The sequence below is a fragment of the Mercenaria mercenaria genome, chromosome 11 (assembly GCF_021730395.1).
Source record: "Mercenaria mercenaria strain notata chromosome 11, MADL_Memer_1, whole genome shotgun sequence".
In the NCBI taxonomy this organism is placed as follows: Eukaryota; Metazoa; Mollusca; class Bivalvia; order Venerida; family Veneridae; genus Mercenaria; species Mercenaria mercenaria.
The window spans coordinates 74,989,998-75,122,031 of NC_069371.1; the positions used below are offsets into that span (position 1 = coordinate 74,989,998).

General features: G+C 34.7%; 1 protein-coding gene across 3 annotated transcripts; it reads left to right on the forward strand.

The window, feature by feature from the left end:
* The first annotated feature begins 25,195 nt into the window (after positions 1 to 25,195).
* Positions 25,196 to 114,782, forward strand: LOC123532534 (uncharacterized). 3 transcript variants are annotated; one of them, XM_053517768.1, is made up of 5 exons: positions 25,196 to 25,381; positions 72,358 to 72,408; positions 92,246 to 92,310; positions 109,289 to 109,703; positions 110,412 to 114,782. In XM_053517768.1, exons 4-5 carry the CDS (start codon positions 109,337 to 109,339, stop codon positions 110,945 to 110,947), a joined length of 903 nt encoding a protein of 300 aa, XP_053373743.1. In that variant the 5' UTR covers positions 25,196 to 25,381; positions 72,358 to 72,408; positions 92,246 to 92,310; positions 109,289 to 109,336; the 3' UTR covers positions 110,948 to 114,782. The 3 variants fall into 3 exon arrangements, with proteins under 3 accessions (XP_053373743.1, XP_045169928.2, XP_045169926.2); XM_045313993.2 differs by lacking the exon at positions 92,246 to 92,310; XM_045313991.2 differs by lacking the exons at positions 25,196 to 25,381; positions 72,358 to 72,408; positions 92,246 to 92,310 and adding an exon at positions 102,318 to 102,546.
* The last annotated feature ends 17,252 nt before the right edge of the window (positions 114,783 to 132,034 follow it).

Genomic DNA, 132,034 nt, shown 5'->3' on the forward strand with positions numbered 1-132,034 from the left:
CCTCGTTCACCATTTCTTCACCATGATTTAATTACTCACTATAAGACCTACAAAACGTGTTCTGAACACATTTCGTATTGTTTTCGCCGAGAAATGATAACGTGTTCAGAACACGTTTTGTAGGAGATGAGACTTTATCTGGTGTTAATGTGTCTGTTACTTATTCGCATTTGAATAAGGAATAAGTAACAAAATGTACCTAGTTACTTATTCCTTTTTCGAAAAAGGAATAAGGAATAAGTAACCAACTTTCTCGTCATCCACTATGCGTTTGTTTACGCTCTCTAATGGGTATGCCAGTTGCATTGGATTCTACCAAGGATTCAAAATGCGCTATGTAGCTGTACTATATAGCGTCCCTCGTCTATCGTCCACGAAATTGAAACCGTTTGTATATTCTTGACATTATAAAATGGCTGTTAATTATATGTATTCGAAAACACATTATTATGTTTAAATATGTGTATCATATACGTTTTGCATTTTTTTTCGAAAGTGTCCCAAGGTGTATAAGCTCTGTTTGATTTGTGCCAAAACAGTCGCACAAGGTATAGGATGAAAGTTGTAAGAAAGAAAACTTTCTGCCTCAATATCCGAACGTGAGTCCAATGCCCTACCAATAGAGGTAATTAAATAACGGCTGTAAAAGGTTTCCTCATACATGGGTTCAGTGTTGTTATATTGTCTGTTTCTATTGGACCATGCAGTCCATTCAATACCTGTGTAGTAGAGTTCCTCTTAAGCTGTTGCTCGGGGGCGTTGGGGATCTTGTACTTTCCATAACCTCTGATGAAGAGACCAAATCAAACAGAGTCTGCTATTATATTATTTTGCTTGGTTGCATTCTACAGTTCCAAAGGATCTTCTTAAAGATTCTATTAACTTGTCACAACAGCAATCTTTAAGTGTGTGTCGTGGGTGTAAAATATCTCCCTGAACTTGGATTCAGTGTTGTTATATTTTCTGGTCCTTTGTTATCATGGAGTCAATTCAATACCTGTGTAATAGAGTTCCGCTTAACCCGGTGCTAGTGGGCATGATGGGAGTTACACTTTCTGCACTTTCCTTTACCTCTCATGAACAGACTCAATCGAACCGAGCCTGCTTTTATTTTGCTTGGTTGCATTCTATGCTTCCAAAGGGTCTTCTTACATATCTTATCATTGTAATCAACTTGACGAAACACCTTATGTAGCCATGTTAGTATATACCAGGATTCAGTTTATACTGATTTATTTTAGCACGATTGTGATGAAACCTTGGAGTTTATTTGAATCACTGATGACTCCACTTCATAGAAAAGCAATTACTGGTGTGATATGAGAAGGCATGGTCGCGACTCCAATAAGGGTTGAACCCAAACCTTCCGGGTTGAGTGGCCAACACTTTGACAGCTCCCCTCCCCCACCCCTGAGGATAATAGGATTGATTTATTTTTCAGATACTTTTCTTTCACTGGAACATCGACTGAGCTAAAATATCAACGGTTTAAACATAAACAAATGAGTGAAAGCAACAGTTATTTAACGAATATGCTATACAAGCACTTGTCGGACATTACTGACACAGTCTACGTATAATCAAATAGAGGTGTGACGAAAACAAAAGGGAAAAAAAACAACAAGTTTACCCTTCAGCACAAAAGCAAAATCTACCAATAAGAGTGACTATTTCATTTATTTTTTTTTTCAGTAAACAATCAAAATCAATTAAAAGTTTAATTCAGTCAAGATTATATTCTCCAACATTTATATAGTTGTTTTATCAAAATCACGAACTTTTTTATTAAACTTGTTACTTGATGAACCTATCTCCACGGGGGAGGAAGTGTCACACGAAGGATGGAGTTCTTCTGATAACCTGTCATGTTTTCTTCTGATAACTGTTACGGAGTTCGTCTGATTTCTGAATGACGTGCCAAGGAATCGTAGAAAAAAATGGTAATTATTTATCTTTAAATAGAGAGAATGGGGTGTAAAACTAAAGTTTGATGATCAAGGTTGCCTGATGTCTTGTGCTATGCGTCAGAAAAAACTGTTTAGTCTAATAATCAGCCCCACTACTTTGAAAAGAAGACATTTTGAGTAAAATATCGAAATCGTTTGCTCATTCATACATATTATTCTTCTTTTTCACGTTCTTAATCCGCAGCACATGCAATAGAATAATTTTAGTGCAAACTTGCAAACATATACCACTTTCTAACAATTTTATGCCCGATTTTTCAAATGTTACGGAATTCCGGTGATAACTCTGAAGATGTCACAGAGTTCTTATGATAACTTTTATTACTGCCAGGGTGTTCCTTGAGCTATGTTAAGATACTTTTTAGCTAATTTTATTATTTAAAAAGGGTGTTAACGATATTCTAACGTAATATATTTATCCAAGGCACAGTATTGTGGTTATATAATGTACGGTATGAGTCTTTTGTAAAGTTTAAAACTATATGCAGTATAATGACATATATAGTAAAATACGAATAGATAATAAATGCAGTAAATTGTATTTTTTTCGTTCTATCAATGGATGTGCTAATGTTCGTGAACAACGATTTATTGGTTTCCGTTTTGATTGATCACTGAATTGAAATCAAATCCGTTATCTTTAATTTAGGGTACATCTATTTGCTGCATTTGCAGAGGCTGTCTGTTTCTGAAGTGGTTGATCGGATTAATGATAAAAAATAATGCTATATAGTATGATTTACCATGATAATTATAACTTTACCATCATAATTTTTTAAATCCTTCATATAGTTGACATTGAAAAAGTACAGTCACAATGCGACACTACACAACGCAGAGAGCGAGCTACCGCTTCATGTGTAATCAGTTGACATGAGTCATATGATGCTATAGCATATTTACCACAGATTTGAGGCAGATAACCGACATGTTCGTAATGTGACTGGCGTTAATACTGCAGTATTGTCATTACATCTTACAGAATGCATATAATTTTCGATGCGCTGAATACTGCGTACCAAATAGGGGGTTGTCATCCTCATACGTGCATATACTATTTGTCATATAGAATATCATAATAAGTGAATAATGTGAATTTTAAAGTGCTATCTAAATGCTATAAGATGAATAGAATGGCATTTTAGAGTTTAGCTGGAAATATTATAAAGTAAGAGGATTCTGCACTTTCTTACAATAGAATCCACAATGTAATTTCCAAGCCAATTAATTAAGAAATAATAAATATGTCCCTATATTTTATCAGTTAATAAAATATGGACAGGAGTTCGGATGCGTAATAATTAAATCACGAGTGCGTAGCACGAGTGATTTAATATTCGCATCCGAACGACTGCCCATATTTTATTAACTGATAAAATTATTGGAACATATTTATTATTTCGATTCTAACCACGCAAATTCTGCGCATTTTACAGCACTACATTTTAGCTCAATATGTCTTTCGGCTGGCCATATGCTATTACAAAAACCTCCCACGAATGGAAAGCGTTGCATAAAACGGAATTTTCCGATATTCATTAAATTTTAATTAAAGTATTAAGTTGTGAAAATGCTATTTTCAATAATATCTAAGGTCAGATATAGAAATCAGATGTAAATACTTTATTCAAACCTTATATATATGCAGTTTCTTAAAATAGTACACGTCACTACACAATGGCACTGAAACATACACGCCAGAACATTGCGGCATATAAACACGTAAACACTTGAGTCTGGAAGATTGGAACATGAATTATAATTTTATTTTAGTAATGTCAAAGTAGAATCTAGTTGACATTCGTGGTGCTTACAGCGCAGAAATTGTAAACTACGTACACGACCAGATAGATGCACTGATGTTGAGGTTGAAACTTACCGGGCTGAAACATTTTCTTACGGTAAAAATATAAACAAATAAATTCATCAGTTAGAAATTGTTTGTTTCAGAAAATTTGATGTACATTTTATTACTACTGCTTAGCACTGAAAAAGTCGAGTATTTAGTCGGCATATAACGGAAGCAGAATAGAATCTCACAGTCATGTTACAATCGTAGGGTGGAATGGAACAGCTATATTTTATCGTAGATTCATGTATAGGCGATTTCGCTATATGTTTATATAGCAACTGCTGCGGATCATGTTAGAAATGAAAATAAGAGTATATTTCTGTAACTGTTTAACACTGTACATCATTTATGTGCATTTTGTATTTAAAAAATTAACCATAGTTAAGCAGATCATCATTATTAGCGTACACAGTCCCTTTAAAAGTAACATCTAGTCAGAATAACAAATATAACACTAAAAACTTATCATTGGAACTCAAAAACACACATACCGTACAATATATAACCCCAATACTGTGCCTTGGATAAATATATTACGTTAGAACATCGTTAACACCCTTTTTAAATAATAAAATTAGCTAAAAAGTATCTTAACATAGCTCAAGAAACACCCTGGCAGTAATAAAAGTTATCATAAGAACTCTGCGACATCTTCAGAGTTATCACCGGAATTCCGTAACATTTGAAAATTCGGGCATAAAATTGTTAGAAAGTGGTATATGTTTGCAAGTTTGCACTAAAATTATTCTATTGCATGTGCTGCGGATGAAGAACGTGAATAAGAAGAATAATATGTATGAATGAGCAAACGATTTCGATATTTTACTCAAAATGTCTTCTTTTCAAAGTAGTGGGGCTGATTATTAGACTAAACAGTTCTTTCTGACGCATAGCACAAGACATCAGGCAACCTTGATCATCAAACTTTAGTTTTACACCCCATTCTCTCTATTTAAAGATAAATAATTACCATTTTTTCCTACGATTCCTTGGCACGTCATTCAGAAATCAGACGAACTCCGTAACAGTTATCAGAAGAAAACATGACAGGTTATCAGAAGAACTCCATCCTTCGTGTGACACTTCCTCCCCCGTGATCTCTGTAGGAAGCGCGGCTTGAGTAAGTTCAATTTTGGTATGCGAAGCATGGATTGTGTTTTAAATTAATTATGTGCGGAAGCCTTTAGCTACTATGCTAGCCAAATAGAAGGTACTGAACTTTCATCTATTTTCACAGGGCTTAAACAATATAAATTGTTTCACTACTGTAAACTCCACTACTTTTCGAATCTTTTGCTTAATTTTGCACAGCATGAAACTTTTTAATTAATGAATATAAAGTGTTTTGTAGAATAGCAAAACAAATAATCAAATTATGAGAAAATTGGTTACATACATAATGTAATAACTTTGCAGGGAAGTAATTGATTTATGTGGAAGCTAAGCCTGTTATTCCTAGAATTTAATTAATTCTTTAAGCACGAGGTTTTACCTATTTATGCAGGTGCAGGTGTGTGCGTCGGTACATATAAAAACTCAAAGCGCTAGAAGATTATAAAAATGAAGACATGATATTATATATGAGCCGCACCACCATGAGAAAACCATCCGCGCAGTCTGGTCAGGACCCATACTGTTCGCTTTCAAAGCCTATTGCAATTAGAGAAACCGTTAGCGAACAGTATGGATCCTGACCAGACTACGCGGATGCGCAGGCTGGGCTGGATCCATGCTGGTCGCAAATGCACTATGTAGGTTTTCTCGTGGTGCGGCTCAATAACGTTTGTGAATATAGGGTTAAACACGCCAGTTTCGTAGAAGAATACGGACGTTTTTTTTTTCACTCTAATTAAGTGAATGGAATTATTTTCGAATAAACATTGAGGTAATTGATTTAAAAACTCATGTTTTTAAAGACTCTAACATCAGACTTTTACTGAATGGCTTGGTATTGTAAAAGGCAATATGTTTGTTTGAATACAGAAATGTCTCTACTTTCACATTTATATTTATTAAAAAAAAATCTACAAGTATATGTAGTCTTTAAAAGCAAACATGTTTTCTAAAAGGTCACCAGCCTGGCTAAGAACACACCGAGCGCTCTTCATATCAAACAGTTAGATCGAACATTCGAACTACATACGCGTTAAGACTGTTGTTATCCGGTAAAACTTGACCAGAGCAGTCTGCTCTTGGGAGATGGGAGGTTATAAGCTGGCTTCTACTACATGCATTTGTCATGATCGAATTCCCCATCTGAAACACATTATGTTAACCTCATAGCATTATTGAAGAGATAGGACTGTATTTAGATGTCACATTTGTAAACCCCAATACGAATAGATACTTTCCAAAACCTTAGCCTCCTCAAAGCTAAACTCAACAGCAGTGTATGTGTGGATGACATTTACATAAAAATTACATAGACACACCGTTCCACAACACAAAAAAATACAAACAAAGAACCCAGCGAAGTACCACTTTAGAACGGTCAATGGCCAAACAATACTGGGATGTTTAACTCAAGAAATCATGAAGTCGAAGATATGAGTATCGTAAACAGTTTAGTGAAAATGTTATTAAGAATATAAACGTATTTTCAAAATTCGTTGTTGCAAACATGTCTTCTTTAGCTATAAAAAAGAATTTAAAAGTTACTGGCAGGGCCAAGGCCAATTTTGCAGTGACATAATTAGGAGTTCTAAACTTTAATAAAAGTTCATTAGCAGTTATGCTATCATTCCTGAAAACTCGTCGTAGACAGGTAACGATTTCATACCTGTACGTGTACCTGCATGTGTAGGTTTGTATTCTTTTCACTATAAGCGTCTTTCTTTAATAATTCATAAAATAGACGTTTCACACGCTTTTGGGAAACATTCAATACGTTCGTGTACAAATCATAATATTATCTGAAGATTTACATGTAGCACGAAACTCGATTAAATATATCGAATATAATTTTGCAGAAGCGATATTACTATAACTCTTAATCACATTCTTTTTATTATTGTTACGTTTAGGGATTTTCTACACATACGGGTTCACAAACAAGTATGAAAACGCAACATAGGCAGTCGCCATATTTAGTTTCAACCTGAGTCATGGTCAGACTTCACGTAAAGTTAGGACTTGCCTTAAGTTTGACCTTTGTTAAAACAAATTTCGTGAAACAGCTATTTGCACAACTTCCTTCAATGTATCGTGTATATAATATGTTCAAACATTGATACAATTATGTAGGCTATGTGAAACGGACCCAGGGACTGTAAATAATATGTGAACCACTAACACACTCACTACCTACAGAGAATAATTGAAATTTTTTAAATTATTTCTAAATAATTGTAAAAATTCATTAGAACATGGTAAATGTGTTCTATAATTAATGCACCATACGCAAAATAGAAACTCCATCCCTAACCGATTTTGCGACAAAGATTAATAATGTAAAACAACATAAAGACACACACTCAAGCACAGAAAAAACTAACTATAAAATTTTCGCTAGAATAAAGTTTGCAGTCAGCCTAAATTGAGAATGCATAAGCAAGGGAAAACGGTTATTCTGATATGGTAAGAGAGTGTTGTGCACATGTCATTTCCGCTTAGGCTTTATTGATAACTCATTGTTTACTGACCTAGTTTTGAGGCATCATTATGTCAATAAGTTGTTAATATTTTATGGTGTTTCAGAATGTTTTACCACAATACTGATAAACAGGGTGTTACAATTATTTTTAAAGTCTGGATTGTTCTAGGTTTTTCCAGAATCTTATTTTTATTAAAATCTTGAAAGTTCTGGAACCTTTCATTATAGTTTAAATAGGAAGCTGTCGGAGGTCAGGGCAGAACCTAAAGTAAGGTCTTATTGAACAACTTTCCTGTATTTCTTAATAACAAAATATTACCAGTTTGGACGTTTAACATTTGAAGGATTTACATTATCATTATGGATTTAAAATTTATCATTGAAGAGAGGATTTATATTCTTTGGATATACTAAATTCAGTTTGGACTGTTGTGAAATATTTTGGAATTTATACTGATTGGATTTAAATTTGACCAGGACAGGATTTGGACTTTCTTGCATATTAGATTGGACTTTACCGTGACGGCTAATTAACATTTTTAAGGTAACTGAATTGCTACTTTTCATGATAAACTTTGTTGTTGTTACTAGCTGCTGTTTTTTCTGTTACCTTAAGTATTTTAAGTAACAAGCAATTGTTACCGTAAGACGTAACAAGAGAAAAGTTTTTTTTCCAAATAATAAATGGTAAGTTTGACAAGTAAAGATATTTACTTTTGATGAGATATGTGACGCATTGCGTGTCATTTTGGATAGACCACACCAAATTGAAAAGTAGTTCTTTTTTATTTTGGAAAAACGAGTCGACAAGCACAGTTTTTTTAATATTTGTTTTGTTTTGATATAAACAGGATCTCGTTAAACTAAGGAAAACCTTAAAATAGAAAGTATAACCATTTTGCATTTAATACAACAATAATTCACCAGATAACAACTAAATTTGGTAAAAACATTTTAGGACAATAGTGGAAATGCAGAAGGGAAATAGCGTTATGCAACTAAAGTATAAGTACACATGTAGTATTGCCGATGTGTGTATGTAGTTTTTATTTTAAATAAAGTCTATTTGAGAACAGTTTTGACCACGTTTGCATGCTTAAAGGTGGTTAATCAGATTTTAGTCAACTAATGGATTTGTTTAAAACTTTCACAGGTAATCATTTACACTTATGTGTTCACTGATTTCTTAATACGTGTTAGACTTTTACTGGAAGTATTTTCAAAATTTGATTTTTCTATACTGTTTGCCCAAGAAAGATAGCGTTTTTTTAGCATATATAAGTATAAATTATGTAAACATATTCTGCCTAAGTTATAATAATATCGATATTAATATAAGCACTATTGTATTCTGTAGTCCGACTTAAATGTATTAGTTGTATGCGATAAAAGACTTAAAATAAGAGAAACGCAGAGATATTTTTTTCAAATTTGGTCATACAACTTACAATTATATATATCTAAGGTAGTGTGACAGCATGACTTAAAGGCACTGACCTCCAGATTTTGGCTAAAAATGATCTTTCTATAAAACTGAAGATTGGTTATATTATGAACGTTAGAACATGAGTTTAAAGTTCTAATCTATCTTAAAGATGCCAAATAAAGAAACAAAATGACTGAATCGGGAATCGAACCCGGGTCGCCGCGGTAATAAACATTTGGCTGATACACTACAGAGAAATATAGCAATAATTTTCTGATATCTAAAAACATCCTTTTTTGTTGTTGCCGCACGATCTGGAGGTCAGTGCCTTTAAATAACATAATTGTCACATATAGTAACTCTTGCTTTTGCTGTTAATGTTAAAGACATGTGATAATGTCGTTTCATAAAAGTCGGATGTTACTTCAACGATTGTACCACTTTGTAATTTGATAGAGATAATTAATAAGAATGGTTTAGCCTTTGTGATGAAATGTTTAATATATATGTTTTAAAGTTATCTTTAAGATTATTTTTTTAGAAAATGTGATACATCTTACTGAAATTAAAGTTGCAATTATAGTATTATATATATTTTAATGTCGTATTTTACATACGGGAAACTTTAAGAATTGTTTAAGCCATCATATGATTGCAATATACAATTCACATTCCAGCTTGATAACTATGTTTAACTTCCTGTTTGAAAAATTACATTTTTTCGCTTTCTTGTGAAGTGTGAAGTATGTTCAACTTTCTGGTGACTTTTTATTTATATCTTGTCACCTAAAGGACAGTTTATTTGCCCCGTATGTCAGATCAAAGAATATAAACAAAAAATGCATTTCGTATTCAAAATAACAGATGGTGACCTGAATGACCTGAAGGTTTTGACATCTCCTCTGAAATTGAAACTGTTCAGAAGAAGTAGATAAAACTTAGGCTTATTACTTCAGTGGTTCTCTTCCAAAGTTGTCAAAACAGTTCTGCTTGGTTGCATGAGCCACCAGAGCTAAAAATAGAAGCGATCTTGATATCTCCTAAACATTTGTGGTAATTTTTAAATAATTCCATATGAATATTCCTTGGATGACCCTCTGCTTAAAGTGTTCAAATTCTTCCAATTCGTAAAAATGGATGTGGTTAATTTTCAGTATATGTATGTAGTGAAAACTTTAGGAAAAAAAACTTCATGTCAGAAACTGCTGATCGGGTTTTGAAATAACTTTACTCAAATAATACGTGGGGGACACTTCACTGAGAATTTTTAAATTATTCCGATTCGCCAAAAAAACACTATCACTAGACAGCGTTGTCTCCTTTAGTAGGAAGTGGTCAAAAAACTGCTTGTCCGATCTTACAATAATTTTACACAAATGATTCTTAAATGATCCTTCGCAAAGAAATGTGAAATTCTTCTGATTTGTCAAATAACATGGCAACCACAGAAAAAAATAGAGAGAAATGAGGAACATCTGACTTTTAAATAGTTTTACATATTTTTCCTTTGTTGACCGTCTCCCAAAATCCTCAAAGTTTTCCGATTTGACAAAACAATAGCCGCTATGGAACAAGATAAATTGTCCATATATGCATACAGACGCTTATTTTATCAATGGACTATTGATATTAGGCATAAACAGGAGTATCCAGCCAAACACAAACTCATGGGACAATACTAAATATTTTGTTACTTTAATGAGATTGATTTCACATATCTAGAATTAATATTCTACATTTGTAGAAGCCCATGAATTAATCTTTTACTGCATACACCATACCTCCCTATGATACCTTCACCTTTAAGAAATTAAAACAAAACACAGTTGAGTGGAAGAAAAGGCCGCGACTTTATTCTAAGAGAAAATTACTTCATGAACAAATGGCAAGGTGGAAAATTAAGAAATGCATATGTTAAAAAACATATACCTATTATGAAATATCAAATATACAGATGAAATGAAAATAAACCAAATCAATTTGCATCCCAGCGAAAATAGAACTATCCCCAGCGAAGACTGCCAAGGGACTTGCCAAGGATGCAAATTCTTCAGTTTTAATACTTAAAATAATGTACCAAAACATATGTACTTTATCTGAGAAAATATGTACTTAAACCTTTTTATTTATTTTTTTTTTTTTAAATTTTAAACGAGATTACATAATTGGCAGGGGAAGTAGTGATATGTTGGAATATCAACCAAATATTCATTTGCATCACTTAATACAAGTACTAAATCCCAAAAATAGATCAACACAAAGCATAGAACTGTAAGGGCACTTCAAGGAGGTTCAAGCAAACTTTGCGACCCAGGCGTTAGAGGATTAGCAAAGGATTAACTACTAACACGGGTTTTTCTGATACAGTGACTCACTGATTTATGTGCTTTACTGATAGTCAGTGACTCACTGACTTGTGATTTTTAATTAAGCAGTGACTCACTGCTTTGAGCTCTTTACTGATACATTGTAAACAAGTCACTGACTTGTGAACTGAAATGTTGAAAACCAGATACTGACTTGTGATTTTACTGATGCAGTGACTCACTGCTTTTTGGCTCTTTAATGATGCAGTGACTCACTGCTTTGAGCTCCTTACTGATACTTTATAAACAAGTCACTGACTTGTGAGCTTTAGTAATATGTTGAAAACCAGATACTGACTTGTGATATTTACTGATGCAGTGACTCACTGCTTTTAGGCTCTTTAATGATGCAGTGACTCACTGCTTTGAGCTCTTTACTGATACTTTATAAACAAGTCACTGACTTGTGAGCTTTAGTGATATGTTAGAAACCAGGTACTGACTTGTGATCTTTACTGATGCAGTGACTCACTGCTTTGAGCGCTTTAATAATGCAGTGACTCACTGCTTTGCGCGCTTTACTGTTACTTTGTAAACAAATCGCTGACTTGTGAGAAATCACTGAGCTTAACAGTTGTGTTGAAAACCAGTTACTAACTTGTGCGCTTCACTGACGCAGTGACTCACTGCGTGAAACGCTTTACCAATTTGGACAAAACCTTGAAGCATATAAGTGAAGATCTATAAATGGGACACAACGCCGACATACTATGTCAAGGCTACCTCTAACGCTGTTATGGGAACAGATAAAGTAAACCGAGGAAGAACAATCGACCATGGCTATACCACAAGCACTCCTATAACTGAATGTGACTTGTTTTCGCTGCTTATTTTATTTAAGTGAGACAACCAGTATTCCTGGGTTCCGCACCAGTTTACTTAGTCGCTGAACTTGACTAAGATTAAGGTGTAATAGAGATGTGATAAAATTAATAACACTTCACGCTTATTTGACAGCTTACACCTATAGCTCAGAGGTGAAGAAACAAATGACTATTAGACGTACTGACTATAAACAACAATTTCAAGCCCAGTCAACATAAAGTACCTATTGGTTAGCCAGATAATTCTACACGTACACAATCATAACTAAAATTAAAATGAATTGAATAATACATATATTTTGATACACCGAAAAATAATTTCCACAATGCAAGAGAGATATGTTTCAAAGAATATCTCTATAACTCTGTATAAAGCCGCGACATAAATGAAAATTATATACTATTTAATGAAACACTCACAATTCATTAAACCGTTCTATGTTTCATAATGCAGTGACATATTAAAATCAGTTCTAATGTTTGTTCATGTAATATGATAATGATGATAACTTTTAAATGTTTTTACGCATGAACACTTCGCACAATGTTTTTGTTATCATAGCTTCACAATAAACCCACGAATGTCTACAACTGTCAATTACTATCACACATATTTATAGCACATATATTACTGATAGAAGTCCTCCATGATTATGAAGCCCTGTTTCTTTGCGAGGCATGGTGATGAGCGAGGCAAGACTAATGTACCAGATCTGAAAAAGACATATACAGCAGCAGCAAGAGTACCACAACTAAGAAAATAAAATGAACAATGAATTTACATAAAAATTTGGGTTCTGGGTGGGTGGGATAAATTTGACAATAGTTGATGTTGTTCGCTTGGTGTCCTAGAATGAAATGGCAGAATAATAGCTCAAAATTGCAAAAAACGAAATTCACGATTTATCAGGAAAAAATTACCAAGGGAAATAACTAAGAGTGGTCAGGCTAATTAAGTAACTTGCTATTATCGTTGTCGTCGCACCTCATGTACCCAATGTCAGGCTCCAGTGTAGTGTCCTTGAAAAATAAAGCCATTTATTGCACAAAGTGCATCATAAATATAATTATTTTATCAATGGACTATTGATATTAGGCATAAACAGGAGTATCCAGCCAAACACAAACTCATGGGACAATACTAAATATTTTGTTACTTTAATGAGATTGATTTCACATATCTAGAATTAATATTCTACATTTGTAGAAGCCCATGAATTAATCTTTTACTGCATACACCATACCTCCCTATGATACCTTCACCTTTAAGAAATTAAAACAAAACACAGTTGAGTGGAAGAAAAGGCCGCGACTTTATTCTAAGAGAAAATTACTTCATGAACAAATGGCAAGGTGGAAAATTAAGAAATGCATATGTTAAAAAACATATACCTATTATGAAATATCAAATATACAGATGAAATGAAAATAAACCAAATCAATTTGCATCCCAGCGAAAATAGAACTATCCCCAGCGAAGACTGCCAAGGGACTTGCCAAGGATGCAAATTCTTCAGTTTTAATACTTAAAATAATATATGTTTTAAGATCATGTTCCTATCAAATCTACAAACACCTTGCCATGCTCCAAACCTGAGATACACTTTGGTGTGTTGAAGGGCCACTAAATTATTATTTTAACTTCTGCCATGAAACTGGTATAGTTCAATTTAGATTTGTAAAATAATAATGCCCCATAGAACTTAATCAAAAATATATTTCACTGGTTCATTTTTGACACAAATTTCTATCGCTTCTTTAAATGAAGACAACAAGATGTCAAGCCCTATGTCTGAAAGATGAACCCCGTCCGAACGGAAAAGACCAGGACAGTCCATTGTTATTTCTGTATTTCTTATCCAAGCACAACCGTGCTTTAAAGATGTACGTGCGGCTGACCTGTTAACATCTTTACGTAATTTCTCAATTTTTTGGACTGACCTTGAAGTTCTCCAATCCAGACGAGGCAAAATATTAGACCAGACAATAGTACTTGCCAAAAGATAGATTTTTCTAATCTTTTTTAAATCATAACAAATTTTGGAAACAAGTCTTGCCTTTTTTTGTTGAAGCAGAGAATTACCACCACAATGGATGATAATTGCATCTGGAAGATAAGGCGCTTCCTTAAATGCCCGTGCGAGCATTGGCCTGACCTCGTCCCACACCATGCCCCGTCTTGTCATCCACTGTACAGTGATCTTTCTTTCATCAAACCCCAAGTTAGAGGAAGAACTGGGGGAACGATACCTGGCCCTCTGTTCTGCCCAGTAGGGGATCGAGGACCCCACAATCCACGCCACTGAAAGTACATAAATTGAAACGGCAAGATACCTGATATAACATTAACAACGGATATAGTTAAGATATGCATTAGAAGACCATCTACCCTTCTTCATAATGATATGATGCGGAACACCTTGTGATTCTAGGTAGGTTGCAGCACCTATTCTAAAGCTGTGTGTTAATATTCTAGATGTATGTAAACCTACGTGAAGCAAGCAGCGTTTCAATATTGTACTAAACTGGTAACGAGTGACTGGTTTGCCGTTTGAATGACACAGAAAATAAATAGCCTGCGGTTGTACTGCCATCAATGTTTTTGCAGCTGAAACAGGACAAAGTGTTGCATTTTTTATGTCACCTAATGTAACAACTTGGCTATGGCCACTGTGGTTATTTTTTGAATGACGCAATTTTATATTCAAAAACCTTCTGCCATTCTTAACCAAAATAGACACATCATCTTTTTTTAAAGGATAATCACACAAAGCAGCAGAAGTGTAAACTAATTCACTTATCCTGAATAAACCAAAGAAGGCAATAAGAAACGCTGCTTTAAAAACACATACTTCATACCAAGAGCTGCATACTTTTTCCAAAGCAAATATCAAACTTTTGAGTGTATCGATTGATATTGGTATACGGGTGTCAGCAAACTTTTTGCTCCGTTTAAAACCTAACATTATTCTCTTGAAATAGAATGATTCTGATGGATCAATGACACCCTTAAACTTATGTATAAAACTTATACCAGATATGTAAGTACTAACAGTGTTGGCTGAGAGACCCTTTTGGTATAACCATGCGACATACAATGACAGCAGCCAAGTAGGTATTGGCAATGTCTGTGATATACCAACTGTTGCACAAAACTCTGTGAATGACTGAAGAGCTGTATGGTATGTCAGTTTTGTATTAAAAGATAGGCTATTTGAAGCAAGCTGATTGGATATTATTCCAAGGCCTTCCAGAGAAGAGATGGCACTTGCAGCGGTAACGTATCTGCCTGTGGTGCCAACTTTCTGAAACGCTGAAAATCAAGTCTAGATAAAGAATCTGCGATTGCATTATGCATGCCTGAAATGTGAACACATTTAAAATTTATGTTGTATTTCAAGCACTGAAGAACAAATAGCCTAACCAGAACCATTACATTTTTAGATTTACTTGATAATGAATTGACAATCTGACATACTGACAAGTTATCGCACCTGTACAGAATTTTCTTATCACGAAACAGCTCTGGCCACAAAAAGACTGAAACCACAATGGGGAACATTTCAAGTACCGTGATATCATACACAGTAAAATGATGTGGCCAAATTCCATAGCACCAACTTTTATTCAATATGATACCAAACCCTTGCCAGAGCTGTCTGTGAACAGTTGCAAATCGTGATTGGAAAGCCACTCACTCTTATGTATAACAGAAACACCATTATGGGCTGACAGAAATGTGAGCCAAACTTTTAAATCCTCCTTGATTTCCAAGTTTACCCTCAAATGATAATGCTTTTGTTGCTCACAGCCTACTATCAAATCAATCAGCCTACGAATAAAAGGACGACCAAATGGTATAGCTTTACACGCAAATGAAAGGCTTCCAATCAACGACTGTATTTCCCTTAAGGTTGTTTTTGTCTTCGAAAGCATATTTTGGACTTTAGCTCTGATTTCTTCTAATTTTTGTAAGGGAATACGAATAACCATATCACTGGAATCTAATTCCAGACCAAGAAAAACTAGCACAGTCGTCGGATGAACAGTTTTTTCAGTTGCCAATGGTACCCCAAGGTCATCACAAATAACACAGAAGCTATCTAATATCACATGGCAGTCCCGAGAATTTGCTTTACCTCCAAACAAAAAATCATCTAAATAGTGCTTAACATTTTTTGATTTTGTTTTCTTTTTTAAGCACCATTCTAAGAAGCTTGAAAATGTTTCAAAAGTAGCACAAGAAATAGATGCTCCAAAAGGCAGGCATTTATCATAAAAATATTGGCCTTTGTGCCTGATTCCAAGGAGTGAAAAATCACTTGGGGAAACCGGCAATAGTCTAAAGGCTGATTGAATATCAACTTTTGCTAGCAAGGCATTTTTTCCCAGCATACGAACCATGTCCACAGCTTCATCAAAAGATGTATACTGAACAGAGCATAATTCAGATGGAATAAAATCATTGACTGATCCGCCTTTCGGATAACTCAAATGATGAATTAAACGAAAATCATTTTTGTCTTTTTTTTCCACTAAACCTACTGGGGAAACGCGAAAATTTGGTAATGGCGGCGTATCAAAAGGACCGGCCACTCTACCCAAAGAAATCTCTTTTTGTAACTTTTCTGTTATTACATCTGGTTTTTCATATGCGGAATTAAGATTTCTAGCATGCATTGTAATCCGGGGACCTTGGAAATGAAGAGGGAAACCATAAATAAACCCATCCAACAATTGTTCTGCTTCAGCTCGGTCTGGGTATCCTACCAAGTAAAATTTTAATGCATCTATTTTGATGGGAGACTGACCAAGTAACTTATTTTGATTTTGGCCATCTGGGTCTAACACCAGTGCTGGGAATTTTTGAATTCCGAAAGGAATAGCAATTTGTTTTCGGGTGCGGTTTGCCACATTCAAGACAGACATGCCTATATCTACATTGAAACCTTGTGCATAGGCCTTTGTTAAAGTGAAGGCATGGCGGCACACTGCTGGGTGTGTACAATGGTTTTTTGACCTGTGTATAGACACTGGACATTGGTGTCGTCATTATTTTTAACCATAGATCAGGATTTAGCTTTGACCAGGGTTGCAAAATTGTTTCCTGTCGCATACGAAATTGTTCATCGTAGGTACGCCAGGCAAAATCTTGTCTTCTTGAAGCTGCCTGGCGTATAGTTGCCATGTATGATAGTAATTCCGATGCTGATTGTGAATTACGGAGTAAATATATATCCATAAAAATCAGAAAAGCATCTGACCACTGCTCAATTGTTCGAACCTTTTCAGATGAGTCATGGTTCTGTCTTATTTCCAGGTTACCAGTGGAAGAAACCATTACTTGCGAACCATGTCCATGACAAATATTGTTCAGATCAGATGTCGACTTAGTTAGTAAAGCAAAGTTTATATATTTTCCTGCCCAAATTTTTTCTTTCATTTGTATAGGGATGTGGGCACTGACACGGTCATTGATTGTACTCATAATTGACAATTCAGAATTTGGTTGTAACTGAGAAATATCGAAAGAACCTATACCAGGTAAAGTAGGATTGTTTTGCATAGAACACGGTACAACAGGATTGTTAAGCATAGAACCATGAGAAAAATTCAGTGGTACAGTACTATCCTGATTATCAACAGTTTCTTGAGCGCAATCATAAGAATTCAATGCAAAAGCATTTAAAGCTTGCGACTCACCGTGTGGTTGTTCAAAGCAACAATCGTCTGTTTGTACCTCAGCTGTAACAAACTGGGGTGGAGGCAGAGGAATATTTTCCTGCCGTTACCACCACGCAAGGCATTCTGCACTTCCCTCCGTCTTGCATCCCTGGCTGCAGCTCTAGCCCCTGCCCTGATGGCTCTTCTGTCTGGGGCGTGCTCAACACGTCTTCGACCAGCAGCTCCGTCTTCACGATTCCGTCTTCTGGCTCTTTCCCTAGGCATTCCCAGTGAATACACCTGGAAACAATGACGGTAAAGGGCAAATTAAAATACGCGAATTGTAATAAACAATTACAACACAATACCGTGTACCACGTGTCACGCCGCTGAATTCTGGATAAATTTGACAATAGCTGATGTTGTTCGCTTGGTGTCCTAGAATGAAATGGCAGAATAATAGCTCAAAATTGCAAAAAACGAAATTCACGATTTATCAGGAAAAAATTACCAAGGGAAATAACTAAGAGTGGTCAGGCTAATTAAGTAACTTGCTATTATCGTTGTCGTCGCACCTCATGTACCCAATGTCAGGCTCCAGTGTAGTGTCCTTGAAAAATAAAGCCATTTATTGCACAAAGTGCATCATAAATATAATTATTTTATCAATCTTCTCGTCAGACACTGCTGGCCATATTTTGAAATACTTTTACTTGCTTGCTTTTGGGTAACCCTTAAGGATTAGTCCGATTCGTCAACAAAATGCTGCCAGTCCTTCTGTTTGATGATAATGCTAATGATATAGGCTACTACTGCTGTTAACTGTTTTGCTAACTGTTTTGTTGAAAACGTTTTGATAATGATGTCGTCTGTATCTTTTTTGTTGTCATTAAAGGTGTTGATGGTTATGGTGATGACGATGATGTTGTTGTTGATGATGGTTAAGATGATGCGGCCGCTGATGATGGTGCTTATAATTATTTTGATGACAGTGTTTGTAGTGATGTGAATTTATCCGGATTAAAAAAAATCTGTGGCGGTTTTGAAATAGTTTCACAGAGAGGTTTCATAGGTGACACATTACGAAGATCAACCATAATATTCCGATTTGCCAAAAACAAAGCCACGAGAGCTACCAACAGAAAGAAGCATCGAATGTCCACTCCTAGCACCTTAAGCACTGATCAGATTTTGAAACAGTTCAGTGGCGCTCTAATAATATTGTTAAAGGCTATCATGGTTTGTCAACACAAACATGGCTGCTGTCCTGTGTTTATTTGGCAGAAATGTTTCTTGTTATAACTGTTTGACCTGTGCAACTCTCTGGAGAGACATAGGGTCATCATGACCCTCTTGCTGGCTCTTTATTCTTGTTGATAGGGGACGAGTTATTTGAATTAGGCTATTCCTTTTGGATCTCTTTCCTTTTTTCAGCTTTAAACCTGAATTTAATCACATTGCAATAGGTTGAAAGTATGAAATGTTAAAACTCTATTTTAGATATGCTTTTAAGCTTCGTTCTGAAGGGATTTTTAACCTGTCGTTATTTACAGTTATATTGCCGTCTTGCATGTCCGCGGGTTCGCCAGTTCTTTGTGGCCGCCCCATAGCTTCTTAGCCGCTGAGGAGATTTTCATAAACTTTGCATCAAATATTAACCTCATCATAGCGACGCACTCAACCCTGGTCACAAGGTCCAAGGTCAATGTCACATTTACAGGAAAAAAGGTCAAATTGTTTGACTTCATGTCTACTTCATATTGTCTAAACCGCTTAAAAGATTTTCATAAAACTAGCATCAAATATAAACTATATATCGGGCAACGAGTACTTTATTACCCAATATATATACATCTCTAGATATAAATATGAAGTGACTTACATTTGTATCAAAAGCGTTGATTCATAATTTAAGGTAGTTCTACATGTTAGATAAGTGGACATGATGGCGCGCAGTCATTTATCAGAGAATAATGCACAGATCCACCACACAGAAACGCAACAATAAATAAATGGCAAAATTAATGAAACTGGCAACGTTTCTGTTTTTCTAAAGATTAATGCACTTGAATAAAATGAAAAACAATATGTCAGTATACACCTGTGAAAACCTGCAACATAGTATTTTTTTCTTCTATATTTGAAATTATAAAAATTTTGATTTTCCCTATAGACTCTCATTTTGAAAAAAAAAAATATTATGGCTTATGTTTTCAATCAGTGTATCAAAACATCAAGCACAGCATGGAATATGTCCTTTTATTGACCGAATTTTATAAGTTTATCTTCGTGGTTAAATCAAATTTTACATGGTAGTAAACAAATTGATATGAACATAATAGAACTACCTTAAAATTGGAGATAATAAACTATGCGGAAGCTGAGTATGTTATAGCATAATGATGTGTATGTATATTTGCATTTTATGACATTTCACCTACATATTTCCGTTAGTACTGATGGGTCACGCGATACAAATAATGACGAAGACACGCCAGAAGAATATGAAATTAACACAAATATGACAGGCCACTGGGTTTTTTTAAGAGCACGGAGTTCTAACACTTGAATTTTGTGGGAATATACGTTTTAAAACTGTTTGAATCATTTGAATGGAACTGATTATCGTGAGTGTATATACAGTGCGGATTCAAGACCAATCATATTATCGTTAAAGCAGTTGATGATTGATTTTACAAATTGTTTTGCGTGTATGAAACAAACTGACCTTTGGAATCACGTTAAAAGCTTTGCCAGGTATGGAATTAGACTAATCAGAAGTAGCATGTAGCAAGACAGTTCTCGTTTGTCTGTATATATTTGGTAAGTTTGTATTTTTATTTAAATTAGTACTCTCTTATTCTATTAATTTTTGCATAGAATCAGGATTCTTAGATTTTAATGTGATGTTCCCGCTATTTCTTTAATATGAAATTCCATCTTCTTTTACTTCACCTCTACACTAACTACTACTCGTACTGTTCGGGGGATGTTCGAAAAGAAATGCTAACATTTCTTAAAATTAGATAAAGTATTCGAACAAAATTAGTTATTCAGTGCAAATCACTGGAATCAATACATAGCTTTCCTAGGTTTCTTACGAGTAGTGTCTTATATTCCAAATCACTAAACGGTAGCCATTGTTTCGGCGCATATTTGTTTTGATGGCTACAAAATGTAGTTGAGCATCTTAAATTAACAACTAAAAATGGAAATATCTAAATGTTTCTCTATCAGTCTTATCGAGTTTTTACTTTCGGGATTTTTCTGAATATCTATTTTGTAATACCTTTATGTATATACCGAAATATAGGGATCAAAATGTCCCCTTTTTGAGCCGAAAGACTAAAATCATTTCATCAACATAAACAGGCTTTTTCAAAATAAATAAGTAGAATTTGCAAAATATTGATCAAGCTGCACAATGTTTGCTCTTCGACATGGTTTTACCAGCATTCTTAGTAACTTGCTTCACTTTAATTTTTTAACGGGCTGGCTGAAAAGTCACAGGATTATAGTTGCATTCATTTTAGTTTTTATTACACTATTATATTCTATTCAATAAATAAGAGGCTAAAATATAAACATATCTGATTGACCGATCAAAACCAAAAAGAAGGCAAATGATTGACGTACACCATTTAGGCAGTTATTTTAAGTAACACTGCTGTTCAATATGAATGAAAAAAAAATAGTTAAAATATCATAATTGCCATAATTAAATACAAATTGTATATAATTATGGTAATGTTATACAGCAAATATATAATACGATATTATAAATAGAACTTCATTCAAAACATTGTACCACTTTTATATCTTAAAATTAAGTGTATCGCTGTACATTTCTAAATATTTCATAATAAAGAAAGAATGTAAATATCATCATAACATATTGTCCCTGAAATCATACTGTATATCGAACTGTAAATACTATATATGAATTACGGTTGAGTACTGAAGTACATAGACTGTGACGCTCGGATTCCTTCAGCCACTACACCCTATATTTTCATATCCAAATTGAAGCTATTAAATCGCTATTTATTTTCTCGATGTTTTACTGAAACAATATTAGTATGCCCCCTTCGAAGAAGCGAGGTATATTGCCCTACACCTGTCGATTGAGTAGGTCTGCCGGTCGATATGTCGGTCGGCCGGTCCATACAGCGAACGGTTTCCGCCCAATAGCATGAGAATCGCTTTACCCAGAACCTTCTAACTTAGTAGCATGCATGGGCTAATCTGTTGTGTTTAGGGAAAATAGGTCATAGGTCAAGGTCAAGTGCGCCTGAACCCGCCCAATACTTGAGACTCACAGCCACTTGAACTACAACCTTCATAATTTGTGGAATAAAAAAGGAGATTTCCAAACTGTAATACAAATTGTTTACATAAATAATGTAATGAAATTGATTTATGAGGAACCAGAGCAACGCACGTACACAAGTGCGTGCCTCGATACATTTTTACCATTTAAACCGCTAGAAGATAATAAAAGTGACAGGATATGACAACTGACATTAATGCTTAAATTTTAATAGAAGGGTGTCAATGGATTGAAGGTTACGGGCGTGTTTTTTTTGTTTTTTTTTCACTGAAATTTAATGAATGAGATTCTTTAGGAACAAACATAGAGCAAATTTTAGGATCGCGAAAATGTACTACCCTGTCCCATTTTCATACTGTATTAGAAGGTTAGGGTTAGAGTTAGGGTTAGGTTTATATTTCTATCAAATACATATCTAGGGGTTATGGTTAGGGTTAGGAGCTCTATATACACTTATAATGGAAATATAGAACTACTACGATACAGATCTAGAATAACGCTTACCTCAAACGTTAGGTAATTGAATTGAAAACTCGTGTTTTTACAATATTAACGCTTAGCCTGCTAAATATCTAAAATGGACTGGTCCATCATTCAGTTTGGGCAATACCATTTATCATTCGATGGGGGTGTTCACTGAAAATTTACTGACTGGATAGCGAACAGTGCAGACCATGATCAGACTGCACGGATGTGCAGGCTGATCTTGGTCTGCACTGGTCGCAAAGGCAGAATCACTTGCCGCCAGCAGGCTAAAGGTTAAAAATTCAGAAATTTCGTCTAGAAAATACTTTTGAAATTTAACGCTGCATGTTGCTGATTATTGATGTGTGATTGAATAATTATTCTTGACTTTGGATGTACTTCATGCAGCATGATACTAAGCTTTAACCTTTAGCCTGCTGGCGGCAAGTGGTTCTGCCTTTCCGTCCAGTGCAGACCAAGATCAGTCTGCACATCCTTGCAGGCTGATCATGGACTGCACTGTTTGCTATTCAGTCAGTAATTTTTTATTTAACACCCGTTAGAATAATAAATGGTACTGTCCAAATTGAATGATGGACCATTCAATTTTAGAAATTTAGCAGGCTAAGGGTTAAAAAGTGTGCGTCGTCTTCGCAGATTGTCTAATTGCAAGCTGATTTGTTTGGTATGTTTTCTAATACATGTATGTGAATATCTCTTAATGATGATCCTCTTGTTGCCCTGCTTTCTGCAAGAACATTGAGTATTAGGCTATGTTTGTTTAAGCTTCAACATGCTCATTCTTATTGCTATTGTATTTGTAAGGTAATCAATTGGCGTGGATATTTCCTGTAACTTTGGAACATCGTTTGGATTGATTGTGAGGATGTGCGCGCAGTTCACTAGTTTAAGCAATTTAGTTGTGTTTTGACATTGTTCGTTCCTAGGCGATACCTAAGTGTGTTTTCCATGTTTTCTATTTGTTGTGTTTCGTCTGTGCACTTTTCTGTACATATCGCTTGTCGTTACATCTTTACAATTGTTGTGTCGGCAGCGTTCTTTAAATGTTATTTTTCCGATTGTATCTTTATCCGTTCTTTAGTTCATCACAAGTTACCTCTTTATGCGTTTTGGATGATTCGTCAGGCGGGGATAACGTTATTTACAGGGCCCTATAACAATAGAACATGGTGGATATTAAAAATAAGGTTTTATGAGTTAAACCTGCTTATACATTTTTTTTTGTCAGACACTAATGCAATCAGATTTCAACTCTATTCCACATGAATATGTTTTTTCCTTATTGTCCATTTTATCTTCTTTCCACTTTATGTGTAGCTTTCCATCATGTAGACATCCATCATAATCCTTTGCCGCCTTTTTTTTTAAATGCATGTTTTGAACGTTGCTGTGGATATATTTCTATGGGTTTTTTTATACTTAAAGTGAAATTATGCGCATCTTACTGCACATAGTTTATTTGTTTTTGATGAATATTTTATAAAGCAATTTTCGGTTGCTGTGCACTTAAATGTGTTAAATTAACAATGCCGCATGAGTATTTGAAGTTGATTCTTTTGAAATAAAGAAATCGGACTAATAAAATAATAGTTCTTTCCTTCAGTCTTCTGCGCAATGATCTCCCTTACGTATAGGTAGAGATTTCTGAAGTTGAAGGGAAGCAACTCCTGCGTGCAGTTTGACTTTTCTTAAAAACACTGCCCCAGTCAAAATAAGAAAAGTCATATTTGGAAAGTTATTATTTCGTACTGGTAACAGGAAGAGTTTGGTATATTGGGTTAAAAATTATAATTTCCTCCACCCTTTTTACACATACATCTATTTCAGCTGGGTTTTTTTCTTGAAAAATATGTATAATTCCACTTTAAGCTAATTTATCCAAATTGTATTATGTTGAAATTCTGTAATATAACGTAAGAAATCAGTTTTAGATCTATTTGACATAAATTTGATTTTCTGTTTTAGGCCGACATATTACTTTATTAAGTATTTCAATACAATTCTGTTAAGCTTTTTGGCCATTTCCTGTGTTTATATTAGAATAACTCCAAGTGTTATGACCGCAAAGAAATATGAATGACAAAAAAAAGTCATTTACAAACTCATTTTTGTACAGGGTAACATTTGACTAAAAACAGAAACGCATAGAAATGCATAGAAACATGTATTACTAAGTATATAGTCACGGTAAAAACGTACCTCTTTTTTAGTGATGGCATTTTAAATTCGCTCACTTTTTTAAATTTTTATTTCAATTTTACTTTTAAAGAGTCACACACATACAGCAATGTAATATATATGCTAAAGTTTTAATTTTTATCGACATTATAACATTTCGGCTGTTACGGTAACTAGGCCCTAACCGGGTTAAATTATATAGGGGAACGGGTTTATTTATTGCTCAATACGTATATTAAACGGGATATAAAACCAGATCTGTTAGGTGTTTTATGTCATATATAATGTAATGTTCAAAGCGTTCATACATTATTTATTAAAAATGGAGTAATTAATTGAAGTACGTGCAAGCTGTGGCTATCTTAGTGTGATAATGAAATAAATAGCATTTTTATGGCATTTCACCAACATTATTTCCATAAGCACAGATAAGTTACATCACGCATGTAATGTCTAAGACAAGCTTGTATATTATAAAAAGAGCTTAGTATTAGTATCTACGGTATTGAAGATGATAATTTTGTGCAATTCGAATTATCAAGCAGAGCTAGTTGTGTAGTTATGATTTCAGTTTAACCTATGGATGTTTTGCTTAGATATAATTTTGTGGATTTTGAGAAAGTGTTACTGCGCAGCACTTGTCTCATCTGGAATAAATGACGCAAGACGATTAATCTGTTTGCTTGCGAATATATGGTAAGTTGCATTTTCATCTGTTTCTAAATTTGTACGATTAAGTTTTTCTTGAACTATCTGCTCTCCAAGACTCTGGTTCACGGCGGATTATGGAAAATGCATAAGATTTGTTTACATTTACCATATTTCTATTGTTGAACAAAATATTTAAGCGGAGATTTCAATCGGTTAAGATAACGACACTGTCAAGATGTTAGTTGGAACTATATTCTTTGAGATTTGGCTTTAGGTACGTAATATATTTTATGGGTTAGTGGCAGAGCCTTAGACTTATATTTGCATTAACTGCAGTTTTATTACTCTACAGATTCTCTACAGCTAATGCTGAAGTTTCTGTTTCTGCTACAAACTGCAAGCTGAACGAAAACGTTAAGCAACATTTAATGTAAAGTTGGAAATACACTGATAAACATACTACATAGCAGGTATCTGTACAGCTATTCGAAGAGAATAGATAGATGATAAACTATAGATGTTCTTTTAATTGCTTGTCGCCTTCTTGTTTAATGTTGTTCCATTTGTCTAATACAACCTGGTATGCATGTGAACAGAAAATAAAAACGGATTTATGAGTAGCACCACACACAAAAAATCAACCTTACAAAGCAGACCACATCAACCTAACAGACACAGAACACACAAATTACCAGTAATACGTCACAACCTACAAAACGAGACAACAGCAATAAGCTACAAGGTGTTTAAATAGAGTTAACGGGTACTCAACGTTACTCTAGTCCCCTGGAATAATTAAAACACTAACTAAAAGAATAAACAAATCAAGTCCTTAACCAACAGAAACCCACTTTTAAAGACAGTTTCGTAGGTATCGCAGTTATTCATTAATACCCTCAGATATATCCGCTGACATTCCCGAACCACGGCATGTACTAATATGTGTCAAAAAAACATCAGTGCGTTAATGTCACACACTTAATAATTATACCAAGAATCTATGAGGGAATAATGAAGCCACGGATTGTTACAATGTACATCGCAGTATTAATCTATGCGACCTATGATGTTAGTGATGTATACGCTATGAATTGGATGTATTTTCATTAATATCCCATAGCTTTTATTTCTTTCTTCCAAATCATTTAAATGCTTGCCATTTCCGTGGAAGATTGTTTAATGTCAGTAGTTAAATTAAATTACGAAATTATATCAAATTGCGCTTAAAAATACCACGTGACTATGAAAATCACATGACCGCTGGAAAGAAATTCAAATGTTATTTATTTCGATTGTTTTCATTTTATCGCTAGGATTAGAATACTCGAAACAATTTATATAACTTAACTGATAAAAGTCTTGATGGCAGAGGTCTCTTCCCTATAAGAGAAGACCAATGCATAAGAGATTAATTAAATTCATGACAGGTTAAAAATTACTTTCACACTTTTGCAGCTGTATATCGAAATAATTTACTTTTATGGAAAGTATGAAGAATTGATTTAAACCGTACATGTATATACTTAGATACCACAAGGTATAAGGAGGGTGATAAAACAGGATTAATCTAAGACGAATGAGCAGCTTTAATGTGAAGCATGACTTAACGGCGTCTTTGAGCGTTTATTGAATCTTGTCTGAAGATTGTTTGTTTGTTTTGTTTTGGATTTTACGCCGTCTTCCAACAGTATTTCAGTTATGCAACGGCGGGCAGTTAACATAACCAGTGTTCCTGGATTCTTTACCAGTACAAACCTGTTCTCCGCAAGTAACTGCCAACTTCCCCATATGAATCAGAGGTTGAGGATAAATGATTTCAAACACGGTGCCTTCTATCATACGCCCCGCCCAAAGATTGAACTGTCGACCCCGAGATCCGTAAATCTGCGCTCTCCCTATTAAACAAAGCGGGCGGGTTGTTTGAATATTGATTTCAACCTATAATCTACGCAAATAAAATGAAAATACAAATATCTAACGCTGTCTCCCAATTGTAATAAGTCGTATACAAAATGCACCAATGTGTTATCTCTTATAAAAAGATTTATACAACAAACCATTGCCGAGAATGTAATACCAATCAATTAGTTGCAATTGCCTCGCCCCTCCTTTTCTTTGTAAACTCGATCTTTGTGCCAGATGTTTTAGTTCCATTGATTTCCGAATAGATATGCATTGCGTGGGTCTGTTGACATTTATTTCACAATTTCCATGTATGCTGTCCACTAATATTGACTTGAGCGAGTGTTATTGACATTTCGTACAAATTAATTGAGGAATATAAAATGCTTTATGGTAAGGATATTTGTCCGCCTAATGAGAGTTTAGTCGTATCTGTGAACCTATACAATACAATAATACACACAACAATTGTTCAATACACAGGTTTTGTACAGCAAAAACAATTACATTGTCATTTTGTTACCGTTTGTTCTTTTCTGCGCCATACCACCATTAAAATATCGTTAAAAAACAACTGGGTCGACACTAAAATAGTTACTGTAACAGACGTGGTCCAGTCTACGGAAAACGTCACGTGGCGTAGCTTACTTCCACCACACCATATACATTTGACAGCGTCTCTGCCTACAAATAGTAAGCAAACATACTCAGTACTGCTAGGCCTAACTTCAGTAAAAAAAAAACTTCACACTGGTCTTAAATAATATAATTTAGTGAGAAGATAGCTGTATGTTTTTGTTCCAGTACTATTGTTCTCGGAATTATTTTGTTTTTACTGTTGCAAACTTGCCTATAGTGCCACTAGACTACAGTTCAATAAACAACTTCACGCTGGTCTTAAAGGCGCATCTCAGAATAACTCTATTCTTTTCTATTTCCATGATGTTAATTATACAACGACATTATTTGTATGAAGAAAAAAAAACGAGAAGTACAAGTATCTAATTACAAAGACAATGCTTTTCATGTATAAACATATTATTGAATGAGTATAGCATTATGCACAGTATGAAACCACAGTAGATACCACACTTTATATCTACTGGGTAAGATATTTATTCATCTATGTTGTTAAAACTATACTAAACAGACATTGATTGAATATGTTTGCAGACAAGATTGTGCAAACACATTTATTCAGGGAAAGTCTCAATTGTCCATCTGTCGTCTTGTAGAATAGCTGTATATTAACAACATCATCCGAAAGACTTTTTAAAAAGTTCATGTGGGAAGAAAAAGTAGGTCACTATGATGTGATGGATCTTTAAGTAATACATTTTAGTAAGAATTTTGATTCAGTGCTATTGCACTCGGAATTATATTGTTTCTTTCATTGGTACAAGCCAGTAGGCTGCACCTCATTTAACATCTTAACTCTGGTCTTAAAATGCTAAAATTGAGTAAGAAGTAAGACGTTAGCTGTATATTTTTGACACAGTATTTTTGTATTCAAAATAATCTTATAACTAGTCCACGTGTATTTAGTATATACAAAATGTAATTTCGTTTCAAAACTATCAGTCAAACACATCAAGTCTAATTAACAGTATTATCGTTAATCAATTCAATTAAAATACCACTCATCAACATATAAACTTAATGAACTTCTTTTGTTTTGTTTAAGGTCCCATCAACATAACTTAAATGAAATCTTCTCAGCTTTTGAAGCTGAGGTGCCCTTTCGAGCATTATTTAATGTATGAGTTGACAGCCAGCTGGATGTCTTCTTCATTGATAAAATTCTGCACCCCAAGCAAGGGTTCTCACTCACAGCAATAAGAGAAATGTGATGAATTTAAATATATATCGTTTTAAAATGTTTTTGTTCAACATTTGCCTTTTGGAATTTGTAATATGTAAGGGTGTTTATTATTCATGTGTCAAGGTCGCCGTGATCGAGTAATAAGATAATAATAATAATAATACTAAGTGGTACATGTCTCTGTCCTAAAAACAGACCAGGTAGTTGCCTTTCTTTAAGATTATTTTTTGTATTCTCATGTCACCATGTCACAAAAACGTAAACTGCACTCAGAGTTATTTATCTATTCTTAAGATTTTGCGACTTCATAATAATTGTCGCAGCGAGGACAACAAACTGTGTGCCAGAAGCTTTTCATGGCGCGCGTATCACAAACAAATAATCAAACATGTAATAATAATAATAATATTAATAATAATAATACCAAATGCAATTGTAATGAAAAACATATATATATTCATAGTCATTTTCACTGTTGATAAATTGGTACGGGCTCCAGAAAACCGCTAAGGTATTTTATCAGTTCACGATAGGTCCTGTGACCAATTTATGCCGTTTATGAAGAATGCTATTTTGACCGTTTTTTTTTCTTCAAGTTTTAATGACGGTAACGAAAGAGGGCATATAATAAGCTTATCTAATTACAGATCAAAAATGAAAAGTAGACAAATGATTCACATTATGACACGTAGGTTGTAAATAATCATTTAAAGTAAAACGGCTATCAAAATATGAATGATAAAATTGGTTAACATTGAGTTTAAAAAGTCATAATTGCTGTAATTAAATACACTTTTTATATTTAATAAGATAGTTTCCCAAGCATACTGTGGTACATTTTCAAATCATAGCTAAAACGACAATATGATATATACAGAACGTCTTTCAAACATTGTTCTACTATATAACATGAAATGAAAGGTTTTGAAGTTGTCGTATAATAGTCGAAATGTATGAAAACCCTCATCATATTTTACATTATTCCTACGTTTTTTTTGTCTTTTTGTTTGTAAAATCATTTAGCGTTCAATTACTCTTATACGTACTAAGTATGTTAATGGATCACATACGGGATATAAGAACATTTAAGTAAATGTTTCATAAAATGATACTACCTCATAGCATGTTTTTTGTAAGATATCTTCATGATCGATTTGGTATACATCTTGGATAATCTTATAATAATCTACTGCTTGCAAGCGCCATATCTGACAATTCTGCTTCAGACTGTATACACATGAGCGGACCTGTGATGTCAACTCTGTAGTTATAATCTAGAGAGGAGCCGTAGCATTTAGGAATTGTTGCCACTATTATCCTCATGCTAGAATGTAACAATGAATATTTAATTATGTAGTCGCCACCATGAATATCTGCTTATTCACATGTGTTCAATAATTTTGTAACACACCTGTATTTTGTCGACGATACACACTATTTTAAGGCCAGTGTTCATTTTCTTCATTTTTACCTACGAGCAATTATGTGTTCATATATGTGTTCATATAATGTGTTAAAGATATAAAAAATTGATTTGTGATTAATACTAAATACAATGTTCTCTCATAGAAAATAATTTACATACTTTTTATCTGAAGTGGAAGGCTAACAAAACCTACGCGGTGGGAATAAAAGTTTTGATGTAATACAGGATTTATGCCGATGTAATACTCACTACCAAAGTTCGGCCGAGTTTTGATACTCACTACCAAAATGCGTTACACTCAACGCAGTTTGGTAGTTTACAAAAATGTAGTACCAAAACGCGTTGGATATGTACACATCCAACGCAAAACGGTATTAATGATAATCTCATGATTTACAAAAAGAATATTTTGTGACGAATGGACACTATTATTTCAAAGAGAGTCATGATGGAACTTAGTCACTCATCCGACCTTGACCTTTTGACCTTGAAAATATAACGGCCCTGGATTCAGTCAAGCAGGACTATTGGAACACACGTGAGAGAGGTCTGTGCAACTCTAACTTTGACATACATCGAGAGATATTGACGGAACTTGGCACAACTGTTCACCACAATTAGTTGATGCGTCGTTCGCATGTCCCTGGGACAGGTTTCATAAACGCCCTAAAGTAAGTATAGACTGTTTGAGATTAAAATTCAGGAGATTCACGTGAAAAGGTCACATAAGACGGGTTGTATAATACCTTTAAAGATATATGCAAGGTAGACATGCAACCTTAAGAGTCTGACCATTACTCGACTTAATGCCATCCTCACATTTATACTTCGTTTTACAGAACTCAACATTTTCGTGCTTTAAAAAATCTCGGTGGACTAACCCTCAGACAACACTAGCACATTAAAACAACAAAACAATACAATGTTATTGCATAGATTGAGGCCCCTTTCACACGCTCAGGAATCTACATTTTGGTTGTTTTTATACGAAAACTATATCTCGGGAGAGGAACTCCGAACCCCCTCCCCACCATTTTTATAGGAGACATTCCCTCCTTTTATCTCTCTCTATTGTGCGTAATGTAAAAATGAGCACAGCCCCTGATGTAGAAAAAACTACCAAAATACGTTCCATTCCATGATCCTTAACACATCATATGTACCCTTGAAACGCATTTTGTCGCTACCAAAACTCGACCGAATTTTGGTAGTGACTATCAAAATGCGTTGCTACCATTTTGAGGTGTAACACGGCTCGTCCCTACAGATCGGAATTAAGATAGGATTTTTGTTTAAAAAAAACAACGAAAAAGACCAAAGTTTTCAAACCCGATGGAGGCTTGTTTTACCTTGCTTTCTATGCGAGCAGTTGCAAATGCAATAGCAAACTGCACTATATTAACCTAAAGAGACTTTCTAAAAGTTGTTTCCTTTTTATGTAATTGGTCGATGATATACCAGTATGTGTAGTTCACAGATCTTTCAGTCTCATTTATGCTGTACTTTAGCGCTGACTAGCTTGTACACAAAGCTTACCTTGTAATGGATTTTAAGTATTGCAATGGACGTCTCTCTGCGTTTCCCCGAACACCACATAGTATGAGATGAATCTGATGGTCAGCGTCAGCGAGACAGCAATGAACGAGACCAAATCGAACATACCTGGTAAACAAATTGTGAGAACACTTGAAAATACGTCATGAATCTCTTTCTGATTTTACCAAGATGCCACCATATATTTTATTTCATATATTTAATATGACTAAACATTCCTTTAAAACCCATTGGCGATATATGACCATTTTGTGTCGATTCGCCGTAAAACCCAACTCACTCACTCACTCATTCCTTTAAAACCCAGCGTAAAATAAGTAAAACATACTTTAAATCTCACAAAACAAACATGAAATGTGCACGTGAACAGTGTAGTAGGTACCCAGTACAGAATTGCACACTGTTCTGTTTGGATTAAAAGGCAGTTTTATCTTAACGTTTGATTGAAACGGAATATCTGATTAAGTTATATAATGCTGTTACCGGGCTTCGTTCCTAATTTTTCTTGCTTTGATTACCTGTTAGAACGACCGCACCCTGGGACGACAACAACATCTTCTCAAAAGACAATTCAAGGTTTCAACAGAGCCTAAAATAGCCGATATCTTTTTTATTCACAACAGCTATGTACTTTTTGTTGTTATGCTCACACTTATCAGATGGCCAGTTACTGAATAACTGCAATAATGTACAGATAAATGATACAGCGATTTAATAATCGTAACACTGTCAAGTTTTATATGCAGACTCCATAACCACTAAATTCCTCGCTAAATTCTATTTTGTTTAGTTCTACACACATTGTACTCTTGTTTAGTGCTAGCGTTATTTAAAATGTGGCCCATACGCCGCTTTTTTATGAGTTGCACTCCAATATATCACTGAAAGGTCCAAGTACACAACCGTATGAGGAGATCTGCGGATGTCTCTTAATTAATTGTACTTTGAAACTTATAACACGTGGAGATGTTTTTTGCTACTCATTTCGGGGCTAGGTGGCGTGGACGAGAGCATGCATTGCCACTACATTCCATGAACAGGCTCAATTTGACCGAGCCTGCAACATTTTCATTTTCAGTAATATTTTGCTTCTATAATTCATACAATACTAATATTAAATCATGTTTTCTTAAAATATATTAAAAGAATGAAACATATTTTCCAGTTAGTTTCGACAGCAGAAACTCAATGCCCATTTTATTACTATTTGATTGCTATGATGGGAAAGGGCCATCTCTCTGATGTTGCAATATCTTGCGGCCCAACCCTTTCGGTTTTGTTAATTTTAATTCTAATACATGCTGATACTTACACAGAATTATATGCCTTATATTTGTTATTACATGTTATTTGAATATTTGTACATGTTTTTTATGAGAAAATGATAAAAGTATGATTAACCTAAACTGTGTAGCATCAACTTATATATTGCGGCATTAATACTAGTACCGTTCAGTGTAAATAATATTATAGTCGACGCATTATGGCCAAGAATATCTACGTTCTTATGCACAAAGGTGCATACTTTCAACGGAAACTTAAATTCTTTATAGATTACATATTATCTATGAAGTGTAAAAGCGGAAGGCATGAGCGTTCTTTAGTTTTAAGCGCAAACTGTTTTCAGTATAGCGGTCAATGTGACTGTGACTTTTGACCTACTGACCCACAAACCAATCTACTGGCTACAGAACATTATCCTAAAAAGTTTGACGACTGTTAGCCAAAGCGTTCCTAAATTAATGAGCGGAAACATTTTCCAAACTGAAGGGCATTATGACCTTAACATTTAACCTGCCTTTTCTAAAAGCAATCGGGGTCATGCAGTAGTATAAATTGGCTTATGAAGAAGATGACCTCTATTGTGTTTGAGGTTAGTAGGTCATAGGTCAAGGTCACATTGGCATGAACCTTGAAAACAGTGCCCCCCCCCCCCCCCCCCCCCCCCCCCAATAACTTGAGCCTCCTCAAGAACCACTTAACTTAGAACCTTCAAACTTGAAAGCATGCCTGACCATATATAGAAGATGACACCTATTATTTCGGGGTCAAAAGGTCAAAGATGAAGGTCATATGGACCTGAACATTGAAAACTATTTCTGCACCTTCAAACTTGATAGCGTGATTAGGCTTAATGAAGTAGAAGACCCCTATTGGTTTTTGGGGTCAGTAAGTCAAAGGTCTAGGTCACAAGGGCCGGAACCTTGAAAATGGTTTCCGCCAAGTAACTTGAGAACAACTTGACCCAGTATGTACAAACTTTATATCATGATAAGGCTTATAAACTTGATGACCTTTATTGTTTTTGGATTAGTAGATCAAAGGTCAAGGTCATTGTGATCACGGGACTGATGTTGGGACAAGCCATCATGGGGCATACATGTTTTTTAAACAGCTCTTCTTTATTTCACCTCTGTAGACTCATATAATCGTTCAAATCTCCAGAAAAGATTTTGTAATTTTAAACAAAGATTTTGAAATATGTCATGAGGTAAAAAAGAATAGATCTGCAGCATGACAACCCACATTGTCAAGAACTAGGGTTGTATTTATGTAGAGTAACGTGTCGTAAATACCTTCTATACTGATTGCATGTTTCAAGGATATAAAACTAGATCACTGTAATACTTTGTGGAATAAAAAAGTAAATTACATAATGTAATGAAACCGATTTGTATGGAACCTGAGCAAAGCACGTATACAAATGTGCGCCTCGATACATTATTACCACTTAAACCGCTAAACATAATAAAAGTGACAGGGTATGACAACTGACGGTTTGGCTTATGAATTAAGGTTTAAATTTTAACAGAAGTGTGTCAGTCTGTTGAAGGTTACGGACGTTTTTCTTCTACTGAAATTTAATGAATGGGATTCTTTATGAATAAACAAGGTAATTGAATTAAAAACTTGTGTTTGCAGTGTTAAAAAAATAGAATTCTTTTAAGAGATTTAACACTGCACGATGCTGATTTATGATGTGTAATTGAATAATCATTCTTGATTTCGGATATACTTCTTGCAGTAGTGTACTGTGCGTTGTCTCAACAGACAGTTTAATTGTTAGCTGATTCCTTTGGTAAGTTTTCTAATACGTTGATATATGTAAACATCTCTTAATGGTTTCCTTTGTTGCTCTGCTTTCTGCAAAGACCTTGAATACAAGGGTATGTTCGTTTAAGTTGTTTGTTGTATATTTAAACATGAGCATTCTTATTGGTATTGTGTTTGTAAGGTATTCAACTGGCGTGGATAATTCCTGTAACTTTGGAACATCGTGTGGATTGATGGTGAGGATGTGCGCGCAATTCACCCGTTTAAGCTTCCAGTTGTGTTTTCACATCGGTCGTTTCTAGGGGGTACCTCAATGTGTTCTTTAGTAGTGTCGTGTTTTCCTTGTTTTCTATTTGTTTTGTTTCGTCTGTGCACTTTTCTGTAGATATCGAGCGACTTCATATCCTTACATTTGCTGTGTAGGCTGGGTTCTCTGAATATTGCTTTTCCTATTGTATCGTTATCCGTGCTTTTGTTCTTCATAAGTTACCTCTATATGCGTTTAGGATGATTCATCAGGCGGGGATAACGTTATTTACAATGCCCTGTAACGATGGAACATTGTGGGAATTACAAGTAAGTTTTTTTAACCGGTTAACACATAAATTAATATTATTTTCAGCTACTGATACAAACAGGATCCAACTGTATTCCACTATCAATTTTTGTTTCTTCTTATTTTCCGTTTGTTTTATGTTTTCTTTAATTTTGTGTGTAGCTCTTCGTTATGTAGACATCAATCATACTCTGTTGTAACAGTATTGTTTCGCCTTTTGAACGTTGCTGTTCCTTTTGGATCTACATTTGTATGTGTTAACACTTCAGATAATTTATTCACATCGTTGTAGGCGGGAATTCTGATATATTAGAAATTAATTTAAGATCTATTTTGAAGTTTTGTTTTGACTGAAGTGTTTTCAAGTATTTCAATACGATGCTATACAGTTTTTGACTCTTTCGTACGTTTCAATCAGTATAACTAGACGTGTTATGATCGCAATAAAATATGTATAACGACATATGAAAAAAGATACAGATACATCATCTTCTCTTTTGCACGGGATACTTGTTAACTTAAACGTGCAAAGAAACAGGTGTGTAAAGTGATGACATTTCAAATGCCCTTACTTTTTTTTTACTTTTTTTCTGCAATTGTATTTTAAAGAGTAATAAACACACTTCAATGTTATATATATATAATATGCAAAAATATTAATTTTAGTGGACCTTTTTACACTTCGACTCTTATATTCAAGAATGCATTTGGCTGCTTGTACGGAAACTAGGCCCTGACCGGGTTAAGATTATATAGGGGAATGAGTTGCTCGGTTAATATATGCTTTATAAATATTAAACGGGATAAAAAAACTAGATCAGTTAGTTGATTTATGTGAGAGGTAATGAAATGTTAAAAGCGTCCATATATTATTTATTAACAATGGAGTAATTAATTGAATTACGTGCAAACTGAAGCTGTCTTAGTGTAATAATAAGATAATTAGCATATTTTATGGCATTTCACGAACATTATTTCCATAAGTACAGATAAGTTACATCACGCATGTAACGACTAAGACACGCTTGTATATTATAAAAAGTGTGACAGGCTGTGTTTTTAGTTGATACGCCAGGTGTGTAAAAAATCACGATATTTTGGTGAATGAAATTCTTTGGAAATAAACTTTGTAATTTTGTACTTTTCTGTTTGATTTGAACAGAGCTTAGTTTTAGTATCTACGGTATTGAAGATGATAATTTTGTGCAATGCGAAATATTGAGCACAGCTAGTTGTGTAGTTGTGATTTCAGTTTAACCTATGGATGTTTTGCTTAATTATTATTTTGTGAAGTTTGAGAACATTTTACTGTGCAACACCTGTCTCATCTGGAATAATAAGATGAATGTGAAATGATGCAAGACGAATAATTTGTTTGCTTGTGAATATATGGTAAGTTTGCATTTTTGTCTGTTTCTAAATTTGTATTATTAAGTTTCTCTTGAACTATCTGCTCTCCACTTCTCTGGTTCATGGCGGATACTGTAAACTAAAATATGGAAAATGCGTAAGATTTGTTTACATTTACCATACATGTATTTCTATTGTTTAACAAAATATTTTGGCGGAGATTTCAATCATTTAAGATAACGACAATGTCAAGATGTTATTTGGAAACTACATTCTTTGAGATTTGGCTTTAGATACGTAAAATATTTTATGGGTTAGTGGCAGAGCCTCAGACTTATATTTACATTAACTGCAGTTTTATTACTCTACAGATTCTCTAATGCTGAAGACTTAAGTTTCTGTTTCTGCTACAAACTGCAAGCTGAACGAAAACGTTAAGCAACATTTAATGTTAAGTTGGAAAAACACTGATAAACATACCAAATAGCAGGTATCTGTACAGCTATTCGAAGAGAATTGATAAATGAGAAACTATCTATAGACGTTCTTTTAATTGCGTGTCTCCTTCTTGTTAAAATTTGTTCGATTTTGTCTGATAGACCCGATATGCATGTGAATAGAAAATAAAAACGGATTTCTGTATAACACCACATACAAAATATTCGACCTTACAAGACAGACAAACTCAGCTTAATAAACATTCAATGGATTTTTGTTTTTTCTAGTTTTTTATGTATAAGGAGAGTGGTGAAACAGGATTTAACCAAGACGGATAATCAGCTTTAATTTGAAGCATGACTTTACGCCGTCTTCTGACGTACATTTAATATTGTTTGAAGATTGATTTCAACTTATAATTTACAATACAAATAAAATAAAAATACAAATATCTACACGCTGTCTCCCAATTATAATACGTCGTATACAAAATGCACCAAAGTGCTATCTCTTATAAAAAGATCTAGACAACAGTTTAATACCAATCAATTAATTGCAACTGTCTCGCCACTCCTGCTCTTTGAGAACTCGATCTTTGCGCCAGATGTTTTAATTCCATTGATTATAGAATAGATATGCATTGCGTGGGTCTGTTGACATTTATTTTACAATTTGCGTGTATGCTGTCCGCTAATATTGACTTGAGCGAGAGTTATTGACCTTTCGTACAAATTAAATAAGGAATATAAAATGCTTTATGGTAAGGATGTTTATCCACCTAATGAGAGTTTAGTCTTTATACTAGTGATATAGTTTATAAGTATGTGTGAACTTATACAATACACTAATACATACACCAGTTGTTACATTGCCATTTTCCACCATTTGTTCTTTTCTGTGCCATATCACTATTGAGATACCGTTCAAAAAACTTAACTGAGTCGACGCTAAAATAGTCACTTGATAGACGAAAAATGTCACGTGGCATAGCTTACATGTACCAGATACATTTGGCAGCTTCTCTATCTGCAAATATGAAGCAAGCGTACCCAGTACTGCTTGGCCGCACTTCAGTAAATAATTTCACACTGGTCTTAAATAGTATAATTTAGTAAGAAGATAGCTGTAATGGCTTTGATTCAGTTATTGTAGTCGGTATTGTCTTGATTTACTGGTGCAAGCGTACTTAGTACCCCTAGACTACAGTTCAATAAACAACTTCACGCTGGTCTTAAAGACGCGCCTCAGAATATCTCTCTTCTCTTGTTATTCCATAATGATAGTTATACATGATTTGTATGAAAAATACCCTGAGCAATACCAGTATCTAGTTACAAATTAATAGAGATATATTTTAAGCCAAGACAATACTTTTCATTTATGAAATATTATTGAATGAATACAGCATTATGCACAGTATTTGATGCAGATGCCACATTGTATCTACCGGGCAATATATTTATTCATCTATGTTGTTAAAACTATACTGATATTGATTGAATAAGTATACAAATAAAATTGCGCAAACACATTTATTCAGGGAGTGTCTAAATTGTCCTGTCGTCTTGTAGAATAGCTGTATATTAACAACATCATCCGAATGGTTTTTAAAAAGTTCATCTGGGAAGAAAAGTAGGTCGCTAGGATGTGTTGGGTCTTTAAATAATATAATTTAGTAAGAATTTTGATTCAGTTCTATTGCACTCGGAATTATCTTGTTTCATTGGTGCAAGCCAATAGCCTGCACTTCACTCAACAGCTGAACACGGGTCTTAAAATACTATAACTTAGTTAAGAATGTAGCTGTATATTCTAGCACAGCAGTTTTGTTTTCAAAATTATCTTGTCTTACTAGTCCACGCGTATTTAGTATACACAAAATGTCATTTCGATTCATAACTATTAGTAAAACATAGCAAGTCTTATTAACAGTGTTATCGCCAATCTATTCAATTTAAATACCACTCATCAATATCTAAACTTGATGAACTTCTTTTGTTTTTGTTGTCTTTAAGGTCACATCAACATAACTAATATGAAATATTCTCAGTTTCTTACGCTGAATGTTTACACTATGGTGCCCTTTCGTGCATTCTTTAATGTATGAGTTGACACTTGTGTAGAACCACCGACCTTCCGTTAGCCAGCTGGATGTCTTCTTCATTGATAGAATTCTGCATCCCAAGCAATGGTTTTCACTCACAGAAATGTGATAAATTTAAATATATATCGTGTAATGTTTTGGTAAACATTTTCGTCAGATGTTTTATATCCCACAGCTTTTGGAATTTGTTATATGTAAGGGTGTTCATTATTCATGGGTCAAGGCCACCGTGATCGAGTAATAAGATAATGATAATAATATTACCTGGTGGTACATGTCTCTGTCCTAAACAAACAGACCGGGTAGTTGCCTTAGTTCAGAATTGTTTTTTATTCTGACTACACCATGTCACAAAAACGTAAACTGAACAGTTTTTTGCAGGACACTTAGAGTTATGTTTTTATTCCTAAGATTTTGCGACTTCATAATAATTGTCGCAGCGGAGACAAACTGTGCGTCAGCAGCTTTAAGTTTCATGGCGCGCGAATCACAAAAACATAATGTGTAAACCTACGTATATAAAAACGTTAACACTGTTGAAAGAGACATGGTTGCGCTTAACTCAAGATGATCCATTTAATATGCCCTATCAGACATCTGCTGTCATGCAGAATCATGCAAACACAGACCACTATCTATGTTAAGAATAATACTTTAATAAATGCAATATACTTCAGAAATATTATTACTGTACTAGAGTATTATTAATAATAATGACAATTATTATAACTGTAACAATGTTTATAATCAAACATGTGATAACGATGATAGTAATAATAATAATGATGATAATAATACCAAATGCAATTGTAATGAAAAATTCTATATTTATAGTCATTTCCACTGTTGAAAAATTGTCACTTTGTTAGAGGTACGGGCTCTAGAAAACCGCTAAGGTATTTTATGAGTTCATGATATGCCCTGTGACCAATTTAAGCCGTTTATGAAGAATGTTATTTTAACCGATTTTTTTTAAGTTTTAATGACTGTAATGAAAGAGAGCATATAATAAGCTTATCTAATTAACAGATCAAAAATGAAAAGTAGACAAATGTTTAACATTATAACACTTAGGTTGTAAATAATCGTTTAAAGTAAAACGAAAATCAAAATATGAATGATAAAATTGGTTAGCATTGAATTTAAAAAGTCTTAATTGCTGTAATTAAATACACTTTTTATACCTAATAATATAGTTTCTTAAGCGTACTTTGGTATCTTTTCAAAGCATAGTTTAAACGACAAGATATTATATGCAGAACTACAGGTGGCAGTAACATAGCTAGGATAAGTATGGGTCCATGAGTATACACTTAAATATATTACAATTATAATGTTTTCTAAGAGAAAAAATGCCAAAATGTCATTTTGAATTTATTTTTGCCCCTGTGACAATGAGGCATTAGAAATGTTATCATGAGCATTTTGACATGTGCATTGCTTTCAGGTCCGTAATTTTTTGTCAAAAAAAAGTTCTTTATCAATGGCTGACCGTCTTTTGGGCAAGTGAATACTCTTTCAGAAAAATCTTACTTCAAAGCCCAGTTATAAACCGTTCAGAATAGGCTAAATACAAACTAACAAGACCGAAAAGTTAGACGGTCAGTCATTGAAAAAATATTTTTTAAAAAAGCATAATTACGGTTATATATGTTATATATCCCTTATTTGTCATAGGTCGCACTACAGGTGGTAAATGATGTAAGAAAAACACTTTTTACGGAAATGAATGATATATCATATCCTGCCAATGCAGAATAGCGTCCGAACGGTTGTCTCATACTAGAACAAAATTATGCCAGATAACAGTCTTTCAAAAAATAATAGTGCTGTAATGTTTACCTATGTATGAATATACGGAGTCTGTTCAGCGGAGGATGCAGGGTTTAGGTCTGGAGAATGGTGCAATCTTACGTATTTTAGACTTTATACTTAAGCATGAATATTTGAGACAATGTGATCTTTAAAATTTATAAATGTTAATAAAAACAATTTGACCATGTTTATAGCTTTGTTATCTGAATACTGTCTGCTCTTACCATTTCAGAAATTATCAGTACTATCGATATAAAATTTTGACAATTTTTGACTAAAATTACTGATATCTCATTTTTTTCAGGCTATCAAAAATATATCTTTGTCGGATTTGAAGATCTTACCTGAGCGGTAAAGGCCGCTGGTCTAGAATCTCTTGCCCTTCGACGCTATAGTTTCAATCCTCTACAAATACTGTAGCATTATTGAGTATCTTTAGTCAAGAAGAATCTATAAAACATTTAATAAGGCTTTAGGAAGGATATTAAAATAGCTGAATGTAATAGTTTGTGTAATATCAAAGCAAATTATCTTATTTAAGAAAATTGAAACATTCCTAATATGGTATTATTTAGTGAACTATTTGACTCACTTGGATTCTGCACGTTAGCATTTTAGGAAGAGCATAATGACTAATCCGCTTGAGGATTGATTATAAAACTTATAAAATGTTACATGTTGCACGTTAAGCATGTAAAAAAGAGCTGTTTGTAAACTACAATGATAGCCAGTCGAAGGCAGCTTGGAATGTAATTTTATATGCTGTGACTTTGAGTTTGCCCTTTTACCAAGATGACCTAAGGAAGGGGGTTATTGACTGACAACAGGTACCCATCTATGAAGACAGACAGCCATAGGCACAAGCTTTCTCTAGTGATTAATCAGAAAGCTTTATTATGGCCTGAACCATTAAGGTACTAAACCAAATAAATTGAAGTCATTTCCTGTCCACAGGCAATCATTCTATGACATTTGAAAGCCAACAAGTGCTTAAGATAGTGTTCAAAACCGTTTCGAGTTTTAAAGGTCACCGTTACCTTTTCCTTCAAAACATTAGGGGTCATTCGTTGACCACATGCAATATGTCTATGAAGTTAAAAGCGTAAGGTGTAAGCGTTCTTTAGTTTTTAAGCGCAAAATGTTTTCAGTATAGCGGTCGATATGACTGTGACTTTTGACCTACTGATACACAAACCAGTATACTGGCTGCAGACAATTACCCTATGCAGTTTGATTTTTTTTTTCGTTGGGTTTAACGTCGCACCGACACATGACTGTTGGCTAAAGTGTTCCTGGGTATATGAGCGGTAACAATTTTCAAACTGAAGGGCATTATGACCTTGACATTTAACCTACTTATTCTAAAAGCAAACGGGGTCATGTAGTACCATGAACAGACTTAAAAAGAAGATGACCTCTATTGTGTTTTGGGTTAGTAGGTCATAGGTCAAGGTCACATGGACATGAAACTTGAAAACAGTGTCCGTCCAATAACTGGATCCTTAAGAACCACTTTACATGGAATCTTCAAGCTTGAAAGCATGACTGACCATATGCAGTAGATGACATCTATTGTTTCGGGGGTCAATATGTCAAAGGTCAAGGTCACAGGGAGCTGAACATTGAAAACTATTTCTGCACCTTCAAACGTGATAGCAAGATTTGGCTTATTGAAGTAGAAGACCCCTACTGGTTTTCGGGTTCACATAGAGCAAGGTCTAGGTTAAAAGCGCCGGAACTTAGAAAACAGTTTCCGCCCATTAACTTGAGAACAACTTGACCCAGTATCTTGACACTTGATAGCATGATTGGGTATATAAAGTTGATGACCCCTTTTGTTATTGGAGCTAGTAGGTCAAAGGTCAAGGTCATTGTGATCACGGGACTGAAAATGGGACAAGCCATCATTGGGAGCATACGTGTTTTACAAACAGCTCTTGTATACTTCACCACTGTAGATTCATATAATCGTTCAAATTCTTATTTAATGTATCGTGCAGAAAAAAACATATAGTCATTATAAACAAATATTTCGAAATATGTCATGAGATAAAAAAGAATAGTTCTACAGAGTGACAACCCACATTGTCAGTCAAGAACAAGGGTTGTATTTATGTAGGACAATGTGTCGTAAATAGCTTTTATAATGATTGCATGTTTAAAGGATATAAAACTAGTTAACTGTTATGCTTTGTGGAATTAAGAAGTAGATTACATAATGCAATGATACTAATTTATGTAGAACCTGAGAAACGCACATATACATATGTGTGCCTCGATACATTAAAATATCGCTAGAAGATATTAAAGTGACAGGATAAGACAACTGACGGTTTGGCTTATGAATTCAGGGTTGAATTTTAATAGAAGTGTGTCAAAGGTTTGAAAGTTACGGGCGTTTTTTTTTCACTGAAATTTATTGAATGGGATTCTTTCGGAATTTTATTTAAAATAGGTTTATGTTTATTTTTTAACTGAATTTTGCAATAATAAATATTTAGAATTTTCTTTAAGACATATTTAAGAAATCTAACACTGCACGTTGCTGATTAAGGATGTGTGATTGAATAATCATTCTTGTTTTCGGATATACGTCTTGCAGTAATTTACTAAAACATTGCGTCGTCTTCACAGACAGGTCTAATTGATAGCTGATTCGTTTGGTAAGTTTTGTAATATGTTCATATACAAAGTATGTAAATATCTCTTAATGATGGTTCCCTTGTTGCTTTGCTTTCTGCAAAGACATTGAGTATAAGGATATGCTTGTTTCAGTCGTTTGTTATATATTTTAACATGAGTATTGCTGTTGTGTTTGTTAGGTTTACAACTGGCGTGAATAATTCCTGTTACTTTGGAACATCATAGGGATTGATAATGAGGATATGCGTGCAATTCACCAGTTTAAGCTCCCCAGTTGTGTTTTGACACCGGTCGTTCTTAGGGGTTACCTCAATGTGTTCTTTAGTAGTGTCGTGTTTTCCTTGTTTTCTGTTTGCTTTTCTTCGTCTGTGCACTTTTCTGTAGATATCGAGTGGTTTCATATCCTTACATTTGTTGTGTAGGCTGCGTTCTCTGAATATTGCTTTTCCTATTGTATTGTTATCCGTGCTTTTGTTCTTCATATGTTACCTCTGTATGCGTTTAGGATGATTCATCAGGCGGGAATAACGTTATTTACAGTGCCCTGTTACGACGGAACATGGTGGGAATTGCAAGTATTTTTTTTAACCGGTTAACACATAATATTATTTTCAGCTACTGATGCAAACAGGATCCAACTGTATTCCACTTTAAATTGTCCGTATGTTTTCTTTAATTTTATGTGTAGCTATTGGTTATGTAGACATCCATCATACTCTGTTATAACAGTATTGTTTCGCCTTTTGAACGTTGCTGTCCCTTTTGGATCTACATTTGTATGTTTTAACACTTCAGATAATTTATTCACATTGTTGTAGGCGGGAATTCTGATATATTAGAAATCAATTTAAGATCTATTTTGAAGTTTTGCTTTGACTGAAGTGTGTTTTTCAAGTATTTCAATACGATGCTATACAGTTTTTGACACTTTGATACGTTTCAATCGGTATTTATTAAGTAGACGTGACGTGCCATGATCGCAATAAAATATGTTTAACGACATATGAAAAAAGATACAGCTTTTGCACAGGATATTTGTTAACTAAAACGTGCAAAGAAACAATTGTGTAAAGTGATTTCAAATGCCCTTACTTTGTTAATTTTTTCTGCAATTGTAGTTTTAAAGAGTAATAAACACACATCAATGTTATATATATATGCAAAATGCAAAAACATTAATTTTAGTTGACCTTTTTACATTTCCTGGCCGGGTTACGATTATATAGGGGGAAGGGTTATTCGGTTAATATATGCTTTATAAATATTAAACGGGATAAAAAAAACTAGATCAGTTAGTTGATTTATGTGAGAGGTAATGTTAAAAGATTTATTAACAATGGAGTAACTAATTGAATTACGTGCAAACTGAAGCTGTCTTAGTGTAATAATGAGATAATTAGCATTTTTTATGGCATTTCACCAACATTATTTCCATAAGTACAGATAAGTTACATCACGCATGTAATGACTAAGACACGCTTGTATATTATAAAAAGTGTGACAAGCTGTGTTTTAGTTTATACGCCAGGCGTGTAAAAAATCACGATATTTTGGTAAATGAAATTCTTTGGAAATAAACTTTGTAATTTTGTACTTTTCTATTTGATTTGAACAGAGCTTAGTTTAAGTATCTACGGTATTGAAGATGATAATTTTGTGCAATGCGAAATATTGAGCACAGCTAGATGTCTAGTTGTGATTTCAGTTTAACCTATGGATGTTTCGCTTACATATTATTTTGTGGATTTTGAGAGTGCTACTGTGCAACACTTGTCTTATCTGGAATAATAAGATGAATGTGAAATGATACAAGACGAATAATTTGTTTGCTTGTGAATATATGGTAAGTTTGCATTTACGTCTGTTTCTAAATTTGTATAATTAAGTGTTTCTTGAACTATCTGCTCTCCAACTCTCTGGTTCACGGCGGATATTGCAAACTAAAATATAAAAATTGCGTAAGATTTGTTTACATTTACCATATTTCTATTGTTTAACAAAATATTTTGGCGGATATTTCTATCGTTTAAGCTAACGACAATGTCAAGATGGTATTTGGAAACTACATTGAATTTCGTTGCTTCAAACTGTAAGCTGAACGAAAACGTTAAGCAACATTTAATGTAAAGCTGGAAATACAATGATAAACATACTAAAACAGTTGAGGTTCTTTTAATTGCGTGTCTCCTTCTTGTTAAATGTTGTTCCATTTTGTCTGATACAACATGGTATGCATGTGAATAACAAATAAAAACGGATTTATGAGTAACACCACACACAAAAAAAATGACCTTACAAAGCAGACCACATCAACCTAACAAACACAGACCCCACTTATTACCAGTAAACGATAAACGTGTTACATCACAAATACAAAACGAGACAACAGCAATAAGCTATGAGGTGTGTAAATAGAGTTAACTGGTACTCAACGTTACTCTTGTCCCTGGGAATAATTAAAACACTAACTGAAAGTATAAATAAATCAAGTCCTTAACCAACGGAAACCCACTTTTAAAGACAGATTCGTAGGTATCGCAGTTATTCATTAAATACCCTCAGATATATCCGCTGACATTCCCGAACCATGATATGTACTAATATATGTCAGAAAACACCAGCGCGTCAATTTCACACATTTACTGATTATACCAAGAATCTATGAAGGAATAATGAAGCCACTGATTGTAACGTCGCATTTATCTCGAAGAGTTAATCTATGTGACCTATACTCTTAGTGATGTATACGCTATGAATTGGGTGTATTTTCATTAATATCCCATATGTTTTATTTCTTTCTTCCCAATTATTTAAGTGCTTTCCATTTCCGCTGAAGATATGTCAGTGGTTAAATTAAATTACGAAATTATATCAAATTGCGCTCAAAAATACCACGTGACTATGAAAATCACATGACCGCTGGAAAGAAATACAAATGTTATTGATTTCGATTGTTTTAATTTTATCGCTCTGACTAGTATTAAATCTCTAAAATACTCGAAACAATTTCTATAACTTAACTTATAGAAGTCTTAATGGCAGAGGTCTCTTCGCTATAAGAGGAGACCAGTGCACAAGAGATTAATTGAATTCAGGTTAAAAATTACTTTCACACTTTTGCAGCTGTATACCTAAACAATGTACTTTTTAGGAAAGTATGAAGAATTGATTTAAACCGTATATACTTCGATAGTGATATTAGATGCACCAGCACAAGGTATAAGGAGGGTGATAAATCAGGATTAATCTTAGACGGATGAGCAGCTTTAATGTGAAGCATGACTTAACGCCGTCTTCGAGCGTGCATTGAATCTTGTTTGAAGATTATTTGTTTGTTTTGTTTTGGGTTTTACGCCGTCTTCCAACAGTATTTTAGTTACGCAACGGCGGGCAGTTAACCTAACCAGTGTTCCTGGATTCTTTACCAGTACAAACCTGTTCTCCGCAAGTAACTGCCAACTTCCCCATATGAATCAGAGGTGGAGGATGAATGATTTCAGACACAGTGCCTTCTACCATACGCCCCGCCCGAGGATTGAACTCTCGACCCCGAGATCCGTAAATCTGCGCTCTCCCTATTAAACTATGCGGGCGTGTTGTTTGAAAATTGATTTCTACCTATAATCTACGCACATAAAATAAAAATAGAAATATCTAACGCTGTCTTCCAATTGTAATAAGTCGTATACAAAATGCACCAATGTGTTATCTCTTATAAAAAGATCTATACAACAAACCATTACCGAGAATGTAATACCAATCAATTAGTTGCAATTGTCTCGCCACTCCTTTTCTTTGTAAACTCGATCTTTGTGCCAGATGTTTTAATTCCATTGATTGTAGAATAGAAATGCTTTGCGTGGGTCTGTTGACATTTATTTCACAATTTCCATATACTCCTCGTTTACATGGGTCAACAGTGTTGTTGTACTTATAAAACAGACTGACCCGGTTTATAGGTTGGTCAGGGCTACGGATTGTATTGTATTTTGTCATTCTTTCTGAGCATGGATCCCCTTCAGTTTGGAACCGTCCATGTTTACAAACACGTTTGTTTATTAGTCCCCTACTGGTTGAAAACCAGTTTCGGGGACTATAGGAATGCGCTTTTCCGTCATTCAGTCCGTCTTTCCGTCCGTCCGTCCGTCCGCAATTTCGTGTCCGGTCTATATCTCTGTCATCCATGAAGGGATTTTAATATTACTTCGCACAAATGTTCCCCATGATGAGACGAGTTGTCATGCGCAAAACCAGGACCCCTAGCTTAAAGATCAAGGTCACAATTTGAGGTCAAAGGTCAACAGGACTTTTTTCCTGTCCGGTCCATAACTCTGCTATCCATGAAGGGATTTTAATATTACTTGGCACAAATGTACCTCATGATAAGACAATGTGTCGTGCACAACTTTCAGATCCCTTCCTCAAAGGTCAAGGTCATATTTGGCAGTCAAATGTTAACATGGCATGAACAGGGTCTGTTTCGTGTCCGGTCCATAACTCTGTAATCCATGAAGGGATTTTAATATTACTTGGCACAAATGTTCCCCATGATAAGACAACGTGTCAGGCGCAAAACCCGGACCCCTAGCTTAAAGGTCAAGGTCACAATTTGAGGTCAAAGGTCAACAGAGCTTTTTTCCTGTCCGGTCCATAACTCTGTCATCCATCAAGGGATTTTAATATTGCTTGGCACAAATGTACCTCATAATAAGACGATGTGCCATGCACAACTTTCAGACCCCCAGCTCAAAGGTCAAGGTCATATTTGGCAGTCAGATGTTAACATGGCATGAAGAGGGTCTGTTTCGTGTCCGGTCCATAACTCTGCTATCCATGAAGGGATTTTAATATTACTTCGCACAAATGTTCCCCATGATGAGATGACGTGTCATACGCAAAACCCCGACTCCTAGCTCAAAGGTCAAGGTCACAATTGGAGGTCAAAGGTCAATAGGGTTTTTTTCCTGTCCGGTCCAGAACTCTGACATCCATCAAGGGATTTTAATATTACTTGGCATAAATGTTCCCCATGATAAAACGACGTGTCATGCGCAACACTCAGAACCCTAGCTTAAAGGTCAAGGTCACACTTGGAGATCAAAGGTTAATGGGACATTTTTTCTGTTCTGTGTATAACTTTGTCATGCAAAACAGGATTTGAATATTACTTTGCACAAATGTTCACCACTATGAGAAGGAGTGTCATACACAAGAACCTGGTCCCTAGGTTGAAGGTCAAGGTCACACACAGATGCCAAAGGTCAGATACAAGAATGACTTTGTCTGGAACACTTCTTTCTTCATGCATGGAGGGATTTTGATGTAACTTGGAATAAATGTTCACTATCATGAGACGGATGGTTGTGCACAAGAACCAGGTCCCTAGGTCTAAGGTTAATGTCACGCTTAGAGGTCAAATTCCAAATTTAAGAATGACATTTTCCGGAGCATTTCTTCTTTATGCACGGAGGGATTTTGATGTCACCTGGCACAAATGTTCATCACCATGAGGCACTCTTGTTTTTTTAGAATTGTGTCCCTTTGTTTTTACTATAAATAGCTTATATTGTAACTTACTTATTACAGGCCGTAGGGAAAAATCGAGACCAGTTTTCTGTGGTACAACATGCATGTTACATCCAATTTTTAGGTGTATTTCTACCTGGTAAAGAGTTTTGTGTGGACTTATATGGATTTTTTTTTACTATAAATAACGTTACTTTTTTGATAATCGGCCAGAAATGCTATATGAAAATAACTATAGGGTTTTATATAAACAAATTTTAATCCAAGTCTTTCGTTTATAACATACTGTATTATAGTACCATATTGTTTATACCTCATTGACAGATATCAGTTCACTATGCTATACTGCAGTAGAGAAAATTAGGTGCCTTCCAGTAGGGGACTTTGTATTGCAAGGCAATACTTCATTCACTTGTTTTATGATGAGTATGTTGTCCACTAATATTGACTTGAGCAAGTGTTATTGACCTTTCGTACAAATTAATTGAGGAATATAAAATGCTTTATGGTACGGATATTTGTCCGCCTAATGAGAGTTTAGTCTTTATACTTTATACTTTATGATAGAATTCTGCATCCCAAGCAATGGTTCTCACTCACAGCAATAAGGGAAATGTGATGAATTTAAATATATATCGTTTTTATATGTTTTTGTTCAACATTTGCCTTAGATGTTTTATATAACACAGCTTTTGGAATTTATTATATGTAAAGGTGTTCATTATTCATGGGTGAAGGCCTCCGTGATCGAGTAATAAGATAATGATAATAATAATAATAAGGGTACATGTCTCTGTCCTAAAAACAGACCAGGTAATTGCCTTTCGTTAAGATTATTTTTTCGTATTCTCACGTCACCATGTCACAGAAACGTTAACTGGACTGTTTTTTCATGACACTTAAGAGTTATGTTTTTATTCCTAAGATTTTGCGATTTCATAATAATTGTCGCAGCGGGAACAAACTTTGCGCCAGAAGCTTTTCATGGCGGGCGTATCACAAAAAAAATAATGTGTAAACCCACGTATATAAAAACGTTAACACTGTTGAAAGAGATCTGGTTGCGCTAAATACAGGATGAACCGTGTATTATGCCCTATCAGACATCTGCTCTGATTCAAAATCATGCAAACATAGAATAGACCACGTTCTATGCTAAGAATAATACTTTAATATATGCAATATACTTTTGAATAAGAACATTATTTCGTGGTAAATTAATTATTATTATTACTATACTACTCGAGTATTATCAATAATAATGACAATTATTATAAATGTAATAATGTTTATTATCAAATATGTAATAATGATGATAATAATAATAAATGATAATAATAATAATACCAAAAACAATTGTAATGGAAAAAAGGAACTATCTATATTTATGGTCATTTCCACTGTTGAAAAAGTGTCACTTTGTTAGAGGTACGGGCTTCAGAAAACCGCTAAGGTATTTTATTAGTTCATGATAGGTCCTGTGACTAATTCATGCCGTTTATGGAGGATACTATTTTAACCGATTTTTTTTTCAAGCTTTAATGACGGTAACGAAAGAGGACATATAATAAGCTTATCTAATTAACATATCAAAACTGAAAAGTAGACAAATGATTCACATTTTGACCCGTAGGTTGTAAATAATCATTTAAAGTAAACGGCTATCAAAATATGAATGATAAAATTGGTTAACATTGAGTTTAAAAAGTCATAATTGCTGTAATTAAATACACTTTTTATACTCAATAAGATAGTTTCCCAAGCATACTGTGGTACATTTTCAAATCATAGCTTAAACGACGAGATGATATATACAGAACGTCTTTAAAACATTGTTCTACTATATTACATGAAATGAAAATCATCGATTGTAAAGATTTAAAATTGTCGCATAAAAGTCGAAAATGTATGAAAAACCTAATCTTATCATTATGTACATTTTTGTCTTTTTGTTTGTAAAATCATTTAGCATTCAATTACTCTTATACGTACTAAGTATGTTAATTGATCACATACGGGATGTAAAAAAAAAATCAGTAAATGTTTCATAAAATGATAATACCTCATAGCATGTTGTTTTATAAAATAAAAAAAGGGAAAACCACTGGTCGCCAACCACGACACAAACGAAAATGTTGCAGGCTCGGTTTGATTCATGGAGCCTGTTCATGGACGGTAGTGGAAATGCAAGCTACCGTCCACGCCCTCTAGCCGCGAGTTATTTTACTGGCGATTTTCAACATTTGCATAGAAAAGAACGATCAAGAAGAGAAAAATGAATTCAAGAAATGAAAATAAGTACTAACACACGTTCCTTCATGATCGATTTCGTAGACATCTTTGATAATTTTATAATACACTACTGCTTGCAAGCACAATATCGGACCATTCTGCTTCAGACTGTAAACATATGAGCGGACCTGTGATGTCAACACTGTGGTCATTATCTATACAGGGGCGTATTATTTAGGAATTGTTGTCACCATTATCCTCGTGCTAGAATGTAATAATGAATATTTAATTACGCAGTCGCCACCATGAATATCTGCTTATTCACATGTGTTCAATAATTTTGTAACACACCTGTATTGTATCGCCCTAACACACTATTTTAGGCAGTGTTTTCTTTTTGTACATTCGAGTATGTGTCTTATTATGTGTTAAAGATATAAGATAGTGATTTGTGATTTATACTTATACAATTTTCTTTCACAGAAATAATTTTCACATTTTTTTATCTGAAGTGTAAGTTTGAAGCTGAAAACGTTAGTTATAACGGCAAACACAAGCTACAAAACGCGGTGGACATAAACGTTTCATTTACGTACAGGATTTATGCCGAAGTAACATTTCGTCCTTTTTCGCAATTTCCTTATAACAAATCAAGGTATGTAATTATACAGTTTTGTTTCATAATCATAAGGGAGTGTTTATTAAACACTGAAAGCAAATAAAAGTAGTCATAAACGGTTAGGCAGTGATAACTGGTTGCGTTAAATGATTCATACTGTCATATTTAGTCCCTACCGGTTCACCGGAGGGGACGATAGGAGTGCCCTCCGTCCGTCCGTCTGTCCGACTGTAGCTACGCAAATCTGGATCCTGCAGTTACTCGAAAAGTATTCAAGCTAGGTTCATAAGTATAGAGGGCCACCTGTTGATAATGCAGATACATGACTTATGCTTGTAAGTCAAAAGTCAAGGTCACTATTGGTGATCAAGTAAAAATTGTTTGCGCTCCACAGCCTTTATATGCATTGATGGATTATCTTATTGGTACACATAAACGTTCCCCATGATGAGACAATTTGTCAACACATGATCTATGCTTATCGGTTTAAGGTCAATGTCACTGTTTAGGGTCAAGTGAAAACTTGTTTCTGTTCCATATCCTTTAATTGCATTGAAGGATTTTTTATTACTACATAGAAATATTTCCCATGATTAGACTATTTGAAGCATTTTTAGTCTTAACACTGTTGCAAACAACTACAAGGGACGATCGCTAACAATAAGACTTCAGTATTGCAATACTCGGTCACTTGTTTTGTTGTGATGTATATGATGGACCTTTAAACAGGTGTGTATCACAGTTGAAATCAGTTAGAAAATAAGAAGCTTTACTACCAAATTTTTGGTCAAGAAGAATCTCTTTTTGTCTAAAATTACTGATATCAATTTTTGCAGGCTATCAAAAATATATCTTTGCCGGATTTGAAGATCCCTTGGATCCGCCATTGTTCTTACCTCAGTGGTAAAGGCCGCTGATCTAGAATCTCTTGCCCTTCGACGCTATAGTTTCAATCCTCTACAAATACTGTAGCATTGTTGAGTATCTTTAGTCAAGAAGAATCTATGAAACATTTAATAAGGCTTTGGGAAAGATATCAAAATAGCTGAATGTGATAGTGTGTGGAATATCAAAGCAAATTATCTTATTATACAAAATTGAAACATTCGTAATGTGGTATTATTTAGTAAACTATTTGACCTACATGAATTCTGCATGTTAGCACTTTAGGAAGGCTACTCGAAAGGCGTACTAATTTGCTTGAAGATTGATTACAAAACTTATAAAATGTTACATGTTGCAAGTTAAGCATGTAAAAAAAGAGATGTTTGTAAAATACAATGATAGCCAGTCGAAGGCAGCTTGGAATGTAATTTTATAAGCTGTGACCTTTATAAATACTTCGAATATGCAAAAATATTAATTTTAGTGAACTTTCTTATATTCAAGAATCTATTTGGCTGCTGATACGTTAACCAGGCCTTGACCGGGTTATGATTATATTGGGGAATCAGTTACTTGGTTAGCATTAAACGGGATATAAAACCAGATCTATTAAGTGATTTATGTGATATATAATGTAATGTTAAAAAAGCGTTCATACATTATTTATTAACAATTGAGTAATTAATTGAAGTACGTGCAAACTGAAGCTGTCTTAGTGTAATAATGAGATAAGTAGCATTTTTATGGCATTTCACCAACATTATTTCCATAAGTAAAGATAAGTTACATCACACATGTAATGACTAAGACACGCTTGTATATTATAAAAAGTGTGACAAGCTGTGTTTTAGTTGATACGTCAGGCGTGTAAAAAGTCAGAATATTTTAGTGAATGAAATTCTTCGGAAATGATAATTTTGTACTTTTCTATTTGATTTGAACAGAGCTTAGTATTTATATCTGCGGTATAGAAGATGATAATTTTGTGCAATGCGAATTATTGAGCACAGCTAGATGTGTAGTTGTGATTTCAGTGTAACCTATGGATGTTTTGTTTAAACATAAATTTGTGGATTTTGAGAAAATTTTACTGTGCAACACTTGTCACATCTGGAACATAAGTAGCATGTGAATCGATGCAAGACGATTAATTTGTTTGCTTGTAAATATTTGGTAAGTTTGAATCTTCATCTTTTTCTGTTTAATACTATTCAAATTTGTATTATTAAGTTTTTTCTTGATTTGTCTCCTCTCCCACCTCTCTGGTTCATGTCTTACGACTTAAGAGCGTATCAGAAATGGAAGAGAATAGAAATCTTATGATAAAAAATCACAACTTCCTCTCTGGGTCACACGGTTGGAAGTCCAATGCTCTAACCACTGAGCCAAAGCGTCGACTCCCTGACGCAGTTGTCAGAGATTTTTTTTTAACTTACAAGCTATAAGTAAGCGACCGTAACACTTCCCCTCTTCAAAGGAGTCATCATTTATGATGGCGTGTGCCATTTTGGCATAGAAAGTGTCATTCTAGGCACTAGATAAAGTCCACTTCGCAGACGAGCCCTCAATTAGAAATTAAAGAGGATAGGAGTTTAATGATAAAAAATTCCAACTGCCTCTGGTTGGATTCGAACCCGGGTCGCACGGCACGGGTGGAAGCTCAAAGCTCTAACCATGGAGCCAAAGCGTCGACTTTCTGACGCAGTTGTCAGAGATTTATTTTTAACTTACAAGCTATAAGTAACACATGGCACATATTGTAAACTGAAATATGGAAAAGGCTGCGGTACACATCTGTCACATTTTAACATACCAATGGAAGAAACTTTGATTCTCTAGAACTTTTCAGGAGGAAACAATTATGAACAGGAGATTCGTATAAAATATCTTCTTTTACATTGTTTTACAAAAGACTTTGGCGGAGATTTCAATCGTTTAAGATAACGACAATGTCAAGATGTTATTTGGGAACTACATTCTTTGAGATTTGGCTTTAGGTACGTAATATGTTTTATGGGTTAGTGGCAAAGCCTCAGACTTAAATTTACATTAGGTGCAGTTTTATTACACTACAGATTTTGTATAACTAATGCTGAAGATTTAAGTTTCTGCTACAAACTGCAAGCTGAACGAAAATGTTAAGCAGCATTCAATGTTAAAATGGAAATACACTGATAAAAATACTAAATCAGCTTTTCGAAGAGAATACATAGGTGAAAAACGATATTCTCTTAACATGGCGTGTCTCCTTGTTAAAATTTGTTTCATTTTGTCTGATACGACCTGGTATGCATGTGAATAGAAAATAAAAACGGATTTATGAGTAACACCACATACAAAAATTTGACCTTACAAAGCAGACCACCTCAGCTAAACAAACACAAATTACCACAAAACGATAAACGTGTTACATCACAGCCTACAAAACGAGACTACAGCAATAAGCTACAAGATGTTAGAATAGAGTTAACGGGTACACAACGTTGCTCTTGTCCCCGGGAATAATTAAAACACTAACTAAAAGTATAAACAAATTAAATCTTTATCAAGTCATTCTTCACTAGCAGAAACCCACATTTAAAGACAGTTTCGTAGGTGTACATTCGAATAAAAGGCCATAATGGAAAAGGCAATAAAATATGTAAGGTATTCCTGCAAGTCGTACCAAAACATAATCTCGAAAAATAATAATGTATAACGTCGTACTGATGACCACCACTGTAAGTAAAAAGAATAAAGCAGCATTTTACTGACCTTACATGCACAAGGTCTACAAAGTGTATGAGTTACCTTACGGTAATTTTATTTTGCATCTTAGAAGGATTTCAAGGAAATTTCTAAAACGATTCAATAACCAAACTACCAAGCTACTATTTTTCTTATTTTCATTTTATTAGCCTGTAATTGTGATGTATTTTTCCCAAATAGTTTAAATTACTGTTATAGTTGTTCCTTTCAGCACTGAAAACTTTATTTTAAACTAAATACTGACATTTTTCAATCAGTGTGTTAAAGACTAAAGCAATTATGATACCCAGTGGTTCCACTGGCCTTAGCCAGCTGGATCTGAAATCTCAGCCTTCAAAGTTATCATTGTTCTAACCACCTTTAAAGTGACATTATGCGCGTCTTACTGCACATAGTGTGTTTTTGGTGAATGTTTTATAAAAGCAATTTTCGGTTGCTGTGCATTTAAATGTGTTAACGACAATGCCGCATAAGTATTTGAAGTTGATATTTTAGAAATAAAGAAATCGGACTAATAAAATAATAAGACTTTTCTTTAATCTTCCACGCAATGATCTCCCTTACCTAAAGATAGAGATTTCTGAAGTTGAAGCAACTCCTGTGTGCAGTTTGACTTTTGTTAGCTCACCTGAGCAATGCTCAGGTGAGTTTTTGTGATCGCTCGGTGTCCGGCGTCTGTCTGTCGTCAAATCAAAGAAAAAACTTGTGTATGTGATAGAGGCTGTAGTTTTCAATTAATCGTCATAAATTTTGGTCAGAATGATTACCTTGATAAAATCTAGATTAAATTCGAATATGGGTCATCTGGGGTAAAAAACTAGGTCACTAGGTCAAATTAAAGGAAAAGCTTGTATATGCGATAGAGGCTGTATTTTTCAATTGATCTTCCTGAAATTAAGTCAAAATGATATCCTAAATGAAATCTAGGCTGAATTTGAAAATGGGTCATATTGGGTCAAAAACTAGGTCACTAGGTCAAATCAAAGAAAAACCTTGTGTATGCGATAGAGGCTGTATTTTTCAATTCATCTTCATGAAGTTTAGTCAGAATGATAGCCTCGATGAAATCTAGGTCAAGTTCGAATATGGGTCATCTGGGGTCAAAAACTAGGGCACTAGGTCAAATCAAAGAAAATATTTACTTATACTCAAGATTTTTTCTCCAATTTCAATGATAATTAGTCAGAATATTTTTTTTCCATGAAATCTCTAGGTCAAACATGTTTACTCTGTTTAATATGTTGTGTTATGGTGTGTTTCTCAGGTGAGCGACCTAGGGCCATCTTGGCCCTCTTGTAGAAAGGTCTGCCCCAGTCAAAATAAGAAAAGTCATATTTGAAAAGTTATTATTTCGTACTGGTAACAGGAAGAGTCTGGTATATTGGGTTGAAAGCTATAATTTCCTCCACCCTTTTTACACACACGTCTATTTCAGCTGGATTTTTACTTGAAAAATGCGTATTATTCCACTTTAATGAATCGTCAGTTATTTTTCTTTAATTTTTGCACAATTACTTATTTCTTGATAATGTTTTGAATAGCTATACCCTATTTTGTGTATGTCGTTAAAAAAGAAATTTATTTAGAAGCGTGGACGTTAGTTTTAGAACAACTGTATGGAAATTAAATCATAAATAGCTCTATGTTTGTCACTTTCGGAAATTATTCCACTCGGTCAAACTGCATTATAGTATCAGTACACATTTTAAACAAGGTAATGTCATTTGGCGATATCTCATCTTCAAATTGTTGAGAATGAACATTACACTCGTTCTTGTGCTATAAAGAGTGCTATACGGGCACCCATAATCAGCAAGCCAATATCTTAATCTCCTAGTAAGTGATGGCGATTTCGAACAACCAATGGTCAATGTACAGCTTATCATAACCAGTCATAAGGGCCATTATTTAAACGATATATTGTGATAATTATCGTCACACGGTACGGAAATTTGAATTGAAAGAATACCTGCATAGACATACTCTTTCCGGAAACAAGCAACGTCAAGAGAGTTGTTTCTATTCTTTTGTGTAATCTGATACTTTAATTGTTTTCCATTTAAATATCTTGTTTTTTTCATCATGTATGGTGACATAACGAGACCATTAAATGTCTGAATATGATAATGTCTTTTCCATCTTAGAATGATATGTGAACTGTCAATAATATTTAAAATGGTTCTGCTTAGCCAACGTACTAACGCTAAACCCATTGTTCTTACAATCACTACACCGAACTGAACGATTAGGCTTTTTTCACCTCAAGTACAAAGTGTAATACTTTAGCGAATTTCACACTAATAGGTCTATTTATTTATTTATTTATTTTAATGTGTCATATTAATTTGTTTGTATTTAGATAATTTAGTTCATGTCTGGTCGTAAATATAAATGCCCTTGTTGACCGAGTTTAGTATCGCAGTTATACATTGATACGTGTTTCTTTTAATGCTGAACTTTCTGCTTCAAAATAAACGTCACAAAGAACATTCATGCAAAGATGGATTTTCGGCAGGTTTCTAGTTTTTTAGAAATGCCAATAATTCGGTTCTGTTTCCCGGCACGGACGGACGCTCAGATATATCCGCTGACATTCCCGAACTATGCCATGTACTAACATATGTCAGAAAACAGAAAACATCGGTGCGTTAATGCCACACAGTAAATATATACCAAGAATCTATGGATGAATAATGAAGCCACTGATTGTTACATCGCAGTCTGCTCGAAGTGTTAATCTATGTGACCTATGATGTAAGTGATGTATACGCCATTAATATCCCATAGGTTTCATTGTTTAATGTCAGTAGTTGAATTAAATTACGAAATAATGTCAAATTGCGCTAAAAATACTATGTGACTAATAAAATCACATCACCGTTTGAAAGAAATTCATATGTTATTTATTTCGATTGTTTTCATTTTATCGCTCACATTAGCATTAAATCTCTAAAATACTCAATTTCTATATAACGGAAGTGATAAAAAAAACTTAAAAGCAGAGGTATCTTCGCTATAAGTGGAGACCAATGCATTAAAAATTAATCAAATTCATGACAGATTACAAATTACTTTCATATTTCTGCAGCTGTATATCGAAAAAATATACCTTTTAGGAAAGTAAGAAAAATTGATTTGATACGTATATACTTAGATCGTGATATTAGACGCAATACCACAATGTATAAGGAGGGTGATCAAACAGGATTTAACCAAGACGGATAATCAGCTTTAATTTGAAGCATGACTTTACGCCGTCTTCTGACGTACATTTAATCTTGTTTGAAGACTGATTTCAACTTATAATTTACAGAACAAATAAAATAAAAATACAAATATCTACACGCTGTCTCCCAATTATAATACGTCGTATATAAAATGCACCAAAGTGCTATCTCTTATAAAAAGATCTAGACAACAAACCACTGCGGAGAGTTTAATACCAATCAATTATTTGCAACTGTCTCGCCACTCCTGTTCATTGAGAACTCGATCTTTGCGCCAGATGTTTTAATTCCATTGATTGTAGAATAGATATGCATTGCGTGGGTCTGTTGACATTTATTTTACAATTTGCATGTATGCTGTCCGCTAATATTGACTTGAGCAAGTGGTATTGGCTTTCGTACTAATCAATTAAGGAATATGAAATGCTTTATGGTAAGGATATTTGTCCGCATAATGAGAGTTTAGTTTTTATACTGGTAATATAGTTTATAAGTATCTGTGAACCTATACAATACAATAATACACAAAAATATTCATTACACAGGTTTTGTACAGCGAAAACAATTACATTGTCACTTGGTCACCATTTGCTCTTTTCTGTGCCATACCACTATTAAGATACCGTTCAAAACATCTAACTGAGTCGACACTGAAAAAGTCACTGTAACAGACGAAAAAAAGTCACATGGCATAGCTTACATACATTTGGCAGCATTTCTGCCTGCAAATGAGAAGCAAGCGTACCCAGTACTGTTCGGCAGAACTTCAATAAATAACTGCCCACTGGTCTGAAATAATATAATTTAGTGAGAAGACAGCTGTATGCTTTTTGTCGAGCCCGCTTGCGGATGCGAAGACATAGTTGTCCAAATGGCTGTTCGGTGTATGTGCGTGCGTCCGTGCGTGCGTGTGTCCGTGCGTGCGTCCGTCCAGATTTGTTTGTCCAGACCATAACTTTGACATGCATAGAACAATCTTGTTTATATTTGGCAGGAATGTTAACCTTAGTGAGACGGAGTGTCATGCGCAAACCCCAGGTTCCTATCTCAAAGGTCAAGGTCACAGTTGGATGTCAAAGGTCATGTCAGATCTTGTCCGGCCCATAACTTTGACATGCATTGAGGAATCTTTCTTATATTTGGCATATATGTTTAACTCACTAAGATGGAGTGTCATGCATAAACCCCAAGTTCCTGTCTTAAAGGTCAAGATCAAAGTTAGCGATCAAAGGTCATTTTAGAGCTTGTCCAGGCCATAACTTTGAGTATGGAGCAATTATTTTTTTCTTTTGCGTAAATGTTCACCTCTATGAGACGGAGTTTTGTGCGCCAACCTCGGGTCCCTATCTCAAAGGTCAAGGTCACACTTTTGGGTCAAATGCCATTTTAGAGCTTGTCCGGGCTGTAACTTTGCCCTGCATAAAGCAAATTTTTTTATTTGGCATAAATGTTTGCCCCAATGAGACAGAGTGTCGCATGCAACCCCCAGACCCCTGGCGGGCTCGACATGTTGCCCGTGGGCATCTAGTTATTCAGTACTATTGTTCTCGGAATTATCTTGTTTTGCTGGTGCAGGCGTACCTAGTACCGCTAGACTACAGTTCAATAAACAACTTCACGCTGGTCTTAAAGACGCGCCTCAGGATAACGGTATTCTTTTCTATCTCCATGATGGTAATTAATCATAATTTTTATGGAAACAAAACTGAGAAACACAAGTATCTACTTACAAATTAACAAAGATATATTTTAAGCCAAGACAATGCTTTTCATGTATAAACATATCATTTAATGAATATAGCATTATACACAACATTTGAAGTAGATACCGTATTTTGTATCTACAGGGTAAGATATTTATTCATTTATGTTGATGTTGTTAACACTATACTGAACAGACATTGATTGAATAAGTTTGCAAATATTAATTCAGGGAAAGTCTAAATTGTCCACCGGTTGTCTTGTAGACATCATTACCAACATCATCCGAATGATTTTTAAAAAGTTCATGTGGGAAGAAAAAGTAGGTCACTAGGATGTGAAGGGTCTTTAAATAATATAATTTAGTAAGAATTTTGATTCAGTGCTATTGCACTTGGAATTATCTTGTTCCCTTGGTGCAAGCTAGTAGGTGGCACTTCACTCAACATCTTAACACTGGTCTTAAATACTATAATTTTGTAAGAAGGTAGCTGTATATTTTTGAGACAGTATTTTTGTATTCAAAATTATCTTGTCTTACTAGTCCGCGTGTATTTAGTATACACAAAATGTAATCAGTCAAATACACCAAAAGATAATAGGTAAGGGTAGATTTCTCGGAAGTACAGAGCACCATAAACACAGTCCCAGAGCCACGCATTTGCAAAGTAGGCCCACAAAATAAGAAGCTGTAACGGAAAATATTATAGACAGGTTGCTTCAAAAATCCAACAAGTACATTTTAATTTTATGAAAAATACAGAAAAAGGGAGGAGGAAGGGCTAGGTGGTAGAAAGGGGTTTGGGAGGGGGGTGAAGGAGAAGTGGAACAAGGATGAATATTCAAAAGTGAATACTATGCTACATTCCTTAATCACAGTTAACCTACAACGTAAACCACAGCAGCGCAGACACTCAACTACAAAAGACAAAAACACACATACATGTAACTAACTTACATAGATAAACAGACAAGTAAGATATAACAACACTGTAGGGCACCGCCCAAGGCACACAGACGCACAAGCACACAAACGCAAACATAAGCAGGAAAAAACAACAATCGGGCACCGCCTTAGGATTCCGGCAGCTAAAATTAAGGTGGACCTTACTCATGGTAAAAGGGGAGGGGATGCCAAAGCAAGGGAGCGCAAATGCAAGGGGAAAGGATGGGGGCGATAGGGGGAAGTGAGGAGAAAGAAGAAAGACATGCTAATAACAAACAAGACAACATACGCAACACAAAATACAAGACGGACAGAAAACAAGTTGAAAATAGGGGCACCGCCTTGGAACGGTCAGTAACCTGTATAAAGGAAACTGGGGGGTTTAAATGCGTTTGGGGCATGGTCAAGTCTCATTAACAGTGTTTTTGCCAATCAGTTCAGTTTAATTCAGTATTTAAACTTGATGAACTTCATTTGTTGTATTAAAGGTCACATCAACATAACTAATATGAAATATTCTCAGCTTTTTACGCTGAGGGTTTACACTATGGTGCCTTTTCGTGCATTCTTTTATGCACGAGTTGACACCTGTGTAGAACTATCGACCTTCCGTTAGTCAGTTGGATGTCGTCTTCATTGATAGTTTTCTGCATCCCAAGCAATGGTTTTCACTCATAGCGATGAGGGAAGTTTGATGAATTTAAATATATATCGTTTTTAAATGTTTTTGGTAAACATTTTCGTCAGATGTTTTATATCCCACAGCTTTTGGAATTTGTTATATGTAAGGGTGTTTATTATTCATGGATGAAGGCCGCCGTGACCGAGTAATAAGATAATGATAATAATTATAAATAGTAGTACATGTCTCTGTCCTAAAAACAGACCAGGTAGTTGCCTTTCATGAAGATTATTTTTTTGTATTCTCACGTCACATTGTCACAAAAACGTAAACTGAACTGTTTTTCAGGACACTTAGAGTTACGTTTTTATTCCTAAGATTTTGCGATTTCATCATGATTGTCGCAGCGGGGACAAACTGTGCGTCAGGAGCTTTTTATGGCGCGCGTATCACAAAAACATAATGTGTTAACCTACGTATATAAAAACGTTAACACTGTCGAAAGAGACATAATTGCGCTAAACACAAGATGAACCGTGTATTATGCCCTATCAGACATCTGCTGTCATGCAGAATCATGCAAACACAGACCATTTTCTATGTTAAGAATAATACTTATAATAAATAAATGCAATATACTTCTGAACAAGAACATTATTTCGTAGTTAATCAATTATTATTACTGTACTAGATTATTATTAATAATAATGACAATTATTATAAATGTAATAATGTTTATAATCAAACATGTAATAATGGTAATAATAAAAATGATAATAATAATCATAATCATAATAATAGTAATAATAATAATACCAAATTCAATTGTAATAGGAAAAAATCTATATTTATAGTCATTTCCACTGTTGAAAAATTTCACTTTGTTAGAGGTACGGGCTCCAGAAAACCGCTATGGTATTTTATCAGTTCATGATAGGTCCTATGACTAATTTATGCCATTTACGAAGAATGCTATTTTGACCGATTTTCTGTTCAAGTTTAAATTACGGTAACGAAAGAGGGCATATAATAAGTTTATCTAATTAACAGATCAAAAAATGAGATTAACATTATAACACATAGGTTGTAAATAATCATTTAGGGTAAAACAGCTATCAAAATATGAATGATAAACTTGGTTAACATTGAGTTTAAAAATCATAATTGCTATAATTAAATACAAATGTTATATTTAATAAGATAGTTTCTCAAGCGTACTGTGGTACATTTTCAAATCTACAAGATCCATAGCCAAAATCGACAAGATAATATATACAGAGCGTCTTTCAAACATTGTTCTACTTCTATAACATGAAATTAAATGTATTATCGTAGGGATCTAGCGCTGTCGATACAATATATACATTTTCATCGTTTTGCCTGTACAAGAATTTAGCGTTTAATAATTCTTAAAGTGGAATTATGCACATTTTTCAAGTAAAAATCCAGCTGAAATAGATGTGTGTGTAAAAGGGTGGAGGAAATATTAGCTTTTAACCCAACATACCAAACTCTTCCAGTTATGAGTACGAAATAATAACTTAATATGACTTTCTTATTTTGACTGGGGCAGTCTTTTTAAGAAAAGTCAAACTGCACGCAGGAGTTGTTTCCCTTCAACTTGAGAAATATCTACCTATTGGTAAGGGAGATCACTGCGTAGAAGACTGAAGAATATTAGTCCGATTTCTTTATTTCTAAAGCATCAACTTCAATACTTATGCGGCATTATCGTTAATTTAACACATTTAAATGCACAGCAACCGAAAATTGCTTTTATAAAACATTCACCAAAAACACACTATGTGCAGTTAAATGGGCATAATGCAACTTTAAACGTATTAAGTATATTAATGGATCACATACGGGATGTAAGAACGTTGTAAATATTTCATAGAATGATAATATTTCATAGTGGCAATTTTCAACATTTGTATGAAAAGAACGATCAAAATGAGAAAACAAATGCAAGAAATGAAAATAAGTAAGCACACCTGCTTGCAAGCGCCATATCTGACAATTCTGCTTCTGACTATACACATGAGCGGACCTGTGATGTCAGCATTGTAGTTATTTTCTAGACTGGAATTGTGTTGTCATTATCATCCACATGCTAGAATGTAATAATAATTATATATGCAGTCGCCACCATGAATATCTGCTTATTCACATGTGTTGAATAATTTTGTAACACACCTGTATTTTATCGCCGATACACACTATTTTAAGCAGTGATCTCTTTTTTACATTTTTACGTTCGAGTTAGGATGTGTCTTATAATAATAATGTGTTAAAGATATAAGAGAGTGATTTGTGATTCATACTTACACAATTTTCTCTCACAAAAATACTTTTCACATTTTTTATCTGAAGTGTAAGTTTGAAGCTGAAAACGTTAGTTATAACGGCAAACAAAAGCTACAAAACGGTGTGGACATAAACGTTTCACTTACATACAAGATTTATGCTGACGGTATGTAATTATACAGTTTTGTTTCATAATCATAAGCGAGTGTTTATTTAACAGCAAATAAAGTAGTCATAAAATTTATTGAACGGTTAAGCAGTGATAACTGATTACGTTAAATGTTTCATACTGTCTTATTTAGTACCGGAGGGGGCTATATGAATGCCCTCTGTCCGTCCGTCTGTGCGTTTGTCCGTCTGTCCCTACGCAAATCTGGATCCTGCAATTACTCGAAAAGTATTCAAGCTAGGTTCATAAAACCTGGTATGTGTGTAAAGGCAACATGTAGATAATGCACGTACATGACTTATGCTTGTAAGTCAAGTCAATGGCACTATTTAAGGTCAAGTAAAATTGTTTCCCTCCATAACTTTTATATGCATTGATTGATTATCTGTTTGGTATACACAAACGTTCCCCATGATGAGACAATGTTTTCAACACATGAGCTATGCTTGTCGGTTAAAGTTCAATGTCACTGTTTAAGGTCAAGTGAAAATTTGTTTCTGCCCCATATCTTTTAATTGCATTGAAGGATATTTTTATTACTACACAGAATATTTCCCATGATTAGACTATTTGTCATGCCTGTGACACATAGTTATCGGTCAAAGGTCAAGATCACTATTGAAGGTCAAGTAAAAGTTTGTCTGCTCCATAACTTTTATGTGCCTTGATGGATTATCTTAATACTGCACAAGCATATTCCCCATGATGAGACAATATGTCGTGTACATGAGCTATGCTTGTAGGTCAATGTCACTTTTGAAATTTAAGTAAATATTTTGTTTCTTAGCTCCTAAATGCCTTGAAGCATTTTATTCTTAACATTGTTGTCAACAACCACAAGGGACGAACGCTAACAAAGGGGACTTCAGATTTGCCACTGCAATACTCGGTCACTTGTTTTGTTTGTGATGTATATGATGGACCTATAAACAGGCGTGTATCACAATCAAATCAGCTAGAAACTAAGAAGCTTTACTGACACAGGCACATTAACATATACATGTACGTATATATATAATATGCAGTGAAATATGTTATCACGTGTGATAGTGTAATATAATACAACATAACAAATGCAAAATGCTTATTACGTGTAGTTACATATCACCAGGTATGAACACGTCCGTATGGGTCGGAATAATGACAGGATTTTTTTTTTCCAAAAAGCAAACAAAGAGAACGACTAAAGCTTTCGAATCAGATGGAGGCTTGATTTACCTTGCTTTCAGTACGAGCAATTGCTAATGCAATAACAAGCTTGAAACCGACTATTGCAATATATAAACTCAAAGAGATTCTTTCTAATTGTTGTTTGCTTTTTGCATGACTGGTCGAAGGTATACCAGTTTGTGTACTTCACAGATCTTTCAGTCTCAGTTATGCTGTGCTTTAGCATAATAATCGGGCCGCTGACTAGCTAGGTTTTAAAGCACTCTTTGCGTATCTCCGTATCATATATATCTGATGGTCAGCGTCTCATGCCAGATAAGATTAATTAAGTATATGTTCTGAAGAAAGAGCATTATATTGAATTCACAACATAATCATTGGCATTTCAAGAAATAAATTTGTAATTTGCTAACAAATAAATCAGAATAGCATTTCAGTAACCTACCATGTCTCTTATTACAGCAATGAACGAGACCAAATCGGACATACCTGTTAACAAAATGTGAGAAAACATGAACATATTTTATGAATCGCTTTTATTTTACCACGATCCACCACTTATTTTATTTCATACATTTAAAACCATCTAAACATTCCTTTAAAAGCCAGCGTAGTATAACTTTAAATCGAATCAAACAAACAGGAAATATGCACGTGAACAGGGTAGTAGGTACACAGCACAGAATTGCACACTGTTCTCTTTGAATAAAAAGGCAATTGTATCTTTACGCTTCGTTAAAACGGAATATTTGAATAAGTTTTATAATTCTGTTACAGGGCTTCGTTTCTAATTTCTCTTGTTTTGGTTTTCCAAGTAGAACAACCGCATCTTCTCAAAATACATATTGTTCCACAATAAAATGGGTTGCAATCGAACCTTAAATATCCGATATCCTTTTATTCACTGCTATGTACATTTCGCTTTTATGCCAACACTCAACAGATGAACAGTTGCTGAATAATTAATTTAACAATTAGCAGATATATGTTACAGCGATTCAATAATCGTATGCAACACTGATCCAGTTTCATATTCACAAAATAGTTTGTTTAGTTCTGCACATTGTATTCTAGTTTAGGGCTAGCATAATTTTAAATGTGAACCATATGCCTCTTTCTATGAAATTGCTCTCTAGTGTATCATTGAAAGGTCCAAGTACAGCGCCGTATGGTCACATCTGTAGATGTCTCTTAATTGTATTTTGGAACTTTAAACATGTGCAAATGTTGACTGCTGCTGGATCCGGGCTAAAGGGCGTGGACGAGAGCATGCATTCCCACTACCTTCCATGAAGAGGTTCAATCTATTCGAACTCGACATGCCAGCTGTGTTAAAAATAAACTTTTGTTATATGCAATTGATTCTAGCATTTTTGCATCAGGGAAAGACATAACACAGATTCAGACCACTTTTTCTAGTGAGTTAGATCTTGTAAGTGAATGGCTTGTTGACAATAAACTTTCTTTACATTTAGGTAAAACTGAATCAATTCTCTTTGGATCTAGGCCCAAATTAAGGAATCAGTCATCTCTTGATATAAATTGTTGTTAAATATCTTGATGCATTTCTGGATCAATTTTTATTCTTTGAGGACATTGCAAGATCAGCTGTTACAAAAACAAATGCCCGACTGAAGTTTCTCTATCGCAAACCTAATCTTTTAACATTGCACAGCAGAAAATTGCTAGGCATGGCTTTTTTGATTCCGTCATTTTGATTATGTATGTGCATTTTGGTACCATTGTGTTACAAAATATTGGTCAATTCGTTTTATACTTAGATTAGACAGAAGAGCTCATATTGACTCTGATCTTTTCAAAACCCTGTATTGGTTACCAGTAGAAAAGAGGGTGCATCAGTTAATAACGAGTAAATACTATGTCATGTTCATAAAATTGAGTTTGGTTTGGCCCCAGATTATCTAAATGACCATTTTGTTCCTTTATATTCTATCCATAAAAGGTGTACCCGGTCAAGAGTATTTGCAAATGCCGGTCAGGACCGTAATCATGGCCATGTTTTCAATGACACCAGTCGTTTTGCATTGGCCAAGGTTGGAAATTTTGGAAAAAATCATTTACTTTCTTGGGTATATCTTTATGGAATAAAATTCCACAAGACCTTAGAGATACCACTTCCCTTTTCAAATTTAAAAAGACAGTGAAGCCCTTTTTATGTCCAGTTAGCTATGTAGTTCCTGTGTTTTTATTAGTAATTCTTGTAATTCATTGGATCTATTCTTTTATGCTTCGGTAATCTAAATTAGTTTTAGTTGAAAGTAGGGTGGTATCTTTTTTATTTTTTTTGCAGTTATGATTTTAATATATACCGCATAGGTCAGTGCAATAATTGACAGTAGCATTATAACAACATGACTGAAGGCTGTGTCATGCCACCAAAAACAGTGACCACAATGGAAAAAAGGGAAACCTTTGGTTTATATTTTTGTGTTATCCCTTGTATTGATGTGCATATCATGGTTAAAAAATCTCTGTGTGTTATATAGTTGCTTTATTATATTTTATATTTTATATATCATACATTGTTTCATGCCATGATTAAGATGTGCACTAAATGCCAAATAAAACTTACTTACTTACTTAACCTAGTACAACAAATTCATTCTCCATCTTAAATATGTATTGTGTTTTCTATAATCCATAATATACGAATATTTAATTGCTTTTTCTAAAAATACATTAAAGTGACATTATGCGCATCTTACTGCACAAAGTGTGTTTTGGTGAATGTTTTATAAAAGCAATTTTCGGTTGCTGTGCATTTAAATGTGTTAAATTAACGACAATGCTGCATAAGTATTTGAAGTTGATGTTTTAGAAATAAAGAAATCGGACTAATAAAATAATAGTTCTTTTCTTTAATCTTCTACGCAATGATCTATCTCCCTTACCTAAAGGTAGAGATTTCTGAAGTTGAAGGAAAGCAACTCCTGCATGCAGTTTGACTTTCTTAAAAAGACTGCCCCAGTCAAAATAAAAGTCATATTTGGAAAGTTAATATTTCGTACTGGTAAGAGGAAGAGTTTAGTATATTGGGTTAAAGGCTATAATTTCCTCTACCCTTTTTACACACACATCTCTTTCAGCTGGATTTTTACTTGAAAATGCGTATAATTCCACTTTAAATGAATGAAACATATTTTCCACTCAGTATCGACAGTAGAAAAATAATGCTCGTTCTATTATCATTTGATTACTTTTGGGAAGGGCCATCTTTCTGTAGGCCCAACCCCTTCGCTTTTGATTGTCTGATTCTACATATAAGCTAATACATATATATAATTATGTAAGTGCATATTATAAAAATACATTTTAACGAACATGTTTTATGAGAAAATAATAAAGAATGATTACACTAAACTGTGTAGCGTCAACTTAGACGTGTATATTGCTGCATTAAGATAGTACCGTTCATTCTATATATCATCGAAAGGAAAGCATAATGGCCAGGGTCTACGTTCTTATACACAAATGCACATACTTCCGGCGGAAAGTTCTCTATAGATAACATATTATTTCAACATTATTTTTTTTTTCAACTAGAGATTTGTCAAAGGAAAACTGATAATAACACCACAAAACAAGGTTATTAAATCTTAATAAGGATAATAAGAGTAGAAACGTATGTAATAAAAATGTTATTAGCATATGCACTCCTTCTTCCTTGGAATAATATAATTAGCATATGCACTCCTTCTCCCTTGGAATAATATTATTAGCAGATGCACTCCTTCTTCCTTGGAATAATATTATTAGCATTATGCACTCCTTCTCCCTTGGAATAATATTGCATTCCTGCAGCCCACAGTTCTCTCCTCTGCATTAGAACTTTTGCGTATTTCTCAACTCATAAACATTTTCACCTTGAACGACCGCGGTATTAACATTTGAAATTTACGGACGACAGACGAAAAACGTTCTGCTTCTCACGCAATTTATAAACAAATTACATGTTATATACATCTTATTTGTCATAGGTCGCACAATAGGCGGTAAATGATGTAACAAAAACACATTTTTACGGAAGTGAATGATATATCAAGTTTTGCATTTAGTTTCCCGCCCAAGGCAGAATATTGTCCGAGCTGTTGTCTCAAACTAGAACATAATAATACCAGATAACAGCCTTTCTAAACACTATAGTGCTGTAATTTTTACCGTAGTAGGAATATATGTGGTCTCTACACAGGAGGATCCAGGATCAATACGCCGCTTTTCATGGAATTGCACACTGTGAATCATTGAAGGTTCCATGTGCACCGCCGTATGAATACATCTGCGGATGTCTCTAAATTATATTCTAATACTAATAACGTGTAAATGTTGAGTTCTGTTCAACCCGGGACTAGAGGGCGTGGACGGTAGTTTGCATTTCCACTACCGTCCATGAACAGGCTCAATCAAACCGAGCCTGCAACATTTTCGTTTATGTCGTGTTGGGCGACCTGTGGTTTTCCACTTTTTTATTTTAGGTTTGGGGCGAAGTTTCTTAACTGGTCAGTGGCATACCTCCTGCTGAAAATAGTTAGCAAGTATACCTCAAATGGTGCAATCTGACGTATTTTGGACATTATTTGAGCATGAATATTTGAGACAATGTGATCTTTAAAATTTGTAAATGTTCAAAAAAGCAATTTGACCATGTTGACAGCTTTTGTATCATACTATTTCCTGCTCCAATCATTTCAGAAATTATGAATACTATAGATCTAAAATTTTGCGACCAAATCAAACTGACAATTTTGATTAAAATTACTGATATCGTAATTTTAGGCGATCAAAAGTGCGTGCTAGCCGGATTTCAAGATGCCTTGGATCAGTCCTTGTTCTTATCTGAATGGTAAAGACTGCTGTCTTAGAATATTTTGCCCTTCATCACTATACTTTTGAGCTTCTATGAATAATGTAGCATTTTTGAATATTTTAACAGTCGAGGAAAATCTATGAAACATTTAATTCCCTTTGGAAATGATATCAAAATAGCTAAATGTGAAACTTTGTTGAATTACAAAGCAATATATCTAATTAAAAAAATGTAACATATGCAATGTGATATCTGATTAACATGGATACTGCACGTTATCATTTTATGACGGCTGCTCGAGCAACGTAATGGGTATTCCGCTTGAGGATTATAAAATTTATAAAATGTTAAATACAATTTCGCCACCTCATTCTGTTCGAAGCAACTGGGAATGTAATTTTAGATGTTGTGACCTTGACCTTTTTAGCAAATTACCTCTAAAACAACGGGGTTTATCTACTGAAAACACGTGACCATCTATGAAGACTGACAGCCATAGATGGGTCCAAGCTTTCTCACGTATTTAATCAGAAATCGTTTCAAGTTTTAAGGTCGCCTTGGAGGTCATCTGTTGACCACAGGCAATAATTCTGTGAAATTAAAAAGGATTAGGTAGATCCGTTTTTAGTTGTAATACGCAAACAGTTTTCAGTATAACGGTCAGTGTGACATTGACCATTGACTTACTACCCAATATAATGTAATACAATTTACTAACTGCAGACAAATATCTTGTGAAGTTTGACGACTGTAGGTCACAAGGTTCTTCAGTTAATGAGCGAAAACTGTTTTCAATCTGAAGTATACTGCGATCTTGACCTTTAACTTACTTATCCTCAAATCAGTCATCTACGGACCTCAGACATCTTACGAAGAGATTGTGCACAAACTATTGTGGGACCAAGCGATCAGAAACCAAATGATCTGCCAATCGACCAACGAACAGATCGACTAACCAACAGACAGACAGGCAGACAGGAAAAAATGATCAGGCAAAAAAACAGCAAGCCCGGTTCTGGAGAGGTACTAAAATGTGAAATACCCGTCAAACCCTCTAGTGCCGGCTTCAGAGGAATTCTTTTAAACATATGCATAAAATGAAATCTATGATCCCAAAGGACGAGACAATATAACAACACTGAATTGTTTCGCCGTGAAGTTGTCACAGTACCTTTAACTGAATGAAATACTTCAAGAATTAACGTTGTATGTTTTGGGTAAACTAAATCTCTCCAAATTTCAAATTTATGATTTTATGTTTCATAGATTCAGGATAAATTCTTGGACATTGTCCTATGTTTGATTTGCATGCACACCAATAATAAGTCATTTTTCAGTAAGTCCGAATTCGGTTCCTTCAGTTTTTGCTTTTTCTTACAGGATGTTGTAAGACTTGGAATAGAAGAGCGCGCCTAAGGCAGTTTACTTGTGGTAAGTTTGCAACTAGCTCTATCTGTATTTCAAACTTCCCTATACGTTTCATAAGTGCAAGACATGTATAAGCCTGAATGCCCTTTTTTTATGCTCTTAAAGTTATCGGCTGTGTAGCTTTTGTATTTATATTTGGTTTGGTAATTTCTGTGTTCAAATGTAGCTTAAATATGTTGGCATTTCTTCGTTAGATAGCATGCCGACCTTTCTGTACATGAATTTCAAAGGTCACCGAAAAAAGTTTAAGGATAAAAAATCAATTAATGTATACGACTTTCGCTTAATTTTCTTTCTAACTTTATCTTTTTACAACAGGTTTTAGTTCAGACTCAAAGATTTTTTTTAAGTTGATGACAATGCCAGAAATATATTGCCGAAACAAACTACGATTTTGCTATTTAAAGTAAGTGGCAAAACTTATTGTGCGACATGAAATTGTTATTTTCTCTCCGCTACAAATTCACTTAAAAGCGAAAGATGTGGTAGTAAGAAAGCTTCCATTTTAAGTACTAGTAATTGAGATCCCAGTTCCATCCTCAACAACACACACACACACACACACACACACAATGGTTTATTACTTTGAGGGAATGTCATAGCATTTGTCTCGAGAAAAATGCCTTTAAATTTCATTTACTACTGAAGCTGTTTTTCCGAACAACTGAATATTAATTTTATCAATTTGAATCATTTTTGTTTTTAAAAGAATATAACTTGCATGACCGTTATACCAGATGAGCTAACCATACAGGTTATAGTTGTCTGTATATCATTTTACTGCATGTTTTAAAGTTTTGTAATGACTTACACGGTCTAAAACATTGATTTATGAAATTCTTTAAGGTATTTACCATGAAAACGTTTTCATGTGTGTAACACCATCTGTTATATGGAAGACACCGTTGCAGTTAACCATGCTAGGATTACAAAAGATATTATCTCGACTTTTTTAAAGGATACTTATGAATTAGAGTGGAATAAGATATTTTTACATTGTAGTGTTTGTTAAATTAAATACAGAAAAGACGATTGATAAGCGGCGATAATTCAAACGTCGTCGTTTACAACAATATGTCCATTTTTATAAACAAGAATAATATATATTCAAATCTTAAAATCTTGGTTTCAGTGAGTTACATGACGATATTTTTCAACAGAAATTGTTATGCTATAGAGTGCTTAAACTATGCCATAAGTGTATGTATGTTATTAAAATAAGAAAAATGTACCGCCGATAAACAAATAAAAGTTTCTTTAAATGAACGCTTGCTACTCGATAAGACATTTATGTAGCCAAGTTAAATATATTTGATGAGGATCATTTCACAGTTTTTCAGCTTGAACATTTCGGCTTGACTGGTTCCAATACTCCCGCTTTCAAATTTTTGGGGTATAATTTAATTACCCCTTGGATGTGGTGCCTACTTTTAATTTTATCTTTTGGCAGTTTCTGCTATAGGCAGACTCCATAACGTCAGATCCCTTCTCTAAATTCCAGTTTCTTTAGTTCTGTCACTGATTTCTCGTTATGGCAAGCCCATCATTTTAACTGGGAACCATACGCCGCTTTTCATGGAATTGCACAATAGTGTATAATTGAAGATACCATGTACACCGCCGTATGAACACCTCTGTGGATGTCTCTTAATTGATTTTCTGTACCTGTAACATGTGAATATGTTGCGTTCTGTTCAACCCGGAGCTAGAGGGCATGTACGGTGGCATGCATGAACAGGCTCAGTCTAACACAATTCTTGTGTTAAGCGATCTCCGGAGTTTCCGCTTTCTTTTTTTGTTCCCTAGATTTCTGTCATTATCTAACGATAAACAATTTTAGTGAAATATAGCAATAATACATCTTTGAAAATTTGATAATATTCTTGCCAAAAGCACTCTTAAGAAGACTGAGTCCCCAACTTATATTCAAACAGTTATTTATCCGTAAGGAATTCATCATCTTTAACCTGACTGAACACTTAGTTATACTGCTTTTTATGGTGCATTGCCTTTTTAAATTAAATGAGGTCATTTGGAAGTATGTCCAGCTTTATTTGTCGGGAAAAAATATGTCACCCGTCCTTGCATTATCTAGGACATGGACGGACGCCTACCTTCATCAAGCCAGCTAGATATTTTTTTCATTTCAATGTATTCTATTTTGGCGATTATCGAACAGTTGATCGGCCATTGGGCTGTATGAAAACACGTAAAATTTCAATGAAGAAAAAATAGGTATGTCTAATATTCAGAATTTTCAGAAGCATTCATCTTGCTAGCTCGTCATGATTAATGATGAACGGGTTAACCTGTTGCATTCATAATTGTCGTATTTTCAGTTCACCTTTTCTATGTGTGAGATCACGTAACGCTTAGAATTAATTACGTGATATTCACGTAACACTATGAATTAATTACCAAGGTAGACAGGCATTTAGAGATGTTAAAAATTCATATTCGTTTTATTGTTGGACGGAAACATACTTTGACATTTTGACAATATCCTGTTTTATTTTTTAAAGCTGCAGACAAAATAACTGGTACGCCGTTTTATAAGAAAAGAATGCTCTTTCTTGAAACAAAAAACGTCAAGGGAGTAGTTTTGACTCTTCTGATTTTTATTACATTTTAATTGAGGTATACACTTGACAGCTGTATAACTAATATTGAAAGCTTTCATTATAAGTGATGATTCCGTTTCGACGCGACTTTATTGTACTTTAATTGAATGTTTTTTATTGAAAGGCTTTGTTTTCATTGTCAAAGTTGATTCAAAGACAACATGTACTACTCAGATATAACTGTGTCTTTTTTATGAATGTGGCTAACAGTCAATAATTTTACTTCTAAAATACATGGAACGGTTTCTAACCCTTAGCGTGCTGGACACAATTGATTCTGCCTTTGCGACCAATGTACATAGATAATGATCAGCCTGCACATCCGTGCAATCTGATCAATATCTGCATTGTTCGCTATTCAGTCAGTATCCTTTTTGGTAAGCACCCCTTTTAACAGCCAATGGTACTTTCCAAATTGAAAGATGGACAGGTTCATTTTAGAAATTTAGCAGGGTAAGGTTAAAGCCCACTGGGACGGAGCTGCGTTAATATTTGTCTTGTGGTCTGTTTCGTTGGTGGGACGTGAATGGTGTTTCTCGTATTGCTTTGCTTTCTGCAAAGACATTGAACGCATGCGTATATGGCTCCTAACCTTTACGAGCAATTTTGTGTTTCCCTGTTACATTGGAATATAGTGGGAATAAAGATTGAGGGTTTGTGTACAATTTACCGGTTGTAAGATCCCCGTTGGTGTTTTCGCCACGAACCACACTTGGATGGATGGACGCTGGGATAGAACTGCTCACCTTTCCGAACCATGCCCCCTATTTAGTTTTTGTGTGAAATGTTTAACGTCTTCACATACACTGCTATATGGTTTTATTTGAGAAGGCTATGTTCTACTGAATTATTGTCCTGTTTGTTTTTTTTCTCTACCTAGATATTTTAGAGCAAACCTTTACGTCAGTGTCATCACTACATACTTTTACCAGCATGTTTTGAAGTATTAAGTAACTACTCACCTGGTGTTATTATTACTCCGTAATCTGGTTCAAGGTTTAATCTAGGTGATAAATCATCTCCTCTTACGAAGCTGATGCGCCTCATTAGATGATAGATGTGCCATAGATCGGGCAGATTTTCATTAACACCCCCAACCTTTTCATTTCTATACTATCATTCAAAAGCTAGTAATTTGCGTGGGAGGTCGGTATCTATGGGTATTTAAATTAAATCGAGTACTGGTTATATGTTGATGCCCTTAACTGTAAAACTAGGCCTAAAATGAGTTAACCCTGACCCTGCTAAATTTCTATAATGAACTTGTCCATCTTTCAATTTGGACAGTACCATTAGCTGTTAAAAGGGATGCTTACCAAAAAGATACTGACTGAATGGCGAACAATGCAGATCATGATCAGACTGCACGGATGTGCAGGCTGACCATGATCTGCACTGGTCGCAAAGGCAGAATCACTCGTGTCCAGCATGATAAGGGTTAAAACATATTTTGCATGTCCGAAAACGTTTGAATCTAATAAAGTGCACAAAATAATCTTGTCCTTCGCGATCATGGAGAACATCTTTTTTTACTGAAATAGAATTCCACCTAAGCCAGTGCTAGGGGGCATAAGGGAAGTTGCACATTTCATTACCATTCATAAAGACACTCTATAAAAGTGGAATTATACGCATTTTTAGCCCACCATCATCAGATGGTGGGCTATTAAAATCACTCTGCGTCCGTCGTCCGTCCGTCCGTCATTCCGTCCGTCCGTCCGTTAACAATTTCTCGTTATCGCATCTCCTCAGAAACTACTGGGGGGATTTTGACCAAACTTTGTCAGAATGATGTATTGATACCCTAGTTGTGTCCCCCTGAAAATCAGACTGGTTCAACAATTTATGAGTGAGTTATGGCCCTTTGTTTATTTGTATAATTTATATAGATTTATATAGGGAAAAATTTTGAAAACCTTCTTGTCCAAAACCACAGAGCCTAGGGCTTTGATATTTGGTATGAAGCATCATCTAGTGGTCCTCTACCAAGATGATTCAAATTATTTCTCTGGGGTCAAATATGGCCCCGCCCTGGGGGTCACATGGTTTATATAGACTTATATAGGGAAAAACTTTGAATAACCTCTTGTCCAAAACCACAGGGCCTAGGGCTTTGATATTTTGTATGTGACATCATCTAGTGGTCTTCAACTAAGATTGTTCAAATTATACCCCTAGGGTCAAATATGGCCCCGCCCTGGGGGTCATATGGTTTACATAGACTTATATAGGGAAAAACTTTGAAAATCTTCTTGTCCAAACCACAAAGCCTAGGGCTTTGATACTTGTAATGTAGCATCATCTAGTGGTTCTCTACCAAGTTTGTTCAAATTATCCTCCTAGGGTTAAATATGGCCCAGCCCCGGGGGTCACATGGTTCATATAGATTTATATAGGGAAAAAGCTTTTAAAATGTTCTTGTCAGTAACTACAACATTCAAACTTGGACCACATGTATATTTTTGAGTGGCAAGATGAACCTTGACATGAGTTGACCTTGATTTTGACCTAGTGACCTACTTTCACATTTCTGTAGCTACAGCCTTCAAATTTGGACCACATGCATAATTTTGTGCACTGGAAAAAACGTTGACCTTTATTTTTACCTAGTGACCTATTTTCACATTTTTGAAGGTACAGGCATCAAATTTGGACCATATGCATAGTTTCGTGTTTCAAAATGAAATTTGACATTGATTTTGACCTAGTGACCTACTTTCACATTTCTCAAGCTACAGCCTTCAAATTTGGACTACATGCATAGTTGTGTGTACCGAAAAAAACTTTGACCTTGACATTGACCTAGTGACCTACTTTCACATTTTTGAAGGTACAGCCTTCAAATTTGGACCACATGCATAGTTTTGTATTCTGAAATAAAATTTGACCTTGATTTTGACCTAGTGACCTACTTTTACATTTCTCAAGCTACAGCCTTCAAATTTGAACCACTTGCATAGTTTTGTGTACTGAAATGACCTTTGACCTTTACATTGACCTAGTGACCTACTTTCACATTTTTAAGGTACAGGCTTCAAATTTGGACCACATGCATAGTTTTGTATTCCGAAATAAAATTTGACATTGATTTTGACCTAGTGACCTACTTTTACATTTCTCAAGCTACAACCTTCAAATTTGGACCACATGCATAGTTTTGTGTACCGAAACAAACTTTGACCTTTACATTGACCTAGTGACCTACTTTCACATTTTTGAAGGTACAGGCTTCAAGTTTGGACCACATGCATAGTTTTGTATTCCGAAGTAAAATTTGACCTGGATTTTGACCTAGTGACCTACTTTTACATTTCTCAAGCTACAGCCTTCAAATTTGGACCACTTGCATAGTTTTGTGTACCGAAATGAACTTTGACCTTTAGAATGACCTAGTGACCTACTTTCACATTTCTGTAGCTACAGGCTTCAAATTTAGGACCACATGCATAGTTTTGTGAAACGAAACAAACTTTGACCTTGACATTGACCTAGTGACCTACTTTCACATTTTTGAAGGTACAGGCTTCAAATTTGGACCACATGCATAGATTTGTGTTGTGTACGGAAATGAAATTTGACCTTGAGCTAGTCAATAAGTCTTGAAATTTGGAACACTCAAAAATGGCACATTGGTGGGCGCCAAGATCACTCTGTGATCTCTTGTTCAAGTAAAAATCCAGTTGAAATAGATGTGTGTGTAAAAAGGGTGGAGGAAGTTATAGCTTTTAACCAAAATATACCAAACTCTTCCTGTTACCAGTACGAAATAATAACTTTCCAAATATGGATTTTCTTACTTTGATTGGGGCAGTCATTTTAAGAAAATTCAAACTGCACGCATGAGTTGCTTCCCTTCAACTTCAGAAATTTCTATCTTTAGGTAAGTGAGATCACTGCGTAGAAGATTAAGAAAAGAACTGTTATTTTATTAGTCCGATTGCTTTATTTCTAAAACATCAACTTAAATACTTATGCGGCATTGTCGTTAATTTAACACATTTAAATGCACAGCAACCGAAAATTGTTTTTATAAAACATTCACCAAAAGCACACTATATGCAATAAGATGCGCATAATGTCACTTTAAACTGAGTCTGTTATTATGTTGCTTGGCTGCAATGTATGCTTCATTATTATTTTATTTTCATTAACCTTTAGCCAGCTGGAGGCAAGATATTCTGCCTTTGCGACCAATGCGACCAAGATCAGAAGAGATGCTGGTAACCAATCTAGAAGCGTTTTGTAATATAGATATTATATTGAATTGAATATATGTTTTCTTGATTTATATTTTGTTCCGGAGTTTATTTTTAATCTGGCATATCTATAGCGTCATTTTATGACAATTTTAAATTCTTTTGAACTGTGTTAGGAGTTGAATACCATAGGCGGCACTACAGATAATATGACTTTAAAATCAATTATTTATATGCAAGGTAGGGGTTACTTTATGGCAGCCCAAACGTTGAAAAACACATTTTCGTGTTCAAATCATAAATTACACATATATGGTGTTAAATGTTATAAATTAACATCTTTTTGTTCAAGTCATACATAAGTGGTGTTAAATAGTATATTATTTGATGTTATTTGTTTTACGTTACTGGTAAAATAAGAACATAAATATAAAAAAAAAACTAACAGTATACATAAAATTAATTTAACACAGAACAAATATTTGTAATAAGAATAGGCCTATAAATTAACCTTTAGCCTGCTGGTGGCAAATGATTCTGCCTTTGCGAACAGTGCAGACCAAGATCAGCCTGCACGGATGTGAAAGCTGATCATGGTCTGCACTGTTCGCTGTTCAGTCAGTAAATTTTCAGTAAACACCCCTTCGAATAATTAATTGTATTGCCCAAATTGAATAATGGACCAGTTCATTTTTTAAATTTAGCAGGGTAAGGGTTAATACAATATTGATAAATGATGGTTTAAATAACAGGCAGTAGATGAACTATGAATGACACAGTATTTTAATGTTGCACTAAGGGAGGTAACCCCTACTGGGAGTTTGGTACGAAACAAACAGATTCTTAACGTGCTCTTTTTGTCCATTTCTCCGCGGTTCTAGTATCACCGTTGTAAATAATATATACATTATAACTACTATATACTGCAATATATTTCATTCAAAACTTATGAAGTTAAAGTAAACCAAATACATCTTTTAAAAACATGTTTACTCTTACTGTCTGAACTTTAACACCAATCAATCAAATACGATTATCCTAGACTCGATTAGCTTTACTTGCGTGGGCATGTTGACATTTTATTAACAATATACGGGTTTACTGTCCGCTTGTATTGACCTGACCGTGCGATATTTTCCTTTCATATCAAATTTGTCTACAAATTAGAGCACATACTTTAACGTACTGGGTTAAATGAAAGCATAGTCTTCTGTGCAAAATGAGAATCAGTATAATGAAAATACGTATGTCACATATAATACAGGTTAAAACAGCATAAATCAAACATACACTTACTGCATTTTACTCAGGGCTGTAGCCATCGGTAATAATGAGTTTACTTGTTTCCATGTAGCAAAAATCAGAAAAGAATATTAACATGGTTTTCACCAATTAATTCAAATGTAATACCAGCATTTTCAAACGTGATGAACTGAAATAGATCTTCTTCAAACCTGTTTTATTGAGCATTTGTGTCAGATGCTTCTGTCCCACTGCTTTTGGAATAAACGATTATCAGCTATTATGCTCACCAGGTGAATCTTTAACACACTTAATAAAGGCAACAAAGGGTTCGATATGTAAACCACAAAATGCTCGTGTACAATGTGTAAAAACAATGCGAAAAAAATTTTAAACGCATGTACTCAGTACCTTTGCAGAAGGAAGAGGTACACGAGAAACACCAATAAGGGTCAGACAAAAACAGAACAGGTCAGCTTCAAGTTTCAGGTTTTCAAGTTATTATTTCAAGTCATGGCCCTTTAAGGGCATAAGACAGCAGAGTAGAACTAAAGCAGATCAGCCCAGTGGGTTTTTAGAACTGCCTGTCATGGAGTCTTCAGCCTGTTTCCATCAGGAAAGCTTTGCATCAAACTCTGAAATGGCTTAACACCAATCTACGTTGTGACAATGCAGATAGAAAATTGTAAAGACCCGGCATCTTACCTAAGTCAGATTTTGACATAGTGAGTGTTACCTTCTCGCAGAAGAGTTTTTAATTAGCTTTATATTTTGAAATGAAGTCTGAATTAAGGTTGCAAGATGTAGTTAAATATTTTCGAAGTTTACGATAACGGTAGCCCCGCTAAAGAAGTTTATTACTATCGGTGATTACGTTCATTGTACATGCTCTAGCAAATGTTATAATATTGAATGAAAAACGTACATCTTATAAGATAAAGTTCCATAGTGTTTTTAATTTAATGTTCTGTTAAAAACAGATAGTCAGTTGTTCAATGAGAGAAAAATGCATAGTAACTTGGTTAGTACAGCAGGTCTTGCAATGTTGCATATTATTTTATACTGTCACAGCCAAAGAGGGAGATAATAAAAAGAATGGCTTCAGTAATACCTTCAACTTTATTAATCAAATATTCAAACCTATGTCAATTATATGTGATAACAATTACCGAAAGGAAGAAATAGTAAGGAATTTATATTTTTACGTTCATAACCAAACATGCTGTAGCAACATTATAATCAAAGCTATCATGACCCTTAAATTTTCGTTTAGGAATAAAAAAAATTCAGATATTTTAATATAAAATAGGAACATATCTATAATTACATCATACAGTTACAAAAAGGAAATACTATAATGTTTGTCATTACAATTATTTATATCATAGAAGTTAAAAAAACCCTGATAATATGAAATAATATATTGCCACCCCCATTAATATGTGGTTATACATCTACGTGTCAGTTGTTTAACACAATTGTGTTTTGTCGTCGATGCACTTTACTGTAGAGTTGGTATTTTATCAGCACGTTAATGTAATATGACATTGTGCTGAATATAACGTAGTGTAGCGAATAACGATTTGAATAGAAAATACAATTTTCTTCCATAAGAATGATTTTAAACTTTTCCCAAACTGGAAGCAAGCTGAAAGCTAAATCCTTCAGTGTTATCGAAACAACAAAATCTATATTCAATGTCAGTACGTCTCGTATTCGTAGTCCCTAATGGGGAATTTATAGATATATAATATACCACTTTGTCTCAAATAGCTCAATTACTGTGCCATGCATTTAATTAGAGCCTATAAAAGTGGTTATAAATTGTATTGAAAAGGTAAACATGGATGATTGGTTACATTCAGTTTATGGTACTGTCTTAATTTATTTATGTTCGATGTTTACGATGGTCAAATAAACTTACAAAGTTGAGAAGGCATAAGTTGAGCGGTCACAATCATATACCGAAATCAAGATTTTCTTTATGTAACGGCAATGACACGAACAGAACAATAAAGACCAAGCTGTTGTCAACATCACTTCAACAGCGCTGTTATCAAATAAGACACGGAAATGTGTACGTTGATAGTAATATTTCATAACATGATTTCGTTATCGCAGAACGGTTGTATTTTAAGAAATATAACACCATTTTTCCAGTCTGGCTCCCTGGCTGAATCGCTTTTTTAATAAATACTCCAAAATTTTGTTACTTAAATGAAATCATTTTCATCCGATAGTTGAACCATTCAAAGGCAATAAAAACGTCTGCATAGCAACACGCTCGAGTTCTATAGTGACTATTAATAAAGAAATATATAATTATATAAATCTTTTGGACGGAGTCCGCTTATCATTTTTCTTTAATTATAATGTGATTAATCGCCCCATCATTATAATGCTTATAGTTCGAATCTATAAATATATATAAACGAAAAATACGGATGATTTTTGCACTTTCCTGTCATCTTGTATCAGGGTTATTACGAGTTCTGCAATGCAGTGCGTTCATCCGAATAGAACTACATTTTTGTGTTGTAGGAAAACATTTTATGGCCAGTGAAGAGAAATAAACAACAGTTGAAATTCGGTGTCTCGAATTCCTAGACATCGATCGTTTTAGTTCGAGATAAGTGAAATTCGACTTATTTTGTGCACGATTTTTCGGGACGGGACTTAAAAATTTCATTGAGATAGCCGGATTTTTTAGATAACCGAGTTCGAGATATCGGGTTTCAACTGTACGTTCGAGATATCGGGGTTCAGCTGTAGAGTTGAAACCCGATATCTCGAACTCGGTTATCTCGAAATTCCGAGTATCTCTTAGACATTTTCAAGTCCCGTCCCGAAAAACATATTATATATACTTAATACTATTTACTAAATATGATTTTAAGTCGATTTTCGGCTATCTCGACGTAAAACGTTCAATCCCTTTGAACTCGAGATATCGATTTTCAACTGTATATCATTCGTTGAAAACAAAGAGTATAAATGTTAATCCTTATGGATTTCTCGTCGGGCCTGGTAACCGTTTTGCACAGTCGAGATCACAAAAATAGAAAAAAAATGGAAAACCACAGATCGCTCAACGGGACATGAACGAAAATGTTGCAGGCTCGGTTTGATTGAGCCTGTTCATGGACGGTAGTGAAAATGCAAGCTACCGTCAACGCCCTCTAGACCCGGATTGAGTATTTTATATTTACCAAATTATTGCTATCAACGTAAACGGCTTGGAACTAGTTTTCTGTAAAATAAACCTTACCCGGAGTGACTTTAGAATGACAATTCCTTGTCCTTTGAACATAACTGACTGGTGAATTTGTGAAAAATGAGAATGCCACCAAGATCATAGTTCATAAATGTTAGTATGAATGGTTTTATATGTTTTAAAGTTACAGTCTTACATGTGACAGTTCGCAATGCAGTCCTTTTGTATGCTCTTAACGAAAATATGAGCCCAAACATTTCGGTAGTTATGGAAAACAATTGTAATTACTGATGGAGAGGGCATTCTACCCGTAGATTAATTCTAGAAAAAGTTTCCCTATCTTTTAAAGGATAAACATTTTGGGTTTCCATAAGACAACATTTCAGGCGATTTTGATAAAGGCCATACAAGTATCATGACAGTTTATTTGTTTTGGGTTTAACGCCGTTTTTCAACTGTATTTCAGTTATGTAACGGCGGGCAGTTAACCTAACCAGTGTTCCTGGATTCTGTACCAGTACAAACCTGTTCTCCGCAAGTAACTGCCAACTTCCCCACATGAATCAGAGGTGGAGGACTAATTATTTCAGACAAAATTTCGTTTATCAAATAGTCACGGAGAACAGTATCATGACAGTAAAAGATAAACAACTATCTTACGAGTAGAAGGTAAGAAAAATATGAAGTCTACTTTTTACATGCAACGGAGAGCCGACGGTCGTCGGATTGAAGACGTATTGAGACACACCAAAATAAAGTCTACGTCAGCATTTGATCCACTTGAGCTAATAAAAAGGGGAAAAGAAGAAAATGGCCAAATTATTATTGTATACGGCTGTTGAACTATTACTAGTGCTAATAAGCCGAAGTAAGCGAAAGTTTTACATTCATGACCAATGTTTGTCATTGTACCGTACCATATAGCATATATTCTATAGGGACTATCCCGTTTTTGTCCTCTGACAATGACAGAACGTTATTTGTAATCAGAATATATTTGAGCCGTGCCATGAGAAAACCAACATAGTGGGTTTGCGACCAGCATGGATCCAGACCAGCCTGCGCATCCGCGCAGTCTGGTCAGGATCCATGCTGTTCGCTTTTAAAGCCTACTGCAATTAGAGAAACCGTTAGCGAACAGCATGGATCCTGACCAGACTGCGCGGATGCGCAGGCTGGTCTGGATCTATGCTGGTCGCAAAGCCACTATGTTGGTTTTCCCATGGCACGGCTCATATTTAGTTTCAAATTCAATTCATGTTGATATGATTGAAATATGAGCATATTATAAAACAACTTTGTTCCCGTAACGTAATATCGTATTAGTAGATGTCAATGGAATTGATACAGTATTTTAGTGTAATTATATGAGCCGTGCCATGAGAAAATCAACATAGTGGCTTTGCGACCAGCATAGATCCAGACCAGCCTGCGCATCCGCGCAGTCTGGTCAGGATCCATGCTGTTCGCTTTCAAAGCCTATTGCAATTAGAGAAACTGTTAGCGAACAGCATGGAGCCTGACCAGACTGCGCGGATGCGCAGGCTGGTCTGGATCCATGCTGGTCGCAAAGCCACTATGTTGGTTTTCTCATGGCACTGCTCATATTATCTTGGAATATTGTAAATATATGGATATGGGAGTGAAGGAGTGGTGAATATGTTTTTGATCGAGAAATATCATCATCATTAGAATATATTAAGTAAATACACTTTAAATACTTTTAGAGTTTATCCAATTTCTCATTATCTGACGGTTCCAAGGCACAAGGCACAGTCTTCATTGTTGAACTGATATTTGTTTGTAGTCTTCTTTCTATGTGGTACTGTTAGCTATCTTCGTTGTCCCATTCCCGTTGCATTGCAAGTTGACGTTTTCCTACAGATGCAATCTACTCAATGACATGTATGTATGAGTAGACTTTTTCAAACGTAATAAGAACCGAAAAGGCTTCTGTTGAGCAGGATCACATTACTAATCACATAGCTGATGCTTTGTACAGATAATAAACACACTAAATCAAGTTTATGTGCTGCTACTTATATTTCTACCTTGTCCACTTCATGTTTCACTGCTATAAAAACCGACGGGAAAAGATATCACGATAAAGTGTATGAGAGCTCTGTTCATTAGACATTCAGTTTTACCTGTTTCAATAAAAAAAAACTTGCAAAATCTTTCATAAATTATGAATTAATACACGGCTTCTCAGATCAGCATCTATGATTTCTCTAACTTCTTATCAGTTTAGCACTCACGCATAATCTTATAAAAGCAAAATTGGTGTTCTAAACCAAGCAGTTTATTCCAAAAAATGGCGCTACATTTCTGGCATGTTATCACAATAAATCTTTTTAATCCCCCGCCGTGGCGGAGGGATTATAGGAATGGTCTGCGTCCGTCCTTCCGTCCGTAACAAAATCGTGTCCGGTCCATATCTCCTAAACATCTTGAAGGATTTTCATGAAACTTGGGTCAAATGATCACCTCATCAAGACGATGTGCAGAATACATGAGTCAGCCTTGTCGATTCAAGGTCAAGGTCACAACTCAAGGTCAAAGGTTTGAGCCTGCCATTTTGTGTCCGCTCTATATCTCCTAAACACCTTGAAGGAATTTTATAAAACTTGGGTCAAATGATCACCTCATCAAGACGATGTGCAGAACCCATGAATCAGCCATGCCAGCTCAAGGTCAAGGTCACAACTCTAGGTCAAAGGTTTGAGCCTTCAATTTAGTGTCCGCTCTATATCTCTTAAACCCCTTGAAGGAATTTTATAAAACTTTAGTCAAATGATCACCTCATCAAGACGATGTGCAGCACCCATGAGTCAGTCATGCTGGCTCAAGGTCAAGGTCACAACTTAGGGTCAAAGGTTTGAGCCTTCCATTTTGTGTCCGCTCTATATCTCCTAAACCCCTTGAAGGAATTTTATAAAACTTGGGTCAAATGATTACCTCATCAGAACGATGTGCAGAAATTATGAGTCAACCATGCCAGCTCAAGGTCAAGGTCACAGCTAAGGGTCGAAGGTTTGAGCCTTCCATTTGGTATCCACTCTGTAGATCTCATAAACCCCTTGAAGGATTTTCATCAAACTTGGGTCAACTGATCACCTCATCAAGAACTCATGAGTCAGCCATGTCAACTCAAGGTCAAGGTCACAACTGAAGGTCAAAGGTTTCAGTTCTGTATCTCCTAAACCCCTTGAAGGATTTTCATGAAACTTGGGTCAAATGATCACCTCATCAAGACGTTGTGCAGAATTCATGAGTCAGCCATGTCAGTTCAAGGTCAAGGTCACAGCTAAAATCAAAGGTTTACCCTTTCACTATCCATAGCAGTGGCGGGGGATTTAGCTGTCTTTCAGACTGCCTTGTTTCACTAGCATTGCACTACAATACACATTGCGTTTACGACCGATGACAAAGTTTGTAAATCCTTTTCCAATGTACTAAATTTTAACTGGCGTTTATGTCAGGTGGTTTTGGAATTTAAACGATAAATTGGTATTTCAGTTAACTAATTGTGTACCACTTTTAGCAGATTTGGTTTTGTATTTGTTATGACAGACATTTTATGCTGTGTGGTTTCAATATGCTGAATTACGTGGAATATTTCTATTATTTGATGTTAGATTAGGGTTGATAGCATTTATGTTGCATCGTGTTTATTTACTGTAACCAAGTATTTTTCTTGGATTTTTCTTGAGTTTTCAATTCGGTGAATCGAGAATAGGAAGACATCGATTGGTTAAAGCGTTTCCGGTGGTAATTACGAGTGCATATTCTTGGGAATATGGCAGACCTTTGATAGATGAAAATTGAATGGTAACATTTTACGACGTTAGGAGAGTTAAGTTCGCATAACAATAAGTTGAGTAAGAAAACAAACTTATATAACACTAATATTTCTAATCAAGATATAGAATTGCTTATGGTAGTCTTTAGCAGTAAACTGAGGTAGGAACACAATAATTAGTTGCAAAAACTTGATATAATGTTGAAAATTCTGAGTAATAGTATTACATTTTGATTTGAAAACATTCGGCACTACGCTTTATCCACTGTATTATAAAGTAAAGATAATTACAGTAATTTTAGTATCGATCTCACATATTGGTCTCAGATTTTCAATTAAACTTAAATCATTCATGTTGTAAAGGTATTCTTATTTATAAAAATTTCTATTTACTAGCTATATTATCATTTCCTTAACCTTTAGCATGCTGGCGGCAAGTGTTTCTGTCTTTGCGACCAGTGCTGACCAAGATCAGCCTGTCAAAATCAAGTACTACAATGTTTGCGGTGATATTTGGAATATTTTACAAGTGTCTGGGTGAATGCTTGACTTTTCAATTCTTTCTTTAGAATAGTAGGTGTTAGTGGGCATTTTGCATCTAAATGCCATTCAACAAATGGGGTAGGTTTGTCTGAAGAAAAATTGTAAGAAAATGGATTGGATAAGCCTATATGAAATTGCTATTTTTATGTGGCTGAAATGCAGTCTCACATTTTAATGGTCATTTCTCAATTTTGGTGTATGTGACAGGGCCATTTCTTATAATGGAAGTCTATGGAAAAAACAATAGCAGTGCCTGGCCTAAAAAAACATGACTTTGCTCTTATCAAAATCTTCTTTTGGGCGCAATATTCCGGTGCAAATTACGTATCAGTGATAGATATAAACTTTTTAAGAAAAAGATAAAATTTTGCTAGATACTGAATAAGACAAAATGTAGAAAATAAAATTTGACTTATACTTTAATTTTACTATATCAGTGCTGAGAAGGGTTTACTTGAAATGCGAATTATGGTTCATGCATCAATACTTTTCATCTCAATAGGCATATAATTTCTCAAATACAAAAACATAAAAAGGTAATTATAGTCACAGCATCGTTGATATATTTTTGGAATTTAAGCGGCTCCGGTTAAGCGGGACGGGGCATAATTTGATATAGTGTGATGAAGGACATTGCAGTATCTACTATTATTTACGTCACTTATGCAAAAGTTCGTATTGACGTTAAACAGCTTCCTCGGAAAATAACCTTATTGTACCCCCCGACAACAAAGTTGTAAGGGGGGGGGGGGGTATACTGGTTTCAGGTTGTCTGTCTGTCCGTCCGTCCGTCTGTCTGTCCGTCTGTCTGTCCGTAGACACAATCTTGTGCGCACCATCTCTCCTCATCCCCTTGACACAATTTAATGAAACTTCACACAAGTGATCAGTAACAACAGTAGTTGTGCATGGGGCATGTTAGGTTCTTTCAGAAAAAAAACTTGCAGAGTTATGGGACTTTGTTTTTTGTTACTATACTATATACATACACACAATCTTGTGCGCACCCTCTCTCCTCATCCACTTGACACAATTTAATGAAACTTCACACAAGTGATCAGTAACAACAGTAGTTGTGCATGGGGCATGTTAGGTTCTTTCAGAAAAGAACATTTGCAGAGTTATGGGACTTTGTTTTTTGTTACTATACTATATACATAGACACAATCTTGTGCGCACCATCTCTCCTCATCCACTTCACACATTTTAATGAAACTTCACACAAGTGATCAGTAACAACAGTAGTTGTGCATGGGGCATGTTAGGTTCTTTCAGAAAAAAAATTTGCAGAGTTACGGGACTTTGTTTTTTGTTACTAAACTATATACATAGACATAATCTTGTGCGCACCATCTCTCCTCATCCCCTTGACACAATTTAATGAAACTTCACACAAGTCATCAGTAACAACAGTAGTTGTGCATGGGGCATGTTAGGTTCTTTCAACGACAAAAATTGCAGAGTTATGGGACTTTGTTTCTTTTTAACATACTGTGTCAGTGCATGCGGGGGGTACATTCATCACCTTTAGTGATAGCTCTAGTTTATAATAACAAAAAGAGAAAACGGATTATTTCAGTAACTTTTTTTCGTATGTCTAAACAAACTTTTATAGGTTGCAACATAATTGTTTGGAAATCCAAATATATGCTATAGACAAAAGAGGAAGTATACCAAAAAATCATATGGTGATGATTTTGTCTTCATCAATGCTAAAATGTACGATAACTAATCTGCAACAATTGTATTTGTATCATGGTTTACCTGCAGTGTCATAATAACTGTGAACTTCTATCTGTAATATTCTTCAATTGGGGAAGAGGCGTGGCTATAAGCCGTACTCTAACTAAGTTAGAGAACATGTCTTAGGTCCCGCCTACGTATAGAATACTGTAGGGAAATGTTGAACTTTCTGAAACCGTTCTCTATTTCAGTTAGAGTACGCTTATCACGTGATAGTATCAACGCTTAAAATGGAATGTTAACTTGTCAATCAAAATTTAGTAGCCTAACGCGTTGTTCATGGCGGACCATGATACAAAACAGAAAGCGTAGGGGCCACTCGAATTCTTTCTATTACTTAAGACTACATTAGACGTTGTTTTCCATTTGTTCTAAGCGGACCTATTTCGAGCACTTCTTTTGTTAACATGTTAGATATGTGTTAGACTACAGTCTGTTAAAAGGTGCCAATGAAGGTATCTAATTGTGTCGTGTCGGAATATGTATAATGTCTTTTTCCGCAGTACTGTACAGGATAGTATATTATTGTTAAAACGAAAATTTGAAATAGCTGTAATTGTGACGATAATATAACATATATGAGCCGCGCCATGAGTAAACCAATATAGTGGCTTTGCGACCAGCATGGATCCAGACCAGCCTGCGCATCCGCGCAGTCTGGTCAGGATCCATGCTGTTCGCTTTTAAAGCCTTTTGGAATTGGAGAAACTGTTAGCGGACAGCATGGATCCTGACCAGACTGCGCGTATGCGCAGGCTGATCTGGACCCATGCTGGTCGCAAAGCCACTATGTTGGTTTTCTCATGGCGCGGCTCATATATGCTTAATAAGAAAATAATGCTAGTATTCGAAAATTTGCAACACATTAGCAATGTACCAATATGGTAGATAAAGACTTATTTGAAGGAATTTCTTCAACAAAGACCTATGAAATAAAACAGATCGGAAATTCTTATAAGAACATGGAGTCAAATTTCTAACTGAATGAGATCTCAATTATTAAGAAAGAAGCTTTCTTTGGACTTTACATATCATGCATCTAGGTGTTTGACGTATTGTTAACAGATAGACGTGATTTTACGATAAAAAAAGGTCATTCGAGCATCTGTTGCTTATGAACTCTTTGCCTGCAACTATGCAATTTATATTAAGGGTCTACGTAATTGTGTTTTAATTTCAAATCCTCTCAAATAAATTACAAAATTGATTGTTAAGATTCTTATGAAAATCTTAAAAATATATTTGCACCTCTCCACAGTACCATTTTTTAGAATATGAAGTTCATCTGTGTGTAACATACCTCGTTATTACCTACTCCGTGGGATTGATCTCAACCCATTGTTGCAATGGTTATTGCTTAAATCTGCTTGACTTCAATAATTCTGAAATATAAATGTGAGAGGAATTGTAGTAGTTTATGTGTTCACCTGGGGTGATTATCCATTAACATGATTAGTTTAAATGCATTCCAGAAATGCACATATGACTGCTTTTCAAACATTCAATCAACGTTCATTTTGCAGCACTGAAATATATTCCGTTCAGCCTAAATATCGCCTTCTCAGAGGCGAATACGCTAAGTAATACCATTTTGGTCAACGTTTTAGGGTATAAATATTTGCACATTTTCATTGGCATGGGGACCTTTTTGCCAGATAGCAAGGAAATTAGTATCTTACTAGCTTCTTTATCTAGTGAGAGTTGTCTCGCAAGACTTGAAATATCTGAACATTATACAGCAACAATAAAGTAATATCATTGATCAAGTTAAATATTATTATGCATGTTGCACATTCTGCTTTGCTATTATCCTGGCGGCAATTAAAAGTAGCTAAATAATTAATGCATTGATCAACGAGAGAAAGGGATGAATGCATCAGTAATTGAACAAACGGAATTCAAATATCTAAACGGGATACCTATTACCGTAATTACCCTTCACTTTGTGACAGGACAAACTAAAAACTTAAGAGGCCAAGCAAGCGCTTCGTGTTCATCAGCTTGGTATTTCATCGTTTCAGAAATATATAACCACAGTAGACAACATTAGAGCATTTAAAGCCATTTGAAAGAAAAAGAAAACTAAACTGTGTATAGTTGATATAAAGTCTCCATTTGGTATAAATTGCGCGGCTGTGTTTAAAGACTGCATTTGAGCCTCACTCGGGGCGTTGAATTCTTCATGTGAGGAAGCCATCCAGCTGGCTTACGGAAGGTCGGTGGTTCTACCCAGGTGCCCGCTCGTGATGAAAAAATGCACGGAGGGGCACCTGGGTTCTTCCTCCACCACTGGAATGTCGTCATATGACCTATAATTGTGTCGGTGCGACGTTAAACCCAACAAAACAAAAACAAACACATATTGCCTGTCCTTCTTAGCGACCTGAATCAGACAGCTGTAATTCAGAGATGGGGAAGCGTTTTGCTTCATAGTTATATTTTCACACGCGATTTATAAACTATTTCTTTTCTTTTAAAGGTCGCAGTATTGGTGGCAAATGAAAATAATGTAAATGGAATCGGAAATAGAAGAAAAAACGAAATGTAAGTAAAATGTATGTTATGGCCTAACTTTCTACTAACCTATCCTTAGCTCGAAAGTGTATCATATGACATCTGTAATATTTGCATCTACATAATACTTGATGGTTTTTGTCTAAGGCAAACACAGTCTGAGCGGACCAGTTAGCTCTGTTGTCAGCATCTAGTGCATTAGCAAGATTGCTGCTTTTCTTGCTGTGATGTTTCTACCACAACATGAACATCAGGCGTTTCCCAGCCGAGTAATTACGGCCGCTGACTTAGAAACGCTGATCAAACACCGCTGTAGGTCTGAACCCCCTCAAAGGATGTTGCAATATTCCACAATAAGAAGACATCCAGTTATATAGCTGCAGGCTGTTCTGTCAAGATGTCCATACGAGTCAGAATGTTGGCTGCTGTACTAAGTTATCCGTCCCTGGCTTTATCTCAGTGGTTCGGTGACAACAAAACAAACAAACAGAAATTCTCGCCAATTTATATCCCGAATAAATCGTAGAATGGTCATAATTTCAGTATGTCAACCTGCCAATACTATGTTACAGTCATGTCAGTTCGTATTTTACACTTTCTTTAAACAACACACAGCTTAATATTGATTGTTTTGTACTATTCCGCACTCAGTCTTGCCAAATACAGATAACTCCAATTACATTTAATGTAAATTTGAAAAACAATCAATAATTTGATAGTGTCCATTCAAACTGACACTATGGTTACCGATAAAAAGGATCTTTAACACTTAGTACCGCGGGTTCTAGTTTCTTGTCTGATACACGTTTGATAATATGATCAAGGACAAACAAGTGTTTATGTACCTTGTAGCTAAACCAAATGTGCATTGTACTACCCTATAAAGTTTTTTACATTATGTCATTATTTAGAACTAAATTTTGATGCATAATTTTGACAGTTTTGCAAATTGGTCATATTTATATTATGATTTTGCTGCCTAAAGAACACAGGCATCGACAATCAAATATCACCTTATATTTCACTGGGAAAACCCAAATATAATGCCTGGTTGAAAGCGTACCATCATCCATTGGACTGCAAAGGTAGCCTTGACCAATCAATGGAGTTTTAATATTTTCCTCCTTGACTGGATTTTGTTTCCCGGCTTCTCTTATTACGCTAAACTTCATTCGGGGATGCAACATAAGCGAAAACAATTATATATGAAACACTTTTCGAAGGAGAGAATTTCTGCAAACATGCAATTAATAATTGACAAGCCATTAATTATTATATGGTAATATTCTACTCAATTTTGTTTCCAAGTCCTTCCGAATTATTTATTGTTGAAACTCTTATCGGGTACTACTTTACTTCAACGATTAAAAAAGACTAACTCACACATTTTAGGCGAAAACTAATTTCTCTCAAAAATCCATAAAATGTGAGTACTCTGAAAGTGACAAGCGGTACAAACTTATTGACAAACGATTTTTGCAACATAGATTTATCAACAACTAAAAATATTGTGCTGAAAGTAGTAAACGTGTTGCAACGCTTTTGAATGCAGAAAATTTACATTCTTCTTGCATTTTTACCAATATCTAACTTTTATTTTCACACACTTTATCATTTTTAGTGTCATATATATATTCTATGCCAAACTTGGTGGAAATGAACATGTTGAAAATTTTCACCCAAACTGTGGGCGAATATCATCCGTTTATAGTTTAAATGCATTTCATGCAATAAACGCCTCTGTTTATCTAACATATGTTCTGTAAAAATAGTTTGGCAATAACAGCAGGTAAATACTCGCGAAAAAATACGCACGAACGTCATCTGAATAATAACATGTATTTGTCTAAATTATAGATTCATATAATGTGACTGGTACAATGGCCGCCCCTCATCCTTTTGAATTAGAAAATTGTCGAGTATGCAATAAGGGACTAGATATTATATTGTTTTCTGAGCAAATGAACGCAAATAAAACCACTATAAATTAGAATTAAGACTTTTATGCACCGGTTCTGCTTTGGTTTTATGCTGACAGTAAATAACTGAAAAGCAGATGAATAATTAATTAACAGATCTATGCGCGAACAACTGCATCAGCAGTTCAATAAAGTAAAAAGAGAATTCAGCAAGTAACCGATACTGTACTAATTAATATTTTTGCGCAGACAATTTTCTTTATTACATGACTGTATTCTATTGTTTCTCTGATTGGCTAAAAACGGTTCAAAAAGTAATGAGCACATATCATATCAACTTATCTTGGGTTATAAATAGTACGAAAATAAAAAAAAGATCGAAATAGGTGCTTGGAAAACCAATATCAACCTGATTTGTTCTAAATTTATATTTATTTCCTTATTTCTTTATTAAAGATACAATTGTAATAACAAGACTGACTATACATTTATTCATGTAATAAAACAATTATTGACTTTTTCATAGGTTGATGAAAAAGTCGATAAGTGTATATTTAAGAAATAATAAGTTCCCAAACGTGGTTTATCGTAGAATAACCCGAGTTTTGAGTTCTTATGCGTAAGAATATATCACGAAGGCCGCAGGCCTGAGTGATATATTGTTTCGCATAAGAACGAAATACTCGGGTTATTTTATGATAAATCACACTTGGGAACTTATTATTTCGATTCTAACACGACATACTAGTATCAACAGTGTTAGAAAAAAATGGTAACTACTTTTTACGACCACGCTACGCACCTAGATCGGATGACGTAATTGCACGCGAGCGGTATATTGCAGAATAACCCGAGACAGATTTTGCTCTACATGTATGTAGGTTATTTGCTGGTCGTGTTAAAATAAAAAATAATCTGGAATGGCTTTGAAAAACTGATATCATCCTGGAATAGCATTGGTCATATAACTCGCTTCCTCGTTCCGTAATGACTTAAAATGATTTCTGTATTCTTCATAAAAAATAAGGAAACTCAAAAAAAAAAAAAATAAGACAAACACGATCAGTAATTCAATTGAATTACGTCACACTTTTGTAGTGAAAATACATATATATGTACCAGGAAATATAAGACGGAATATGTAATTATAAGAACTATAAATATTTAGAGAATAAATAAGAATATATAATGCATACATGTAACTACAGAGATAATATAAAAGGAATAAATAATTAATAATGAGTTCAGATTATTGGTTTAAGTGTGGCTTTTAACGAAATTTTAATAGAATGTGGGTGTAATTTTCTGAACTTAAAACAAAAAAAAAAGACAAATTGCATATGACTGTTTAGCTACATTATTTAAACATCACTATCAATGGTAAGTTCTCGTGAAAATGTATTAATTTTAACCTATTGGATTCTTTCCTTTTCTGCAATGAAGGGAGTTTGAAGCTTAGAATGTGTTTGTTCAGCACTATTTGCAACCGTCCTATCTAAGGAGACCGTTTTTCTCTACTGACAATCAGGTTTTAACGGACTCAATCTCCCAATGGAGCCATATCTTTTTGCCTCAACGTTGTTCTGTTTACAGAGAAAAAATATTAGCTAGAAATACAGGAAACTTATTCAAATGATAGTGAGATATTTAATATATTTCAAATTAACAACTCGGCAAAAGATGGCAGTTTACATTACTTGATCTAGTATTATCAGCATTAACTGTAATGCTATGGCATCCATAGGTTTGTGTTGTTTTGGGTTTGACAATGGCAGAACGATATTTGTAATGTAAGGAGAATATGAGGAATACATTTAATCAATATTGGAAAATAAGTGTTCACGAAATGGACTTTTATTTGGTAAGTAATAATAGTTATTATAACAAATTATGCAATTCATAAATAATATCTACATGTAATGTTAGCCCTCTCGCTTAGCTCAATAGGGAGAGCGCAGATCTACGGATCGAGCCCTGGGCGAGGTGTATGTTCTCCATAACGATTTGATAAAAGACATTGAATCTGAAATCATTCGTCCTCCACCTCTGATTCATGTGGGGAAGTTGGCAGTTACTTGCGGAGAACAGGTTTGTACTGGTACAGAATCCAGGAACACTGGTTAGGTTAATTGCCCGCCGTTACATAACTGAAATACTGTTGAAAAACGGTGTTAAACCCCCCAAAATATGTTTGTATATCCTGTCGAAGGGTAAGAGTTTTGAGCATGCTTTGAACTCGAAAGAAGCCGTTACATACACATCCTGCTCAGCAGCTTTTGTTCAGACCCTAGTACGCTTTGGGTTGAAAAAAAATCATTGCCTGAAAATTGTCGATTCGAAGAAGAAATGCATTAACGTAAACGCCAAAGAAATACTTTAAAAACTGGAACACGCATAAAAATAATGTATTTGAGGATTGGGAGAAAGAGGGGGCCTGCAGCGCAAGCTTAATTTTACAATAAAGTATACTTTTATTCCATTTTTCCCTTTTTCCTTCATATTGAACAGTTTCACATTTTTTTCGAAAGTGTCTCCACATTTTCTTAAAGAATTCAAAACGAAACGCATAATGGTAAAATACTGATGTTTATAAAGTTGGAAACAGCTCTATATACCAAATTTCTTTCCGTTAGTGGTTGATGCAGAAGAAATTTTGACAAAGAGCATTCATTTGATATCAATGGTGCCCTTCTCTTTTTCAAAAAGTCGAACCTTTATATAAGGCACTACTGATTGGACGATAATTACAACTCTTTTTAAGTATTATGGTAAAGACATTTTTAGCCCACCATCATCAGATGTTGGGCTATTCAAATCACTCTGCATCCGTGGTCCGTCGTCCGTCCGTCCTTCCGTCCGTTAACAATTTCTCGTTATCGCATCTCCTCAGAAACTGCTGGGAGGATTTTGAACAAACTTTGTCACAATGATGCATTGGTACCCTAGTTGTGTCCCCCTGAAAATCAGACTGGTTCAATAAATTTTGAATGAGTTAAGGCCCTTTGTTTTTTTTATAATTTATATAGATTTATATTGGGAAAAACTTTGAAAATCTTCTTGTCCAAAACCACTGGGCCTGTGGCTTTGATATGTGGTATATAGCATCATCTAGTGGTCCTCTACCAAGATTCTTCAAATTGTTTCCCTGGGGTCAAATATGGCCCCGCCCTGGGGGTCACATGGTTTATATAGACTTATATAGGGGAAAATTTTGAAAAACCTCTTGTTCAAAACCACAGGGCCTAGGATTTTGATATTTTGTCTGTGACATCATTTAGTGGTCCTCTACTAAGGTTGTTCATATTATTCCCCTAGGGTCAAATATGGCCCCGCCCTAGAGGTCACATGGTTTACATAGACTTATATAGGGAAAAACTTTGAAAATATTCTTGTCCAAACCACAAAGCGTAGGGCTTTGATACATGCACTGTAGCATCATCTAGTGGTTCTCTACCAAGTTTGTTTAAATCATCCTCCTAGGATCAAATATGGCCCCGCCCCGGGGGCACAATTGGTTCATATAGACTTAAATAGGGAAAAACTTTTAAAATCTTCTTGTCCATAACCTACAACATTCAAATTTGGACCACATGTATAGTTTTGAGTGGTAAGATGAACCTTGACATGAGTTGACCTTGATCTTGACCTTGTGACCTACTTTCACATTTCTGTAGCTACAGCTTTCAAATTTGGACCACATGCGTGGGTTTGTGTACTGAAACATACCTTGACATTGACCTAGTGACCTACTTTCACATTTTTGAAGGTACAGGCTTCAAATTTGGACCACATGCACAGTTTTGTGTTCCAAAATGAAATTTGACCTTGATTTTGACCTAGTGACCTACTTTCACATTTCTCAAGCTACAGCCTTCAAATTTGGACCACATGCATAGTTTTGTGTTCCGAAATGAACTTTGATCTTGAGATTGACCTAGTTACCTACTTTCACATTTCTGAAGCTACAGGCTTCAGATTTGGACAACATGCATAGTTTTGTGTTCTGAATTGAAATTTGACCTTGAAATTGATCTAGTGACCTACTTTCACATTTCTCAAGCTACAGCTTTCAAATTTGGACCACATGCATGGGCCACATGCACAGTGTTGTGTACCGAAATGAAATTTGACCTTGAGCTAGTCTTGAAATTTGGAACATTCAAAAATGGCTCAATAGTGGGCACCAATATCACTCTTATTGCCATGCATATTAAAAAAAAGATTATTCCTTACTTTGACGACACGCGTGGGCAATTTTTAAGTATTTCTAATCTGACCTACGTTGCTATAAACTGACATAGTCTACTTGTTTGCATCATTTTTTCTACAGATGGGGTAAGATAATTAGAGTTTAATATTGATAAAAGCATATGTTGATTATTTTATTCTATCTAATGAAATTTCGCTTATTGTGAGAAACCAAACATTTAAAAAAGTCAAATACAGACGTTGGATTGGAATTTTTACTATTTTGATTCTGTTACTGCGGAAGATGTATTGATCCTTGCATTACGTTTGCATTTTATATTTTATTTATCCGTACGCTTTATACACCATATTTGTTTAGGTTTGAATGTTAATCGATTACGCAAAAAAAGAACCATTATGTATCGTATACAAAGTTTTTGCTGCATTAGCAACGCGCCGGAAATAGACGTAAACTACGTTTGTAAACTTGCTTTGTTTCACAAATGCTGCTATTTTTGACTAACTGTAAGTAATTGAAAAAGTTGAATAATTAATTGCTTGATTGATTGATCCATAATCTAAATAAAGCATTCAGCAGTTTCGCTGATACTGTACTAGTTAACGCTTTTTGCGTAATTTAAATTTTGTGATTGCTTGATTAATCTAAAACGGCTTCAAAAATTTACTTGCAATCTCTCCTTGGTTGGTTCTTCCGTATATAGCTATTAAATGAACCAAGATCATAACGTAAGGGTGATAAAACAAGTGAAAAAAACTACTTCAATCATACAAGTAAAGAAACCACATTTCACTATAATGTTATTTATTTAGCATTACAAAAACTGTATAGAGTAAGTTTTCGTGAAAATGTATTAGTTTCAGAGTGTAGATTTCTTGTTTTTTCCATGATGAAAATGTTTAAAGTTGCAGTATCTCGCTGTATAGGTAAGAATGTATTCATCCATGCGTTTGACGGCTTTGGAAGGCCTATGATTTTGGTCAATTATCATTCCAGTTGTTACAGCTTTTGTTTTCTACGTTGTTTCGAAGAACTGAAATCTCCAGTATTGGTTAGTACTTCAAGAAAATGGTTTTATCTCACGTACAAAAGATTTAAAGAAATAAAATATGATAGGTATTCAATATATCTCAAAGTAACATCTCTACAAAAGATAACATTTTACGTCAATTGATCTGATAGTCTATGTCCTAAAAGGCTGACGTTTGCCAAAACATTGACTGTAAAACCATAGCATCCGTAGGTCTGTGGTTGTCTTGTTTTGACAATGACAGAACAATAGTTATATTTAGAATAGATATAGTTAATTAATAACACTTGTAATAAACAAAAAGGACAGATATCGGAAAATGAATGTTCAAATACTTTGCTGATATATCTAGTTTGTATATAGATAATGGATGTTGTAAAATGTTTATCCAGTATATAAAGATCTATAAAGGGTAAAAGGGTTATATGTACTTATTGCCGTCGAAATGCTAAACATTCATTTCAGCTACTTTAGTTAAATTTCTGTTTCCTTTATTACATTTATAGACAACCATACAATCCTATACGTTTTAGAAACGTCTACCAAATCTCTAAACCGATAAAATAAAACTGAGTACGAAACGATATAACGGAATTTAATTTCTTACCCATCTTCAATTTTAGCATAGAACCTTTATTGCATTTTATACACTTTTCACTGCTTAAAGAAACCTGTATTGAAAGAATTGTAACCATGATAACATTCCTTGCATTGTTATACATACATTTGTACCATTTTAAATTCTTGCGGCAAGAGCATTTCTCCAGCCTCATTTTATAGAACCATATGAGCCGTGCCATGAGAAAACTAACATAGTGGGTTTGCGACTAGCATTGATCCAGACCAGCCTGCGCATCCGCGCAGTCTGGTCAGGATCCATGCTGTTCGCTTTCAAAGCCTATTGCAATTAGAGAAACCGTTAGCGAACAGCATGGATCCTGACCAGACTGCGCGGATGCGCAGGCTGGTCTGGATTCATGCTAGTCGCAAACCCACTATGTTAGTTTTCTCATGGCACGGCTCATATGGTTCTATAAAATGAGGCTGGAGAAATGCTCTTGCTGCAAGAATTTAAAATGGTACAAATGTATGTCCTGATTCCCCCTCCCGCCCTCCGTGCCCACTTCAGGACCAGGGACTATGATTATTAACGTGTAATAAGTCTAGTGCTGCTACTTTTAAACCAAATTATTGTAGGGATCCAAAGTTATACAAATATCGGCCGTAGTAGCTGTGATGTAACGGGATTCTATTAAATGACTTCTTTTCTTATTTTTGATGGAAGCGTCGTCTTATGACCCCAATCGAAAGGGAACAGGAGACGCGCCCTGCAAGAATAAAGGAATTTCCTCGAAACAGCTGATATATTCAGGAATACAACTTTCCCATTATACGTCATAATAACAGAAATTTGAGTACCATCACTATCAATAGCCTGTCCCGTTATAGATACCGTTTTTCACGTGGGAGTGAAGTGGAATTCAATATTAATGTAAAGCTCCACCGCTATCCTATGCCCTTTTACGTCAGTGCTGAGATGTGTCGCCAGTAAAAGTATATATCCAAATGTACGGAATCACATTAATGCTAGTTTTTTTAACTTGATATTTTTGCAACGTAACGTTGCCTAATTAGGCATTTGTCTGAAAATTAATTAAACTTAATATCGCGTTATTTAATTATTAGCTTGACTTTCATTCACCTTGCCACTCCACACGACGGAACATGACAGGTAAACCCATGAATGGCGCTAAAGATTCATGATAAATTTCTCTTATTTACGTTATACTCCTTTCCGTTTTATTGATATCAAAATAGGTTGTTTCTCGCCATAAGTACCAAAGAATCATTATAAATTACAGACTATCTGTAGTAACCATTTATGGTTAGATCCACAAAAAAAGACCTGCATACGTTAATCGATATTTTTTTACGTAAAAAGTATCAATTAGGTAGTCATAACGATTCAGTTTTGATCGTTAGCCTCAGAAAAATGTTTAAGCTATAAAAGCTATAACCGAATGTTCTTTTTTAAAGTTTGGTTTCAAATTTTGACAAATGTTTTATCTAACGACGCCATTATGATAACGACCATTAAACAAAGAAGGCTGAAAATGGTGTTATTATACAACAATTCATGTTCTGACGTCACAATTATTACGTTATAGCGCCAAACGGCGTAGCGGCGCGCTGGAAAAGAAACCAACAGAAAACTAATGGATATCGTCAAAGATGCACTTTAAAATCCTTGGTAACGTGTTACGGAATCGAAATAATATATTTCATTTAGTGATTTGCTCTTGAATAAAATCATTTATTATCGTTTAGATGCGTATTATTATATCACTCGGGATGCGCCCTCGTGATATTTTTCTTCGCATCTGAACTCAAAACAATGATTTTATTCAGCGACAAATCACTAAATGAGATGTATAATTTCTTAAATAAACTCTTTCACGTCGTTCTGAAAGCATAAGACTTATCCGAGGATCGATGCCGCAGAAAAAAAGATTTGTAAGTGTCTGTCGGTTTTTAAAAAGAACCATAAGTTTTAGATATGGACACTACTAAAAATCACGAATTTTACCCGGGTGTCTCATGAAATTCTAAATAGATACATCAAACAAAGTAGATACAAAAGAAAACAAGAATATTTTATCTGTCAGGTCTTATATATTTTATGTGTTTCAAAAACCGCACTCGTACCTTTGGCTCTAACAGTACTCCATACATACCTGGCGGTGTACTATTACAGTTATGACATAACTGAAATTACGTTTAATCTATACTTTCTCTCCTCCTCAGCGATTGGCCGAATTGTAAATGCTCTATATATTAAGCTGTATTAAACTGCATTAAGCAACCAGTAAATATTTGCTACAGTGGTCAACAAGTATCACCTAGGCGTCACCTTATCATTAGGTCAAACCGTTGCCTTATAGCTTAAAGCTGAGAAAAATTAATACCATTTTATTCAACACCGGGAAGGAGAAAAGTGCGTCCGCGTTTACGGATTTAACTGATTTATAATTCTGTATGACATCGAAGTTTGATAACAATTAAATAAATTCTTTCTGCAGATGCGGCATTTTGTCAAGCAGTTTTTATCGGTAACGTATTATTTTGTTTTTCAGTTTATAGTTTTTAGCATGTAGGTCGTGTGTTTATTTGATAAACGGGAGTAAGCTATATAGTACAGTGTATCAAATATTATCTGTTAAACTTCTTAAAAATGGTAGTTCAAAATGTGTTTATCGGTATTATGAATAATTTATATCCAGTAATAAACATGACGATATTATAAAATTAATTCGGAAATTGCATTTTCAGACTTTTATCTATCTAGAGATTTGCACTGGGACTAGTAAATGCTTTCTTATGGCACAATATGAAATGCTACAATACATTTAAATATGCAGTAAAATAAAACAAATGGAACTAAAAATAAATGTACCTTTATTCAAAAAAGTTGAATCTTCATCTTTCTTCTCGAAGTCATTATATTAAATAAGAGCAGATTTTTGTGAGAGGCGATAATGTTTAAAAAAATTAATTGACTATATAAAGGCAATATCAGTTTGTTGAACAATTGTTAAATTTAAGTGGTAAATTAGCGGTCTCCAAGATTGCTAAAATAGGCTAAGAGCCACTTAATATATAGGTCAATAGACCAGATTTGTAATGAATACATGATATATGTCTTTATCCTATAATGCCTTCCTGCTCTAGATAAGTGATTTTGATAAAAGTTTTATGACGTGACATGTAACTTGTACAGGAAGTGTAACTCATGTTTTTGTTATTTTTGTCATCCAGACCTAATGATCCGCATTTTTTGTACATTTTTGTCAATAATTAATTTACTGCAACAGATAGTTTCGAACCAACATTTACATAAAAGTTAGTTATCAGTACAATGGAATGCAGTGCTATACAATGCAATACAAATCTCAACACTAAACTACGGTACGGCGTGGTCACGGTGGTGCGGTACTGTGCGTTGCGTTGCGTTGCATTGCAGTTCGATGTGGTGTGGTGCGGTGCGTTGCGTTGCGTTGCAGTTCGGTGAAGTGCGCTGCTGTGCATTTTTTCAAGGTATCATCAATAACTTGACAGTGTATTAATATCAGCAGACTTACAAAAAAGTAAACAACAGACATATTCACAATATTCTGATAAGGTCACGATTTCATAAAAAAAAAAAAAAAAAAAAAAACCCACAGGAAACGATATTATCGAACCTTAAGAATCAAAAAGATAGGACCTTGCGAATCTAAACTCAGATATCGCGTTCTCGCGTGAACTATTGTCACTGTCAACATTTTTACATGCTAAAATTACTGAAACTGTATAGATTACAGTAGAAACTATTAAATATGAAGTCCACTCGATTTAGATCCCTTAATTAATAGTCTGAATTTCTGTCTCATATACGGATATATTTAACATTATCTTTTCCTTAGATTCAAATTAAGATTTTTTTTAAATTCAGAGAAAACTTTAAATCACAACACAAAAGTACACTTATAAAAGAAACTTTATAGTGTTTCTATGCAGACTTAAAAGTGCATAAACATTCCAATAAACAATAAGATTAAATCCGGTCTCTCTGATCTCCCGCTAAGGCGATTTTGTCACCGCAAATCCCGAGTGATTAAGCAAATCCGACATATTAAAATGACAAAGAATATGATGAAATCGAACAGGAATTTACACGGTTACAATGTTCGGCTTCTTGCCATATATATTTATACCAATACGAAGAGTTGGATTGGGGTATCTTTTCACCTCGAAATTAATGCATGGGAATGGAAATGAAGGCAAACAATTTATTATCTATACCTTGAATAATTCATTTCCCTTTCTTCACTTATATATATATTTTTTTTTCATATTTTTTCGTCTAAACTTTTATTTTTCTGACGCTTTAAACAAAATCTTATAACGCTATCCAATGATTAACGGGGGAGGGGTAAGGTACTGCATATTGAAAGGGAAATAATTCTGTCTTGAATAATTGTGAGTTTTTGTTTTTGCGTACCCGTTTAATACGGGTATGAATCGCTTTGAGTAAAACCTCAAGTTACTTTTTGTGTTTCTACGTTCTGTGCTTCCAGACATTCTACCTCCTACCTTTTAATTCCTATATGATACTAGTAGTGTACTAAAATCTCTTACCAGTTACTTAAATCATCGGCACGTAGCAGCCAAAACTCTAAACTATGTTCACATATATTAGCTGAAAAAAAATCATTATGAACAACTATTCTGGTTTTATTCTCTTTTTATTTGTAATTAATGTAATTGAAGTTATTTCATATGGCATCAGACTTCTTGAATTCTCAATAACCGTTCTCATATTGGCATGATTATAGGATGGACAAACGCATTTTTCCTACTGAGATTCTTCAGTGAAATATAACAGTCCGGAAAAAAATGTTTTAATTTAAAAATTCAGTGTAAGATTGAAATATCTTTCGCGAGTGAACACCAGATGCAATGTTTTTCACGAGTGGCATAGTTTGATATTGTGTTCATGACTGAAAAATGTTTTGATTTTATATGTAAGACAAACTAATTTTCTTTTTATTTATTTTTTTTTTACTAAATTTACCTACTTTATAGTTTCTTACCACCGAAAAATTTATTTGATATATTTCACTCTGACATTTCGGTAATTCATTGAAAAGCAAGTAGTAATAGATTCTTCTTTTGTAGATGTTATAGTTTAATGAACTTTCCGCACTAGGATGGGGGCACTATAATCGGATATTGTATCATAGCTCGGTGTTTTTTCTTAACATATTTGGTGCAGGTAATTCGTATACTCTGAGTACAGGGTGCGGTAACTGAAAGTGTGCAGGTATTTAATACCCACACGCTACTTACCGCACTGTTGGAAAGAAAAGTATGCCAGCTTGTCTGGAACAGTAGACTTATTGATTTTCTGCTCCTCTAGCATTGGTTTATTTTACCTGGGCTTTACACATTTGTAAAGCAAGGATTTTAAGTACTCACTGAACTGCTGTATATTGCAATGTGGAACGCCCACAACTACCATATATGGATGGCTATGATACAAAACAGAAAGAACATTAAAACTCTCGGGTAAACGATTTATACTCGGGGGCTATGCCCCCTCGTACAAATCGTTTACCCTCGAGTTTCAATGCTCTTTCTATTACTTGTCGATGTCGCTGAATTCAAAATTCTCTTCAGTAATGGATTATAAAACCCGCTCTAAACTTAAAGAAAACGGTATTATCGGCACTTGACTGCCATCTGCTTTTCCTTAACATTAACATTAGATTTGAAATTACCTGACAAAGTCCGCAATGACCCAGCTGCAGTTTACTTGGTGATAAAAATTGTCATAAATCGAAATAGCAATAAACAGTATCAGTTGAAAGGGGAACCACCACCAGTAGAAAATTTGTCGACCGGTCAAGCCAGCTGTCCCAATTTTACGACAATATAGTTCATTCTTGCATCACGGATAGCGACAATTATGCAAGCTATAAATGATTTCTTCAATAAAATAAAAAAAAATTACACCTTTATCTTTTACATTTAGCCTGCTGGTGGCAAGTGATACTGCCTTTGCGACCAGTGTAGACCAAGATCAACCTGCACGTCCGTGCAGTGAGAGTCAAGTCAAGTAATATTTATTTATAAAAGATCGGGGATAAATAACACTGGTACATAGTACACAGAAAACACAAGCTCTGAAGAGCTTTTAAAGCCGACTGATCATGGTCTGCACTGTTCGCCATTCAGTCAGTATCTTTTTTGTAAGCACCCCTTCTAACAGTTAATGGTACTGTCCAAATTGAAAGACTGACAAGTTCATTATAGAAATTTAGCAAGGTAAGGGTTAACTACATTTTGTTTCGCCTTATACCGTTTCACATGAACAGGGGATAGTTATTTTAACAAGACATGATTGAATATAGAATGTGACCGCCACAGTTTTGAATAAATTAAAGCAATTTATTACTTTTGATTGATACTACTCTAATTAAATGACCTCAGTGCTCGTCATTTCACCTTGTCGAACTTATTTGACCGCTGGTTCATTGTTGGTCAAAATCAAGCTCGTACTATGACCAACGTCACGAAATCAGACCACTTCGCTTAAGGACCCTTTAAATTGATACTTTTATTTACAAAGACGCCCTTTATTATCTAAAATGACTTTAATCTAGTTTCCGGACACGGGTAGCTATTGACGGAATGTTTATTATCAATTGACCCAATGTTAAGATGACCTGTTCTAAAATAAATAAAGGGTAGAGTGACCAAACACCTATTATCATGATTATCAAATAACTGTAACTGGGCGTTCCAGATCCGGTACTCTTTCTTGGCCGTAGAAAAATTGAGAATAACTATTATAAACGCTGTGGCCTCATAACATAGTTCGATTATTACTGACCTTAGACGAGTTTATTTCGAAAGCGTAATCATTTAATTGGACTTACTTTGTCATGCGTATGTATACAAAATACCATATGTATTAAGTTAGCAAATAAACGGGTAGCGCAGTAGGCAGAGCAGTCACATATTGAATCTAAACAAAGCAGGTTCGAGTCCTTTGCAGAAGTTTTCCTTTTTAACAATTTCAGTTTACATAGCTTCGGGTTTTGGTTTTTTCAAAATTACTTTAATTCATGAGAAGTTTTATCTACTTCTGTTAAAATGCTGACCTAACGCATCCCATCTCTTCTGTACAATATACATAGGCAGATTTTGTTTATCCCCGCCGCAGGCTGTCTGCGTCTGTGCATCCGAAATTGAAAATGCTTATAATTCAAAATGTATTTTAGCTAGAATCACCAAACCTCACATGAATATTTATTAGAGCACGAGCTTTGCTCGTATTTTATATAATCACCTTTGACCTCGTAAGAGCAGAGTTATTCCCCTTGATCTGGTTATATTTAAAATCGGGATTTTTGAACTGCAAACTAAGTAAACCAATTGTATTAATGGATCATTCATGAACAGTAATACAAATAAGACACTGTAGAGCAGGCACATGCAATGTTAATCAGAATTGGCAACCGAAATGCCCCAGGATGTTTCAAAATTCAATCGGACTGTTGGGCCTGTGACGCAGGTGTACCGAAATAATACGCGCGCAGCAAGCCACACTGAAAAAGAGTACAAATCGGGCGAAATCAGTGTACCGTGCGGAATCGGAGTATACAACTGAGCCCACCTGTTCATTCGAAAGAGGACCCAACCGGAAAGGGTATACGATGTAGCCAAATACATGTATATACAATATGTATTTGAATGAAAAGAAATTGAAAATCATAAGTTTGAAAAGTTACGCTTACCGCTGAGTGAATTTTTTTTTTTTAATTAAACGGTAAACATTTAAATTGAACGGAGAGGGTACAGTTGACATTCAAAGTCGGGAAGCAAAATGTATGACCGGTGACAATTTAAATTGTAATTGCATTCTAGCATTTCGGCTAATAGAAAAGATATTCATAACAGCATGGTAGAAATTTAGTAAAAGCTATCTTTTATAAAACTGAGATTATGAAAGAAAAACCAGCATGAAAAATAAATGATCAAAAAGGAAGGAATGCGTGATGGATAATGTTTCTCGGAATCAGAACACTAACTTTTTTGTTGCTTTGTTTCGTAACAACAAAACAGGATAAATTATTATGATTTTCAAAGTGTATGGAATCTCAGATTCCTTGAGAATCATGAAAAGCTATCATTCTAGTTACTGTAGCATTTGTTTCGTCATAAGTTGAAATAAAATCACTAACTCAGAGATGACTATTTATTATTACTGTCTGCAGCAAACCCCCCACCCCCACCGAGGCAAATGATATCCGTGACAATTTGATAGGAGACATGGTGTCTGAAGTCATTTCGTTGGCAGTTGCTCATGTTAGTACTGGCGCAGATTCCAGGAACACTGGTTTGGGTAAATGCCCGCCCGGCTAACATAACTGAATTTAATACTGTACTGTTGATAAATGGCGTTAATTTGTTTTAGTATGATTCGTAGCGTTATATTAATTTATACCTTAGATATGGATAAAATAAAATAATATGGAAGTCTGTTGTACATTGTATTATCTTCTTTTTTTTCAAATGAGTATAAAACATTTTATAGAATACACAATCAATGTGCAGTTTATGCATGCGCAAATAAATCTAAACCTTGGTTAAGAAAATCTGTATTGTGCACTCTGACTCCAGGAATCCACTGACACAGCTGGGAAAACTTACCACAAATGAAACATTATGAACGGTACCTTGCATAAAAATGAAATTTATTTGTTGATGACAATTATCCTGGAAAAAATATGATTACAAAATAACATGAAAAGAATGAAATGAATATAATTAAACCGCAAAATATTTCACTGAAAAAAAGATTCGTTGGAGTAATGAACCCCGGTCGACTACATGACTAGCCACTACGCAACCACTACACCATCCTAAGTAATTATAAAAATAATGGTTCTTACCTAAATAAGGCAAAGCAAATCATGCTGATTTCCTTAATTGGCAGACGACTCTCAAACGTCAAAATCAAACTATAATCGCGGTATTGTTTTTTATTGTTTGTTTTAGGTTTAGCGCCGTTTTTCAACAGTATATAAGTTATGTAACGATGGACTGTTGACCAGTGTTTCTAGATTTTGTACCAGTATTTACCTGTTATTTACAAGTTACTGCCTGCTTCTCCACACGAATCAGGGGTGGAGGACGAATGAATTCAGACACAATCGTCTCTACCCATATTCCGGCAGTTGCTTAATATGTTCCTTTTTAGCAAAATATAGTTTAATTAAAGGAAATGCTCAATTACATTTTCAGAGAGGAGCATGAGTGACAAGCCGGCCCAAACGTCGTAGATAAATTTTAATGATGCACCGTTTCCTTGCACTGGTTCCATGTCTGACGATACTTAGTGCGTGCGCAACATTGACCTTGACATTTGAACAACCGTCATGGCGGAACATGGAAAAATTACGACGCTCAAACTGCACAACATGTAAGGAAAGCCTTGTAATGAATGTCCAAGAAGTGCTACCTAGATTGACACTTATCAAACAACGTATACTAAATGCCATTGGTCGAAATCCGGTGTCACAAAACGATCTATCCAATGATGTGGATAACATTGAAACTAGACACGCCCCGGATGTACCCGATCAACCTATCACACCAAAACCCCAAAGGCGTATAGGATACCGCTTGAATGAGATTATTAGTTATTCTAAACCAGCAAGTAAGTATAAATTAATATAACTCTTCTTAGAAATTTTGGCCAAACAGAAAAAAAATTAAATGAAAATTGTAGAAGTTTGTTGAAATATGCGGAAAATACAAATGTCTACATTCTCATGAACGGACCCAGTCAAACTGAGGCTTCTGTTGTTATACGCCCGTCTCTGAAAGAGCGGGGCGTATTATGTGAACACCCGTGGCGGGCGGCCGGCGTCAAAAAGCATGTCCGCTCTCTATATAAGTCGAACAGTTTTCATCCGATCTTCACCAAACTTTCTGACAATGTTTTTGGGCATAATATCTGGGTCATGTTAGATAACCATCCAAATCGCCCCAGGCACTCTTGGATTATGGCCCTTGAATTAGATCTACTCGAAATCTGCGAAATTAGCCTTGTCCATTCAAACAGTTTTGATCTTATGGTCAATTTCATCCCACATGGAACCTCACAAATACCTTGATTCCTTCTTACTCTTGTTTGGGGTTAACAAGGCGTACAACATCAACATTATTACCTTTATGATACATAACTGAATATTTAGACGGGCGTACTTTGTGACAGTCTGACACTCTTGTTTTGCTTTGTTCTGTTCTTCTGATAAATTTGATTATATTATTCAGTACAGCAATTTATCATATTTTTTCAAAAACAAATACGTATATGCCGATTCCGGAATTTTCAGCGCCTGATTTTTGTTTCGTATTTCAGACAGCGACCATGAAGGGAATGTGTTAGAATTTAGTTTACAGCGCAGTAAACAGTCTGAAAATGCGGAAGCCCTTGGTGCTTCGCTGTTACTCTACGTTGACAGACGACGAAAAATTCGTAAAGGCGGGAAAGGAAAGAAGATTGTTTTGAAAGTGTCACAGTTCAACAGAAACAATAGTACTTGGCAGAATTTGGCCGTGCTACGGACAAGAGTGAAGAAAAGGAGATGGAAACGAATAAGTTTACCGGTGAAAGCTGCACAGCAACTTTTAGACTCCGAACAAGGATCGTTAGATCTTAAAATCTCCTGTATAGGATGTGGTAGATTAGTGGATTTAGTATTAAATAAAAACGCCAATAATGATATTAGTACATTAGGTGCCGACAAAGATGGGCTCGGAATCAATAAACTCAGAAGTGGTAAAAGTTACAGAAAGCGAAGACACAAAAGAAGAAAACATGAAAAACTTCTGAAAAGAAGGCAGAAAAACAGTGGTACACCAATTTTGGTTATAAGCACGCGTGTGGAAGTTTGATGAAGTTTGTTGACGTCACATGTGATGTCATAGCATATGAGATTTAATTTATATAGATTTATGTAATTGTCTTGGTATGCGAGAAGCTAATTAATATGTTATACATGTACGGGTTTGAGATTTTTCTTTTATATATTTCCATTATGTCAGAGTTTACATTACTACAATGCTACCAGTATTTACATTCATACCATAGGATTTTATATTTATGAAATAATATATAGACTAGCATAACCTTGTTTTAACATATCGAAACAATACAGTGAGGTTATACGCTTGCGGAATAACTTCACGCGGGCGTAACCCGAGTGAGCGAGTCGTATTGATGAGATATTTTATAACATGGTTCTGCTAGAGATCTATATATAATTTCGATTCTAATATGTCTTTTATGTAAACAAGTGGGTGAAGTAGGGAAGCACTATTTTATTGCGCATGTATGGCGCCAAATATAGCGGGGCGACATGACGTAAACGCGTCATAGATATCTAATTAGTTATTGTCGCGCCTGATAACCTACACAATGTGTGTGAATTAAATGTAACACCATTCCGTTATATCATTTCACGTAAAGAAGTAGATCAGATAACGTAGCACTGTTTCTCGGCGCCTGCATGGTGCAAAATAATGCGTCGACATGGCGTCAGATTTCTGTGTTGTAACGGAAATGAGCATAACGTTTTCATATAAGTTTAAAGCGGCATTTATATGTAGAAATGACAATTAATATTAAACATTTGCGGAAGCAGAAAGACAACATCAGTTTTTTTTATCGAGATCGAGCCTGTGTCTTGGAAACGAGACCGAAACAAATCATGAAAGAGAGAAGCTGTATCTAAAGAACGACAAAAAAGCTCAGGATAGCACTATGTTATGGGATTGAGATTTAGAAAAAAAGTGATATAATCTCTTTGCTTCCGTAGAAATTACTAAGTCATTTAACAGTTTATAGCAGATGTGCATCACTGCCAAATTACTGTTTTCCTGCAAGTACTCGTACGCGTTCGTGTGCAGTGAAACATTGACAGTGTTTCTTTCTGTCTCATCCGAATTGTTGTGACTGACCATGTGCAATTTCATCTTTCTGGTAGATACTTCTTTCTTGGTTAATATCCCGGTGTTTTTGCTTGCAGTTCAGGTGTAAGTATTGAGACTGTATCATTGTAAGCAAGAACTTCAGGAAAGATAACTAGTCACTTTTCGGGATAACCCTACTACATACTTTGCTATTGGTAAGTTTGAGCGAAGAAACATCAGTATCAAAACCTATTGCCTTTCTTGTATTTTGAATATGTTGATATAGATGATAGAAAATTCTATCCAAATTGTATAGTTACGTATGTTTGCTATCATAGCTAGAATTTGAAATAATTTTAACAGAGTAATTAGAGATTTCATACTTGCACGAGTAAAACTTTCGTGCTGAATTACCTTCTTTATTTCAATAAGCGTCTGAGGTGTCAAAGTTCAGTACATTGCAAGTTATTGACAATAAATCCGATCATGTTCAACTGTACTTGAAAACCCAAAACCTGGAAGTCTCTTAAAACGTGTAGATTTGCCTGAAAATAGCGATCTATTGGACATCTATTACCAGACGCTTATTACGATGTTAAGGATTTTCTGCACGCACGTGTACTCTTACAGGCTCTCTTGATTCATTCTTAGTATAAATGAAACTATACAACGCGAATATGTGCAAATTTATTACCATCAATGTAATAATGTAATATACAAGTGTTTGATTATCGGGTAATTTATTATAATCCCAAAGAATCAAGCAGTTAAACATGAGTTAATAAAAAAGCATGTCGATGAGATAAACCGAAGGAAATTGATATTCAGTCAGAAAATGGAATAGAACTATGTATCTTCCAAAAATTTACCACCCTTTATAAAAATCTTCAAGTAAGCAATGTCTTTAACATCCCACATTTTCTTTGATAAAAAGAATTTTCACTGAACCAGCTTCGAAACCGTATTTTCTGGTCTGGATAGTTTAAGCAGCGTGATAGATTTTGACAGTTGCTGTCCCGTCACGTCCAAATTATTTCTGTTTAGGAAATCCCAAATGAAATCTGTATGGAATGTTTTCTGGTACATGTGCGATGCATTTGTTATGAATAAATCACTGATTATGAATTTATGTTGACGTTAAAGCATGAAATTGACCCTCTGACCTTTTCAAGAGAGTTATTGTTTTTCTATAGCCGCTTCTTATTGCTATCTTCACGTATGTAAACTACATAGTTACTCTTGGAAAAAATATCTATAGCTATAATAATTTGACTGGAGTCGACTACGCTAGCCATGCAGCAGCCATTTTGTTTTAATCAGCATTATTGACTGGATATGGAATATATCCTGTTTGCACGTGATGTCTATTAACCAAAAGAAATACAAGAAACTTGTAGAAGGCGAGAAAGTATGAGGTTATTTAACAGTGTTGAGTACAATACTGAATTGTTTTGGATGAGTAGATAGCAGTTATTACCCATATTTGGACGAGGCGATATGGTTTACTCTAACATGGCTCGAATTGATCTATCTCCAGTTAAACAAATAAGGAGACCAAGCTCTGTATATTCTGCGATAAACAACGGTTGACGCGCGGACCGGTAAGAGAGCATTATGACGTCAATTATGACGTCAAATTGCCGCATGACGTCCGATACATTTCTCCTTGGATAAATGAAGTCTAGCATAATATTTATTAAAATATGTCAATGAGCTTGTCAAAATGAAAACAATCAAGGCCTTCTTATGATTTATCGTCTAATTTACCACGGTTCATTGTTCAGGTGCTTCAGTATTTTACCGCCCTACGCATCTGAACTCTGAACCGTGGTAAATTAGACGATAAACCACTCGAAGGCCTTGATTATTTGTTAAATTACTGCTGTGTACGAGTCCAGTTGAATTCAGTATTGTAGCCAACACTGTTAAATTACCTCTTTATTTCATATCATAATAAAAAGAATTGACAGAAAAATAAATATTCAAACCTTTTTAAATGTCGATTGGAAACATTTCCAAATACTTCACAACAACCATTAGGAGATGATATTCTTCTCTCATAATATGTATGTTAATGTTAGATGTGTGTGTTAGCATGCTCAAAAACATTGAAACCAATTTTTCATCAGTTTTAAGCGAAACCATGTCGGATAGGAAAATTCTAGCTAACACACCTAGATTAAGAAAGTTATCGCAGTTTTTCTGCATTATACAAGGGAAGTAACCCCGAACGACCATTTGCATTAAGGAATCGGAAGAGTTGTCCCGCCCAATACGAAAAAAATGATATTTTGGACAAATATGACCCTTTAGGACGTCGGTTTAGGATATTGTAAAAATATAGTACATAAAAAACATGGATACATTTTAAATTACACAATACTGGATTCTATTGTATCGTCACGAGACAGAAAGGAAAGATTTCAATTGACTGAATTAATATAGGTATGAAATAAAATGTAATATTGTGACATCAGTAAATGATTCATAAACGTTTTAGATATGTTTGATAAATTATCAATTATTAATACGAATGTATTATATAAATGTGGTATAATATATTAGTTGATATAATAAATATATTAATTTTATCCTAATTTTTGTGCATCAGTACCAATGAATTAGGAAATGGTAATATATTCTATAGATACAAGAAGAAAAATACATTGTAAAAATGTACTGAGCGCTCTATTTAAAATATAAAGCAGCGTGTTATGAACACACCTGACCTTTTTGATATCGTTTTACCTCATTTAAATTGTATCCAATATAGCAGTTGACATAGTAACTAAATTTTATGCGAAATTCCTCTAAAGTAGATTTGAAATAAGACCAGTTATAAATATTAAGTATGTATTATTTTTTTTATTTGGCTGTTTTTAATTGGCCTTTGCACTACTGTTTATTGTGGCATGGTACTATTATTTCGAAACGCTGTGTTAAATTAAATCGTGATTAATATAGCTGTGATAAAACATGACTGATAGCAGCGGTAAATCCACTGGCGTCAGACGACCAGAAAGAAAATGCCACTGTACATGTTATACTCTACCCCTAGATAAACTATAAGAACCATGGTCGTGAACGGGAAAATGAAAATGGTCTTGTGCCAGTTGGAAAGTCATGACACTCAGACATGGAGCAATCTATTTGTAATTCCTGATTTAATTGCTATAGAATTAATCGTTATTATACCTAATTTTAGTTCTCATGTGGATTCATAATCAAAGTGTATGTTACTTCGTGACTGAAAGTTATTGTTATTGAAATCTAAATCTGGTCGTGAAATTTCATGCAGGAACATAAACAAAAATAGAAATTCAGACGTCAGAGGTTTCATTTTTTACTATGAGAGGTGTAAAGCTGATCAAGTTTATTTTAGAAATGCTCTGAATGTTACAGACCGACGGAAAAGGATAATTCCACCAGCTGTTTCGAATTGCAAGGAAATAAAGGTGGCAATGTTGTCACTTTGACTGCTATTTTCGAGTCTTTACGCAATGGTATTGCTTATAAACTGACTGCGACATTGTAACCGTTATATGCTTGTCACAACATAAACAGATAAACAAAGCCACCAATTTTTTTTTGGCGCATGGAAGACTTCAACCAAGTACTAGTATGTAACATAAGCGGATGTACAGAACTAACTATTCAGGCTCATGCAAGGTTGAAGTCAAATACTACTCATTATTGTAATAACCGTTATAATGATTATAAGCTGTGCACAGCAGTTCCGTCCGTCAATACGGACCATTACAAGATTTACATGACCACTGTGTATGTCAGTAGCAGGTAAAGTTGAAGCCATATTCGTTGCATAGCAATTACTTCCGTCATTAGCATATAAGGCTGAAGTCAAATACTTGCTGTTCGTACTTGCCATTTCTTTCTTTCAGAGTGCACGAACCATACCGTAAGGTCAAAGGTCAAGGTCACTGCATGATCAAATTTGTCCTTTATACATGTATATTTAGACAGGAGCATTACTCAATACCCATTCAAGGTATTGACTTCAAACTTGGTATGTGGTTAGGTGGCGATGAGACGATGTTCAGACCATACAAACTTGGTCGATAGGTCAAAGGTTAAGGTTCTATTTAGTTCAAATGTTAAATCTGTTCTTATGTTTTCTGCCTGGAGTTCTTTTTCAAAACCTTCAGTCTTGGAATATAGGAGGGTGGTGATGAGAACATTTGAGGAGTGTAACAATTAACGTCAAGATTCTTGCGTACATGAATACTCTCTTATACGATGGGTGTTTTACCATGACAGGCAATCAGTGTTAATAATATAAGTTTGGTGAATAGAGATATTGTTTGTCAAGCCCTTCCTCAGTATCTTGCATGAGAATTACACTTTAGCTAAAACAGTGACAAAGTGCTTAAACGTGAAGTCTGAACATAATTAGATATTATATGGAGGCGCCGTCTATAAGGAATGTGATGTGGTAGATTTTGATGAATAAACTGTTAAATTAAATGAAGATACACAGATATGGAAACAATACAATTGTTAAGATCATATGAGCCGTGCCATGAGAAAACCAACATAGTGCGTTTGCGACCAGCATGGAGCCATGCTGGTCGCAAAGCCACTATGTTGGTTTTCTCATGGCGCGGCTCAATTATGTATCAGTTCTAAACGGAATGAAGTGAATATTTTGTATATGGTGGTAGGAGGGATTTTGGCCTCATTCCGTATTCAGAATGCGATATAGTAACTTGAAAAAGTACCGGTATTTTGCACTTTCTTCGTATACTGCTGGTTGCATAAGACGGTGTAAATCTGCACTCATTCATTAATGTCCAGACACTTTAGTTCTACAAATGCTTTACAAGATTTACCAAAGTTTATTAATGCCTCAACATGCACTATTTATTTTACATGTGTTAATGAGTTGTCAATTATATTACAAATAAAATTAAAAGTGCTCTGATTTATGAAGTATCGCTTACTTTATCCAAAATCTTTCTTTCTGACTTCCGTAAATGCGCTTCATACGGAACACATCGGGGTACTCCGAATCATGTCTGATGGTGTTTCTTTCCTGTTTTTCTTAAAGTCTACTAACGTAAACTAGTTCAGCGAAATGAGCTTCGGAATGCTATGGGAACCTTTCGACCGTTCAAAAAGCAAAACAAACTAAAAATAATACATTTTATAATACAACAAAACCATTGTGGCCCTATATCGCTCACTTGAATAACTATATTACATATGAGCCGCACCATGAAAAAACCAACATAGTGCGTTTGCGACCAGCATGGATCCAGACCAGTCTGGTCAGCATGCATCCATGCTGTTCGCTTTCAAAGCCTATTGCAATTAGGGAAACCGTTAGCGAAGAGCATGGATCCTGACCAGACTGCGCGGATGCGCAGGCTGGTCTGGACCCATGCTGGTCGCAAACGCACTATGTTGGTTTTCTCATGGCGCGGTTCATTTTATTATTCCCTGAAGAAGACATTTGGTCGGAACGTGGAAATATCAGTAAATTCACAGCGTGTTTTGTTTTTATCTACTTCGTTAGATATACATGTATTACAGCATTAAAAAAGAAGCCCAAGTTTGTTCAACATATATTATATCACTTCTTATTTAAGGAATCTATCTACCCGGCTTGCGTAAGGTCGGCGTTACTATATGCTCAATATGCCCTTGCCTTTGGAATAGAACCTGCGTTTACCAACCATATAAAATTGTAGACAAAAAAAAACGAAATATTATGAAGATATATAAAAAAAACAACGAAATATTATGAAGATATATAAAAAAAACAACGAAATATTATGAAGATATATCAACATTTTTTGCACACCGGACTGGCGTTTCTGGTGATTTTTGTGTCATTTTTATCAGAGAGATGGATTAAACAGATGTCACAGGTAACACATTACTTAATATAAATAGACAAACAAACGAACTAAAATGATTTAATCCTTTACTTTAACCTTTTGAACACGATATCGCATGATCACATGACATTATATATAGTTTGCATATGACGCTACAACAACAACTTTGTGCTGAAGTTAATTATTCTTCAGAATTAGTGAAAATAAACCATATGTGAGTTCATCAAATTTTTATTTTACAAAAATATATATCATTCAAAAGATATATTCATTGAGAGTAAGAAATCGCTTGCACCTAAGGTTTCATATTAATGGTTTGATACAAAAAGTTGCTTTTAATAAAATAGAGTTATTATAACAGTAACTCGATCTGGGATGCTGCATTCGGCTCGAGTGGATTTTTGCCAGATGAATATGATCTGACCTTGCAAAATCCACGAGAGCCGAATACTAAATTCCAGATCTAGCTACTATTACAAAGACATTTTTTTATATACCTCCACCTTTTATATACATCCACCTTTTTGTTTGGTGTTTTGTTATTGAACGAAATCTTCAATGTTTATCGATGTAAAAATGGAACTTATTGAAGTGTTTTTTTAATGTGCGCTATTTATAGAACTGTATCAGGTCATGCATATCAATGAAGTCCTGTAACATACAATACAAAAGGTAAAATACGGATTTTTTTCTGCCTGTTCATATTTACTTGTGAAATACAAGCCGATTTTTTTACAGAATTTATATAGTTATATAATAAATACATTTATCACATGTCTGACGTCGTGGGAATGAAACAAAGCCTTAAATAAATTTGATAATACACTACAGTAAGTGTAATGATGCTTTGACGTTGACGTCGTTTTAAATATAGGAGACGTTAGTCGAATTTACTAGGTCTATAATAGGTAATGAAAGAAGAAATTTTGATGTTTCAGCAGGAAAAGCTTAAATGTGATAAAAGAATATTACATTTGTGTCTTTCAACATTGAATTTATTAAAGTAGTTGAATAAACTTGATAAAATAAAATGCTCGGCACAGCCTCATTGTACAACTCGTTCAATAAATTCAATATGAAAAAACACTCAATGTAATATCCTCTATGTACGACACTTTTACACATTTTATATAGAAAATAGAAGGGAAAATTACGAAATGACGACATCAAAACTAATAGTGCTGGTTAATTGAAAGTAAAGATAAAATTATTTTGAAAATAGAATTTGCTGAGTCAAATATTGAAAATGGATAAACTTATTGCACCTAAGGATTCTTATTTTTAGTATTTTTGTTAATAAATAAAGTGTACTTGCCATTCTTATTTCTACATAGAAAATCTGACCGCTATCGACTATTGGCCGGAGGAATATTCTTCTGGAATGGTTGTGAAAATTCGGCCTTCTGCATACATGCAATATATGCAAAAATATGTACATCATGAAAAAAAAATGTAAAGGCTTTCAAAAGTTTTGATAATTTGTGAACATGTTATACAAACGATTTCTATAAAAGGTTTTACTTCAAATTTAATAGTGAACATATATGTATTTGTACAGAAAAACAAACAAACTCACCGTTATTAAAATGAAAATGACTTACATTTAATGGGTAAAAGAAGTTTTAGCAAATTTCTTTTCCCAAGACACTAACAAATGAATAATGGCAATATAGACAACGACTTCCGTCTCAAATTAACGCCACACGTATCTTTCATCCACTGAATACGCGTACTCTTTTGTTTGGAGATGAAAATTATACTGAAGAAGAAAATTCACTAATATTTTTAGAAGTACAAAAATATATCAAACATACAAATCGTTTTCATTAAGAAATCTGATTGCTGCCGTATTACTTTAGTATATAAACTTAACGCAGTTGTACCCCACACATCAAGTTACGACCCTTGGAACACTCTGGACTCTCTCTCTTCTTATATTACCATCTATCTAGCTTTCTTTTAATTTTTACAGTTAAATCATTCTACTTATTCTCCAACATTGTTGTTATTCATTTCGCTTAACTTTGTTCTCTTCCAATTACATTTTGTCATTTTTATAAGAATACAATGCAATCTATAATATAAAATTTTCCTTTAAATATACCTTCGGGGACGGACCGAATTACTAATGTTATATGAACTTGTGGTCCAACCCTTTTACCTTTCTTAGAATGTTTTGTATATTTTCTGTATATGTACATTGTATACGTTGTCATAAAAAGGAAGGAATAAAATATGTTTAAATCAATTCCGTCTCAAATAGTTATCAAACAAAGAATGTTTTGCGCAAAGTCAACTGTCCGACAGGCTCTATTTAAATCATGTGGTTAAATTTGCAAGTTAACGGAAGAATAAATCCAATCAATTCATTATTTTAAATTTTCAACATCGTACTATCGTTCTTTCCTTGTTTTGAGCTCAAAATATTCAGCGATGTCCCTAACGGGATACCGTATATAAAGCTTTTTTTCTGATGCTGGTTGTTAAAAGATCAAGATTATATGTATCTGACTATATTATGCATCCCTCTAATGTCCTTTACCAAACAATTGACCGCATGACAAACAAATACAATTTTTTTTAAAAAGCACACACTCAATATCAAGATAATTATAAACTGTTAATTGACACCGTCACCTGTTTTTGTTAACAAAAAACGATTTGTCTGGGAAAACTATCGCACTTCAATTCCAACCTTAATAGGTCTCTTTGGACGCACAAAGACGTTGTTGTTCACTTCCAGCGGCACCTGAAAAAAAAGATGTTTTTAGAGATGTTATTTGGTTCAACTGCTTTCGGACTATCACACAGAATCTGAGCACTTTCTCATATAAACTTCAGTCAGAAATAAAACGGGCGCCGCCCGCTTCTTTTTGTAACGGCACCGATTCAAAGATTTGGAGAGTAAAACAGGCGCAGGATGATTTTCAAACTTTTTGCTCACGCGGTCACAAATCAGGCGGGCACCGGACGGCTTTCAGAAACAGGTGTCATGTATCATGTTGATCAGATGAGGAACGAAGCAGAAGATACCTAAGTAAAACTTTTATAGTGAATGGGGCACCAAAGTTTGCCGTCTGGCCGCCGCCCGAAAAGAATGTTCTCAGCTCGGCAAAAATCAACGCCAGGCGCTCTGGCGAACATCATCAGATACCCGTCGGACTGGTGCCTGTTAAGGCTCCTATAGTTTAGAGACCACCAATTGTTTTCCCATAAACTTCCATTATAACATTATGGCGTGTACGGGCTTCCATAAATCGAAAGAAGTATATCTAATCACATTTTTTTTTCAAGAACTATCTTAGTTCCACAAAAACATCGGACGAAAAACATATGAATAGTGACACTTTATCTGCGTAATTTTGAGTAACATATGAATAGTGACATTTTATTTGCGTAATGTGAATGAGATGACCCCCTGCTTATATAGCTGGCATGACGGGAGAAATTCGTTTGATAAAACATTTATGCAATACACTTAAAATGCAGCAAGTATTATCAAAATGTATAGTAATTAACTGTAAATGTAGTAAAAAGTTTTAATTTTGAAAATAAAATCACTTCTTGGGTTCGTTTACATTACTGACCAATCAGAACGGACTAACGTTACATAATTCCCAGATATACGTTTACCTTATTCCCAGTAAGTTCCCATTACTTTTTTGATTTGGTGCTCTCTGACCTATAGATGAATGTTTCTTATCATATTTTCCCATTTTACAGTTTTATTGACAAACACGATTCAATACCAAATATTTTAAAAAGTTTCACCAAGAAAGATTCAGTTTTAGCAAAGATATGGACATTTTACTAAGGGTATTATCCGGGAGTGTTCCTGAATTTCTCGGTACATTCCGGAAGTGTTCGTTACTTACACGGTTCATTCCAGTAGTGTTAGTTATTTCCAATGAAATGTGATATAACTTTAACGTAGTTTACACTGTGCGGGCATGTCTTTTTGCCCTACGTAGAGGGCGCATGCGCGAAATTTTATATCCGTTGCTAAGGAGCAGGCTGAGAGTAAATTCATCTATGTGATAATGTACAAATACTGAAAGAGCGGTAGCACAAGTTCCCAAAAATAAAATGATACCCTCCGTACCGAACAACTATCACGATCCATTTATATGAAAAGTCACCGCAATGAAATTACTATCTATAGATAGCAAATCTAGATAAGAAAAACCTCTAAACTGAACTTGGTTAGTTATCCCGAGCATAGTCAATTTTACGTGGTTCATTTATATTTTCTGTGGACATACTACCTCTGTTTCTTCACACTATACAAACTTCAGGTTTCTGTGCATGGACGTATTACCTGCTTTTCTTCACACTTTACAAACTTCACTCCTTTTCTTCACACTTTACAAATTTCAGTTTTCTAAGCATGGACAAATTATGTCGTTTTTAACACTTTAAAAACGTCTACTCGTCTACTCTCTAAACATGGACATAAATTCAGTTTCTTCACGCTTTACAAACTTCAGATTTCTTAGCATTGGCATGTTAACTCTGTTTCTTCAATCTTTACAAACTTCAGTTTTCTAAGCACTGACATATTACCCCCATTTCTTCACATTTTACAAACTTAAAATTTCTAACCATGAACATATTACCTCCGTTTCTGCACATTTTACAAACTTCAGCTTTCTAAGCATGGAAATGACAGCAATTTTCGCCTCCAGCAACGCTAGCCTCATACCAATACAGTTCCTGGGCCCGTGACCGAACGGTGCGAATACGAACGGGTCACGCTTGGCCTTCTCCTCGGGGGTAAATCTAACAAAAACATGACAAGTAAGATTCGTCAAGTCGAAGAGATACATCCAATAGAACAAGTGAAAAGTGTTAGCATTTGTATAAAACAGTCATTTTTGTAACGATATTTCGTATTTCAATGACTTTGCACGGTGTCAAAAATTGTATCGAAGAAATAAGATATATTTACATTTAATCATTTTGTTGAAGATTTTCCTAACTACATCCCATTAATTGCCGTGCACGCTTCAAGACTTTATTTCATTTGTTTACTAAAGTTAAAGAAAAAGTTAAGTGAACGTCTTGTTTAACGTGAATTAAAATGAAATCAAATTATCAAATTAAAGCGTCTAAGAACCAAGATCATAGATATCTATAAGATTATCAAAGTACGAACGGTAGAATGGGCACACAACTGAACATTATATCCTTCGAGAAATACACTACCTGTCTGGATCGAACTTGTAAGGGTTCGGGTAGAATTTCGGACTATGATGGAGATACCAGATGTTAAATATAAGCTGAGTACTTCCTGTGAACCATCTATTTCAAAGTCCTTGTTCTGTGACGTCATTTCCTGTGCACTGTCATGTGTAAAACTAATACTTCACAGCTGCCATGATGGATGAAATACACAGTTGAAACTCGATATCTCGAGCTCGTTTATCTCAAAATTAAAGTTATCTCGAAGACATTTTCAAGTCCCGTCCAAATAACACGTGCACAAAATATCATTTGAGCCGCGCCATGAGAAAACCAACATAGTGCGTTTGCGACCAGCATGGACCCAGACCAGCCTGCGCATCCGCACAGTCTGGTCAGGATCCATGCTGTTCGCTTTCAAAGCCTATTGCAATTAGAAAACCGTTAGCGAGCAGCATGGATCCTGACTGCGCGGATGCGCAGGCTGGTCTGGATCCATGCTGGTCGCAAATGCAAACGTTGGTTTTCTCATGGCGAGGCTCATTTTAAGTCGATGTCTAGAAGTAAAACGCTCGATCCTTTGGATTTCGGGATACAAAGTTTCAACAGTATAAAGTCATGTTGATAAATTATGTCAGTAAAAAAATTTTCTCATGGCGAGGTTCATTTTAAGTCGATGTCTAGAAGTAAAACGCTCGATCCTTTGGATTTCGGGATACAAAGTTTCAACAGTATAAAGTCATGTTGATAAATTATGTCAATAAAAATTTTACATGAAATTACTATCGGTCTGCTATCGTATTTTGTGAATAAAACACGAATCTAATTCGTATTTTGTAAGTGAACAAAAAGTAATACAATTCATACAACCTCAACAAGAGGGCCATGATGGTCCTATATCGCTTTAGTTACTTGCTTGAACAAATGTTTTTGCTAAAGCTTCGAAAACAAAAACCTAGGTGTGCAAGTCATGGTAAAGATTATTAAAGATAACTACTGAAATCTGTTAAAAAATTATATAGGTAGTCCAGATGTCTTTGCTGTAGCTTTAAAAACATGAAAGTAAGTCCGGAGGTCAGGGTTAAGCATATTAAAGATGAGTATTGAAATCTGTATCAAAAGTTATACACGTGGTTTCTATGCTGTACCTTCAAAAACAAGAAAGTAGGTTAGTAGGTCACGATTAAGACTATTCAAGATGAGTATTGAAATCTTTATCAAAAGTTATAAACGTGGTCCAAATTTCTATGCTGTAGCTTCAAAAACAAGAACGTAGGTCAGTAGGTCAGGACTAAGATCATTAAAGATGAGTATTGAAATCTTTATCAAAAGTTATAAACGTGGTCTAAATTCTATGTTGTACCTTCAAAAACAAGAAAGTAGGTCAGTAGGTCATGATTAAGACTATTCAAGATGAGTATTGAAATCTATATCAAAATTATACATGTGGTTTAAATTTCTATGCTGTAACTTCAAAAACAAAAAAGTAGGTCAGTAGGTCACGATTAAGACTATTCAAGATGAGTATTAAATCTGTATCAAACATTATATTGGTTGACCAGATGTATTACCGGATGTTTTGATTTTCATGCGCATGCGCCCTATATGTGTAGCAAAAAGACCGCTGAACAATAAGTAAACCTACCTAAAATCACATTATATTAAGAATTGTTTTGCCATAATAAAGATTTTGATCACATAATTTATTGTACAGAATGCATCGATAAGATAGATAATTATGTTATTAACCATATCTTACCTCAGAAGCCGACTTTATTATTATTTTCGTCAGAAAAGAACAAGCATGCCCAAGTCTAGATCCACTCACAAAACAAATATAAAACTTGTTCCTTATATTTGAAAATGTCATATTTTCTTTCATTTTATCTGTAGCTGTTGTATATAGTTTTCTCCGACTTAAATGACATCTATTATATTTTCTTATACGGGACGCGCGGCTCTTTGTTACTGAAGTTGCTGTTTTAAGTAACGGGAAGTTATTACCTAACTATTATGCAACTGACATGATAAAACATAGATCACCTTGGTGATTAAGAACAGATGTCACCTAATTAGACCGGATCATAAATATAGTACAGACATCATATAATTTGACAACTCCGCTGATATTCATTAAACTGGAACATTCCGATGACGTCATGACTACGCTTCGTGAGTTTTGTAGAACTTCAGTCCTGTGGTATCCAGCAAGCAGTGTGAACAGTTCTAAACACTGATATATGTAATCAATTGCCATAACTCCGCTTAATTAAAATCATAGAACCGTAATATGCTGATGACACACATACCTAGGCCCGCCACAGATAACAAGTGAAAGGTTTGGTGGAAATCTGCCTAATGGATCAATATTAATAATCTACCCGAATCAGAATCATACGTTGTTATATCACTGTCTGATAAATACTTTTAATGAACTTAACCAACCACGAGATACATTTGTTGATGTTCCAACATTTATACCTTGACCAGTATTATGCTTACCTCCATATCATTTTGACTTCTACCTATGTTACACCGTAATAAACTGAACCTACCACAAGTTTTCTTTTCATACTAAAATTTTAATCTGAACCACTGTTATGTCATGTTTTCCCAATTTACTTTCACTTTAAGGTTTTATTAAGTTACACACTGATTAACTGAAACTTTCACGGGTTTCTATATGACAATGTACTTTGCGTAAACGTAGGGTATCTAACCTTATTATTGTAAACAGCTATCAAGGGTAACAAAAACCTTAAAACGGAGATATAGCAGAGATGAAAGTATGGTATCTAACTTTATTATTGTAAACAGCTATCAAGGGTAACAAAAACCTTAAAACGGAGATATAGCAGAGATGAAAGTATGATATCTAACCTTATTATTGTAAACAGCTATCAAGGGTAACAAAAACCTTAAAACGGAGATATAGCAGAGACAAAAGAGTGGTATCTAACCTTATTATTGTAAACAGCTATCAAGGGTAACAAAAACCTTAAAACAGAGATATAGCAGAGATGAAAGTATGGTATCTAACCTTATTATTGTAAACAGCTATCAAGGGTAACAAAAACCTTAAAACGGAGATATAGCAGAGATGAAAGTATGGTATCTAACCTTATTATTGTAAACAGCTATCAAGGATAACAAAAACCTTAAAACGGAGATATTGCAAAGACAAAAGAGTGGTATCTAACCTTATTATTGTAAACAGCTATCAAGGGTAACAAAAACCTTAAAACGGAGATATAGCAGAGACGAAAGTATGGTATCTAACCTTATTATTGTAAACAGCTATCAAGGGTAACAAAAACCTTAAAACGGAGATATTGCAGAGACAAAAGAGTGGTATCTAACCTTATTATTGTAAACAGCTATCAAGGGTAACAAAAACCTTAAAACGGAGATATTGCAGAGACAAAAGAGTGGTATCTAACCTTATTATTGTAAACAGCTATCAAGGGTAACAAAAACCTTAAAATGTAGATATAGCAGAGACAAAAGAGTGGTATCTAACCTTATTATTGTAAATAGCTATCAAGGGTAACAAAAACCTTAAAACAGAGATATAGCAGAGATGAAAGTATGGTATCTAACCTTATTATTGTAAACAGCTATCAAGGGTAACAAAAACCTTAAAACGGAGATATAGCAGAGATGAAAGTATGGTATCTAACCTTATTATTGTAAACAGCTATCAAGGGTAACAAAAACCTTAAAACAGAGATATAGCAGAGACGGAAATGTGGTACCTAACCTTATTATTGTAAACAGCTATCAAGGGTAACAAAAACCTTAAAACGGAGATATAGCAGAGACGGAAGTGTGGTATCTAACCTTATTATTGTAAACAGCTATCAAGGGTAACAAAAACCTTAAAACGGAGATATAGCAGAGACGAAAGTATGGTACTTAACCTTATTATTGTAAACAGCTGTCAAGGGTAACAAATACCTTAAGACAGAGATATAGCAGAGACGGAAGTGTGGTATCTAACCTTATTATTGTAAACAGCTATCAAGGGTAACAAAAACCTTAAAACGGAGATACAGCAGAGATGAAAGTATGGTATCTAACCTTATTATTGTAAACAGCTATCAAGGGTAATCGAAAACTTAAAACGAAGATATTCAATGACGAAAGCATGGTATTTGAATTTAATATTATAAACAGTTATTACGGGTAATCAAAACCTTAAAACGGAGATACTGCAATGATGAAAGCATGCTATGTGAATTTAATACTATAATCAGTTATTACGGGTAATCAAAACCTTAAAACGGAGATATTGCAATGATGAAAGCATGCTACGTGAATTTAATATTATAAACAGTTATTACGGGTAATTAAAACCTTAAAACGGAGATATTGCAGAGACAAAGTTATAACATCTGACCCTTTTATTGTAAACAGCTGGCAAGGGTTATCACTATATTGCAATGAAGAAAGCTTTATATCTAACTAGGTATTAACATATTAAATCAAAATCTTAAAACGGAGATATTGCAGAGACGATAATATTGGTTCAAGTTTTTTTTTTCAGTGTACTTTAAAATGTTCGCCCACATGGTTTTTAAATGAAACGTTGATATGTTGTTCTAATTAATGTCCTTGATGAGTGGATGAGATAAGAATAAGGGAATAACATTATTGTTTTATTATTGGGAGATAATTATTGTCAAACAACAACACCCGACTGAAAGCAAGCAAATATTGGTATATTCGTTTCAACTGAGCACTTAATTTGAAATTGATATTTGAATATAGATTGTGAACCATAAAGTATGCTTCCACTCACCTTTAAATTAAATCATATATCTTATATGTTTAGATACATTTTATTAATATAAATTAACAAAAGATAACGAGACTGTATTAGCTTATTTCTTTTGTTCAAATATCTTTGGGTATGGTTCCCGCACTAAACAGGTTGACCCTTCTATGTCAACCAGTCACAGAACAAATTGTCGTTTAGGGCAAATTTACAGCAACCCGTTAAAAGGGCCAAAAAGGCCAGCCCGATTAGGCGAAATTCAAAAATTGCCCCAATTTTCTCATTTTAATAAATGCCCCCAAAATGTTCAATTCAATAAATTGCCCCAAAACAGTGAAAGATTTCTAACAATTCTGCTGAACTCCCCATTTCGTCATAAACATTGATGACTGCTAATGGGAATCAGTGACCAAGTGAAACAAATGTCTTCGACCAAACATGAATATCAGATAAAATACTTTTTCATTTAAAGCGATTTCAAAAATTAGAATTAAAAGAAACTAAGTAAAGTAACATCTGTTCTGATTTCGCTGTCTGCCAAATGGCAACAATGATGATCACGGATATATCTAGGAACACAATGTTAGCCACCGCCAAAAGAAAAAACCAAGCATCATTTTGGAACAGGAATATTTACCATAAGATCCCCTGCGAACTTCGAAAAAGCCATTTTGATAGGAACCATTATAGGATAGGGAACAGATTGCTGAATGAGTGTAGGAACCAGCATAAGGAAACATGACTGTTTATTTAAAACAAGAAAACATGTTACCAGCTATGAATGCTTGCAATGCAACCTGGGACTGTAAATGATTGACCTAAAGCGATCTGGTATCTGTTGAGGTTCCTGATTCACACCTGGTGCTAAATTTTGGAAACGGCCCCACTGCTTACAGGAAATAGAATAAGCAACTGAATTTAAATTGGAAGAAGTATGTAATGCCTTAAGAACTATTCAGTATTCCATAGCCAATAATACAACTTGACATAGCAGCTGCATAAGGTGTTTGGATTTTGGTGTCTGTTTATTAATAATACCGACTAAAGCTTCGTTATCTATTTTTAGTAACACCCTTTTTAAATTGCAAATGTTTTGCCCTCAAACACAAGGCAAAGTTAACGAGAACTATTTCTAAGAATGTTATATAAAACATTATTTCCTCATACCACCAGCTTTAAGGCATTCTCGCATACCAGCATACCAGAGGTCTACCGTGGTTCCCCGGATTTTGACGAACCTCTGATGGATGAGAATGGCTTTAAGGATATGCAAAGACAATGTATTCTTATCATAAAACAATGACAAGAACCTGCGCTATCACTTAATAACTGTGAACTTTTACTGTCCAACCAGCCGGATGCTGGTGTGTAAGTTATACCATTTAACTCCTCAAGAAATGTTAACCACATCTTTAAACCAAGCTTAATTGAAGCTGATATAAGCAACATGTAATGAGTCTTTCTACACCTGTCATAATGCCATAGCATCTTCTCAAAAACACGATCTGCTCGAACGTATAGCCAATCTGAAAAAGGACAACTTGCCAATTAGGACCTAATGACTGAAATTCTTTGAAAAGCAACTTCCTTTTTCTGTAGAAGATATAATTTCCCGCAATTCCTCAACTTCGTGCAATGATTACTTACTACCATACAAACTGAATCATTCCCCAATCCTGAAAATATCAACTTCATGCGAGGACCTTAATGCTTTTTCTTCAGCAACAGGACGCCCAAGAGAAGCACACACTGACGAAAATTAGGAAATAAGTACTTTGCATAACAAAGTACTACAGACCACTATTTGGATGATTCTGTTTTTTGCGGGAGCTTGCAAAACAAATTAAGTAACCGTTGTAAAAATGTTGAAAACTTTTTAAATAATGATAATGGTGTTTTGCACACCATCGATAAAATTTTATCAATGCAAATATTTCTATCAATATCTTTTAAACCAAATAAACAGAAATCATTCGGGGAAATAGTAGTCTACAGTACGTCCGAAATGCTGGTTTAATGTCTTGCTTGGCAATTTCCGAGGTTTTCCAACTGAAAAAGCATATCTGCTACATTATTAAACGATGTAAAATGAACTGAGCTATTTACATTGCCAATGCCATTGTTTACACTTCGTCCTTTCCGGGTAAGTTAAGTGAGTTATAAGCCGCAAACCCCCAGCAGCCTTGGGGATTAAGTCAACGGATGAGATTCTTAGATTTTAATGATTGAATATCTGAATGGTCCAGAAATCTTCCACTTGACACATTTAAATATCTTTTGTATCATTATATTAAATTGATGACAGTTTCAGATTAACTGCATCAGCCGAACCCTATTCCCTACAAAAACGACAGAAAATTATTCATTATACCACTTTTAATAATATAGAAATCTGCCTATTTGAATTCTTTTTCTAAAAACAAGATCAACAAATGAACATTTATTGGAGTTTTATCAAAATGTAAGTCAACATTCCCTACTAAAGTCTCTAAGCAGGCATTTGCCTATAAGCTGACCAATGGTAGCAGATGCCCTAACTGGCCGGGCACCAGTAATTCTCGACCTTCCATACTATTAACAGAACATGAAATATTTGTTCGAGTTTTTTCAGTATACTTTGGCATGTTTGTGTACTACTGTGTTTTAAATGGAACATTAATGTTTGTTCTAATTAATGTCCTTGTTACTGGAATTTCAGTGAATGGAAAAGATAACAATGAGAGAATAAGATTTGTGTTTTCTATTGTTTAGAAGTAATAAACAATTTATAAATTACGCCACAACTGACCAAACAAGAAAAATGTACTGATGGAAAAATAGATCATAACCTTGGGTCGATTTCATTTTAAAGCTTGTCTTTATTGTATGTTTTTAAAATTTTATACCCCGTAGACAATTGTATATAAAACAAGGATGAATATCCAACAGGGAAAGCCACGTTTAAAAAACGCAGACCCCACAGCCCGCCCGCTTAATTCAATAGGGAGAGCGCAGATCTACGAATCCCGGGGTCATGAAATCAATCGTCCTCCACCTCAGATTCATGTAGGGAAGTTGGTAGTAACTACTTGCGGAGAACAGGTTTGTACTGGTACAGAATCCATGAACACTGGTTAATTGCCCACCGTTACATAACTGAAATACTGTTGAAAAACGGCGTTAACCCCAAAACAAACAGGCAAACAGATTATCGTAAATAGCGTGTTATTGCAGGTGTGTAAATATCCTACGCTGTTTGGTACTAAATTACCAAGTTGCGCAAGAACTTTATAGAATTTAGACAGTCGGCTAAATGGCTTTCGTACCATCCATTTTAGTTTAGTTAATACTATTTTATCTTACCTCGATTGTGATAAAAGCTTTATTTGAGCCACTCTCGAGTCCACTTCATGGAAAAAATGTCCTGGTGTCATGTGAGAAGGCGTAGTCGGGACCACGGTGGGTTTCGAACCCAAGACACCACTGTTGAGCGGTTGACACGTTAACCACTAGACCACCTCTTCACTTATTAGTACCTTTTTTAAGAAGAAACAACGCTGCTTCACTGTGTAATATCATAAGTATATCTGAATAAGGGCATTATGAAATCGCGCTTTATGTACTTTTATGTATGTTTATTATAACTTTCAATTCCGATTACCCGATTTGCGATCATTGATTTTGGTGTACTAAATGCTCTACGCTTGTTTACGTCCTGTGACAATAACATTTAATATTGTGTAAGAAAATCCGTATTATGCGACTTTAGTTATTTGAATCCCCCCAAACGAGTAGCTGTTGTTTATATGGGTTATATACATAAGCTTTATATTCTATGTACGGAAGACCTGCACAGAAAGTGTAATATCAAATGAAGGTTTTAAATATTGACGTTTGATAATTTGTAATACTGTTCTATACATAACAATCTTGTTAAGTTCAATAGAAAATGATAGAGTAAAATGCCATGCACAGGGTGTTTTAATTGATTCTTAAATTCGCAAGTTGATATAAGATTGCTGAACTCGAAAGAAAAGACAAAAAGATTTGAAAACTGAACGGTTTATGCAAAAAATCCTGGCTTTTCATTACTTTAGTTCTGTTGAAAGATTTTTAAGATATAGAATACCTTTGTCAAATATTAAATACAGCGTAATGAAGGCGTAGTCAATATGTTATACAATACTTGTTTTTCCATTCTATATCAATAAGTTTTTATCTTTTTGTTATTTTCTATATTGTAAAAAAATACATCAATAGTTGAACACAAATAGC

What these genes read in the sequence shown, in the direction of transcription:
- LOC123532534 (XM_053517768.1), top strand. Translation starts at nt 109,337, where the DNA reads ATGATGCACCGTTTCCTTGCACTGGTTCCATGTCTGACGATACTTAGT. An exon ending in TAGTTATTCTAAACCAGCAA is followed by an intron (nt 109,704 to 110,411) that starts GTAAGTATAAAT and finishes TTCGTATTTCAG; the next exon opens with ACAGCGACCATGAAGGGAAT.